The 144,179-nt window shown below is 33.2% G+C and overlaps 14 protein-coding genes and 2 long non-coding RNA genes across 27 annotated transcripts; 8 read left to right on the plus strand and 8 right to left on the minus strand.

Annotated features, from left to right (window-relative positions):
- Positions 1-40,020: 40,020 nt before the first annotated feature.
- Positions 40,021-44,147, minus strand: LOC117161584 (farnesol dehydrogenase-like). Its single transcript, XM_033343234.2, has 5 exons — positions 43,820-44,147; positions 42,501-42,627; positions 41,474-41,606; positions 40,825-40,965; positions 40,021-40,295 (listed from the first exon to the last, which is right to left on the minus strand). Exons 1-5 carry the CDS (start codon positions 44,112-44,114, stop codon positions 40,239-40,241), a joined length of 753 nt encoding a protein of 250 aa, XP_033199125.1. The 5' UTR covers positions 44,115-44,147; the 3' UTR covers positions 40,021-40,238.
- A 3,333-nt stretch (positions 44,148-47,480) lies between these two features.
- On the minus strand, positions 47,481-51,464 carry LOC117161583 (farnesol dehydrogenase-like). Its single transcript, XM_033343233.2, has 5 exons — positions 51,148-51,464; positions 49,824-49,950; positions 48,803-48,935; positions 48,154-48,294; positions 47,481-47,768 (listed from the first exon to the last, which is right to left on the minus strand). The coding sequence occupies exons 1-5, from the start codon at positions 51,437-51,439 to the stop codon at positions 47,694-47,696; spliced, it is 768 nt and encodes a 255-aa protein (XP_033199124.1). The 5' UTR covers positions 51,440-51,464; the 3' UTR covers positions 47,481-47,693.
- Positions 51,465-54,609: 3,145 nt separating this feature from the next.
- Positions 54,610-58,738, minus strand: LOC117161600 (farnesol dehydrogenase-like). The gene is made up of 5 exons (XM_033343258.2): positions 58,410-58,738; positions 57,178-57,304; positions 55,995-56,127; positions 55,578-55,712; positions 54,610-55,037 (listed from the first exon to the last, which is right to left on the minus strand). Exons 1-5 carry the CDS (start codon positions 58,705-58,707, stop codon positions 54,978-54,980), a joined length of 753 nt encoding a protein of 250 aa, XP_033199149.2. The 5' UTR covers positions 58,708-58,738; the 3' UTR covers positions 54,610-54,977.
- A 3,883-nt stretch (positions 58,739-62,621) lies between these two features.
- LOC143305139 (uncharacterized) lies at positions 62,622-63,975 on the plus strand. The gene is made up of 3 exons (XR_013061840.1): positions 62,622-62,988; positions 63,241-63,446; positions 63,507-63,975. It is a non-coding gene; the product is annotated as an uncharacterized LOC143305139 (long non-coding RNA).
- Positions 63,976-64,053: 78 nt separating this feature from the next.
- On the minus strand, positions 64,054-68,230 carry LOC117161598 (farnesol dehydrogenase-like). The gene is made up of 5 exons (XM_033343256.2): positions 67,861-68,230; positions 66,621-66,747; positions 65,438-65,570; positions 65,021-65,155; positions 64,054-64,481 (listed from the first exon to the last, which is right to left on the minus strand). Exons 1-5 carry the CDS (start codon positions 68,156-68,158, stop codon positions 64,422-64,424), a joined length of 753 nt encoding a protein of 250 aa, XP_033199147.2. The 5' UTR covers positions 68,159-68,230; the 3' UTR covers positions 64,054-64,421.
- A 1,145-nt stretch (positions 68,231-69,375) lies between these two features.
- On the minus strand, positions 69,376-80,497 carry LOC117161597 (farnesol dehydrogenase-like). Of its 2 annotated transcripts, none has more exons than XM_076627758.1 (4): positions 80,283-80,497; positions 78,246-78,372; positions 69,911-72,321; positions 69,376-69,539 (listed from the first exon to the last, which is right to left on the minus strand). In XM_076627758.1, the coding sequence occupies exons 1-3, from the start codon at positions 80,290-80,292 to the stop codon at positions 72,243-72,245; spliced, it is 216 nt and encodes a 71-aa protein (XP_076483873.1). In that variant the 5' UTR covers positions 80,293-80,497; the 3' UTR covers positions 69,376-69,539; positions 69,911-72,242. The 2 variants fall into 2 exon arrangements, with proteins under 2 accessions (XP_076483873.1, XP_033199145.2); XM_033343254.2 differs by lacking the exon at positions 80,283-80,497 and adding an exon at positions 79,480-80,204.
- Positions 80,498-80,890: 393 nt separating this feature from the next.
- On the plus strand, positions 80,891-83,148 carry Snap29 (Synaptosomal-associated protein 29kDa). The gene is made up of 2 exons (XM_033343253.2): positions 80,891-81,286; positions 81,663-83,148. Exons 1-2 carry the CDS (start codon positions 81,017-81,019, stop codon positions 82,176-82,178), a joined length of 786 nt encoding a protein of 261 aa, XP_033199144.1. The 5' UTR covers positions 80,891-81,016; the 3' UTR covers positions 82,179-83,148.
- A 725-nt stretch (positions 83,149-83,873) lies between these two features.
- LOC143304494 (uncharacterized) lies at positions 83,874-91,123 on the minus strand. The gene is made up of 4 exons (XR_013061161.1): positions 91,116-91,123; positions 90,602-90,713; positions 84,356-84,446; positions 83,874-84,115 (listed from the first exon to the last, which is right to left on the minus strand). It is a non-coding gene; the product is annotated as an uncharacterized LOC143304494 (long non-coding RNA).
- Positions 86,373-89,187, plus strand: Fkbp59 (FK506-binding protein 59kD). Of its 2 annotated transcripts, none has more exons than XM_033343247.2 (6): positions 86,373-86,535; positions 86,839-87,172; positions 87,244-87,364; positions 87,442-87,689; positions 87,769-88,278; positions 88,535-89,187. In XM_033343247.2, the coding sequence occupies exons 2-6, from the start codon at positions 86,840-86,842 to the stop codon at positions 88,700-88,702; spliced, it is 1,380 nt and encodes a 459-aa protein (XP_033199138.1). In that variant the 5' UTR covers positions 86,373-86,535; position 86,839; the 3' UTR covers positions 88,703-89,187. The 2 variants fall into 2 exon arrangements, with proteins under 2 accessions (XP_033199138.1, XP_033199140.1); XM_033343249.2 differs by having other exon boundaries at positions 88,524-88,662.
- Positions 91,124-91,150: 27 nt separating the features above from the next.
- Positions 91,151-93,787, plus strand: LOC117161593 (GMP reductase 1). Of its 2 annotated transcripts, none has more exons than XM_033343250.2 (6): positions 91,151-91,356; positions 91,794-91,913; positions 92,073-92,330; positions 92,439-92,627; positions 92,718-92,917; positions 92,989-93,787. In XM_033343250.2, the coding sequence occupies exons 1-6, from the start codon at positions 91,270-91,272 to the stop codon at positions 93,182-93,184; spliced, it is 1,050 nt and encodes a 349-aa protein (XP_033199141.1). In that variant the 5' UTR covers positions 91,151-91,269; the 3' UTR covers positions 93,185-93,787. The 2 variants fall into 2 exon arrangements, with proteins under 2 accessions (XP_033199141.1, XP_033199142.1); XM_033343251.2 differs by having other exon boundaries at positions 91,157-91,356; positions 91,810-91,913.
- On the minus strand, positions 93,406-102,995 carry Psi (P-element somatic inhibitor). 5 transcript variants are annotated; one of them, XM_076627756.1, is made up of 14 exons: positions 102,696-102,995; positions 102,138-102,216; positions 101,732-101,932; positions 100,996-101,125; positions 99,599-99,847; positions 99,305-99,476; positions 98,986-99,192; positions 98,716-98,899; positions 98,477-98,634; positions 98,277-98,391; positions 98,034-98,195; positions 97,743-97,954; positions 97,376-97,658; positions 93,406-94,014 (listed from the first exon to the last, which is right to left on the minus strand). In XM_076627756.1, exons 1-13 carry the CDS (start codon positions 102,777-102,779, stop codon positions 97,401-97,403), a joined length of 2,211 nt encoding a protein of 736 aa, XP_076483871.1. In that variant the 5' UTR covers positions 102,780-102,995; the 3' UTR covers positions 93,406-94,014; positions 97,376-97,400. The 5 variants fall into 5 exon arrangements, with proteins under 5 accessions (XP_076483871.1, XP_033199133.1, XP_076483870.1 ...); XM_033343242.2 differs by lacking the exon at positions 93,406-94,014 and adding an exon at positions 94,291-94,439; XM_076627755.1 differs by lacking the exon at positions 93,406-94,014 and adding an exon at positions 95,579-95,934.
- A 615-nt stretch (positions 102,996-103,610) lies between these two features.
- On the plus strand, positions 103,611-106,866 carry LOC117161591 (glutathione synthetase). 5 transcript variants are annotated; one of them, XR_013061837.1, is made up of 13 exons: positions 103,779-104,001; positions 104,125-104,308; positions 104,386-104,461; positions 104,539-104,663; positions 104,730-104,772; positions 104,843-104,916; positions 104,973-105,137; positions 105,240-105,393; positions 105,452-105,559; positions 105,661-105,950; positions 106,024-106,197; positions 106,467-106,601; positions 106,659-106,866. XR_013061837.1 is itself a non-coding variant. In XM_033343245.2 (12 exons), exons 1-11 carry the CDS (start codon positions 103,896-103,898, stop codon positions 106,148-106,150), a joined length of 1,452 nt encoding a protein of 483 aa, XP_033199136.2. In that variant the 5' UTR covers positions 103,779-103,895; the 3' UTR covers positions 106,151-106,197; positions 106,659-106,866. The 5 variants fall into 5 exon arrangements, 3 of the variants coding, with proteins under 3 accessions (XP_033199137.2, XP_033199136.2, XP_076483872.1); XR_013061838.1 differs by having other exon boundaries at positions 106,470-106,601; XM_033343245.2 differs by lacking the exon at positions 106,467-106,601.
- yl (Putative vitellogenin receptor yl) lies at positions 106,285-119,947 on the minus strand. Its single transcript, XM_033343238.2, has 32 exons — positions 119,930-119,947; positions 119,171-119,237; positions 118,951-119,078; positions 118,465-118,608; positions 117,839-117,944; positions 117,596-117,745; positions 117,360-117,476; positions 117,069-117,194; positions 116,639-116,854; positions 116,243-116,414; positions 115,780-115,981; positions 115,486-115,677; positions 115,300-115,420; positions 115,060-115,200; positions 114,521-114,773; positions 114,181-114,383; positions 113,947-114,099; positions 113,529-113,656; positions 113,325-113,449; positions 112,654-112,856; positions 111,779-111,954; positions 109,978-110,222; positions 109,439-109,746; positions 109,035-109,274; positions 108,760-108,912; positions 108,378-108,523; positions 108,210-108,301; positions 107,433-107,670; positions 107,177-107,354; positions 106,795-107,092; positions 106,615-106,735; positions 106,285-106,557 (listed from the first exon to the last, which is right to left on the minus strand). The coding sequence occupies exons 1-32, from the start codon at positions 119,945-119,947 to the stop codon at positions 106,438-106,440; spliced, it is 5,280 nt and encodes a 1,759-aa protein (XP_033199129.2). The 3' UTR covers positions 106,285-106,437.
- A 1,111-nt stretch (positions 119,948-121,058) lies between these two features.
- LOC117161594 (uncharacterized) lies at positions 121,059-123,060 on the plus strand. The gene is made up of 3 exons (XM_033343252.2): positions 121,059-121,146; positions 121,873-122,542; positions 122,853-123,060. Exons 1-3 carry the CDS (start codon positions 121,086-121,088, stop codon positions 123,016-123,018), a joined length of 897 nt encoding a protein of 298 aa, XP_033199143.1. The 5' UTR covers positions 121,059-121,085; the 3' UTR covers positions 123,019-123,060.
- Positions 123,061-124,194: 1,134 nt separating this feature from the next.
- me31B (ATP-dependent RNA helicase me31b) lies at positions 124,195-132,619 on the plus strand. Its single transcript, XM_033343269.2, has 8 exons — positions 124,195-124,482; positions 125,506-125,672; positions 125,807-126,013; positions 126,112-126,283; positions 126,364-126,514; positions 126,605-126,800; positions 126,920-127,090; positions 127,239-132,619. Exons 2-8 carry the CDS (start codon positions 125,532-125,534, stop codon positions 127,533-127,535), a joined length of 1,335 nt encoding a protein of 444 aa, XP_033199160.1. The 5' UTR covers positions 124,195-124,482; positions 125,506-125,531; the 3' UTR covers positions 127,536-132,619.
- A 4,049-nt stretch (positions 132,620-136,668) lies between these two features.
- Positions 136,669-141,514, plus strand: LOC117161606 (leucine-rich repeat, immunoglobulin-like domain and transmembrane domain-containing protein 2). Its single transcript, XM_033343268.2, has one exon. The coding sequence runs from the start codon at positions 137,134-137,136 to the stop codon at positions 139,114-139,116; it is 1,983 nt and encodes a 660-aa protein (XP_033199159.1). The 5' UTR covers positions 136,669-137,133; the 3' UTR covers positions 139,117-141,514.
- The last annotated feature ends 2,665 nt before the right edge of the window (positions 141,515-144,179 follow it).

Below are 144,179 nucleotides of genomic sequence, written 5' to 3' on the forward strand. Positions count from 1 at the left end.
ACCGAGTGAGAATATGGTTGTGAAAGTTTCATCTGACTAAGGACGCGATATTGCGAAATAGTAAAATAGTTGTTGGAATATGAGCCGATAAATGGTTTGATGGTGATAACGAAATATTGATATTAAGTACATACTAGAGAACATTCAGATCATGGTGAAGAATTTTTGAGTTGTTCGTAACCCTTAACTGATACGGTTACGAACAGAATAGTTTGGATTAAGTTACTTAATTTATGATTTTTAATATTACATTAATTTTAGATTATAGATCGTTGAAAATTGAACTATGACTCTCTTATACTCTCCATTAAAGGATGCATAAAAACACAGAATTTTCAAAAGTCTTTGTCTAAGCATCCTGTTCATACAACATTCATCTTCTGACTGACCTCCATTATCTGTATGTCGAATGTATGGTCATGCGAGAAAGCCTTGCTGGTTCCATTACCAGGTCTCAGATGAAACGCATCTTCCTTCCTTTTCCCATCGTTCTTCCATTCTCTCCCTCTTTTACTTTGTCCCATTTTAAAGCCACTGACGTAATAAGCTTTTATTTTCAAAACGTAGAAATTTTTATTGCACCGCAAGGCGATTATGTGCGAAAAAAGACTGAAGTATACATATATATTATATACATTCAAATTATCAGTCTCTGAAATATGTAATAATTTCTTCATTTAAGGGATTATTAATCATTTCTTTTGTCCCATATTTTTACGTGCCGTTTTATTTATGTCAACGATAAATTATATCATAAGTATTATATCATATCATATATCATATATAATTATATCATATGTATTTTCAAGGACTAAAATTCAGCCAGTTTACGGAGAATAATGACATGCTACAAAATTAACATAAATTAACGTAAAGTTGGACAGTTCTAATTTTTAACATTTATTTATATTCGATTAAAATTAACCTCAAGGGAGAGACACCTACGAACTCGTGCAGGATAAAAAGTATCATATTCGCAGCCTGTGGGCTGAAATAAAAGGAAGATTCATTCCTTCGTTTTTCAAGCGTAAACAAGTCTTGTACGTCATAAGAAAAAACGAACGAGCAACGCAGTGAAGACGAAAGAACGAAGAAATGAGCCGAGTCCAGAGGGAGTTAACTGAAGTAGCAAGCCCATACTGTTGAGATATAAAGCTAATTAGGTCAGTATGCTGTTACAAAATTTCCGAATAGATGAACCAAAGCCAAAGGATAAAAAGCTTTGTTTATTTATTATTACGCATTTGCTAATACGAACATTATGCCTAACATTACGCATGGAGCAAATTTAATTCGATCATCCGAACAGCGTGTGTCATGGTTAGATCGGTGAATCAAGTTATTCAATATTTATATTCGATAATATAAAACTTTCATTCCTGATAATTTTATTGGAAGGGATACAGTGTAACGCGGCATAAACCATTAACGAAATAAGAGACATAAATCTACAAATATTTTCCGATCAAACATGGGAGCAATATCGTAATATTTCACTACAAATCAGTTTGCCTAAATATACATCAACATATCAGAAGATGAAATATGATTATATATTCTCTGTTATATAATACGATAATGTGACATTATAAATTGTTTAACAGCAATACATTTTATTTGTATGAAATCAATCCGTATCTAGAACAGTTAACTTTTTATTACCTCGTTTCATTTATCCTTGAACAATTTCAGTCATTATAAATACGGTAATTTCTCTTTCAATGCATACTATGTTACTCTACAAAACGGAACTACCAAAAAGACCGCTCGTTTAAAAGTTAATCGTTCTACAATGAATTTAAAAATAGTACGATAATTAATTGGCTTGAATAGAAGCTCATAAAACTCATGAAGTCAACACGATTTGATCAATAGATCAACAGCATTGGTTTATTTTATAAAATGCGTGTTCAAAAGCTGGCACATCGCTCACGGTTGTTAGAAAACAATTAAACGTCAAAACTCAACCGAAATACGGAAAATAATTTCGCTTTGTGCAGACATTGTTCGTTCTATTGTATCTTATACAGGAAATATTTATAAATTCAGTTTGTTACAATGAAATAAAATAAGATATATCGTAAAATGTACAGAAGAAATACCCCATAGAAACGCTCTGGACACATATACTAAAATATAAATTGTGGGAAAAAAATTAAATTACAAATTGTGATACACTGAAGAATCAGAAGAAGTGTACAAACATTTTATTTCTTTTTTTATTGGTTTGAATGGGATTTGATTGATTTTGTAACTTTTAAAACAACATCTTCAGTTTTTGAAATTGATTAATCAATTTTATCGTTTTTAACACTTTTCAATCTTAAATATTTTGTGTAAATTTAAATTTGTTTCCTGTTTGAAAATAACAGAAAAATATCTGTATTGCTGCGTTTATTATGTGATTTGTTAATTTTTCGATCTATAGAAATGTTAATCCAGGAACTTCAAAGGAGTTTCACTTTTTGATTGTAAATAAACTTCAAAGAATTTAGTAATATCTTAAGAATTTCTTTTATCTCTCTCTCTCTCTCTCTCTCTCTCTCATTCTCATATTCTATCGAATTCTTCATATTGCACCGAATAAATATTGAAACAAGTTTTCGTGTATTTTTATTCTTTTGTACATCACAATTTTTACGCACGAGCTACCAGCCTTTCTATTTTATGCGGAATAACCTTCGATAGTGCTTCCTCTTCGGTAGAAAATAACACCTTCGACAACGAGAATCTTACGTAATCCCTTTCGTTATCATTTTTCTGTCCTACCTCGTACGTTGACATGAGTTCATAATCAATGTTGTGGTATCTTGCTTATGTTCATGTTTTCTACACACCGGCGTGACAATCTCGGTTCGATCGAAGATGAGATTTCTCGAGATTGACGCTTAATAATATTTTCTGAAGTTCCAATGTTCCTTGAAATTCTTAACAGTTCAAAATGTTCACTCTCAGTAATAAAGTGTAGAAGCGTTTCATCAGATAGCGAAAGTTAAATTACAGATTATAATTTTATAGTACACATTCTATGTATAATACTACAGAATTGTTAATTCCGCTGACTGTTTATTTTTCAAGTTTTTCTTGTCGACATAAAAATGGCTAATATCACTTATTTAATAGAACATATCTAACAGAGAACGTATGTCTAACATATACAATTTAATCAAACCTAATCAAAAACAGATTCTTCAAACAGCGAGGTTAATTCGATTTTCGATATTCGAAGAGTCTTTTTGATAAGACTTTTGTCTCACAGAGAGAAGAATAAGTAAATTTTGGATAGAGACGGCTAGCTTCGTGGCTTTCAACGAGCTTGAACAAATAGCAAGCGTCTCGAGGCGGAAGGGCTGTCTACGCTCGTTCCGGCTGAAACGAACACGGCGAACGTCGCGTCGACGACAGGCGAAGATTCATGGAAAGGAGGAACTGAGCGCGTTCGCGTTTCTCTCCTGCGAATCTGTCGGAAATCCTTCCCTCTCATCCGGTCCACGATTTCTCGAGACTTTCTTATCGTCCAGATAAATGATGTGGAAGTAACTCGCGCTATTATATCGCACATGTGTTTACGTATCTCGAGGAGCGAGAAAATCCTGCGTTTGGAACAGAGAAATCTGTGACAATCTATTTTTTTTACGAGATTTTCTGCGAGATAGAGAATATTTTTGATAGTTTAAATCGTACGATTTATGTGTTCCGGTGCTGTTCGTTATTGAATTGGGTTTTTGGGCATTTGAGGGAGGAAATTAGTCGTGGCTCTTCTGTTTTGTTGAGTTTAAACGTTTCAGAACGGAAGAGTGAAGTATTGTAGTCGTTCATAGTTGGATATGTGATACGAGAATTTTTTCCAATTTAGAAAGACCGACAAATGTAAATCTTGTTCATATTCTTGAAATGTCATATTAAAATTCGAGTCCTACCAGCATTGTGGTTATTACTAAACCTCTTGGAACGTTTCAACTGTAAGTTCTATTAAGGAGAGATTAAGTTAACTCTTTATGATCTGCCCTTAAGATCTGCCCTGTAAAACGTAACCATAAGCGGAAACTTACGAGATCTAATAAATTTAAATTTAAGATTTCCCTGCGACTTCTGCTAAGCTGAATATGCTCTGAATTAACGAATGTGTATAGTAATGTAGAAAATCATAATAGAAAGAATTATACAAATTTCAGAAATAAGACTTATACATACGTGTAAAGTTACTTAAGTTAGTTAAAAGTACTTAAATTTTTATTGAATAGGACGAAATAAAATTGGAATTAACTCGGTATTTTCAAAGATAACAAGATAATTTTAGTTATATCATAAACTGAATACAATTCAACTCTTTCGACAGTAGTGGTGGAATGATGCTATGGAAACGACGATATTGAAATATTTCACATTCGCGTATAGATTTAATTTTCGCATTGTGTGTACTGTACAGGTGCATGAAATGCAAAAGACATGAAATCAGTAGGAACACTTAAAAAAATGACTCGAAGGATTACCTTCAAGAGTTCCAAGGATTACCTTCAGGAGTTCCAAGGATTACTCAGAAAATTGGATTCCTTGGAGTTGTAATTTTTGAGCGCGACTCTTTTAAATGAAGCAACGGCGAAATTTGTTACATTTATTAGGAAAATGGAGAAGAAAATGGTAGAAAGAGATTTATGTCCCTTGCTTGCATTTTCCTAATAACTACCACGTAGTGAAAGCATTTTTCTTTTTCAAAAATTCACCTATTCGATTTCCATAAATAAAAGCATTCGTTTCTTTTTCTACAGTTATTTATATAATAATACAAATCCTAGATATATATTATTTAATTGCTTGAATGTGCCCTTAATGAAATTCCTAATGTTTTTTGTTTTATGAATGTGAATATCATATTATTCGCACACAAATTATTCGAGATGATCAATAGTATTCGATTTAGAATAATATAACTTTTATCAGTTGTATCCGTTAAGGAATCAAAGGGACATGACATTATTTTGGATTTTAAAAAACTTGTGTTTCTTTTAATATATGTCGTATAAAATAAGCGCGAATTAAAAATATAAATCTGTTTCAATTTTATATTGATACAATAATTCAACGCATATTCTTAATCAAATAATTCATAATATGCATTTTTCATAGGAGCAATAATGAGTTTCCTTGGAAGGAAAAATTTGATAATTATATATTTTATTTGAATAAAGACACGAAAATGAACATTGTTTTGTTCGTTTCATCGATACAGTTGTTACAAACATTCGAAGCGCAGATAGTTAATGTGCGTTGCAGCAGAAGTAATCATCACTGACAGATAGTTAGTGAGAGCCAACGTCAAATTATTTCACCAACTCTCTGTAAATTTCGATAAATAGGTTGGCAGATTTGTTGTTGACACGTGATTTCGTCGGTATTTTTGTCTCGAAGTTAAGACAGAAGTTTTAATTGAACGTCATCCGTGACGTCTTCACATGGGTGTTTCAATAATACTTATATACGTCCATTACAATCTTGAACAGCTAACACGATATTTGAGAGTAAATAAAAAAAATCACGAAAAATTCCCTGTTTAGTATATCTATAATAATAATATTTCGATGGTACAGAAAGCAGAAAAATATTGTTTCAAAACTTAGATGAAAACATGAAATTCAGGGATCAACGAATTAACTCTTCGTATTCAACTAGCGCCTTATAATGACGCTGATAATGTGAAAATTTGTCGCTCATTATTATCACTGATAAAACATGAAAATAAATTTATAAACAAAACTATTTTCGAAATAAAGCTCTTGATCTTTCTTAAAATTTCGCTGTAATCATGTGTTGGAATTGTGAATCGATCGTGTCATGAAAATTTTTAGAATTCAAGAGATTAAAGAGAATTTTGAATATTATTTAACTTGTATAATACAAATACCATAGACAAATTTGACCCAAAAGCTCGGAATCAATAAAGGAAATGCTTTTGAATTTCGCAAACTAACAAAGAAAAAAAAGATTTTAAACGTCGACCGATGTTTCATTAAATTGTTGACCTAACAAAGAAAAGCGGGAAGCTTGGTCGATACGTCGACAGCAAGTGGCCGTAGGATGAAACAAAAACACGAAGAACAATTGAATTTAAAGCAGTAACGTTAATTAAATGGAGAAGAAAAAGAAGAGTTTTAAAAAATAGTCAAATTCACTCATTAAGTGAAGCATGTATTTCACCCAACAACTATAGTAACTCACCAAAGTATTTGAACATTTGTAGAAATCATATACGAATATATTGTATGTGTTATATAAAACTTCTTAAAATTTATTTAGCACTGTAATAAGATACGACTATCATAATTATACATATTGCTAAAGTTTGAAACAAAATTGAAAATATACTTAGAATAGACACATCGTTTTCACAGATGTTACAGAAATATTTGGACAATCAATTGTTCATCATATTAATAAGCCACAATTCTTAATGGCATCTTCTAGGTTCAAACTCACTATTCATGTTATATACTAATTTTTTACCAAGTAAAAGTGAGTTAAAGTGAATGACTTGTAACCTTCATATACAACATTAAATTAATTTAAAATTTTACCAATAATATCATTATCACAATAGCCATGTCATTACAGTGCCAATAAAATTTCACATACTTTCACGCAACATGTATAATGTATTCATGAAAGTTTTCTATAATAGATATTCAAGAAATATGTAAATAACTGATGTAATTAAGACAGAGTAATAATTAATTTAAATTCAAAAACTATACTGCATGGAAGTAATAAATAATAATAATAATTATAATAATAAATATTTAAATATTGTCGATAATCACTGTATTATATCAGCACTCGTTAAACGAATTATTCGCATAACAAACATTCCTACTTAACCCTGATTTATTTTATCTACGATCAGGACGAACCTCTTTCGAAATTCCCGATATCCTCGTAATCGCATTGAAGAAATTACAGCAGGTCAATCGTTCGGAAATAGCGAGGCTGCACGTTTCGCGGCACCGGTCGCGAAAAGTCGAGCTCGGGAAAACTACCAATAGGAGAAACGGAAGTAGAAAAAGAAAAAGAGGAGGAGGAACAAGAAGGAGAAGAGAAAGAGAAGAAGAGAAGGAGAAATTGATAAGGAGAAGACGCTCATATCGTGCCACTGAGGAGAGACAGTGTGCCGTAGTCAAGAGAGAAATACGATTGGTAGGGATATTGATCTTCCGTGGGAGGTGCCATGTGCAGCGTCGCCGTTCAAGCGACTTCGCGATTCTTCTTCCCTAGATCACTCTCTACTCCCGTTGTTTTCCTTCTTTACTAATCCTTGCTTTCCTTCGGTCCTCTGCTACCCTTTCTACTGTCGGTCGTAAGTACATGGACACTTTGCTCGATTTATACTAACGACACAGAATATTAGGAAAGTGGATGAATTAATGGTCAAAAGTAATATTTATTATATTCTTGTGGAATCAACAAATATACATATATCATGTGAAATATCAGCTAATTATTTGTTTTAAGCCTTATCGTGATATTATCGTAACCTTATTATGGTATATTATATACATGTATAATATATAATCCTTCCTTCAGATCTGATGGTTAATTTCTTCGAAGACCTCTGGTGTTTTGGGATTCCAATAATGAGATCAGTAATGTATTTCTGTGATTTACTAGTCTTTTGTGACGCTTTATACTTTTTCCTTTGATAGTCGCCAATTCTTTTTATTGCACGTTAACTTCTAGAACCAAATTTTATCATAATATATGTCAATTCTAATAAAGTATAAATCGTGCTGAGTCTTTCCGTCTGTGTTTATGTAACTAGATTGCATTACGTTAAAAAAGGCCAAGTGTCTACATATTTGTGAGAGTGTAGCGTACACTGTGATGTGTGTTGGCAAATTCTGCTATGGGCGCCTGCTGCTTCAATTCGACCGGCCATTCCTTTTTAACACACCAACAGCACCCGTTTAAACGGATTTGTCCGCAGCGCAAAGAAAGGATCTCCTTACCAAGACACCAATAATCCAGCCAGTCAATATTCCCTTTACGTGAGGATGCCACGTAAGGGATGTATAATTTCCTTCGTTTGAGTCGTGGTTATGCTTGTTTGATCGAAGAATGGTTTAATCGCCGCCGAGGGTGGAGGAAGACGTTTCTGGCAAAGATGATATTCTTGTGATACGGAAAAATGCTGATCTTGTAATGCCAGTTAAATATATTGTTTGGAAACTTTTTAATATATCCTTTATAACGCTGTTCATTCGTAGTTTCTTCTAGTTTATAAATTAATTAAATGTTACATAATCGAAAGCGCTACAGCAAATAGAATACGAATTCAAGTATTACAGACATTTACGACAAATAAGGAGAAGAAAACCAAAAATGGCAGACAGTATCTAATATATTAAAGGGCTAGAAAATAAAAAATAAGTGTATTGACAAATTTTTCAGTGACATTCAATAATTCTGATCGAATAAAATAAATTTTTGTATAGAAACAATATTAGAACGAGATGCAATCTACCACCTTCAACTGTGTTAACACTATTGTCACACTAGTTTCACGTTGTCGAATGTAGCTAGCTAATCCTTAAATCTATGCGATTCTCGGAAGTGCATAACCTGAGATGCTTCTGCACACTTTGCCACACACCTCTGAGACCTATTTTCTCGTAATGCAATAACGGAAGCTCTGGGTTAAGCCCTTACCACCTTAGGCTCAGAACGAATAGAGTTTCCGTACCTACGTAAAATAAAGAAACATCACGGTTTGATGACCGGCAGTTTCGCGAGATCCATGTTTTTAACTAAATTCTATTACGATTTACTACTTTCTGTCTGACTGTCTGTGATTTAAAAGAATTATTTCTCATATATAATACAAGTTAAAATTGTTATATATAATATAACATAATACGAATACCGATAAAAACACAAGACAAATGTACGTTTTGAATACGTTTTTCTGAATTCTTTCGATTGCTTCAAATCGGGTAATTCTTTTATCGAATGTACAAAGAGTAAGTACATTACCGATGAAAAGTTTCTGTACATTAAATATCCTAAAAGACATGGACACGAAAAAAGAATTAACCACTTTGAGTTAGTTTATACAAAAATAAAAATGTATATATTTTTATATATATTTGTAGGAATATGTATATATTTCTGTATACATTTTCAGATTGGCTTCAAATTATACCAATATTTTACTATGATAGTTGTGTATTATTGGAGGACTAATGATATTTCAAAATGTCTTATACAACACATACAGTATAGACATAAAAGTTCTTTATGTTAAGTATTCAAATACTTTTATGAACCAATGTAGTAGTGAGAAACTTAATTTCTACTGTAATGTTCTTTCAATTTTAAGATTTTATCGCCTCTTCTTTAAGCCTCTGAATTGCTGTTAATAACCAGTAGGCAGCAGCGGGTTTCTTTTAATGAAGTTTAACTTCAAACACAAAAGTTACCGTGGCGATTGATAACATCGAAAGCGTTTTAAGTCTTAAAAGGATCCAGACTGCGAGAGAATTTAAATCCTTGACGGAGGAAAAGTGTTTCAAAGGTCGTGAACGGCTTGAAAAATTGTGAATTATTGCTACACCTCACGAAGTAATACTTTGATACTTTCTTATGCTTTAATGCGAGATCCGAGCAATATCAGTTTACCTCTGATCAGTTGTTTTCAGATGTCTACACACCTTGCAACTTGTCAATATGTCCTTCTTTTGTTATATAAAATGTTCAACTTTCAGAGTCTACCCTTTATGAAAATATAAAAGTAACTTCAACCCTTGAGCTTAGCTTTCGTTTAACATGTTTACACATTAGCCACACCAAACTAATTATACCATGCATAATTTAAATATAAAAAAATGTACAGAGAATGCACAATACACATAATACAAAAATATCCAAAGTACACGTTACAATGTTTGAAATATGAAACAAATTCCTATTCATTCAGTAATGATACAAACGTGAATTTGTATCAGAATCTGCAGCCTAGTAATCATTAAAGACGCATTGAGTAAACAAATCTTAAAATAAAGCTATAAATTGAAAATAAACTAGATTGGGAATTCTATAGCCATCGCGGTCGAAATGTCCATTGAATTTGTGCAATTTTTATGCTCTTATATTTTGGAAACTTCAAACTTATAGAAAACGAGCTGGTCGTTCGTGTGCCAATCACCGGAACAATATCAATGTGGACAAAAGTTTCCATCGAGGCGATAGACGTCTGGCGTCCTTTTCTTGTTAACAGGCACAGAACACGAACGTTCTGAGTTTATACGCATACCAATGCACCGTTCAAGACGCGTATAAAAAGCATATAAAACGACACATGCATTCGCAAAGGGAACGAACTTTTCCAGAACTACGTAAGAACTACATATTGATACATGAGCATGACCATTGACATAAAATTTTCCAAGATTGATAGCCGAGTACAGAGAAGCAGAAAACGTCCAAGTCAAGGGATTAGTCATATAATAGCGACGGAGGCATTAAACAGCAATAAATAATATTTATATTAATATTATTATTGTCTATTCATTTATTTTTACTTTAGATACAAAGCCTATTACAAGGAGACTATTGAGTTGTCGTTTCTAATTTTTTATACTGTATATGACACTTACATTGCATTCCTTATTTCTATATTACATTGGTTATTTTATTATATGATATTATATTATATGATATTATATTATATTACGTTATACTATATCGCGTTATATTGTATTACGTTGTCTCAAAGTACGCTATAGGGTAATATGTTATATAATGTTACGTTTTATTAGATTACGTTATATAATATTACAATATATACAATATATCACGTTATATTATATTGCGTTTCAATATATTACGTGAAACTATATCCCGTCATATTATATCACGTTATATTATATTACGTTGTTCAGTAGCATGTTATATAGTATTGCGTTATATAGCATTACGTTATATAGTATTATGTTATATAGTATTGCGTTATATAGCAATGCGATTTAAGGTGTTACGTCATACAGTATTACGTCACTGTGTATCAGGAATATATATATATTTTTTCTCGATTATTATGATGATTTATTTACAATTTACAATTGTGTTCAAGGACTTAGCAAGAATAAATAATTGACAAAGAGTAAGGGTTACAGTTAGGGTTTCACATGCGAAAATAACTACAAAATGTAGAATACAATCTTTTCGTAAGATACTTTGTTTTCGAGAAAAGTAAATTTGAAAATGTAGTATATTCGTGCATTAGACCAGTCCTTAACTGTGTAACATGTTCAAACTTTATCTCCTTGAAAATGAGGTCTTAAAAGGAAAAATTTTACTGCACATTTTTTACTTATTTTTACACGTAGAATTCCTCCTGCTGTTTGTTTACTCACACCTAGTATGTCATTAGCTAAGTTCAACTATACTGCTTAATAAATTTTAAAACTCTATCTTCTGAAAAACGAAGCATCATTTGAAAGAATTTTATTCTATAGTTGTAACTTTTTTCTTCACGCAGGATCATCTCTTGTCGGCTTGCACTATCAATACGGTAATACCCTACCACCATTTTTGCTACGTTTAACATCCACATCGGAACACCATGTCTTTGTGTAACTACGGTATTTCATTATTTGGCAGATGTTCATATGAATATTCCCTTTCCAATCTCACCAAACATATTTCGCAAATACCCAGCAGAATATATCGCTTGTCAAAAATGCTACAAGTTTTCCAAATAACCCAATGTTGTCACTTGAAATGGGGTAAGAGATACAAATTTTTAGTACGAATGGCAAGATCATTCGCTCATTAACTCGTTTAACGTCTATTTGTTATTTAATGCTTGTGTAGTGTCGTAAATATGGAATTTACAGCGTGAGATTGCATCAGTCTTATGTTAAGCTCAGTGCAATTCTGGTGATTTAAGTTTAAGGAAAATGAGCAAGTGTAAATGTATATGTGCGAAAGATACATGGCTGCATTAGCTTACTGAAATCCAAATGAGAAATAAAGAGCGTAAAATGTAAATGCGAGAAATGGAAGAAGTACGTGACGACAGAAAATTTTTCAAAAGTTTAATCTGTGAAATGTTTAACTAGACGAACTAAGAAAGGATTCTGGCTTAATTTTAATGCTTATGTCTTATTATAATTATATATAATTAGTATATATATATTATTATATTATATACATATATAGATTATGTTATATACGTAGAGGAATATAACATATGCGAAATACGAGTACATGAACGTTCCCACGCTGAAACACTAGCCAAGTCGTGTGATATATTACATATAATGTAGCGTCGCTATACGAGAACCAAAGTCAGTATAATTTCTTGAATTTGGAAGATACGAAACTTTATATGTTACATTATGTCGCAATAAAGCATGGTCTGCAGCGAAATATGTGAAACGATTTATGTATATCTTCGAATAACGACAAATTTTTTTAGGTAAAAATTTTAATCACATTCAAATTTTAATTTTACACCTTACGAATTACTACAATTATACTTAAAATTACATTTTATGAGAAAATTATAACTGTTTATCTTTGAACAATTTAAACTAGTCTCGCATATCAGTATTGGAGTCCATTATTAATAGACTCCTGTCTTCCAAACAAGATCAGGCTGATAATTCTGGAGTTACAAGCTTATTATGCACATATTTATAACCTGTGCATTCAATCATGATGAATGACAGTCACGAAATCAGATTATTCGATCATATCGACAGGGTCCGTGACATGTTACAGGATGCGACATAATAATTCGTGCTTGGAGCTGTAATTGCATATTATCAATTGAAGGTATACACTGGAAAAGAGAAGCCCTCAATACGCTACGATTAATATCGTCGACACAAATAAACATGTTATAGTTGTTTAACAGCGTATAAAAAGAAAATTTTGATACGTGCTTACAAATGTTATTTTCAAAACAAGTAGTATTTCAAAGAAAATAATGCGAATAAATATATGTTAACATTCCATTCAATTGTTAGTTTACAAAATTTCTTTCTTTTTACATAATGATAGAAACATATCGAAAAGAGAAAAACCATTCTATGGCTAATAATAGTAATAACGAAATACTTTTAGAAATTACAAAAGTGAAACGATGAGCTAAATATCATTTCCTTGAATTCCGTACATCTTGATATTAGCAAAAGGTCAAACAGTATGTTAAATTGGGGACATTCCAGAAATTTTTGGCAGATACCTAAATATTTACTAACTTCACGTTTGATATACTGTCAGATCCTAAAAAATAAGCAAGACTATCAAGTTTTTACAATCAAACGAACCTAGGAAAGAACATTTCCTGCTGCAGAAATTCTGACGTCGAAACTAAAAAGTATCTAGGAAATCGTAAAATATCTGAAGAAATATGTAACATATTCCTCTCGTTCGTCTTAATTTATCAAACTTAATACTTATAAGATCCAGAAAGTCACCCTCCTATAATAAAACTTACTTTTTATGCTTTTCCCTATCCCTTCAAATTTATTCCTCTAGCGTAAAAGGACAGAAAAATAATGCAAATTATATGTATATTACAGAACACTCAAAAAGGTAAAAACCACAATTAATGAATAAATGTTAAAATGTCTATTTCCAAAGAGGAGGTCATTTTCTATAAAATTCCTTGTACTTAACGTTATCACGAAATTTTACCAAGATGAGGCTGTTCGGGTAGCGTAAAACATGCAAAAAATTACTACACGAACAGAATTTATGACAGAAACGTGACTTCATTGCTGTTTTTAAGATTCAGTATTTGCATCTCCTTTTATCCTGACTTTCTTGAATTCATTTATTTATGTTCAAGAAACTTACCGCGGTAATTAGGACTCGGAAAACTTACAATTTCTTTTGGCGTCCCCACGACGATTAATGAGCTGTAAAGTTGCGAAAAGTCGGACTGGGAACAGAAATTACGCGATCGCTAGATAATTTTCACAAATCAAAACGTGGGAACCATGTCTACCCACACAGTTGATTTGTTCGAGGCTCGTGGAAAAGGTCAGCAAATCGTTCGAAAAATTTTCATTGGCAATTTCGCGTCCATGCAATTTACTCGTAATCCTTTCAACGTATCAAAAAAAAAAAGAAAAAAAATTGAGTTTATATTGATAATAAAGGAATTTTAATATTAATTTGCGTTGATAGTAAATTATTTTGTACAACACTTTTTCGTTATTATCGAAAATTGTTTTAAAGAAACAATCACCTTTCAATTATGACGAGAAAATGTTTAATTAGTAGTGTATTAAAAATTTCTAAACAATAGTGATTATTTCAAAACTGTGTTCGTAAATTACAAATCCTAAATATGTATTATTCTGAAATGTGGTACTTTCACTGTTACGTTACGCATAAAGGCAAAATCTCTTTACTTCTACTTTCCGTAGATAGACAACACAAATTTTCTGTTTAGATGTGTTGCAGCAAACATCAACTTTTACGCAATTCAAATTCAGAGCACATGAAATTCATACAGCGAATTTATGTAGCAAGTTAAAACCATTAAGCTGGCCAAGTCCATATGGAACAAATCACAGAAGTGATAAATATCTCTGCCACAACATACAATCGACTAAATCCACATTTCATTGTTGCCATAAGCACCGTGCATAGAATCATTTATATCGTACATATGATCATAATATTCTACTACACCAAATATGTTACAAAACCATTTCAAACATGTCATAGAATACATTCTTATCGTAATACACAGAATATAACTGAATGTTGTAACTGCAAAGTGAACTTGAAACTTCTTGATCATATATATTATGAGGAAAACTAAGTTATACTAGGTTTTGAAGATTTCATTACAGATCTATTTTATGATAGCTTATGTTCCAAACTAACAAGTGTTCCGTAACTTATGAGGTTAAACAATTATAAGGTTATGAGGTATTATGAAGTTAACAATTTCGTCAAATCTTAATTTCTATAAATTCCACTGAATGATGCAATTTGTCTTCCCTACAAATAAAATAACCAAACTATGAAGATACCAGGAACAAAATGCGACGTTACGCAACGACTACAATGTCCTACGAAATCTAATCGGGAAGTATAGGCCTTTGAGCTCGCGACCACATTACATAAGGCAGTCACTTTCGGCTACTAGCAGTCTGGCTGTGTAAAAGTTGCGGAACTGTAGCCGAAGACAAAATAAATCGTTCGTACGAAGGGTGAATCTGACGGAAAGTGGCATAATACGGGTAGGTATTTAGATTAGATTGCTATGTCAGACATACGGTTAGAAATTACTCGGAAAATACGCATTCCGATATTTCGTTAATCGAATCAGTACAACTGCCTTTCGCTATATTTAATCGTACGTTACACAAATTTATACCTTAAAATTTGTACTTTAAGAACTAAGAATCAGTATAAACTCACTCAGATAGTCGGGTATTTTGTAACTGTATACCATAACTTTCATAGTAGTAGTTATACCATAACTTTCATATACCATAACTGTATACCATAACATAGTACTATATCGACGAACGCAAAATTTTCGAGAAATAAGTAGACGCCATCATATCTTCATTTTTATTCCAATCGTAACCAAACAGAAAATATGTCTGTCCTATTTAAATTCACGACTAGGTGAAGTGGCATTCGATCTTACTTTAATAAGCGCAAGATCGCGGTCTTATGGTTTCCAAGATTACCATGAGTTGCTCATAACTCGACGAAATCGAAAGGAAAATCATTCATGGTCTAAAGGGAAGAAAAAGAAGAAAGAGAACCACAATATCAACATTTTGAGAAGAAATGTTTGTGGAGGGGGCTTGTATAGAGGATGTACGATCGTGAGATTTATTAAATGTTATTGCTTGTTGTTGAAACCGCCGATTATATTTAAAATGATAAATTGGTATACAGATAATGCTCGCAAAGGCGTTCGTACTAACCGATTCGCTAAGACAGTGTATAAGTCGTAAAATAGGATCGCTAATGACTCGTTAATTAGATCGCTGATAATTCGTTGATAACTGGTTGAAAACCGATCGACAACTGACTGTAACTCCTTTCCTTGCGATCGCATCCATTTATTTATAGTGGTCGGGGGAGAACAAAACAACAACATAATTTGAATTGTTCTCTAAATCATGTGCCGCTACATGTTGAATAAGCATTACGAAATGAGGATGAAGAAAGGCGAACAGGATCGCGCTTTCATGGAACCTCCATCAAATTAAGCAATGAAAGGAATGTATTACAATAGTAACAACAAGCGATGCAAAGATCTTCGGTAAATAAATCCTATCATATTTCCATCTTCGTTTCGTCGATAACAAATAGGATATATGTCTTCTCTATTTAAATTCACGACTACATCAAGTACATCGCTTGATCATACTTTAAGAATCGCAAGATCAAAATCTTATAATTCGAGAGGAAAATTCATACGTGCTCTGAAAGATCACGGGCGAAAAAAAAAAAGGAAAGGAAGAAAAAAAACATCGATGATAACATGTAAAGAAGAGAGGTTGGATAACCATTACGGAATAAGAAAGGAGAACAAGATCATGATTCCGTGATTTCCTTCCATGAAACCTCTATCGAATTACTGCTTACTTCACCTAGACCGCGTCACGTCGTCCCGCTTATTTCTCAGTCGCATGCAATGCAAATGTAATCGAATAATAATATAGCGTAGCCAACGCTCCCAGTGGACCGCGAAGACATTCTCGTAAATAAAACGGTTGCGTTTATTCTAAGGAAATGTAGGAGTAAAATGGTCGCTGCTACTCTATGAAGAATCTAGAACAGGAGCGCGTTCGCTTGGGATCTAATCCCGAGAGAGCAACTGCGCCTCCTTTAAAAACAACGCGTCGATACAATTCCCAAAACGCACGACCCGATAATACTCATCCATCCTATGTTGCCAAAACCGTGATGCGCATATCATGGAACTTTCATTGTGAAGCTCGAATAAAACATTTGAATCGGCTCGGGCGAAAGTATCTCTTTTCTTCCAACAAGTGGAAAGTACTATTATATGATGTTTTTCTAAACTTTGAGCTTAAACTTTTTCTTACGAGGTTTATTTAAGAATTAGTGGAGAGTACCAATAGTGAAAGGACGTGGATTTTGCCAATGAAGGCCCGATTCCCTCTTTTAAATGACGAATGTACAAATGATCTTGCACGTATCATAGGAGAAATTCTGCTTTAGTGAGATACCTTTACCATTTATTTTTGTAGCCATTTTTGCAGTTTTAACTACGTTTCTCGAAACTCTGTACATCCTTTTAGAGAAACATCCCTTGAAGTACGCACAATTGTCATTCACGCAACATGAGCCCTATCGCTTATTCAAAATTTAATTAAGCTATTATATCCATGAGCAGTATATAACCATATCATAAGTCTACATAAACATCTTTCACCTATATTCTAGATATGTCACATTACTATGAATATTATTATAAATATGTCAGAAGTCACATAGATAGAAAAACTTTACTTACTTTACAAATAAATAGAATTACTTAATCAAACAGTCTCGTATTTCTTTTAAATCCGAAGTCGAATTTTCCACGTGGAAATTTTTCTTTTCCAAATTGATAATCCGATCCATTCGATCGAACTAGGATATTAGAAAGCTGAACGTGAAAGATTATACATCTGGCAACAGTTGATAAGTGGAACAATACGCAGAAAGACTAAGAAGGAGATTTAGGTCTATGAGTTATCGGAGTGAAAATTTATCGACAAATTTTAGACAACGTTGAAAATCGCAAATATTTGTGGGTCGCTCCTCGTTTCGAGTGGGAATACCTGGATCGTGAAAACGGATAAAACGAATCGTCGATACGAATTCGTTGCAGCGTGTCGGATACCTGTAGGAATATATACGTGAAATGTAAAGTGAATATATTCGGACAGAAAATAAGTTAGTGAAATATCATGGCTGAAGAGAGCAACGAGAACTGCCATTTCAATCTTTTAGTAGGGTTTAATACGCGATAAATAATGACGGCTGCTTGTGACACCGGCATATTACAAGCTGGATCAAACAGACTTCGGCGGAAGCTCTACAATTTCTGTCGTTAATCAGGTACGAGTGATTAAAAGTAGATTAACTGAAAAACGCAGACAGAATAAGAAAGGATTCGTGTACGATCTGTTTACATCTGCAACTATCTTTAACTCATTTTCAGTTGAGACTTATCCCTGTTAATCATCATGACAATGTATGTTTTAATACGAATGGTTAGTTAAATGTGACAGTATGGAGATACTTCATAAAGGATATTAATTTGAAAAAGAATTTATAACAGATATTCCCATATTTTCGTCCGCGCTTTAGGATATTTATATTTTAATCCCTTTAAAGAGTGGCTTTACTGGTTTTTAGTAGGAGAATAATACGATGCATTATCGATGGATGTTGTACAACAATCGTTGTAAATTTTACGCTGTATTAGCTACAAATAAATTCCTAATTCATAATTGATGATTACATAACGTTTATCATAATCTATATGTATGCAAATTACCTATATTAGTTTAACCAAAAGTTTCTCGACTTTGAAAGACCAGACACAGAGAAGACAAGACTTGCATAACTTAATCCACGAACTTTTCGACTAGATTGATATATATTTCTTCATAAAAATCATATGAAACATCACAAAATTTTGTGCAAAGATTTTATAGATTAAATCCGGTAACAACGATTTCGATTCCTGTACGATAAATTATACCTGCTACTGGTATAAAAATACCGGGGCGAATCTTCCTCAATAACGTATGCAAAGATATAATAATAATACACCCAACTTTGAAAAAGATAAGTTGTCAGCATAATCTTAAAAGATAGTAGGTAAGTATAGATATTAAAAAACCATACATATGTATAATAAACATATGTATAGATAGTTCCATTTATAGCGGGATCCAATATATTTCAGTGGCATCAAAAGCCACTCAGTATCGTTTTTGTAAAATTTACCTCGGGACGTGTTATCTCATTGGTCTCACAGACATCGGGTTGAAACCTACTTACTCATTCCAACAAATGTTTCTCCAAACATTTACCCTTCAACTTCAAAACAGCAAATCTCAAGAAGTCATTGATAGCAAATCCGAAATTCTGAAAAGCTCGACGTCGAGGTACGATATCGCGAGAAACAGCGATCCTCATATACGTGGGATCAGTGCTTTTAGCAAGATTAAGCGTCATTTAGCGCGTATACATTAATTCGAAAATTAATTAACGAAGTAATCGGCATCGGTGTATATGAACGTCATTTACCGAACGTTGTTGCACTAAACCGAGCGTATGTTTCGAGCTTAGTCACGCATGTCAAAGAGAAACACATGATCACCGCGTTTCGAACGGAGACGTCGTAACTTGACCGAACAGAGTATGTACATGCACACTCGCGATTCACAATACAAACTTTATTAAGCGCATCGATGTGGAAACGACCCACCCGACTGTGGATCGAGTAATTAACTGTTGCATGCGCGGAAATTGATTACAGCTGGAACCTTTGAACAGATGCTTTTCGTTAACACTGTTTTCGTTTTGTACCCCGGGATGAAGTGCCGTTACTTGTTTCTGCCGTGCTTTCTATATATTTGTATAAATATATTGAATCATACTTTAATTGCTAATTTAATTTAATGTAATGGTCATTTAAGCTATATACATATAACATGACATACATATATATGAATAATATATATCTAAATTTTTTCGAAGAAATATTTAGCACTAGCAAATGATTATAGCAAATGATGTACTTAACAAATTAAACTTCGCACGAGAACAAATGCAGCCAACCGTTGCTCCTACTCGAGCAACCAACCACCCATTATGAATTATAATTTTCGTGTATATAATTACGAAAATATCATGTCACGAGTACTTTATACACAGGAACATTTGTTTAAAATTCATCCGTTGGCGTATGTAAATTATTTACATTTACGCATGCCCGGACAGGATGATTACACGATTTGTAGTACACTGAGACATTATTTACAAACGTCGATACCGTTCGAGAACATCAATCGCGAGCAGTTTGATAGAAATAATATTTGACGGATCCATAATCTTATTTGTGTTGTGGCATTGTTATTTCCGCTCAGCAAAATGTAATTACAGCGAATAGTATCGATTACGAACACCGAAACAATAGGGAATGTTAGTCTCTTTTAATTGTCTGAATTAACTCACATAGGAACTCGATTTCATTCATAAAGATAAACGCTTTCTGTTTCTCAATTTTATCTTCATACGCATAGTATTAATGAACCATTAATTGCTAACGTACGAAGCATTATGCGTAGTAAGGCGTCCTTTTAATTTTTTCATATCAAATTGTTCTTACATTAAAAATCTTGCAATTAAAGTTTCAGAATTGAAGTACAATATTATGACCAAAAACCACTGATCAAGATTAATACAAGATATATGTACTACTCTAATACAATGACTGAAGACAAAGCTGAATGACACTAAGTTCCTAAAATACGATTATGTCACAGAAATACATCAAACTTAGAACAATAGCAAAACCCTCGTAAAAGCAAAATAACTAATATAGATTCAAGTAAGTTAGTATCCCAATTCTAATGGAAACCATTCTGAGAACAAATCTGGATTCTCGAAAGTTAATCTATGAAACAATCTTAGAATTCGTGTAATATCGTATATTAGAGTTATAAACTATAAAATACCGACCCTTAATGCTTGTATCACCGGATTCTTGGAAGCCTCACTTCAGGAATTCATACTTCTAGACCATAATAACACTATTATCGAATCAATTCAATTGAATTCCTAATTCTTACATTCATAGCGAATAGCACTTGCACGCATACTTCAACGAAAAAGTACAGAACATCACTCAAATAAACGTAGAAATAATTTCACGCTGTCTCAGATTTGAAAAACTCGAGCTCAATTTATCAATTAGCCACTGATCACAAAATAATAATCTTGGTTAAAAACAAGTAAACTGATTAAAAAATAATAATTTTGGTTAAAAACAAATTATATACATTTTAATATTGAAATGTATACATTTAATATTGCAATATTTAGTATGAAGAAATCATTATACCAATGCGTTAATATAAGCACAAGAAAAAGCGAAGCTATTCAATCCTATACTGATTCAGTTTTCCTTCAGCATTAACGAACACAACTGATAAGAACGATCGAAAGTACAAGATCGTTCTATGCGAGTTAGGCTGCTCGATGCACCGATCAAAATTTAATGCATCGTTTTCTCTGGACGCGTTGAAATATCGACGTTCGCCATTGCGCACGATCAACAAGGAAGATCGAACTGAAAATATGAACATGGACCGATCGAGGTAGCCGTCAGCAGACGGCACGCAGGCATGTATCGTACAGGCCTACTAATTGAAGTAGCATGGTGCTCGTCACGCGAATGAAAGCAGACCGATCGTTTCGCTTCCAGCTGGAACTTTTCCCCGAGGGAACGCTTGATACGAGAAACGTTCAAACGGTAACGAAGAGGGCAATTACAAGTAATTGGGAATAGGTAAGTGGACCACGTGACGTCCTTATTTTCAAAAGAGCACGACTTATTTCCCGCGCGCGACACCGCCGTCCGCAGAAGGCCAAGCATGCAACGCGATAGCAAGGGAGAATTAGTTTAGCTCTGGCGATGTTAACGAGCCAGTCTCTCTACACGTATTTTTTCGTGAAAATATAATGCGTTCGCTGATCTCGTTTCTTTGTTGTGTTCCTTATGCACATACAAAATATTTTTAAAGAGAAAGAGGACATAAAAGAGAAACGTAGTAGATATATTTAGGTATAGGCTACTTAGGTCATAAGCATCGGGACAGTTTGGTCGATTTGTAGTAACCGTATTTGAAATCAGACAAAATATATGAATTAATGATGATCAAATATTTACATATTATGTATATATAAGGGAATTATATATAAGAAATATATAAGAATATATAATTTTTATAGGAACAGCTTTTACTCTCTTTTTATGAAATTAGCAAAATATAAATTACCTAGTCAGGAAGCGTAGAATAGAAATAATATTTTTACTATGTACTGTATATATATACCGCTATATACAATATTGACTATCACTACTTCCATTAATATCAGAAGTCTTTCGATTATTTTAGAAATACCTTTTGAATTTCATTCGGGATTTACAAATTAAAGAATTCGGAAATAAACAGCTTGTCAAGTATAATAGAATAGTCCTGCAACGCGGCTTCGCGATAATGCAACTTAAGGCTGCCTATAATTTTATCGCTGTAATTACTGTAACATTTACTCGATCAAATTTGATATCCCGCGACTACTTGTTGGAATCTCATTTTCCAAGGGTGAATATTTCATACTCGAAGGCCATTAATGGGCCTGTCTTCATTACCTTGAGTTTCAAAAACCTCGAAACAATTTTGCAACAGAGAATTTCACCCGTCAATGATTTCAACGTCACTCTGAACGTCTTTCAGAACACTCTTTTGAATAATGAACCACGAAGAAATCGAGCATTGTTGCAATACGACTCTTCCTTTCACTGATGGAATTCAAGATCGGCCTCTGGTTCAATTCAACTTGAAAATCGTATTTACGAAATGGAATTCGCGAAGTTTTCGGTGATATCGCCGACACGTGTCCAGAACTACCGGAATTCTTGGAATAGTTGAAGGTTTGTATACATCTTGAAAGAGACGAATCGATGCGACGCTTTGCCGCCACACAGCCGATCTACCACTTATCCGAACTATCCAACGCAACTCGGCCGTTACGAGAAACAATCGGTACACGTCCAACTTCCGATCGCGATGGCAGATACAATTTCACTTTAATCTCAAAAGCAAAGCGTAGTGACGACCCAATGGTAATGTCGTTTAACGTTACGAAAGGAGATGGATGTAGAGAAACGCAAGAGAGAATGGAGCTAGTTGTCACCAGAAATTCGTTGCCATAGGTCACATTATTCGTTGTTAAATTTTAGTTTACGAAGATCGGAGGTTGTCGTCGAGACACGTAAATGTGTCTATCGTTTCAATATTTCAAAGATGACTCTAACAGGATGAGACAAGTTTTATAGGAAGAAAAATTCGTTGCTAAACTGCGGATATCTACGTTCGTTTATAGAAAATGTTAATGTAAAAAATATATAAAGATCACAGGAGAAAGATATGATGTCATATTTTTCATATGAGGGAAATTTAAGAATTTAATACATTGTTCGATCAATTACACATTACCAAAACTATCTTTTTATTAAATTTGATTATGGGATTCTTTTCAAAGATATTTACCTCGGAAATATTGATTTCTCTTAAAAATATTGCTTGTCATATTTTAGATATGTATTGGATATGTACGAGCATCAGTTTCTTTCACAAAACTTTATGGATTTATTATCTATTGCTGAGAGGCTTTTATCTTCCAATAAATTGTTTCCTTTTTTAAACATGCAATATGCTATTATATTAAAGTGCGCCTTTTTAATTATTAAGTAACATTAAAAATCAACGAACTTGTGCTTATCATATTTTTCTCCAATAAGCTTATCGTTTACATGTTTCAAAGATGGTTCTGACAGGATGAGATAAGCAGAAGGAAAATTGTTGAGTTGAAGTTTCGTCAGTGATGCATCCAGTAGAATCTTCGATTTTAATCACTCTTCAGAAAGCACGAAACGCATCGAGACATAACCGTAAAAGATGACATTTTCGAGTTCTATGGCTAATATTGATCTTATATTTGATCTCATGCCAGGACAACATTAAACGGCTCGATTAAAATTGGTCGCTGCAACGAATATTCGCAATGAATATCCGCGATGACGGATAAAATTACGATACGTTTAAAGCTAGTGTATTTTTGTAGAAAAATAAGTATGTACAGATCTAAATAATTTCAATAAAAGGATCGTTCGATTTTAAACAACCTGCTAATGTCTCAAATATTATAGCGTAACCGCAAAAGGAATTGACAAGATTGAGAAAAGATGGAACAAGCTCAGCATCGACAACTTATAATAGAATATTTTCTGTTCTATCTATTGGATATTACGAGTATCGGATCAATACGAGTGTTGATAGCTCGGGATATATTTTGGAGAGAAAAGGAATATTTACAGAAAGATCTCTAAACGTTCAAATCTTTTCAAACATACATACAATATCACTAATAATACAAATTAAGGAATTCATAACGAAATTATTACATGGCAAAACCAACATTATAAAAGGTGTCACAATAGAAAATTTCACTAAAAATCTTTATTAGGAAAATTATTATATATCAAAGATATTAATATATTTAACAACTGCTTTACTTTTTCATTTCACTATATTATTCTTTTAAATAAAAATATGCTTTTTCAGGACACCCAATATAATACTTTGTTTCATTCTTACTTTCCAAAAAAATATAATATACATACCCAGCTATTATTTCGCAAGACAAAGACTTTCCGACTAATTTTTAAATCTATCGCTTAAAATTATCTCTAATCGTTCAAATACATAACATTCACTACGAATGATAGAAGAGGAGACAGAAACAGAATACACCTAAATGGTAAATATAACGAAAGAAATATAATTCGAAACTAAATTCTCGGATAAAAAAAGCTCGTACCAGTGTTTCTAATGCTAGACATCACGTGTAAGGAATAAAATCACAACTCATACGATCTCTTTCACACGGCGATATATCGCGATACGTACATGTATAATGTCATACACGTATCACATACGTGTATCGCCATGTGAAAAAAGGCTAAGGATTTCTATCTTTCCTATGTACGCCCTGTCTGGTCGCTAAAGACTGGAAGAGGGGAAAACTACCGAACAATCGATTACTCGCTACGCTTGGATACTGGGCGGAAACAACTGAACGTTATTCGCATGTTTTTCCTTTCGGCGTTTCGCATAATAATTTCCGTGTGTATAGTGTATACTCAATCAGAGTAGATAGCAGTAACACTTACGGGAACCGATATACGAACCACTGGCAGTTTATTCGACATTTTCTATGACTGTTGCTCCTAGCTGGCACACTCAGAGCTGCATCCATATAAAAGAAAAAAAATCAATTACCGTTGTTTTCGCTGGTGAAATTTAATCTCTTGGCTAGTTAGTTTTTACAACTGTTCGACTACGGCGCAGTCGTTAGTAACATCGAAACGTTAAAACGACGAGCAACTTGTTTGTTTCGAGGTTGAGAATATATATCTGTACTTGAGAGCTTCAAATTAGAATCAGTTCATCTCCTTCGGAATTAAGTTACATACGTCACCTATCTTACCGCTCGTCCTTTGTTTCATTCCTTATTCCGTTCTTTATTTTGTTCTTTGTTTCGTTCTTTATTTCGTTTTTTATTTCGTTTTTTATTTCGTTCTGTATTTCGTTCTTCCTCACAAATTTGTTTATTAAAAATAGAGAAGATTTAGTGGTGTTAATTTTTTTAAATGCGATATTACCTTGTCAAACATCGTCTGGTTACATATCCAAATAGATAGATTTGGAAAATTTCATTTTAAAAGCTGATTTAGCGAAGAGAGCTTTTAATTCTAAATCTAGGAGATTGCGGTCCTAAAAATTCCATTGCAAGTCTGGGTATATCTGAGAAATATAATAACTTTAATCCATGTTGCGGTACTAATTTTTGCATAAAAATTGTCCGCATGCAAGAAAAGTATTTAATTTTGCTAAATTAAACAAATTATTCGTTCTTCCTTTGCTCTTTATTTTCTTCCATATTTTCTTTCGTTGTCAGATATATTTCAGGTACAGATATATTTCTCTAATTTTCTACCGATCACATCAAATTTACGTAAAATAGACGTAAAATTCTTCAAATGATGTTTTATTAACTCACGTTAAGAATTACAAGATTACTCTTGTGTAAATAGAAATCTATATTAGATTACATGTATAAATGATTCTCTATAAAATGATTTTCTCTAATAGATATACAGAAAATAAGATCTATTCAATTCAAAATGAATAATTCTTATATTAAAAGTAGGATACTTTTTGTTAATAAATTAATTACTAGTTATCAATGATAACTAGTTGTTGTTGATGTTATAAATGAAATATTAACTCGTCTTTACGAGTTCATAATATAAAGAAAAACAATCTTTCTCAGGTATACTCTGTACAATGAATGGAGACCTACCATGTGATTGCGAACTTTCATTATAATGACTGATTATCTCTACTGCTGTAGAAATCACCTACATTAACGCTACTATCTATATTAAGAGAACTATCATTCGTAATGTCATAATAACTCTGCAACTATACCCAAAAAGTAAAAAAAGATGATATTCAATGTATGTTTCACGAAGATAGACTTAAAATCCAATAAAATGTCGCAATCATCGCCTGAAATTTTTTAACGATGAATTATAATACACTCATAGCGGATTATACACTCAAATATGAAGAAAGTAAAAAGTAGTTTAATACGTAATTAGATGATACTTGGGCCAATCGTGACAGAAAAATTATACAAGCTAGCAATATTTGTAAAAATCATCATGAGACGTATTATCCTATCAATCTCTGAAGAGTTAACAAATTTTTTGCATATATTATATGTCTATGATCTTCTAACACACAATAATAAAAATGTAAAATGTATGTACAAAGTTTTAAATTGTGAATTGTAAATTTTGTATGAAAATTATTTTCCAACATATACATAGCACATATAGGCAAGGAAAATCCGATTAGTGATGAATATGTACATTCAACATGAAATTTAGAAAAGATACTTTCACGATAATTAACGTAAAACGTGTACATAAAATTTGCCAATAAGAAGATAAATATTTTATTTGTTAGTTAATAGACATGTAGCATAGATAATAAAGAACGGCTCAATGACCGTGATAATTCTAAAAAGCGATAAATTTTATTCGGCACAGAAATGAAATTATACTCTCCCTCTTGAACACCGGCCATTAAGCGTTCGTTTGCCGTGGTGAATGAAATCTCGTTTTAAAACGCGTGCTAACGATTGATATTTCTAATTTCCGGCCGATATTCCCCCATCCAGGTATAGCGCTAATGGAGAGTGAGCTTTTAAGTCCCTTATTTCACGTCGATAAATCTATCATCTGGCAAATTTCGTCGACGAAAAAAACAACCGTCGACACGCAGTCGACGCTACAACGATGATAAAGCTGCATAGTTATCGCGATTACAGCCAACAATCCTCCTGCCGTTTCTATGGGTTTGTCCCGTTGGAACATGTGCGAGAGCACGTAGTCGTCGCCGTTATATCGACGACATGAGAGTGTCGAAATCGTTTGGTTGCTCGATACAACGAGCACGGAAATTCGTTTGAAATTTAAATCACGCGGCTAACATGCAAATCGAGGATGCCATTAAGAAGCGATACGTCGCGCGTCGCGGTGACGATTTGTAATGGCGTGGCAAGTCGAAATCTCGTTCCATCAAAGTCAAAGACTGGTAGATTACTTTACAATTTCTCGAGTTCTTAAATAGGGGATTTTTAACGACGATAAAAAACAGATTTATTTAGCTTGGTGCATAAAAATATAAAATCGAACGGAATATAAAATTTTGGATAAATTCTAATTTTTATTATGATGATCTAATATTAATTATGAAAAACGGCGTAATCGTGATTAGTTTATAGCTTGGAGTTATAGTTTGGAGTTATAAAAAACCATTTTTTTTTTTCTATAATATCTTTAGAAGTTAAAAGTTTTGAAGATGTATTAATTGGTTGATAACACGTAACGGAAATTCCCAAGTAATAAGTAATCAGAGAATAAAATTTTGCGAAGTTTTACAAAAGACTTCTCAATGGATGCCCTAATTTTACACTATTCTTCGAAAAGTATTTTGACAACTAAAAGGGAAAACGGTGGATACTCGAAAAGAGTACACGTTTTAAGCGTACTAAAAGTTTTTAGAATTAAACCTTTTTATTTCTCAAGTAGTACGTCTGCTATGAAAATGAGGACAATGCTAGAAAAGGAACCACAGTTTTGTAGAAAAACTGAAGTCACAATTAAGACCCGAATAAAAACCAAGCACGTACATCTTACCATGTTTTTCGCCCTTCCGTACGTTCTCCTTGATTAGCTTTTTTAATTTTACTCGTTCCGATCTTGAAACGCTTCTACATTTGTCCCAAAAACTGTCGAGCTTATCCTTTCTTAATACCATTTTAATCATTCCTGATTTGTTCGATTTTACAATAAAATACGTACCCTATCACGAGTTTATTTAATCGAATTGTTTTTGAAATGATTTTGTAATAACCAGAGAATCTATGTGTATGCGTTTAATAAAAAATCACGTATTCCAAGTAAAGTCTGAGGTTTACCTTTTACCGTTTCTCTATCCTAAAATCTAGTTTTATAAAAAAAACTAAGCAAACATTGTCTCAAATACACCTAAATAAACAGAAAATTGCTGTAATTGCGTGAAAATAATCAAACTCTCCAGAGTTTGTCTCCTAAATTATCTTCTAATTTTCGTACTGTCAAAAATACGAGCTTGTTCGGAATATAGAAAACTACTATCAACTTGAAAAAAAATTAGCAATTAGTAATCACGAAAACAATTTAAAAGCTATTGACCTAATACTGCCTAAGCAAATATTTGAAGCTTAACGACCATTCTCCATTTTCCTATCAGGAATGAAAGACATGGTAATAATTCTGACCCTGACCGATATCACGTTATAAACGAATCCCATTTACTCATAAATCTAGTTATTCCCAGAACAAATACTCACCATTGACACATGATAAAACACACCGAACTCCGTGAAACATATCATTCAATCAAGTTTTTGCCGATTCTGAGATGGATACCATGCATTTACGAAGAAACCTTTCCCTACATAATTATACATCCGAGAACTTGCTATTATTTTATTATTTAAAAAATTAATATGATTAAATATATATTTAACACTATTGATAAAAGTAGGTAAATGAACTCTAACCTTGAAGCCAGTAAGGAACGTCGCGGGATCAGAGGGGGTCCGGGCCGAGGACGCCTGATTGGTGGCCCCGTAACTCAACTGATGCTGATAGTTGGAAAGGATCTTTTTGTGAGCACTGGCCTGAGCTCTATAAGCTGACACTGATAACTTCATTTCTTCGTGTTCCCGGTAAAGGGTCCGATTCTCCCGATGCTCCAACCAGGGTACATTCTCGTTCCTTCGTGGTAAACGTGGTTAAGTCTTTTTAAGAGATCGGCACGCGCGGCCGGACAGCTACGATGAAAATCCCTCGGAAAAGGAATGAAAGCGGGTCAGCTACCGCGTTCGACTAGTTATCCGCTTTTCCTGCCTTCGATTTCAGCCGATTTTCCCGGTCTATCGTAGTTGTTTACTTTTATTTTCACGAGTTCCCTTCGTTCGATATCCTTATCTCAAACTCCGCCCACGATTTCGTTTCAATTCTTGGTAGTTTTCCCCAGGCCTCTTTCCCTTTTGTATCTGACTTCGACTGACTTCTACTAAACAGACAATCGTCGTTAAGCGGTACTCCAATCTTGTTCCTTCGCTTTGGAATTCATTGTTTCGTTAAACATCAAGATCTAAAAAGAAAGTAGCTAACGCTCGCTTTAAAAAGCTTGTAATACGGGCGTACGATACAAAGAGGCTTTACGGGGATAATTCGTCGAGAAATTTTCTTCCCTTTCGATGATCGTGGGGTTTATATCTTCTTAACGGATCGGTTGTTACGAATTTTCTCGATATCACGGGAAAAGGGGTACGGAACGGCGAGATGTTTCTCTCTATTCGTTTGTGGACGATGATTTCCCGCGAGAGAGGCGAATACGAGGATACGTGACTCTTCGGCTTGCCTTGTCCCTTTCGCGCGCTCTCTTCTCGCGTTTCGACGGCTATTCTCAATATATCTGTCCGATCGAATGGAATAGTTTTGCAACCAAAGGCTTTCGAAGGTGAGCAGATTCAACACACCTAGCTAGCACGATCGAGGAGTAAATCCTTTTAGAAACCGTATGAAGGATTAAACATCTTACAATGGAAGAAAGGGTATCGATCGTAGGAATAATCCTTCTTTCGTTTACCAGTCCACGTTCGTTTTCTTACCCAGTTACGAGCAGTTTAACGTTCCTCCCAAGCTGTCGTAAATTCACCGTTTCGCCAAGAACAAACTCGCTCCCCGCTGGACTTTTTCTAATTGAAGCTTCCCTCCATCAGGACTCCCTGTAGCGTAAACAGACCGACTATCCACGGTCTAATTTCAAATCTTTTAAACTCTTTCAACGATCAACGTCTCATATTCTATATAATGTTCTACCGATAATACGAGCAACATACATCGAAGGCAGATCGCGTATTAATTTCTCGTCATCTATTCACATGGAACATCCCCATCTTCGACGAAGGAACTAAACACCCTTGGATTTATCGTCTCTCTATTAAAAATTAGAATTTCATTAATTCACTAACAACGATTATAAGTCATAGGAATAACGAACATTTGTAATGTCGCTCGATTATTCGCCCCTTGAACGCCTTCTTTCTACTTCTTTTTATTCGTCGTCGACTCAAGCTATAAGGCCACGTGCCGTTGTTCATTAAAAGTCGAACGCGCAGGACGCCACGAGTAAAGCGTGTTCCCACAATCAAGAAACCGTGACAAGGATATCTACGTCCCTTTATCGTCCCCTTGTCGTGTATCTCTTCGTTCGGATGACTTCCACGTACTTCGCAGTTCTGCTCCCTTCTAGCGTCCTGTGTGATCGATTCTATTTCAGCTACCGTGGCACCGAAATGCGAAAGAGATCGAGCATGATGTCCGACCAGTCCTCGAAAAACCATTGGATACTTCGAGCGGATCCTTGGGTCCAGGCAATAGAACTAGCTTTCCTCAATGATCCTTTGGTTCGCGTTTTTCTATGTTTCGATCTTGATCCTTCGATCGAACTCGACTCGCGACAACAAAGTCATTTCCTTGTGATATCGAAAGATTTGCAGGATTTACTCGTTCGAACGGTTATTTCTTATTCCTCGAGGTAACGTCTCAAACACTCTACGATGAAACGAATTATTTCTTCAAAAGTATCCGGATCTTGATCGCAACACTTTGGGTCGTTGATCACAGCACGAACAACAAAGATTCACTAATACGACAACGCTGTCTATACTCATTATAGGACAGAAGCCGTAAGAAGTAAAGGAACTTTCGATTATAGCACCGAGCCAAATATTTTTCCAGTTGATTTCAGGATACGAAACGATCGTAGATGATCACCTGGAAATAAGTGGAATTGTCACCATATTGCGAAAAATCTGCTCGAACCGACGAAACACGTATCACCATTGGTAAAGAGCCTCTCGAACTCGAAAGCTTCGCGAACCGATGAGATTCGCAGCAACGGAACATTAAGACGCGTCTGTAGCCGTAACCTATCGATTCTGATAGCCTGATAAGGCAAAGCTTTAAACCGACGAACCATTACCAAACGGACTTACTTCCGAATCCATGCTCTGATCTTCGACATTGTCACGACTCCGTATAACGGGTGTAAGGGATTAATGAAAGGATTAACAAACTCGGGATCATCGAAGGGTACGAGTCACGTACGAAACGAGACAGAGGGAGAGACACGTTGGCCACGTCAATTTGCTTTGCCAACAATAGACATTGGCACTCGATGGAAGATCAAAGCGTCGCGTGGTCAGTTGGAACGCGGCAAACGTCAGTGACTAACCCCGTAATCCGCTTAACCGAGGAAATTAGTCGTTCGCGGGCCGGAACATGGAAAATCGTTGTCGCAAACTTTTCCAATTGGTCCAGATTTGTTCTTCCTTACGCGGTTGTCTCGTCTATTTTTGATCGTCCGATCTTCTGTTTGTACGATCGGTTGAAACATAAACGATAGACGAGTAAATCAGTGAACAGAATTCGGTCGGGCCGTTAGTAGACCGCAACGCGTTGCGTCCGTAGCTCGAGCATAACTGGATTACCGCTACCAACGACACCGTGCATCGAGACATCGACTAACCACCACGAGGTTCGGCCTGTTCGTTCTATATTCACCCTTCGCTATAAGTGGATTAAATATTATCATAAACTGCGCGCGACCGGGCGAACGTGCCACCTACGCGGATTCTGCCTCGCGTGATTTTAGTCCGCGCTTTCATCGCTCGTGTTACCGCTCGGTCTCCGATTCGTTCGCAAACGAATTTCACTTGTTCGTATGATTTGGGGATGAATAAATGTAACGTCAAAGGAGATTTGAAGACGGTCATCGCTTTACTCGAATTCGGTGGTTATTGGGTTATAGTTAATTGAATTTGAAGATTGGTGTAGAAATAATAGAATAATTATATTATAAATATATCTATATATTTGTAAAAACATAGAAGAAAGACTAAAAATATAGGATTTTTCAAATTAGGCCTTTTCTGACAAATTGTGAGAACATGATTTACAAATGGCAATAAGAAAAATATATGTGTTATGTGAAAATTAACTCCATGTAGATGTTTCGTTATGAAATGAGTAATGAATATTGAATCTAACGTAACATGTATAATTAAATGTGCTTTGTCACAACATCACGGACAAATATTTTATTGTGCAATACATGTAAGAGATCGCGGTTTATTATAAAATGTTTTTATTTCCCATTAATATTAAGCGTTTAACTATAAAAATATAATAAAAAATTTGCAGCCAAAATTTGTACCGTATTTACTTTCTATTTTCACTTGAGAATTATGTCCGCAATTTATCAGAAAAACCGAGGACACCCCATGATATGGAATGCATGATATGGAAACTACAAAAATGATTCACATACATACATACTGATAGAAAACAGTAACGCGAAAACCAAAAGATAAAACAAAGTTTTAAATGCGAAATTGAAACATATAAACAAAACATTTTTAATTTAAGCAGACAATACGAAATTATCTCGCTTCTTTGAAATAAGTACTACGTATTTAGATCCACAAATACCACTATAAATGAAAGAAACAACCACCGATCGCACTATTATCCTTTGGTTAATCCTTGTCCGAAGACAAGAATCGAAGAAATTCTCCTTGCCTATTGTGCACTTTCAACGAATCCGGATCACCATTTTTATGCGACGATAAAATGGAACCTCACAAAATCAACCTAAAAAAATATCGTTCCAACCTCCGGTGGAATAATTATTCTTTACGCTAAGATCCGTTGGAGGAACACAAAAGCATTGTTTGTTCAATTCCACGGCCCAAACCATGACTCCCGATTCGTTTAACGATCACAATTATTTCCTAAGCAAGTACCTGCTTCTCATTTGGTAGCTTGGCTGGCATTATAATGCATAAGCACACGGCGTACATGTAAATTGAAGTGCGACAGGACGAGAGAAAGAGGAAGAGAAAGAGTGAAAGTGAGAGGGAGGAGCAACCAGTAAGAAGCAGCATAACCTGCTCGTCAAATACGTCGCCCATTATACGTTGACTGCATTGCTGTCTCTCTCATCACTTTCCAGCCCTTTCCCGTCTTTCCAGCAACGCTCTTACACAAATACGAGCCTGACTGTCATTCGGCTTATCGATCATTCCAATTGGTCATTACGGAAGATCGAGAGGGACAGTAAGCACGGACCATCGGGCGGAACCACCCTTTTATTTTCCTATCGCCCTATCGTTTCACCAGCAAGGAATATTTCGCGTAAACGTTGGATATTGTTTTGTCAAATAGCGTTTTTAAAAAATATGGAAGCCGTACTTCGCAAGGACTATTTGTAACTTCCAATTTTAAGATTTCCAAGATTTGAAACATCGAAACTGTCGCTAAGTAATTTTTATTGTAGAAAAAAGAATAGTGATAATACTGCGAGTGCTGGTTGAGAAATTAATTTTAAAAGATGTTGAGGATTAAGTCATGTGTAAACTATTAATAGAGAAAAATAAAAAAAATAACGTCACCTGCATTCCTAAGTTGAGGCGTATAATGAGAGATCTAGAATACGACAAGAGGAATAAATGCGTTACAAACAAAGTTGCAACATAATTCGTAAAAGTACGTCATATAGAAAAATCTCGTAATATAATTTTATGGAACGGGTAGAATTGTAAATCGAATTGAAAAACGAGGATATTAGTGTGCAAAATATGCATATGATCAACCGCTAAAAAATGAACCTACAAACCTATAAAGAAATGTGCGTAATACGTTTACTATAAACAACACGCACATATATATAGGTTCGATCTTTAACGTTAAAGAGTCAAAAAGACACGTTGTCGGAAGGCCAACAGCTCGGAGAATCTTTTGTCAGCACTTCTCTTTTCGTTAACCCTTTTCCTTTGACTTTTATCTTATCTTTCTTTTCGCCCGTACGCGTTAGTAGAGTCACGCAAACAACAAAGAAACCACTTTGAGGATAACGAGAACTTCTCGAATTCGATATAGAGACGCGAAGCAATCGAACATCATGTTTAAGGTGATAAAAGCACCGTCGAACTAATCCAAATATAGCATTGTTCCGCTTCCTCGGTCTATTTCTCTCTGTAAGGACGAGTCGAGCTGCGGACGCCTGTATTTCTGGACGGTTCTCATAAATGAATTACGCGATTTCAAATCGGGTCGACTAGAATTGTGCAAGAAGGTCACAGCTTTTCTCGTTAACCGAACAATCGTCATCACGCGACGAGGCTTTATTAGAACGGCATTCCTTCTTCGAGTGCTTCCTTCCGCGAAGTAAAACGAACGTCACTCGAGCGAACGGCTAATTACGTTCATTAAAAAACACGTTGTTTTCTCCGATATTCTCGAAACGAAAAGAAATACACTATGAGGTAAATCCAACCTTCGCCTACACCATCGGAACTTCTACTTACTTTAATCGCACAACAAACTTAGCGTTTCTTTCGTCAACGAAAACGAAATCAAACACTATTGTACGCGATATCGATCTACAATTGGCGTCCGGCCGAATGGATCGCTACCGACTTCGACTAGTAAATCACCGACGACAATAAGTCGATAATTCCTTCACCTTCCAACGTGTAGAATATCTTGCGACAAACGATATGCTTCTGGTCGTTCACAGACACACAACACCCTATCCATAGTTCCTCTGGAAGAAAGGATCAGCCGATCAGCCCTTCAACGACGATCTTCAAACCGACACGACCGACCAACATATGCCAGTCATCGAAATGCAATTCGTCGTGACGACCGAACTAAAACAAACTAAACCAAATCGATATCGAACTGTGTACGATCGCGAGTTCGAGTTCTTCTTAGCAGTCAGCTGATGAGCGCAGCTTCTCGATGATCGACGGCACCAGAGTCACCCACCAATAGAACTGTCACCCGCGACGAGGCACGTAAAAATACCGTTACGATATCGCGTTGATACGATCGATTTAACAATCGGCCGATCTGAAGGTATCATCGAAGGATACCGGTCGCGTTTCCGCACGCACGTGTTACTCGGCCCCACGAAAGTCACTAGGAGGCAAGTAGCAACCCCCGCCAACCGTGGAGGACGGAGGGTGTGAGACAGGATGCCGGAACGTCTGACGATGGGAGGGATGATGGTTTGGTAGGGAGGGAGGTTGTAGTGGGAGCGTGAGAAAGAGGGGCGAAAAACGGCGAGGGGTAAAGAGTGGAATGGTACAGAAGGACGACCCGCAGGTTTCGCGTTATCATTACCACCATAGCGCTCGGGATTCCTCCCTACTTTGTTCCAGCCTGCAGAACCCCACCACGTATCCACATCTACGGATTAAAAACCGAAATCCTTCCCCTATCACTCCCGCTCTGTGCCCCGTTTACGTGGCGTTCGTGTGGTGTTCGTCGGTCGTGGGGATGCTGCGCAGTCTCTGGACCGTGTATATACCGTGCAACACCGAACGGACTTTCTGCGATATAGCCTGCTGCCGCTTCCTGGCCTGGCGAGGCGCTATGCGAACCCGAAATGCAATTTGACCAAGGGGGAGCAGAGTGGAGCAAGAGAACCACGGTCGAGGATGGATCGTATACGTTTTTGACGGAAGTTCCTTATCGAGATACGATGAGGATGATCCATCGGATGGTATTGACGAATCGTATTGGTACTGACGAACAGATAGCTTTTTCGACCAGATAACGTGCGATTTCCTTTTTTTCTCTTTTTTTCTTTTTGGAAGGTAATAACGTGAAATTGTTGTTGAAAGAAATAGAGATTCTTGTCATTATTAGTGGGGAACAATGAGACTGATCTGATCGAAGTAATTATTGATGAACTATCTCTGTGTCGCTGACTTGTGTGGTAGATTTCTACAGAAGTTATTATTCGGACAGCTGTTTTGTACTTTGACAAAACTATGTATAAGTCTAATTACAATAAGTAATAAGTTATTCATTTATATTTATTAGCGATGCATGATTCTGTTGATCCTTCTGTTTGATTTCTAATGATTGAATGAACAATGTAGAATCTTGAGGAAAGAATATGATGCTGAAAACGGTTGATCGCATGATTCTTCGTATCTTTGTTGTACATTTCATTCATTTCTATTTTAAATATGGATCTTGAAAAAGAGATCGGTAATAACGATAAAATAGTATTTAGTAAAATAAAAAAGAGAGATGTACAAATATATGAGTGTATGTCCTTGTTTTTTGAACCCACAAGTTTACTGAATTTTAAATATACCATGCTCGATATCAAGTTTTTTATCTAAAGGATAATTTAAAAGTGAATTAATTTCTAAATAAAAACCATTTCATTTCCAAATTCAATGAGGAATTAACCATTTGCTGGAAAATCGCTGTAATGGAGTGTACAGATTTTTCAAATGTTCCGAACTTCATTTTGTTACCCGTAATAGTATAAATCTTACATACATTTTAGTTACAATTTAAACATTGACCAGCATTATTACCTTGTTTACAATGAAAACGGAGAACGGCTTTTTATGTTTCTCAATGTCATAACATATTCATGAAAATTCGATAAATATTGTAACACCAAAGTAAGCAATTTAATATGGATATATTTCGATGAATAGTAATAAATCAAAAACATATCAAAGTACAATTACAAAGAGTATCGAACATCATATATCACATAAAGTATATTTATCACATAAGATAATCAATATAACTGGAGTAAGATATTTAACTTTCAATTGACACTAATCTGCCACTTCATACGATATGCCTCACACAAATTATGAACACATAAATAAACAAATCACTTGTATAAAAAGCTAAATCACTGAACTTGAACAACTTGCTTTATGATGCAAATGAATGTGTAACAAACGTTTCTTGCAATTGGTTTCCATCTACTTCAATTTATTATTTCACATATTAAAAAATAATACAAAATAATCGAAACATCTTATTAAATATAGCAATATTAAAATATATTAAAAATACACATAGGGATATTCTTTTTACATTATATGCCTTAAGTTCCTATTCTGGCATATTCTTATGTCATGCCTTTATAAAATTTCAATTATATATCCCTCCATTGACTTATATGTTTAAAAAGTAATAAATAAAATATTCATTGTTATTTATTGTATTTCACCTGTATTGTTGTAGAAGACGATTTATAATTGATGCAGTAATATACAACAACAAGCCCAAGTTGTAATTTTCAGTTCAAAATGGAAAATGTGATGTTGGTATGGACTACCGGTTTTGGCGGAAGCAACATACAGCGTCCTCTATATTTTCTGGCTACAAATATGTTATACAAAAAAACTATCCTTTGTAATTTATAAAAATGTTCTACATGAAAATACTCTCCCAACCAATGGTATCATAATACGGCTGAAAAAGTACATATTGTAAAAATGTAAAATTCTACATTTTTCAATTAAAAGATGTTCTATTTTATGCCTGATTTGTAATTTCAGAGGAAAATTCAGTTTCAATTCGAATCACTACTATACTGAATCGATAACGTCGCATGCGACATGAAAATGATACGGGGGGTCAGATAACCTCTATGGATAATCTCTAAAACGTAGAACACGAAACAGCATCGAGTGTCACGTCTATTGTGTACCTCGTCGATAATTTCACGTTCTGAAATATCGACCTGGAAAAAGGTCAGTGTGTTTCTTACATCCTCTATGACTTGCGACGGCAAATATTGGAATTACATATTGTATCAACTCAGTCGTCGGAAGAAACAAAGCCAAACACGTATAAACGTAAGGGAAGTACCTAATGAATTCTTTAATGATTCACAGAAGGATTAATTCGTATTAAAATTAGTAAATAATTAATGTTTATATGTATTTGAGATATTATTGAAAATTCATATATATAAGTAATACTTCTCCTAAATGTTAATAAATTTGTACTTATTTATTGGATTGATAATCTTTAAAAAAAAAAAACAGCTGAGAGGAAGACATATTAGACACAAGAAAATATCAAATTATTAAATGAAAGATGTGATGGAACTATATTGGGGACTATTGATAATTACTACCCTCTTTACCTATATTAAGTGATCCAAGAACATATTTCCCTCAAATTTTTGTAGAAGAATTTGAACATTTTATAAACATAACGTTATTTAAAAAGACACAATGATTTATCAGCACAGATCTAACTATACAGAAATAAGTAACTGAAACAAACGCGATAAAAAATATAGCAGCACTGTGTTTTGAAATGAATTCAATAAAAATCATTACATCTGAGCAAAGAAAATTTTATTTTAAATATTTACGAATCACAACTTTACAAACTTAATTAAAAGTTAATGTCTTTCTAATTCGACTTCAAATACGTTAAAGAATGAAAAATTCTAATATTTAAGACTCTTTATTTATAATCAAAAACACTAGGAAAAATCGCTGTATCGTATTAGAATTCGCAAAGCTACAGAAAACAATCATTATATCACAATTAAAGTACAGGCCAAAATATTCTCTCACAGCTTTAATTCAAATCTAGTCAAAAAAGTCTAGATTACTTTCCGATCCTAACTCAACAGATATTCAATTTTTCGAAATATTAATCAAAATCCACGATTTTCCTAATGAATATCACGATGGAATGGTATATATATCAGACAAGAAAAACAAATACTAAGCTTATTAAAAATAAAGTAAATATACGCGAATAAAATAAATAAAATAAAGTATAACAAAGCATAGTGACAAAGTAGTAACAAGAGTGACTTCCTATGCTCTTAATAATCCACAGGATCGTGTACCAATCCGGCTGGCTCTACCTAGTTATAATTAATAGACATACTAGAAAGTATGCCACCTATGAGATAGGTAAGAGTACCTACCTATAACTACATATGAGTAAGAATATATAGGTAATGCAGATATCCTACCTATCCTATGTGGCCCAGCATTTAAAACATGACATGACAAGCACAGCAACATTGACTTCATAATTCACACACACGACACCTGGACGCTAGAGTTTGGCGCATCATTTTCACACTCTAATATACGTACCATTTTGGCGAAACCGACTGACCAAAGCCAGTAGCCGTTGCGTAAAACACGCATTGTGATAAACGTTGTATATTTGCGCAATTACAATTATGTTGCAATGCAAACGCAATTTGTTGCGATCAACGAACTATATATTGAAATAATAAATGAATTGAAGTAATATTTTAGCATAACCTTATATTAAAAACTATAGCAGCCCTACGAGAAGATATAAGATTTACATATTTAAGAAGTAACTGTTGAACAACGGTGTACACTGGCAATTAAGTTGAGAAAATTTACCAAAAAATTCTTACAAAATATTGAACTAAACATTAGCTTCCATATATTATTTAATATATATTATTTAATATATCGTTTAATAAAAAATAAAAAGCACTTTCTCTAGCACCTTTCGTTTATTAAATAAAATAATTAATTTAACGAAACATCCAAAGTTTTATTTTTTAAAGGATACATCCCGATTTTCCATGTTGCATTGAACCGAAAGGATCTACCTGATGAAGTCAAACAACGTTCTTACGTTTCTTTATGATTTATTATATATGCAGAACATTAAAACGATATCGAAACTAAAGAGATATTCCTTGATTTACCCCGATACTTGCAAGATAGAAGTAACTCTCGGATTTTATTTCCATCGTACAATGATTTAATGGTGTGATCAGCTGCAAGATTCGTTAAAATTAGCGGCTGGCGACATCTAAGCAGTGACATCCTGTGATTCAGACACTTTATAGTAAAATAGCATCAGATCCCAAGCAATGTGGCAACACTGTGATTTCCGAAATCTGCAAACATTATTTTTATGAATACTAAAGTTAAACATTACCAGCATAATTAATAATGTGCACACAATATACAGATACGTCCAATGTCCAAATATGAAGAACGGAATAAATGAAATATAAAGTAGGTAAAATAGTGGAACATAAATAAATAAAAAGCAATAAAATAGGAAAGGAGCCAAAATAAACAAATGTATAAAAGACGTTATCTAACTCTACAGTTGTTATACGTATGATGTGAATTTATATAACGACAGAATTGATAATATTTCTCTATACAGGTATTGTTCGAGTACCGAGACTCAAAAGGATCACAAAATCTACAGAAACGTGGAAACGAGAATGATATAAAGGATATTAAAACCAAGGGTTAACATTTGAGACGATGATGTTGCTGAGAGATGTTACAGTGTGTATGGTTTTATGGATAGGCATTTTATCTTTTTTTTTTATTATTTATTTATTTACATTTTACAATTTGTCCAGTAGGACATTTGGTAAAATATTATAGCGGCATTTTATCTGTACATACCTCTACCGATTTCGGTGTTCCCAGCGCGTAGATCACTGCATCAGCGATGTCTCTATCATTTAATAAAACTTCTGGGGAGACCTTCATGAAACTATTAATCTGTTTTGACATATCCGTCCGAACAAATCCAGGGTTAATGGTCTATTTAAATATACAAATAAAACAATGTGAGAATTGTATATCCTTATAATACATGCATGACTACATTTTATCATTGAGAATTATATTAATAAAAGAAAAATCATAAACAATTCCATTGAGCCAATTTTAATTATAAAAGTAGGAACGTTATATATCAAGCAGCTTGATCGCATTCCAAATTCGTTGTAAAGAGGATAATTTAAAAAAGGAATATCACTGACAACCCATTTGATTTCATTTTGAACAATTTTCCTAAATATTGAAAAGGTAATTGTTTCGAGGTAATCAAATTAACATTATTAGAAAAATGTAATAAGTTGCACTATTAATGAATGAACTTTCATTTTCATTGATTGTAATAATTTTAAATGGAACGATGCGTAATCATGAAAATTAGTTCACTTTAAATGGTCTTACACCTTTACAGGACTTAAATCCCAGTCTTTACGAACCGAACAAAGATAGCACTATATAATATTGTATACATATGTAAATAATGACCTCTTACCGTTACTTTGATTTTCAGTTTATACTGGGATATTTCGTGACGGAGTTCTATCCCTAGACCTTTTAGACCGAATTTACTAGGACCATATATGCCCATCGGTACGCTCACAGCTTCACAATATAATCCGGTTATGCTACAAATATACGTCATAATTAAAAATATCAAAATTCAACTGAGTGTGCAAAATTAGGCTAATGTCTTCATCCTGGATTTTAGTAACACTTTCTTACGTTCTTCCTTCTATCAGGCAAACAACGAAAAAGTAATAACAAATGCGCAGTAGAATTCTAATGACTTCGCAGAAGAATAAAATAACCATAATTATTAAAAGAAAGATGTTTACTTAAAGTTACATCGCGTTAAAGGAGCAAACATATCGTTTATTTTTATAGTTTTTGGTGTTGAGCTTACATCGACGGAAATTATATCGGTTGAGTGATTTATGGAATATAAAAATATAAAGATGCAGTGCAACACTTGCATATTGTCGAATTTATTCGATAAATGAGATCTTAGTTTGGTAAATCGGTCTATATCTGTATGAAATGCAAACATTATTTATTTATTCCGGCTTTACATTGTATTAAAAATAAACTTCTCCTCGTTTTCTTTGTATCTGATAGGTCTATTATAGCTTTTTAAAATTCTAAGAATTATATGGGCAAAGTATTTCTCGAATTTAATTAAAGTTCATTCTAAGATAAAACAAATATTTTCTGACAACCACACTTGACATTATTTAATGATTTAAGTAGTTGTAATTAAGCAAATATATACAATATAAATATAAAAGTATATTAAACAAAAACGTTATTGCCACGAATAGAGTTTCTTTTGTAGTGTTCGATATAAGAGTTATGTGTCTTGTAATGAATCATTTTATTATGAAAACTGAAACTATATGTTTAGATTAAAAAAAAAAATAAGATTGCAAAGAATGAAGAGGAAGACAGGGTAATAAATATTTTCATACGAAACAATGATTTTGTAAATTACTAAGGGAATAAATATAAGATGTAATAATTACCCTGTGATATTTATTATATGACCCGCAGCGTAGCGTCTTCTCATAGACTGAATTGCTTCTCGTGCGAGAATTGCTGGAGCTATCAAGTTGGTATTAATGACGTTATGAATTTCGTCGGTGTCTGAGTCTGTAACAGAACGTTTATAATTAGATCTTACAAATACAAATATACATATCATTATATATCCAAATTGCAGTAAAACTTATTGGAACTACTTGTGTGTAGAGTGGTAGGATTTTTCATATATTACTCGTATTATATACGTGTATCTTAATCATCTTTATTTTCCCAGGCACTCTGAGCTGTTAAATTTCATACCCATTTTAGAGGTAGTAGTTTCTCGGGAGTTCTTCCTTGATATGATTTGAATTATAATTTATACCATCTGATGACTATCTCTAATACTGTGAATACTTTAAAATGCGTGAAAATGTCATTTGTGGAGATATCGTCTTCTTCAAAATATCGCACTTTCGTCCTTTAATGTCACAAATTATTGATTTATCAATCCCGCGAGACGCTACTATTATCATTGTATTTATAATGTTATTTCTGTTTAATTAATACTTCACGTTTCTCCCGAACTCATAAGACGAAAACCTGAGATAAGAAACCTCAACACTTAACAAAGATAAAGCTGAGTATAAAATTATAATGCATCTTTAACATAGCATAAGTCGCAGTCAGTAAAATATCAATGCCAATTTATAGGTAAGAATTTATTCAAATTTATCACTTAGAAATTGTAACGACTGAGATTAACGTATCGTGTAAAATCAAAAATTCTTATTTGTTTTGCTTGTACGTTTGAGCTTCCGATCCAACAAAACAAATATGCCTCTTCCTCGTACCGTGGTACGCTTTCAACAGTAAACCGGTGACTCTAACTTAATGACGTTAACTTAATAAGTCAAGATCATTCAGAAAAATGTTTGTATTCACTCGAGCTGTTATGTTAATGGCAAAGCTAAATTGATTTTTTAGAAATTACTCACACATCTGACTTCTCAGATAATTCTAACGAATTCTGAGACATTAATTGCACATAAACGCTATTTATCCAATGAAAGCTTTCCTATTACGGATAGTGGGTTGCTACAAAAAAATCCTGGATACAAATATTATTCAGCCACCTGGCCACAAATGACTGGCATTAAACGAATCCAGAATATTGTAATCATTTTACACTTTCAGCACAATAGGTGTATAACCAATGATTACTGGCAATACTTGAGAAGAAAAAAGATTACAGAAAAAGAAAATGCAAATACAAGCATGTTCGTAAAGCATCATAGGCTGATATCAATAAATATTTTACCGATGACATATGAGAAACTGAAGAGGCCAGCATTATTCACTAGAATGTCAACGCCACCAAACTTTTCCTCGATCCATTTGATCGCACTAAGTATTTGTTCTTCTTCCGTTATATCGCACTGGATCGGAAAAAATTTATGCTCTGCAATTAGTGCGGCAGCTTCCAGGAGCTTATCCATTCTTCTTGCTAAACCAATCACGTTAATGCCATATTTAGCCAATTCTTTCGATATCGCGAGACCAATTCCTGCGCTCGCGCCGGTCACAATTGCGACTTTTCCTGACCAATAATTCATCACTCCTATTACCGTGGTGCAAAGTAACTGCGCGCGGAATACTTTTCCGTTATAAGAAGGATTTCAGACTCTTGCCCCTACCAATCAGCGGCCACTTGAGACGTCCCGTGGCAAGTAACGCGTATTTACATACGCGTGGAAACGAATATGTAATAACTTGCTATTTACAGAGTGCCCAGATGCAACGAGTTAAATATCTCAAAACACAAAATGAAAAATACGGAAGGATGTTTCGGATGAAAGTTATAAAAAAGCTGATGATGTAATCATGAAAATTCTGAGAAAAATCGCGATTATATTTCTTTCATATATTCATTATTGCGTGATTTGTATTTATAATCGCAGCCAATACAAAATAAAGAACAATATAAAAAGTGGCTGTCTATTCCATATGATCTCGAAAACCTATTCTACACAAGTGGTCGTTATATGTGTTTGTTTATACCAGCTAACTTCCGTTTACCGAGTTCAAAACCTACGAGATAATGACGACTCATTACGAATTGGTTATTATGATCATTTTGGTAGTTTTTGTGTTACAAACGCGTTCCTTATTTATTTTAACCGAAGAGGAGGACGGGTACATATTGTTACTTTGTAACGAAAGCTTTATTTGAAATCTTGGATAATGGATCGTATATGTAACTCCATCATAATATTTAATTAAGAGTAACTAAAATATTTTGTCGGCCGGTCAAATCGACCGCTCGCGGTAGGCAAGGCAGAATACAATTTTTTCTTAGAAAAAAAAAGCAAACTAAAAGTAACTATCGAAGAATATATCGTATTAATGTTTTAGGAAAAGTCAGAAGTTATGAAGGGATATTATAACGTTTAAATATGGTGTTACGTCCGGTGACTCTTTACGTTCGAGGCGGCTACTAACTGTGCGCATAGAATTAAGCGGATGGCAATAATCCTAAGGAACTGTCATAAAACGAGGCTTTTTGATTTACCGTTAAAGCCGTCAAGTGGCATAAAACATCTTCGAGTCAAAAAATTCCTTATGGTTATTGCTCCATCAGGTAAAAATAGGGGAAACGTGGGTTTTGCCATGTTTCCCGGGATTCCACCCGCAAGCGACCAGTGATAGGGCGATCACCACCGAACAAGAGTTTTCCTTTGCAACAGCATTGTCACCGGACTTCGCTTGTTCATCATCTTTAGAACAGTCAACATCTCTTTACCGGATTCTCACCCTTCAATCAGTCACCTACTTAACTTATATCTACGCACCAGCGTACTGGTGGATACAAACTATCTTTTCTACAAAGTTGTTGGAAATGTGTAATATCTTTGAACTGTTAATCAAGTGTTATATTAATAAAACCATCTCTATTATCCTAACCGAAATAGGAAATAGATCTGTTCGTGGCGTCGATTGTCTCGTAACGTAACGAGAATTTACGACTCCCGTTGACGCGCTTCCTCGCGATCGCGTCTCTTCGCGACTCGTCGAAAAAACATATGATTACATTTGTGTAGAAGTTCGAAGACGGTCAATTTGACCAGCGCTGACAGGCTTAGTGTTAAAATAGCTATATTTTCCAACGTGACAGTTCTTCAATTAATGACATAACATTCAAGCCGAATTATTAGCGAAAGGTAAATAAGATGAGGGGATTAAATAGAACATCCACTTTATTATTTTATTAGTGATAAATGGACCGCAGATTTGTATGCATTTGTGGAATGTTTAGAGATGCAAAAACACACAAAGTGCACATAGTATGTAAAAATATATTAAATATCTAAAGAATTGTACTCTTTATAATATTTAATATATAAAACAATTTTTTAACCAAGTCCTAGTTTTCTAATTAAATCAAAAAGATATAAGATTTTACAGAGGTCCGTAAATATTGCAAACTAATGATGAATCATTAATCTTTATTCCAGTATGGAAAACATTATAGAGCACTTATCTTGTCACATATATATCATCTTAATTACTTATTACTTTTTTTTGGAAATACTAATCGAAATCCAAGATTTGTCCAATGCCCAATGTCACGATGGAATGACATATATATCAGCCAAGAAAAACAAATACTAAGCTTATTACAAATAAAATAAATACCACGAATAAAGTAAATAAAATATAACAAAATATAACAAAATATAAATAAAATATAACAGAATAAAATAAATAAAATATAACAAGAGTAACTTCCCATGCTCTAGATTTTTTTTTTATTATTATTTATTTATTTACATTTTACAATTTGTCCAGTAGGACATTTGATAAAATATTATACCTTGGTGATATAGCAATATAGCATGTGGATGGCTACCCTCAGTGGGATACCATCCTGCTATAGATGATCCAAAGGATCGTGTGCCTACCTATGAGATAGGTAAGAGTACCCACCTATCCTATGTAGACCTATATTTAAAACGTGACATGACAAGCAGACCAACATTGACTTCACAATTATCACGCACGATATCTGGGCACTAGAGTTTGACACATCATTTGATGCGATCAGCGAACTATATATTGATGATACAAAATGAATACCAGATGTTGATGCACCTACACAGCACAAGTTCAGCTAGCCTGGGGACCCGCTATAAAACTTAGGTTTTTGTTAATTAAGGTTCTTCAAACGGACAGGCAGTCTTTGTCCCAAATTGACCAATTAACAGCAACGTCAATTTCCCTTACTTTGTGAACGAGGGCTATCCTTGACGAATCCGATGATCTCGTGTCCTTAGACACACCCCATCATAATTTTCCTCTGTGGCATCATCGGGACGGAAAGTCATTCTTTCTTGCAATCTCATCGACGAAAAGAGTAACGCCTTACGATCAGTGAGTATTACGCGTTTTAGTCCGACTTAGATTTTGTGAGCAAGTACATCTATCATCCCGTTGACCGCGGATTCGCTATCGAACCTAAGACCAACATCACTAGTGTCGCGAGTGCCCAATCGCCGCGGTTGATTGTCAAGTCTGTAGTATCCATACTCGTGTTAACAAATCGTACCTTCGTTATACCATAATGATGGCCAATTCCAATGAAGATTTATCAAACGGCAACAACCCTATTCCTGACGCTACTCCGACATATATTTAAGAAGTTACTGTTGAACAACGGTGTACACTGGCAATTAAGTTGAGAAAATTTACCAAAAAATTCTTACAAAATATTGGACTAAACATTAGCTTCCATATAATATTAATATATATTATTTAATATATCGTTTAATAAAAAATAAAAAGCTCTTTCTCTAGTACTTCTCGTTTATTAAATAAAATAATTAATTTAACGAAACATCCAAAGTTTTATTTTTTAAAGGATACATCCCGATTTTCCATGTTGCATTGAATCGAAAGGATCTACCTGATGAAGTCAAACAACGTTCTTACGTTTCTTTATGATTTATTATATATGCAGAACATTAAAACGATATCGAAACTAAAGAGATATTCCTTGATTTACCCCGATACTTGCAAGATAGAAGTAACTCTCGGATTTTATTTCCATCGTACAATGATTTAATGGTGTGATCAGCTGCAAGATTCGTTAAAATTAGCGGCTGGCGACATCTAAGCAATGACAACCTGTGATTCAGTCAGTCAGGGAGCAAGAATGGTGGTATAACAGCATTAGATCCCATGCCTTGTGATAACACCGTGATTTCTGAAATCTGCAAACATTCTTTTTATGAATACTAAAGTTAAACATTACCAGCATAATTAATAATGTGCACACAATACACAGATACGTCCAATGTCCAAATATGAAGAACGGAATAAATGAAAATATAAAGTAGGTAAAATAGTGGAACATAAATAAATAAAAAGCAATAAAATAGGAGAGGAGCTAAAATAAACGAATGTATAAAAAGCGATATGTAACTCTACAGTTGTTATACGAATTATATGAATTTATATAACGACAGAATAAATAATATTTTTTTATACTCTCTCTATACTATATTATTCTCTCTCTCTCTATACTATTCTCTCAAGGATTAAAATTTGAGATACAGTGTGTATGGTTTTATGGACAGGTATTTTATCTGTACATACCTCTACCGTGTTCGATGTTCCTAGCACGCAAATCACTGTTTCGGCGATGTCTGTACATGTTAATAAATCATCCAGGGGGATTCCCACGAAATTATAAGACTCTGTTAACATATCCAACTGAACAAATCCAGGGATAATGGTCTATTTAAATATACAAATAAAACAATGTCAGAATATTATGTCCTTATAATACATGCATGACTACATTTTATTATTGAGAATTATATTAATAAAAGAAAAATCATAAACAATTCCATTGAGCCAATTTTAATTATAAAAGTAGGAACGTTATATATCAAGCAGCTTGATCGCATTCCAAATACGTTGTAAAGAGGATAATTTAAAAAAGGAATATCATTGACAACCCATTTGATTTCATTTTGAACAATTTTCCTAACTATTGAAAAGGTAATTGTTTCGAGCAATCAAATTAACATTATTAGAAAAATGTAATAAGTTGCACTATTAATGAATGAACTTTCACTTTCATTGATTGCAATAATTTTAAATGGAACGATGCGTAATCATGAAATATTAGTTCACTTTAAATGGTTTTACATCTTTACAGGACTTAAATCCCAGTCTTTACGAACCGAACGAAGATAGCACTATATAATATTGTATACATATGTAAATAATGGCCTCTTACCGTTACTTTGATATTCAGTTTGGACTGCGCTATCTCGCGACGTAGTTCTACCCCTAGAGCTCTTAAACCACATTTACTAGGACCATACATGCCCATCGGTACGCTCTCAGCTTCAAGATATAATCCGGGTGTGCTACAAATATAGCGTCATAATTAAAAATGTCAAAATTCAGTTGAGTGTGCAAAATTAGCATAATATCTTCATCCTGGATTTTAGTAACACTTTCTTACGTTCTTCCTTCTATCAGGCAAACAACGGAAAAGTAATAACAAATGAGCAGTAGAATTCCAATGACTTCGCAGAAGAATAAAATAACCATAATTATTAAAAGAAAGATGTTTGCTTAAAGTTACATCGCGTTAAAGGAGCAAACATATCGTTTATTTTTATAGTTTTTGTTGTTGAGCTTACATCGACGGAAATTATATCGGTTGAGTGATTTATGGAATATAACAATATAAAGATGTGCAACACTTGCATATTGTCGAATTTATTCGATAAATGAGATCTTAGTTTAGTAAATCGGTCTATATCTGTATGAAATGCAAACATTATTTAATTATTCCGGCTTTACATTGTATTAAAAATAAACTTCTCCTCGTTTGCTTTGTGTCTGATAGGTCTATTATAGCTTTTTAAAATTCTAAGAATTATATGGGCAAAGTATTTCTCGAATTTAATTAAAGTTCATTCTAAGATAAAACAAATATTTTCTGACAACCCATACTTGACATTATTTAATGATTTAAGTAGTTGTAATTAAGCAAATATATACAATATAAATATAAAAGTATATTAAACAAAAACGTTATTGCCACGAATAGAGTTTCTTTTGTAGTGTTCGATATAAGAGTTATGTGTCTTGCAATGAATCATTTTATTATGAAAACTGAAACTATATATTTAGATTAAAAAAAAAAATTGCAAAGAATGAAGAGGAAGACAGGATAATAAATATTTTCAAGCGACACAATGATTTTGTAAATTACTAACGGAATAAATATAAGATGTAATAATTACCCTGAGATATTAATTATATGACCCCTAGCGTCGCGTTTTCTTATAGAATTCATTGCTTCTCGTGCCAGAATTGTTGGAGCTAACAAGTTGGTATTAATGGCGTTATGAATTTCGTCGGTGTCTGAGTCTGTAACAGAACGTTTATAATTAGATCTTACAAATACAAATATACATATCATTATATATCCAAATTGCAGTAAAACTTATTGGAACTACTTGTGTGTAGAGTGGTAGGATTTTTTATATATTACGCGTATTATATACGTGTATCTTAATCATTTTTATTTTCCCAGGCTCTCTGAGCTGTTAAATTTCATACCCTTTTTGGAGGTAGTAGTTTCTCGGGAGTTCTTCCTTGATATGATGTGAATTATAATTTATACCATCTGATGACTATCTCTAATGCTGTGAATACTTTAAAATGCGTGAAAATGTCATTTGTGGAGATATCGTCTTCTTCAAAATATCGCACTTTCGTCCTTTAATGTCACAAATTATTGATTTATCAATCCCGCGAGACGCTACTATTATCATTGTATTTATAATGTTATTTCTGTTTAATTAATACTTCACGTTTCTCCCGAACTCATAAGACGAAAACCTGAGATAAAAAACCTCAACACTTAACAAAGATAAAGCTGAGTATAAAATTATAATGCATCTTTAACATAGCATAAGTCGCAGTCAGTAAAATATCAATGCCAATTTATAGGTAAGAATTTATTCAAATTTATCACTTAGAAATTGTAACGACTGAGATTAACGTATCGTGTAAAATCAAAAATTCTTATTTGTTTTGTTTGTACGTTTGAGCTTCCGATCCAACAAAACAAATATGCCTCTTCCTCGTACCGTGGTACGCTTTCAACAGTAAACCGGTGACTCTAACTTAATGTCGTTAACTTAATAAGTCAAGATAATTCAGAAAAATGTTTGTATTCACTCGAGCTGTTATGTTAATGGCAAAGCTAAATTGATTTTTTAGAAATTACTGACTTCACATATCTGACTTCTCAGATAATTCTAACGAATTCTGAGACACTAATTGCACATAAACGCTATTTATCCAATGAAAGCTTTCCTACTACGGATAGTGGGTTGCTACAGAAAAATCCTGGATACAAATATTATTCAGCCACCTGGCCACAAATGACTGGCATTAAACGAATCCAGAATATTGTAATCATTTTACACCTTCAGCACAATAAGTGTATAACCAATGATTACTGGCAATACTTGAGAAGAAAATGGATTACAGAAAAAGAAAATGCAATTGCAAGCATGTTCGTAAAGCATCATAGATTGATATTAATAAATATTTTACCCATGACATGTATGTAATTGATGATGCCAGCATTATTCACTAGAATGTCAACGCCTCCAAACTTTTCTTCGATAACTGTGAACGCAACAAGTATTTCATCTTCGTCCGTTACATCGCACTGGAACGGAAAAAAATACTCTCCAATCATTATGGAAGCTTCCACGAGCTCATCCATACTTCTTGCTAAACCAATCACGTTAATGCCATATTTAGCCAATTCTTTCGATATCGCGAGACCAATTCCTGCGCTCGCGCCGGTCACAATTGCGACTTTTCCTGACCAATAATTCATCACTCCTATTACCGTGGTGCAAAGTAACTGCGCGCGGAATACTTTTCCGTTATAAGAAGGATTTCAGACTCTTGCCCCTACCAATCAGCGGCCACTTGAGACGTCCCGTGGCAAGTAACGCGTATTTACATACGCGTGGAAACGAATATGTAATAACTTGCTATTTACAGAGTGCCCAGATGCAACGAGTTAAATATCTCAAAACACAAAATGAAAAATACGGAAGGATGTTTCGGATGAAAGTTATAAAAAAGCTGATGATATAATCATGAAAATTCTGAGAAAAATCGCGATTATATTTCTTTCATATATTCATTATTGCGTGATTTGTATTTATAATCACAGCCAATACAAAATAAAGAACAATGTAAAAAGTGGCTGTCTATTCCATATGATCTCGAAAACCTATTCTACACAAGTGGTCGTTATATGTGTTTGTTGATACCAGCTAACTTCCGTTTACCGAGTTCAAAACCTACGAGATAATGACGACTCATTACGAAGTGGTTATTATGATCACTTTGGTAGTTTTTGTGTTACAAACGCGTTCCTTATTTATTTTAACCGAAGAGAAGGACGGTACATATTGTTACTTTGTAACGAAAGCTTTATTTGAAATTTTGGATAATGGATCGTACATGTAATTCCATCATAATATTTAATTAAGAGTAACTAAAATATTTTGTCGGCCAGTCAAATTGACCGCTCGCGGTAGGCAAGGCAGAATACAATTTTTTCTTAGAAAAGAAAAAAGGAAACTAAAAGTAACTATCAAAAAATATATCCTATTCATGTTTTAGGAGAAGTCAGAAATTATGAAGGGATATTATAACGTTTAAATATGGTGTTACGTCCGGTGACAGTTCGCTGTTAAGTGCCGAAGCCAGTTCGCTGTTGAGTGCCGAAGCCACTTCGCTTTTGAGTGCCGAAGCATGGAGACGTCTGTCTAGTGCTCTGTGAAGTTCGTAAAACAACACGTGTCGCCCATCCGTCGAAAATGAACATAGCCAAGTGTTTCCTATCCTTTAGAGAAAAAAATGCTACGCTCCTAACCTCTACCCGAATACTAGCCTCATAGCCTCACGACTAGTTATTCAATTTGAATTAACTAGCTCGATGATGGCCCAGGAATTACGACCAGCCTCTCCTGAGCAAATTCATAATTGCTCCGCGCTACCTCTTCCGTGGCAAAAGTGCAACAGATCCCCCCGTACCAATGACGCCAAAAATTCTAGGAAGCGAAGAATAGAAGCACCAAAACAAACACAAATGCCACCTAGAACGAACAGTCAACAATCAAAGTAAACACTTACAACAGATTCGCCGTATTGGAATCCACAAACGACTCCATGGAAATCGCAGACCCACCATCAAACCAATACACCTAAAGAAATTCCCCTCCCCCACCAATATTTGTTGATGATGTCATTGACATACAAACGATGATCAAGTCCATAGAGAGTGATATCTCCAAAGAGGACTACAACCTAAAAACCAACAATAACAAAGTAAAAATCCTGCCGACAAACCCTGATGGATACAGAAGACTCACCAAACTACTTAGGACCTTGAACGCCAACTTTCATACATACCAGTTCAAACACGAAAGACCTTTTCGAGTGGTTCTACGCAACATCCACCACTCAGCAGACATAAATGAACTCAAATTCGAACTCTTAAAACTCGGCCACGAAGTTATCAACGTTAGTAACATAAGGCATAGAGTCTCGAAAGACCCGTTATCCTTATTTTTTATCGACATAAAACAAAAGCCTAACAATAAGGAAATTTACAACATCAGTCGTCTAATGAACTCAATAGTAAAATTCGAACCACCGCTTGTTAAAAAAGAGATAGTGCAGTGTAAAAGGTGTCAAAGGTATGATCACACGCAGAAATACTGCAACCATACCTTCCGCTACGTTAAATGTGCAGGTACACACCCCACTGACCAGTGCACTAAATCACCGGAAACCTCAGCGAAGTGCATCCACTGTCAAGGTGACCATCCTGCTAACTACAAAGGCTGCTCAGCTTACAAAACCCTGTATACAAATAAGTACCCTAAACTCAGAGCAAAAGAGATAACCAATCAAATACCCAGTCCTCCTAAATTCACTACTACTTCAACCTATTATGCCCAAGCAGTACAAGGAATCCAAAATAATCTGAATAGATACAGGGACCATACTCAAAATAGTGTCCCCAATTCACCAAACACAGACAACGTCTCTAGACTTGAAAAGCTAATAGAAAAACAATCAGAGCAAATAAATAATTTGCTATCTCTACTAACACTCAACATGGATAAATTAATACGCCCCGACGCAAAATAAAACCAAGACGCATAGCTCTTTGGAATGCCAACGGTCTAGCTCAACACAAACTTGAACTAGAACTCTTCCTAAAACACCAGCAAATCGACGTAATGCTCGTATCGGAAATCCACTTCACCGACAAAAACTATCTGAAAATAAATGGTTATAAATTCTACCATACCTAAGATCCCAGCGGAAAGGCCCACGGCTACACCGGAATCATAATCAAATCAAGCATTAAGCACTACGAACTTCCATCATTCCAAAAAGACTACCTCCAAGCAACAAACGTCGCAATAGAAGACCGTCATGGTACAATCACCACTTCAGCAGTATACCGCCCTCCCAGACACGCCATCGCCAAAGAAGACTTTGATAACTTCTATATAAGAATGTCGCGAATTTCATAAATAGCCATTAGTTATTTCATTACTTCATGACGGACTATAAGATATAAGTACCTAAGATTACTGGGTACAGCTAACACTCAACAGATACATGTAAAAAAGGGAAGGAGAACAAAACGTTCATCAGACGCACATTGTCAACAGTAACAGCATTTATGTACAATTCAAATGACAAATAAAAAATATAGTGGAAGTGGATTGGATTAGGGCTCTGGCAAGGTCTCGTATGTAGCCACTTCACGCGGTAAAAACTGCCAGCTGATATTTGTTTTCAGAAATTAATCTGTAGAAGACGATGCCAAGCTAAAAACAGCGTAAGACGTCGTAAAATGTATACGTACCAGTTTTAATTAAGTAATAAACATATCTACGCTAAGTCTATTGTACGCACTTTATGCACAAAGACGTCCTTTTTTATATTTAAAGGGAAAAATATAAAACTCCGTTTTCTAATCCATTTCTTTATTAAATAGTATGATCCATTTAATAGAGTGTCCAAAGTTCTATTCCATAAAACATTCCTACATACATCTTGATTTTACCATATTGCATTAAGATTCACAATCGTTCTAATGAGGTCATCGGTTCTTACATTCCTTTGTATAAATGGTAATAAGCTAATAGTAATAATAATGTAGATACAAAACGTTAATCGCATATCTAACAACATATGTCTTCAACTACTCTGATACTTGCAAGGTAGGAGTAACACACTGATTTTTTCGCCATTGTACATTGATATAATGATGTGATCAGGCGTGAAGTTCATTAAAATCGGCATGTTACAGCATCTAAGTAATGACTAACTGTGAGTCAATCCCGCTGTGTGAAAATAAATCCCGTGCCGTGTGCTATTACCGTGATTTCCGGAATCTGCAAACAGTATTTCTATGAATATTGAAGTTAATCATTACCAGTAAAAATAATAACGTTCACATAATATTGACATATGATCTTAATTGAGAAAGGAGAAATTCTATCATTCTATAATAATCTATCATCCTATAACAACAAAATGCTTACTTACACATATTATAGAAAAAAATATAAAAATTGTATGCATAGAAAGAAATAAAAGAAAATATCAAATAGGTAAAATAAAGGAACATAAGTAAATAGAAAAACAATAAAATAGGAAAGAACATAATTCAATAATCAACTGTATAAAAAGGGTTATCTATCTCTATAGTTGTTATACGAATTATATGAATTAATATAACGACGGCGTAAATAATATTTTTTTATACAGATCTTATATTAGGAACGAAATAAAATGAGTACAAATGCGGGAACGTCAGAACGAAATTGGCATAAAGGAAATTAAAGATGTGGGTTAAAATGTGTGTCGATAATCTTACTAAGAGACGTTACAGTATGTATGTTCTTGTGAACAGATATTTTATGTATACATACCTCGACCGTTTCCGGTGTTCCTAACGCGTAGATCACTGCTTCGGCAATGTCTTCAGCTTTTAATATAAAATTATTGCTCACGACATCTTGGACACTTTTTATCATATCCGTCATTACAGCTCCGGGGCTGATGTTCTATTAAAATATACAGATACAACCATGTGAGTATTATTTATGCTTATAGTATGTGCATGCTTATATCTGATTGTTCAGAATTACGTTAATAAAAAATCATAGACAATTTTGTTGAGCCAATTTTAATTATACAAATAGCAACGATATCTATCAACGCCATCTGTTAGATTTAGGTTTTAAATGTTCCCACACCTTCGAAAATTTTCATTTTCTTGTCTGTACGTATGGACTAACGATGACATTAAATAATATACTATACATATGTAAATAACGAGCTGTTACCGTGATTTTGACGTTCAGCTTGGCTGCGATTATTTCGTGACGGAGTTCTATCCCTAGAGCTCTTACACCGTATTTACTAGGACCGTACATGCCGATCGGTACGGCTATAGCTTCAAGATGTAATCCGGCAATGCTATAAATATGCTTCATATTAAAAAATGTAATAATTTAATCAAACTGTCTGTGAAAAATTAGTATAATGGAAGACAGTATAGTTTAATTTCTACGAAATCACGGAATTTAATGAATCTTTTTGAAGTTCTTCGTAATAACGTACAAACTACGAAAAAATAAGCACAGACATTTTGCTTGTTTTCATATTTTTTATGTATTTCGGATGTCTTGCATATATCGATAGAAATTCGATCGATTGGAGAGATTGTGGAATATAAAAATCTAGAGATACACAGTGACATTGACGTATTGCTGAATTTATTCTATATATAAAATCTTAGTTTGGTAAATCAATCTATTAGGCTGTCCCAAAAGTTTGTTTCGTTTTATAAAGAAGTAATAAATGTACAACATTTCTTGTTTTATATTATTTTATCGAATTATGTATCATGCATTCTGTTCCATTGGAACATATGAACAACACATGAAAATAATATTAATTCTTTATAAAACGAAAGAAACTTTTGGTACAACCTAATATATCTGGAAGAAATGCAAATATTCTTTATTTTTCCCGGCCTTATATTGTATTGAAGACAAACTTGTTTCCGTTTACTTCGTGCCTGATATGTCTATTATAACTTTTTTAATAATTCTAATAATATGCTAGGGGAAGTGTTTCATGAATTCAACTCAAGTTTGCTCTAGAATGAAATAAATATCATTTGAAAAACGATAGTCTTTATAATGTTTAATTATTTCAGAAATAACATGTAATTCAATAAATACGTAAAATGTGCATATAAAAATATATTGGGCAAAAAATTAAATTCAAACGAATCGAGTTTATTTGGTAGTGTTCAATATAAAAGTTATATGTTTCATTTCTGTTTTCTCCGTTTGTAAATAAAAGATGAAAACTACTTGCTTAGATTAACAAAAAACAATTAAGATTTGAGAGGACAAACGGAACGATAGATTCTTTGGCATTTTCCACAGATATATTTATTCGACGCTGCCATCAGTAAATTACGGAGGAAATATATTCTTATGTAATACATGCAGTTACCTGGAGATATTAATTATATGGCCGCAAGCGTTGCATTTTTTCATAGCTTTTACTGCTTCTCGTGCAAAAATTGCTGGTGCTATCAAGTTGGTATCAATGACTCTACGGTATTCTTCGGTTTTTGAGTCTGTAACGGAATATTTACGATTAATTATTACAAACAGAAATGTATCTATGAATATTATTATATATCCAAGCTATTGTTAGTAAGAGTAATTAAATATAACAGTTGGGACATGTAAGAATCAACGTTTAGATAAAAAAAACTTCAATTTCGCGAGTAAAACTGTATTATTTATGTAATATTTGACATTTGTAACATTTATATTTAAAAATAATGACTAGGAAAGCATTATTCTTTTGAAATAGTAGATATTGTAGGAAAGCAAACATCTGGAAACAAAATTTGAATTTTACTTGAAAAGATCAGTCGAATATAGCGAACACAACCTTTTTGTATCAGATTTGATTTTTCTAAAAAATTTTCGAATATTCCTTAAACACGTGTAACAACTTTTTTATCTGATGAATTTAGAAAATTTGGAGCAAGAAAATCTCGATCAGAACATAACTAATGCACAGCGAAGTTTTGATATTGCAAAGCATTTTTAACACAGCATAAGTGCTAATCGTCAGCAATATATCAGTGGTAATTAATAGATAGCGATTTTTCAGAATAAATATCACGCAGAGATTGTAACAAATGAAAATCACATAGCTTGCAAAATAAAAGGATCCTATTTATTTTGTTCGTATGGTTGAATTTCTGGTCTAACACAACAAAAGTTGTAATGCTTATGTTTTAATGCAAATGTATATAAATACTCTTTCCGCGTACTATGGTACGCCTTCAACAGTAAACCGATGACATGAAGATTAATCTACTCAAGCACGATAATTCAAAGGAATTATTGTATTCACTCGAGCGGTTGTACTGATAACGAAATTGTAATTTTCTTGAAATTTTCTACACAAGTGACTTCTCCGCTAATACTGAAGAAATCTGGGACACTAACTCCACATCAACACTATTTGTCCAGCAAAAGCTTTCCTACTATAGATAGTAGATAAACGAATCTAGATTAGTGTAACCATTTTACACCTGTAGCATAATAATATAACCTATGATTACTGGCAATACTTAAAAAGAAAGAAGAATAGAGAAATAAGGAAAATTAAAATCGAAGCATATTCGTAAAATACCATATATCGATATGAATAAATATTTTTACCGATGATAGGTGTGGAACTAAGAACTCCAGCATTATTCACTAAAATATCAAGGCGACCAAACTTTTCGTCGATCCATTTGAACACCTTAAGAATATCTTCTTCGTTCGTTATATCGCACTCGATCGGAAAAAATTTATCCTTTCCAATTTCTGCTGTAGCATCCTGAAGTTTGTCTATTCTTCTTCCCAAACCAACTATTTTAATGCCATGGGTAGCCAGAGCTTTCGATATCGCGAGACCGATTCCTCCGCTCGAACCGCTCACAAGTGCTACTTTTCCAATCCAGCGATTCATCATTCGTATTGCCGTGCTACAAAGTCACTACGCGTGGAAGTATTCCGTTGTAGTTTAAAAAGAGATTTCAGACTCTTGCCCCTACCAGTCGCAACCACTTGAGACGTCTCATAGCAATTACCTAGAATGCAATCTACAGAGTGCTGAGTTTCAATGCAACGAGCTAAATATCTCAAAACACAAAGTAAAAAATACATAAAGGTGTAATACGAAAAATATAGAAAGTTATAGAGAAGCTGATGTTGCGATTCTGGTAATGATCGCGATTATATTTTCTTTATGAAGTATATTCGATACAGGAATTATAACTATAACTATAGCTATACGTCCGCTCCCCTCACCCCTCCTCCATAGTTGCATTAGTCAGTGCAAACATTCGAATTACATTGCGTAAAGATACGCAATAATAAATATCTATAGCGATTAGAATTAATGACTGTAATTCCTAATTAGTTACTAATGTTTAGGAACAAACATTGTCGCAAAAATGTAACAATATCAAAAATAGCTCTCTATTTTATACCATCTCGAAAAGCTATTCTAGCCAAGTGATCGTTACATGTATTTGCTTTAAATAGCTGACTCATGTTTAACGTAACTATTACATGTACTACACCCATAAAATAGTGATGACATACTCATGATGAGTTGGCAATTACGATTTCTTTCAAAAATTTTTCTGCTCCGAGCACGTTTCTTATATGTTTTAACTGAGAACAATGACGGGTACATGTTGTTGTTACTTTATAATAAAACATTTATTTGAAATCTTGGATAGTGGATCCCATCATAGTATTCAATTAAGATCGCAATATTTTCCAATGTAGCAATTCTTCAATTAATGACATAACATTCAAGCGGAACTACCAGCGAAGGGTAAGGTAAGGAGATTAAATATTGTAGAATTACCACTTTGTTACTTTGTTAATGATGAATAGACCGCAGATTTGTATGTATTTATGAAAAATTTCGAGATTTAAAAACACACTTTATCTAATATTACAAACCGCTTATCTTGTTACATACAAATTCTGCCGATTACTTAGATACACGCAATTTTAGCAATACTACTTGATTAGCTTTATCAATTTTGCTGATAGACATATCACCGTTGCAGCGCCACAATGACGCAAATACGAAACGCTATTTCAGGATCCGAAAGAAAATTTCATTTAGTACAGCTTGTAATTAGGTAACAATGTATATGTTATATGATATTAAGATAAACAATATTTTTTGCCTTCTCTAGTTACTCTTCAGTATGTCTGTGTAATTAACATTCTTATCGTTACTCTTACGAAGTACGATAGCCAACAACGAAATTTTTATTTTTTGTTTAAAAACTGAACGAGATTGATCCATAAGCTGCGATACGAAAGGTACACAGAACTCACTGGGCATTATTTTAAACATGTGATCGTGTCGCTTGTCACACATTTTTTTTAAGTCTATGTTATAATCGTTTTACCTTGCACTAGTGTTATTTTACATTACTTTATATTTTGTACTTTACTACAATAGCCATACTGTATGTTTCATACATAATTCGGTCTTATAATTCTAGCTTAAGGTCGTGAGTATACAAAAGAACCGTAAGAGATAAGTCGTTCGATAGGCAATAAGCGGTAAAGCGGCAAATCGAGCACGGCTGAGCAGCAGAAAATAATTCAAACCTATATCATTGACTAAGTAACGTCTGCGGATTTATTGTATGTAAGGAATAAGTCAAATGGCAGTTAAGCGACGAGTGTCTATTCTCTTAGCGATGCCACGATCTATAACTTTAATTTATTTTATGACGCCCAAACATCTTTTGCTGCTTGTCGTTTTTTACTCATCACGACCACAAAACGCTATTCAGTTTTAGGTCCCCAACAACGAATATTTCCATAAAAGCATAATTGAAATTATGAAACTGTTATACTGAAAATATTAGGTATGTCTGGGACAGAGAACTTGTTTATCTCAGAATTGGCAAATTTGCGGTTAGATCGTTATTGCCTTGGAACGAAGATATCTACATATATTGTAGATGGGACATCACTCCCGACAAGAATGATTAATTAAATCTTATTTTTCGTCTACGATTTATCCCAGTTTCATTTGGAACAGAGTTACATCTCAACTAGTTACGAGAATTACACTGCATAGTTGGATTGATCTGAAATTTCATGAAACTGCAAGTCATGCTGAATGGCTACTCTCCGTTAATTTATTTCATTGATCTATGCACTTAGTATAAATAGAATACATAACAAGAAACAGAGTATAATTATCAATATAAAAAAGATACATATATTAAACGCGTTGCAACGCATGTCACTGCATGCGTTACGATTGAAAATTATATTTTATATATTTCTCACATTAACTTCTATAGCCACATTTAGCTTGACGTTGATAATAATTATGCCTATGTAAGCTGTTAGATACTATTCGTTTTGGACATTATATAAAATGTGATACATATACGATCAATATGTACTTGTGGTGCTCTATTCTGATGATGATTTTTATCTATATATATTATGTATTTTCAGCCTATATAATATATATATATACCTAATCTGATAACAATGACAGTCCTCCTAAAGCAATACTCTTAAAAAAATATCACCAATGGTGATTTATACAAAAATATGTCAAGGCCCTTAAAGATAATTACAATGTCTTCATCTTTCTCCTTGATCCCTATAACATGTAAGACTAGTAGTACCCTAGAAAGTTTCATATAGTTAGAGGAAAAGTTTCCCGCTAGATCTTTTGCAAATACATAACAGGATTTCACTCGCTTCGTAGGGATCACTAAATAATGGTCATATTTGCAATAATGGTCATAAAAGCACTGGATTTGATTCTGTAATGAAAACAGAATACATGCATGCATATATTGAACTGTTTGCATATTAACCTCTATCATATTTCATACATAGAGGCTTATCTCGTAACATTTACTTTTCATATTTGAAAAGTTCCAAAGACAGAAATTTGATAGAGATATTACATATACAAGGTGTTCGGTAACTGATAATACAATCCAGCAATTCTAATCGTAAATTTCGTTTTGAATTGATCCAACTTCCACTTGTGCTCTTGTATCCATAAATATGAGTGTTACAAGTTAAGACTGTGAGCACCGAGATACGGTATTTTATGAAATACGGTTGCAATTGTATCAGCAGATATGCTACCGAAAGTGATGCAAAGTCAGGGATCCTATGAGAAGGTTAGGATTATTGTCTGTGTAAATTCGACCAATTGCGGGGAGACGTAATCGCGGAGAGAGACGTCAACGGGGGTCGTAAATCTCCGTTACGATTATAACAATCGACACCACGAATTGATCGATCCCCTGATTTCCGTTGAGATAATAGGGGTGATTGAGTTTGTATAACACTGTGACTCACAGAATTATAAATTATATATTTCCAACACTTAGATTACACTGACGTAGAGAAATAAATAGTTAACAACTTGTCGCACGAAGATGCGATAGATATGTACGCTAGAGCAGGGCTCTTATAATGGAAAGTAATGTATTAATGGACTCAGCACTATAATATATTTAGGATAGAAGATGTATGTTCGACAACACCGAGAACCGACAAAGATTTGCGTGAAGTATGCGAATCTCGCGCTATGTGTAGACTGCCGCGTTAGACGTTAGTTTTTAGACTGTCTGTCGCTCTTTTTTTAATACGGAAGAAAAGTTCGGTGTGGGTGTGGCCCTGTGCCTAAAGAACGCGGATTCGTTGTTCCCACTTTCGTTAGGAAAAGTGAGGGTAACGAACCGAGGTGTCGATTGGTCATGACCTGCACTACTGCTCGAAGGGATGAGTAGGGAGTCTCCTGCCATCGTGGTGGATAGATGACTGTGTGCGTGAGAAAACCTAGCTTGTTTTTATTACAGAGCTATTCGGATTTTCCTAATGAGTGCATACCCGCTTTCTCCGTGTTTTAAGTGCGACTAATAAACCCAAAGACCTCTCTAAAAACCGACTGTGTCTCGAGAATATTTTTAAGCTTTAGAAATTCTTCAAGACAAACGGATTGAAGGCACATGGCGAAACAATACAGGGAAGTGAAAGTTATGGTGGGTCCTTAGGTTTATTGAGGGTCGAAGTGACGTTACGCAGGTCGATTGTTGTCCGGTCGCGCGGGCTGGCGTGCAGATGTTTTAGGCGGCGTAACAGTCTGCGAGGATGAATCTGATGCGAAGTCACGGCAGCTCTAGGAAAAGTCACGTGCGAGCGCCTCTGGCGCAACAAAAAGAAGCCCAAGGAGGTGAGTCCTAAGTTAACGAACAAACTCGATCCGAAATCCGGATGTAAGTATAATTATGTATTTTCTAAGTACGCATGCCATGTGGAATTATCATAAACAGTTATAAATGATAATCGGTAACCATGATATTTAATCAATGAATTTGTTGTCAAAACTGTTTTGCTCGATCAAAACATTTATTTCGCCGCTTCAAAATTTACACTACGGAGAACCGCAAAGAAAGATGCATGACATTATTAAAATTCCTTACAGAACGCCACAAAACTCCGAAGATTATAAGAATATCAAGATAGAATGCGTGCACCAACTGGAAAGAATATGCATTGAACAGGAAATGGATAGAGAGTACTAGATTTTACAGACACTAAAATTTGCAAACGGTCAATAACTACATATTTATGACAGTTTAAAATCTCGACGAAAAAATAAGTATTATTTCCGAACTAAATATAACACAAGTAAGTACTTGCACGATAGTATTTTGACACGTGTATTTTATCGTCGTCGTTCGCAAACAGTTTCAGGAGTCAAAGTCGTCGCAGATCGGCGATCTGCGGACGATCCCGCGAACAGCTGCACGTCAATACGAAAAAGTCTATATAAGAATGTCGCGAATTTCATAAATAGCCATTAGTTATTTCATTACTTCATGACGGACTATAAGATATAAGTACCTAAGATTACTGGGTACAGCTAACACTCAACAGATACATGTAAAAAAGGGAAGGAGAACAAAACGTTCATCAGACGCACATTGTCAACAGTAACAGCATTTATGTACAATTCAAATGACAAATAAAAAATATAGTGGAAGTGGATTGGATTAGGGCTCTGGCAAGGTCTCGTATGTAGCCACTTCACGCGGTAAAAACTGCCAGCTGATATTTGTTTTCAGAAATTAATCTGTAGAAGACGATGCCAAGCTAAAAACAGCGTAAGACGTCGTAAAATGTATACGTACCAGTTTTAATTAAGTAATAAACATATCTACGCTAAGTCTATTGTACGCACTTTATGCACAAAGACGTCCTTTTTTATATTTAAAGGGAAAAATATAAAACTCCGTTTTCTAATCCATTTCTTTATTAAATAGTATGATCCATTTAATAGAGTGTCCAAAGTTCTATTCCATAAAACATTCCTACATACATCTTGATTTTACCATATTGCATTAAGATTCACAATCGTTCTAATGAGGTCATCGGTTCTTACATTCCTTTGTATAAATGGTAATAAGCTAATAGTAATAATAATGTAGATACAAAACGTTAATCGCATATCTAACAACATAAGTCTTCAACTACTCTGATACTTGCAAGGTAGGAGTAACACACTGATTTTTTCGCCATTGTACATTGATATAATGATGTGATCAGGCGTGAAGTTCATTAAAATCGGTATGTTACAGCATCTAAGTAATGACTAACTGTGAGTCAATCCCGCTGTGTGAAAATAAATCCCGTGCCGTGTGGTATTACCGTGATTTCCGGAATCTGCAAACAGTATTTCTATGAATATTGAAGTTAATCATTAACAGTAAAAATAATAACGTTCACATAATATTGACATATGATCTTAATTGAGAAAGGAGAAATTCTATCATCCTATAATCATCTATCATTCTATAATAACAAAATGGTTACTTCCACATATTATAGAAAGAAATATAAAAATTGTATGCATAGAAAGAAATAAAAGAAAATATCAAATAGGTAAAATAAAGGAACATAAATAAATAGAAAAACAATAAAATAAGAAAGAAAATAATTCAATAATCAACTGTATAAAAAGGGTTATCTAGCTCTATAGGTGTTATACGAATTATATGAATTGATATAACGACGGAGTAAATAATATTTTTTATACAGATCTTATATTAGGAACGAAATAAAATGAGTACATATGTGGGAACGTCCGAACGAAATTGGCATAAAGGAAATTAAAGATGTGGGTTAAAATGTGTGTCGATAATCTTACTAAGAGACGTTACAGTGTGTATGTTCTTGTGAACAGATATTTTATGTATACATACCTCGACCGTTTCCGGTGTTCCTAACGCGTAGATCACTGCTTCGGCAATGTCTTCAGCTTTTAATATAAAATTATTGCTCTCGACATCTCGGACACTTTTTATCATATCCGTCATCACAGCTCCGGGGCTGATGTTCTATTAAAATATACAGATAAAACCATGTGAGTATTATTTATTCTTATAGTATGTGCACGCTTATATCTGATTGTTCAGAATTACGTTAATAAAAAATCATAGACAATTTTGTTGAGCCAATTTTAATTATACAAATAGCAACGATATCTATCAACGCCATCTGTTAGATTTAGGTTTTAAATGTTCCCACACCTTCGAAAATTTTCATTTTTTTGTCTGTACGTATGGACTAACGATGACATTAAATAATATACTATACATATGTAAATAACAAGCTGTTACCGTGATTTTGACGTTCAGCTTGGCTGCGATTATTTCGTGACGGAGTGCTATCCCTAGAGCTCTTAGACCATATTTACTAGGACCGTACATGCCGATCGGTATGGCTATACCTTCCAGATGTAATCCGGCAATGCTATAAATATGCTTCATATTAAAAAATGTAATAATTTAATCAAACTGTCTGTGAAAAATTAGTATAATGGAAGACAGTATAGTTTAATTTCTACGAAATCACGGAATTTAATGAATCTTTTTGAAGTTCCTTGCAATAACGTACAAATTACGAAAAAATAAGCACAGACATTTTGCTTGTTTTCATATTTTTTATGTATTTCGGATGTCTTGCATATATCGATAGAAATTCGATCGATTGGAGAGATTGTGGAATATAAAAATCTAGAGATACACAGTGACATTGACGTATTGCTGAATTTATTCTATATATAAAATCATAGTTTGGTAAATCAATCTATTAGGCTGTCCCAAAAGTTTGTTTCGTTTTATAAAGAAGTAATAAATGTACAACATTTCTTGTTTTATATTATTTTATCGAATTATGTATCATGCATTCTGTTCCATTGGAACATATGAACAACACATGAAAATAATATTAATTCTTTATAAAACGAAAGAAACTTTTGGTACAACCTAATATATCTGGAAGAAATGCAAATATTCTTTATTTTTCCCGGCCTTATATTGTATTGAAGACACACTTGTTTCTGTTTACTTCGTGCCTGATATGTCTATTATAACTTTTTTAATAATTCAAATAATATGCTAGGGGAAGTGTTTCATGAATTCAACTCAAGTTTGCTCTAGAATGAAATAAATATCATTTGAAAAACGATAGTCTTTATATTATTTAATTATTTCAGAAATAACATGTAATTCAATAAATACGTAAAATATGCATATAAAAATATATTGGGCAAAAAATTAAATTCAAACGAATCGAGTTTATTTGGTAGTGTTCAATATAAAAGTTATATGTTTCATTTTTGTTTTCTCCGTTTGTAAATAAAAGATGAAAACTACTTGCTTAGATTAACAAAAAACAATTAAGGTTTGAGAGGACAAACGGAACGATAGATTCTTTGGCATTTTCCACAGATATATTTATTCGACGCTGCCATCAGTAAATTACGGAGGAAATATATTCTTATGTAATACATGGAGTTACCTGGAGATATTAATTATATGGCCGCAAGCGTTGCATTTTTTCATAGCTTTTACTGCTTCTCGTGCAAAAATTGCTGGTGCTATCAAGTTGGTATCAATGACTCTACGGTATTCTTCGGTTTTTGAGTCTGTAACGGAATATTTACGATTAATTATTACAAACAGAAATGTATCTATGAATATTATTATATATCCAAGCTATTATTAGTAAGAGTAATTAAATATAACAGTTGGGACATGTAAGAATCAACGTTTAGATAAAAAAGACTTCAATTTCGCGAGTAAAACTGTATTATTTATGTAATATTTGACATTTGTAACATTTATATTTAAAAATAATGACTAGGAAAGCATTATTCTTTTGAAATAGTAGATATTGTAGGGAAGCAAACATCTGAAAACAAAATTTGAATTTTACTTGAAAAGATCAGTCGAATATAGCGAACACAATTTTTTTGTATCAGATTTGATTTTCCTAAAAATTTTTCGAATATTTCTTAAACACGTGTAACAACTTTTTTATCTGATGAATTTAGAAAATTTGGAGCAAGAAAATCTCGATCAGAACATAACTAATGCACAGCGAAGTTTTGATATTGCAAAGCATTTTTAACACAGCACAAGTGCTAATCGTCAGCAATATATCAGTGATAATTAATAGATAGCGATTTTTCAGAATAAATACCACGCAGAGATGGCAACAAATGAAAATCAGCTTGCAAAATAAAAGGATCTTATTTGTTTTGTTCGTATGGTTGAATTTCTGGTCTAACAAAACAAAAGTTGTAATGCTTATGTTTTAATGCAAATGTATATAAATACTCTTTCCGCGTACTATGGTACGCCTTCAACAGTAAACCGATGACATGAAGATAAATTTAATCAAACACGATAATTCAAAGGAATTATTGTAATCACTCGAGCGGTTGTACTGATAACGAAATTGTAATTTTCTTGAAATTTTCCACACAAGTGACTTCTCCGCTAATACTGAAGAAATCTGGGACACTAACTCCACATCAACACTATTTGTCCAACGAAAGCTTTCCTACTATAGATAGTAGATAAACGAATCTAGATTAGTGTAACCATTTTACACCTGTAGCATAATAATATAACCTATGATTACTGGCAATACTTAAAAAAAAAGAAGATTACAGAAAAAAGGAAAATGCAAATGCAAATGCAAACATATTAGTAAAACATATGTATTTTAACATAACTTAACATCAATATTTTACCGATGATAGGTCTGGCACAAACAACTCCAGCATTATTCACTAAAATGTCAAGGCGAGCAAACTTTTCGTCGATCCATTTGAACACCTTAAGAATATCTTCTTCGTTCGTTACATCGCACTCGATGGGGAAAAATTTATCCTTTCCAATTTCTGCTGCAGCATCCCGAAGCTTGTCTATTCTTCTTCCCAAACCAACTACTTTAATGCCATGACTAACCAGAGCTGTCGATATCGCAAGACCGATTCCACTGCTGGAACCGGTCACAACTGCTATTTTACCGGACCAACGATTCATCATTCTTGTTAGCTCACCGCAACGTAACTGCGAATGAAGGCATTGCGTTACTTTATATGAAGAAGTGGATGCACTGACCTTGATTTCTACCAATCAGTGTTCACTCATGATATGTCGTTCCAAGTAAGTACTTACGTAATACAGTACATTTCATACAAACGTGTATGTAATGATCTTCAATTAGCAGGGCTCGTACATGAAATACAACTAGTTAAATATCTCGAAACAGAACGTGCAAAATACAAAAGGATGTTTCAGTTGCAAATTATAGAGAGACAGATAATGCGATCATGTAAACTATAAATCATAGGTATAACTATAGCTCCATACAATCAGTCCCCCTCCTCCTTCAACGAGTTGAGTAGTCATGATTAATCGATGTAAATAATCAAAGCAATCCACTACAAAGACAAGTACTAGGTATCTACAGCGGCTGCTGTTGCTAAGTACAAACTCTAATCAATTATCGATGTTCAGGAACGAACATTTGTCGAAATGAAAGGCTAGTTTTATAACTCCATTTATGGTATTCTTTATATTCATTGTTACCTTATTTATATTTATATTGATAACAAATAAAAATAAAATGCAATACAAAAATAGCACTCTATTCCATAAGATCCCGAAAACTTATTCTGCATAAGTGGTTGTTACATGTTTTTGCTTATAACAACTGAGTCATGTTACAAAAAGAGACTTACAATACTTATCGAGCACCACAGCTATAAAATAGCGATGAATCAGTATGAGCTGGACATTTCGATTACTTTGGCAGTTTTAGTGTTATAAGCGTTCTTCTTATTTATTTTAATCGAATAGAATGACGAGTACAAGTTGTTGTTACTTTATAATTGCAGATTTACTTAAAATCTTGAGTAATGTGTCGTACATGCGACTCCGATATAGTTTTTAATTAAGATTGCAACATAAAGTGTATTTTATTCGAGTGCCTCGTGCGTAACTTGTTGTATTCACTCTTAATATTTGAAAGTCATCGGTAAACGTGACAATTGCGAAACGCAAAAATAAGTGAATATAAATTTGATAAGATAAAATTGATTGGTTAGAGATGCTAGTTGCACAAGGTGTTCGGTAACTGTCGATGCAATCCAGCTATTCCAATCGTAAATTTCGCATTAAATTGATTAAGGGGGTATTCTGGTCTAGAGGCATGAATTTCGGGCGATTTTTGATGCTCTGTACAAGCGAAACAAAAAATATTTTTGCTATCCTTCTTTTTAGCATTTGTTTATTGATATTTCGAGATTACGTAAAAAATTCACTGAAAAAAAACTCAATATTTAAAAAGTTATGAGCTGGCAAAGTGGGTGCTGCAAAAAAAATGGGGTGTCGTGGCGTGCATGATATCAACCCTTCTGGTCATCTGAAACAAAAAATGCGAACGGATTCTTAATTAGTATGGATGTCGCTATCGCCTGAACCTTGGAAAAGTCAATACAACATTTTTTCACAAAATGACGGCCGTTTGAAAAAAAATTTCTTATTTTGCGCGTTTTTTTTTTACAATTCCGAACGTTTAAAAAATAGTAATATTAAAGATTTTGAGCTGAGCGTGGTCCGGACGATAGAGGAGTATATAAGGAATATTCAGACCAAATTTAAAATAAATCGGTTCATTAGAACTTGAGATATCGTGCACACCAACTCGAAAAAAGTAGTTTCGAGAAAAACGCGTTTAAAGTTTTGAGACAAGTTTCCGGCAATTTTACTCATAGAATGGTACAGCATACTTACATATTTTTAATCGGCGATATCTGCTCCATACAAGAAACCTTCCTCTACTTCAAAATACTTATTCTCCGAAGTTCTTTCATGAAGACGAGCAAAACAGAGAAAAATTCTAAAATACAATAGCCGTAATTGTTATTAATTAAAACTTCTTCATCTTGCGAACTTCTCAATTTTGCTGCAGATGCACTAATGAAACTGGTATCTTCTTGATATCGGAAAATCTTCTCTTCTTCACTCTGCATGCTCGTTTAGAGCAGAATTTTGAATGTTTTCTATCCATTTTACTTTAAAATCTCAATATATAAAACAATTTTTACTTTAAATATTTATAAAACGTTGTCAGAGTTAGCACGTACACGTTACTTGAAGGCTGGCAAGAAACTAACTTGAAATAAGTACTAAGACGAAAAAATTCCGACAAAATACGTTTTTTGGCCTTGGATTAAAAATACCTTAAAAAAGGTATAAAATGCAGTAATGATTTTATGAGGGTTTTCATACGTAGGTACTCGGGCTGCGTCTACCGTTTATTGTACATTGGTCCCGGTCGGACCGGAGCAGATGCTGCGTCACAAAAATGGCTGTAACTCATAAAATAATTGAAATTTTGAAAAATCCTTTTAAGGGCATATTCTTGAATGTCTAAACTTAGGAAATATGAAAAACAAATTTTCGATTTTTTCAAATTTCTAGACCAGAATATCCCCTTCAGCTTTCACTTCTGCTGGCATTTGTATTCATAAATATGAGTGTTACAGGCCAAGACTGCGAGCACCGTGACATGGTATTTTATGAAATACGGTTGCAATTGTATCAGCAGTTATGTTGCCAAGGTCAGAGAGCGCATAACAAGTTCTGGATTGTTTGCGAGGATGAACTTGAGGCGCGGTCAGGGCGCTTCTAACATGAAGTCGTGTGCAGACGCTCTTGGCGCAAACATCAAGAAGCCGAAGGAGATTCAATGTTGGTGAACAAACTCGATCCGAAATCAGCGTGTCACTAGGAGAAACGGAACAATCGATCTTGATGCAAGAACATGGAGCTGTTAGCGGATTTGACAATGACCCTAACAGGAAATCGGGAAATTTTCATAAGGCTTGTGTAAATACAGGCAAACTTGACGCGAAATCAGAGAACTGTGATCTTCAGCAAACCTCATACGAAATCAGGAATTAGCAGAGGCTATTGTCTTCCTCACTAAGCCGATGCGAAATCGAGGGGCCATTTGGTTAGAAAGATTTTCTTTGGATACTGAGACAAATACGCAAATACGTATATGATAGACAACAGATTATTATACATGAGTATATGTCGTGAATAAATAAGTATAATTATGTATTATCTAAGTGCGCATGACAAGTGGAGTTATCACAAACAGTTATAAATGACAATTGGTAACTATGATATTTAATCAATGAATTTGTTGTCAAATTGTTTTGCTCGTTCAAAACATTCATTTCACCGCGCCAAAATTCACACTACGGGGAACTGCAAAGAAAAATACATGGCATCATTAAAATTAATTACAGAACGCCCCAAAACTTCGAAGATCATAAGAATATCAAAATAGAATGCATGCGCCAACTGGAAAGAATATGCATTGAACAGGAAATGGATAGAGAGTACTAGATTTTACAGACACTAAAATTTGCAGGCAATCAATTACTACATATTTATGATAGTTTAAAATATCGACAAAAAAATAAGTATTATTTCCGAACTAAATATAACACAAGTACTTGCACGATAGTATTTTGACAAGTGTATTTTATCATCGTCGTTTGTAAACAGTTTCAGGAATCAAGGTCGTCGCTGATCGGCGATCTTTGAACCAATACGAAAAAGTGTGTGTAATAATGTCATAAGTTTCAAAGATTTAATATTAATTCATTGTCATAAATTTTATTATTTTATGACAAACAGCATGTGTCGCGAAGTCCAAAACTACTAGGCACAGCCAACACACAACTGATATACTCAATGAAAAAAAAAGAAAAGAAGGGAGAAGTTAGCAAAAACAACAGTATTCAATTAAAATCCAAACGGTAAATAAAAACATAATGGAAGGTGTGTGGGTTTGGGAGTTCGAGCAGGTGTAGTATGTAGCCACTTCCACTGGGTGAGACCTGGCAATTAATATTCTTTTTCAAAGTTTCAGTCTTAATGTATATCCCTGCTGCGAGCAAGTCATGCTCGCAAAGGAGCGCGCCGAGAGTGGTCCCTCCTAACGCCCCAATCAACCAAGGATGACTCCCGATTACATCATCAGGGAGAAGACGAAGGAGTGCCCCAGCAGCAATATGAAACGATGGTCCCGGGGCTCTCCTACCAATCCTCAGGACGACCACCGTAGAGGTTTTAGCCGGTACGAATCCGACACTACCCGGCGCTCTCTCCTCGGAGGGCGCGGGCGCCTATGAAAAAAAAAATCTTAATGTATATGTAGGCTAAGCCGACTGTGCGCGCTTTTTGCATAACGAGATAATATTTAATTTAGAATGAAAAATAAAACGTTCTTTTCCGAATCTTTCTCATTTATTAAATAGAACAATTGGTTTAATAAAGCGTAGAATGTTTTATTTCTCCAAACATCCTACTTTTATCATTTTGCATTGAAGATTCAAAATCGCACTCATGATTCTTCCGTTTCTTTGCATAAAACATAATAACGTAATAGTGGAAATAACCTAAATATAGAATGCTAATCGAATATTTACCAAGATATCCCTCAACTTATTCTGACACTTACAGTGGCGGACAGAAGTTTAAGACGATGATTTGTAAACCGGATTACAAACACCTTATACGCATATTGTTCTTCTATTGGGTTTGTCTCTTTGGAATAACATAGCTGTATGCTTAACCTTCGTAACCTCAGACCGTCAGTTGTCAAATACAAACAATATAGGAGTTATAGCAGTTAGTTACCGCTTAGCACTTGTAAACAATGGGCATTAGTTTAAGTCGATCTGTGTAAAATCTGAATATGAGTACAGTTTTTGAACATTTTGATTCTGGAATGTGAAAATCATTGTTTAGTGTACCTTTTATTCCTTAAAATTCATTTAGGTAGAAACAGACTATGGGTAAATGAAAGAATTTATTTGAAAATGAAAGGGAACAAATCGTAAGGCTGTGAAAGCAAAGTAAAAACTTCACCGAAATAGGAAATATAGTGAACAGGTCAGAAACGGCTTGTAAGCAAGCTTGGTATAAATTTTTAAAGGCAGGCATGTATTACGATCAACCGAAAAATGGAAGACTACAGAAAACAACGCCAAAAATGGATCACCGAATTCATCGATTGAGCGAAAAGGATCGTTTTCGTAGTGCAAATAATATTGCTGCGGAGATAAACTATAAAACCGATACACAAATTAGTGCTAGAACTGTTAAGAGAAGATTAGAAGACTTTAACTTAAGAGGACGAAAACCCCCAAAAAAACCACTACTGAGTTCTAGGAATCGAAAAAGACGACTTGCATTTGCTAAAGCTCATAAGCATTGGACAAGTGAAGATTGGCAAATGTTATTGTTTTCAGACGAATCGAAATTCAATCGCGTCTCTTCTGACGGGATACGGCATGTTAGACGTCGAATTGGCGAAAGTTTGAAAACACAGTGCGTTTTAAAAACTCTTAAACATGGTGTTGGGAACGTTATGGTGTGCGCGTGTTTTTCTCGAGGTAGTCCTGGTCCGATATGTCGTATCAATGGAATTACGGATCGTTTTCAATACATGGACATACTGAATGGATGATTTTATTTTTCAAAATGATAATGATCCGAAGCACACGGCTCGGGTTGTGAAACAGTGTTTTGAAGAAGAAAATATTACCGTGTTGCCGTGGCCGTCGTAATCACCAGACATTAATCCAATCGAGAATTTATGGAGCATCATAGAAAAGACAGTACAAGGTTATAAAGCGAAAAATTTAAATGAACTTTACAATTGAAACAGCTTGGAGTAATATTACGGTAGATCAATGTAAAAAATTAATAGATTCTATGCCAAGAAGATGTACCGAAGTGATAAGAAATAACGAATATTGGACAAAATATTGAATTTAAACAAAAAGTGTGTATATTTTCTTACCAAAAATTAATATTTTACAAATACAAATTACGCGACGTACCTCAGAGCAACAAGGATCGATAAGGATCTAACCGCGAGGGTCGTGAAATCCGATCTTCTACTCGAAGAAAGAAGCATCGATGCGGCTGCGGACTCGGCCGAGAAAAACAGCGCAATGGCGGCCTGGAAACAATGGAGGCCCAAGCCTCAACAGAACAAAGATGGCGCGAAGCCAAAGCACAGAGACCCAAATGACCAGAAGTGCTACAAATGTGGAAAACGGGGCCACATTTCGTACCAGTACCAAGAAGGGAAGGGAGATAAGGAGGAGAAGAACCAAAGGGAGAAAAGGAGACAAGAAGACAGCAAGAAGGAGAGAGAATCAGAAGACAAATCGAGATCCAAAAGACTTCTCTCTACGTTAGCTTCATCGTCCATCAGCCACATGGAAAGAGATAGGATCAGTTACCTCGACTCGGGGTCCTCGAATCACATGACTCCACGCCTGCAACCGGACAGATCAGAATTGACAAGGAATACCTGGAGGTTAAAAGAAAAGGAACGATCGTTGTGAAGATAACTAAATCCTGTGGCGGTTGGACCCTATCCTTGTCGAACGCTCTATGGGTGCCTGAATTAGATGTGAATCTAATTTCAATCAGGCAATTGGCAATGAAGGGTGTCACCACAGTGTGTACGAGGGATGAGGCCGTTGGAACACATGATGATGGAGACGTTGTATTCAACTCAAGAGTAGGAGACAGTGTGTACTACCTAGAGACAATACCATCTGAAAGGCACGTAGCAAACGTCACCGTGGAAAACGATCAGGAGGAGCCTGGGAAGGATGACGAAGGCATTAAGGTCATTAAGGCAAAGGCATACAAGAGTATTGTATCGTGGCACGAGAGATTAGGTTACCTGCATGGAAATGCAATGAGAAAAATCCCTGTAAGTAGCGTGAAGGAGGACTCGAGGAAACATGAGGAACTATGTAGAGTCTGCGTGAAAGGAAAAATGACAAAAATGCCATTTCCGAGGGCAGCTCACCACATGTGTCAACGCCCTTTAGAGATTGTTCACAGCGATGTTAGTGGCAAAGCTCAGTGCATGTCATTAGACGGAGGTAATTACTTTGTGACTTTCATTGATGATTCCTCTCATTTCATGTACGTTAGGATCATTAGCAGGAAGAGCGAAGTACTTAAGTGCATCAAGGAATACCAGATGGAAGTGGAGGCTCTATACTAGTCCAAAATAAGTGTCCTCCAAACTGACAATGGAGGTGAGTATACGGGGGAAAATTTTGAAAGTTACCTGAAGGAGAAAGGCATCTTACACAGGAAGACCGTTCCTAGGAACCCTAAGCAAAATGGAGTTTCCGAACGAGCAAATAGGATCCTGGTTGAGATGTCTAGGTGTTTACTCATCCAATAAGGGCTCCCTGACTATCTGTGGGGAGAGACAGTAAACACTGCGTGTCACATAAGGAACCTATTCCCATTCGCTGCTATCGGAGACAAGATCCCATTGGAACTATGGAAAGGTAAGGGATGCGACATCCAAGGGGAGATCAACAGACTGAGAGTATTTGGGTGCACAGTCTGGTACCTGAGAAGCCCAAGCGGACAAAAATTTAATGGCAGGGCAGATGAAGGGATATTTGTAGGTTACCTGCCAAAAACCAAGAAAGTAATAATATCTTGTCATGTCAGGTTTGAGGAGAATGTGTTTCCCTACAAGAGTGTTAAGATGGATACGAGTAATATAAAAAGGAGATTCTCAGAATGGATATAGGACGTAGAAGATTTTGAATTTGGAAAGGGAGTTGACCAGACTGACATTGAAATACAAAGTGATGACAAAAACGATGAAGGGGAGACTGACTATTTCATGGACAATTTAATGAGTGAGAATAATAGGGGGGAGGTTGTGAGTGTACCGACTGTGACCAGGAGGTCGGCAAGATTACATAAGCCAAAGACGTGTGATAGTTGCGCTCATGTTGCAACCGTTTGCAAAACTCAAAGCATGTATGTATCCGTGAATGTGTACGAAGCCCTGAGGAGACCAGATGCTCAAAAGTGGACTGATGCAATAATGAAGGAGTTAGACAATCTGAAAAATAAAGATGTGTGGGACATTGTGCAAAAACCTTTGAACAGAAATGTTATAGACTGTAAGTGGATGCTTGTCATAAAGGGAGACCCTGATAGATATAAGGCTAGGCTTGTAGCTCGGAGATTCTGGCAGAGACCTGATGGAGTAGATTACTCAGAAACCTTCAGTTCAATAGTAAAACGCAGAACTCTAAGAATTCTGCTTGCTTTGTGTGCAGAGAATGAGTGGGCTTACGAGCATATCGATGTGGATGTGCATATCTTAACATTCCTCTGGATGAGGATATATACATGGAGCAACCAGAATTTTTTAAAGTTCCAGGAAAAGACAGGACTTAATATGTGTGCAAACTCAAAAGGAGCCTGTATGGACTAAAGCAAACCGGGAGAATGTCGTTTAGGTACATCAATAGTATTTTGAAAGGTATGAGTCTGAACCCATGTATGAGTGTGTGTATGTAAATGCGTCCAAAGATCTGATTGTAGCTGTGTATGTGGATGACATTCTTGTGTTTGGAACGAAGGATAAGATTGAAGTGTTCAAAACTAGAATTAAGGAGAAATTAGATGTTAGGATGCTGGGTACAAATACTCAATTTCTATCCATCCACCTGAGTAAGCCAAACAGTACCACTGTCGTATTTGATCAATCCGTACAGATAGGTCAAATGCTGGATCTGTTTGATATTGCTCATGAGGTTGAAGTGTCAACACCGCTAGCTAAGGAGTGTGAAGCCAGTTTTGACATTGAGTATAATGAGCCCTTCGATAATAAGTTGTATGAACGAACTGTGGGGCATATAATGTATGTCGCAACTGTGAGTAGATGAAGCTAGTGTACCAAAGGACAGGACAACCTTTGAAGGTGTTTTGTGATTCAGACCTTGCGGGCTGTACGGTAGATAGGAAATCTAGGAGCGGGTATGTCTTCATACTTGCTGGTGGTGCAATATCTTGGTTGTCCAAGAAACAACCAATTATAGCTCAATCGACATGCGAAGCGGAGTTTGTGGCGATGCAAGAAGCAGCAAGGGAAACTGTGTGGATTTCCTTACTGTTAAGGGAGTTGGGTTAATTGTCATATTGCCTTCGCCCTTGCAAGATTTTTTGTGATGACATCAGGGCTATTTCATGGTCCAAAGATGAAGTAGTTGCTGAAAGTTCTAAGCATGTTCAAGTACGTTATTTTTATGTTAAGAACTGCGTATCGAAGGGAATATTAGATTATACATATATACCTAGTCCTGAGAATGTTGCTGACATTCTCACCAAAGGCTTAAATAGAGTTAGGACTCAGCATTTTACCAAAGCTATGGGGCTTATAGAAAGTACGATCAAAGGGGAGTGTTGAGCGAAGTTAACTTGACATGATCGCTAGTTACTACAAGCTAAGTTGGTACGACTTTTAACGACGCTCTTTTGTCTTAGAAGTCGACCACGTGTTAATTGACTAAGTGTATCCTGTGTGTTAAACCGTGTTGTACGAGGCGGAGAAATATAGAGAGAAAAATCGAATCTGTGTGAATCGATTAATTATCAACCCCAAACCTACATCAATTAACACTTTTATCATATCCGTTATAAGAACTCCAGGGCTAATGTTCTATTGAAATATAAAAATAAAACGATATGAGAATTGCTTGTGTTTTAAGTACATGCACGACCCCATTTTATTATTGAGAATTACGTTAATACATAGGTAATCATAGACAATTTTGTTGAGCCAATTTTAATTATCGAAATAACAACGCTATCAACGCCATCTGTTAGATTTAAGTTTTAAATGTTCCCATACCTTCGAAAATTTTCATTTTCTTGTCTGTACATATGGACTAACGATGGCATTAAATAATATACTATACATATGTAAATAACAAACTGTTACCGTGATTTTGACGTTCAACTTGGCCACGTTTATTTCGTGTTCGTGTAGTGTTCGATATAAAAGTTATGTTTTGCTTTTGTTTTCTCCGTTTGTAAATAAAAGATGAAAACTACTTGCTTAGATTAACAAAAAACAATTAAGATTTGAGAGGACAAACGGAACGATAGATTCTTTGGCATTTTCCACAGATATATTTATTCGACGCTGCCATCAATAAATTACGGAGGAAAAATATTCTTATGTAATACATGGAGTTACCTAGAGATATTAATTATATGGCCGTAAGCGTTGCATTTTTTCATAGCTTTTACTGCTTCTCGTGCAAAAATTGCTGGTGCTATCAAGTTGGTATCAATGACTCTACGGTATTCTTCGGTTTTTGAGTCTGTAACGGGATATTTACGATTAATTATTACAAACAGAAATGTATCTTTGAATATTATTATATATCCAAGCTATTGTTAGTAAGAGTAATTAAATATAACAGTTGGGACATGTAAGAATCAACGTTTAGATAAAAAAAACTTCAATTTCGCGAGTAAAACTGTATTATTTATGTAATATTTGACATTTGTAACATTTACATTTAAAAATAATGACTAGGAAAGCATTATTCTTTTGAAATAGTAGATATTGTAGGGAAGCAAACATCTGAAAACAAAATTTGAATTTTACTTGAAAAGATCAGTCGATTTGATTTTCCTAAAAATTTTTCGAATATTTCTTAAACACGTGTAACAACTTTTTTATCTGATGAATTTAGAAAATTTGGAGCAAGAAAATCTCGATCAGAACATAACTAATGCACAGCAAAGTTTTGATATTGCAAAGCATTTTTAACACAGCATAAGTGCTAATCGTCAGCAATATATCAGTGATAATTAATAGATAGCGATTTTTCAGAATAAATACCACGCAGAGATGGCAACAAATGAAAATCACATAGCTTGCAAAATAAAAGGATCCTATTTGTTTTGTTCGTATGGTTAAATTTCTGGTCTAACACAACAAAAGTTGTAATGCTTATGTTTTAATGCAAATGTATATAAATACTCCTTCCGCGTACTATGGTACGCCTTCAACAGTAAACCGATGATTCAAGATTAATTTAATCAAGCAAAATAATTCTGTATAATAATAAAAATAATCTTTTTGCTGTTATATTAATGACAAAGCTAAGCTAATTTCTTGAAATTTTCCACATAACTGTCTTCTCAGCCAACGGTCAACACTATTTGTTTAACGAAAGCTACAACAGATAGTAGTTCGGTACAGGAAAATTCTGGAAAAGAATGTTATCCAACCATCCGACACCAAATAACAGGCATTAAACAAATCTAGATTATTGTAACCATTTTACACATTTTGCACAATAATTGTATAACTCATGATTACAGACAATACTTGAGATGAGAAATGATTACAAGAAAAGAAAATACAAATGCAAGCATATTCGTAAAGCATCATAGATTGATATCAATAAATATTTTACCGATGATAGGTGCGACAAAAGCAACTCCAGCATTATTTACTAGAATGTCAAGGCCACCAAACTTTTTATCGGTCCATTTGAATGCACTTAACAATATCTTCTTCATTCGTTACATCACACTCGATCGGAAAAAGGGATACTGAGGCAAGTACACAAATACGTATATGACAAACGGAAGGTTATTATAAATGTGTATATGTCGTGAATAAGTACAATTGTATATTATCTAAGTGTAGATTGTACTGGCAATGTAGGAAAAATGACAATGACAATAAACGTGTAAAGTAACGAGTTATTCTAAATAGTTATTAGTGGTAATGAGAAATTATGACACTTAATGAATTTATTATCAATATTACTCCGTTCATTGCCTCTGCTACACTGCTATATAATTCATACCGCATACATTTATTTCACCGCATCAGAATTCACACTGTACTTATATATAACGTTCCTAAAATTAATGCTATGGGACGTCACAAAACTGCAACGATTTTTAAAGATATAAAGATGGAGTGCATGAAAGCGATAACTGAAGCGCTCTCAGTACGAGAGCTGAAAAGCAATATAGGAATAGAGAAAGAACTCTGCATAGGGAGAGATCTCTTGTTTCCTTGCCTAATAACACTTGCACATTTGTGCAGTAAATATGTAAATGTTACAGCGATCACGAACGGGACAGCGTGCACACATGAAACCTTCTGTTTTTATTCTTATGTCGCATCCACTTACATATGGCTTGCCTACTTTGTTTTCATACTTTATAGTGACGATACATAACATTTCTACTCTCATTTCCTTACCACGAGGCATAACACAAAGTTTAATAAAATGACTACACCACGGTTATAGTATAAATATGTCTCGATACTCGTTAGGGACAACCGTCCAAAAATTGCGTCGTGAAAAATTAACATGGAAAACAATAAAGTTATCGTGTTTGCGAAACAGCGATAAGTAGAGTGTCTGCCTTTGTTTGAGACATTCATAGCAAGTCACGCATGCGCAGAACGAGAACTTTCTTATTTTCTGTGTTGGTTTTTCATGACTCAGTTTTCAGACGGTTCCTTCTATGCTTTCAGCATAAGAGTGTCCAAACCTATTTATATGATTGTGGTCTATATTAGATTTAGTTTATGATTCATGATGATTTCATTTCTCAATTTTAAATGGAACTATATGCAATATATTTTTTATTATATCTAATTTAAGATAAGTTAAGTTAAGATTTAAAAATAATTCAAAATATACCTTTTAAGAAAAAAGGATAGTTATTTTTCAGAAAGATAGCAGGATTATAATTCGAATTCTTAGAAAAAATGCATAAACTTTGATTTACTATTAAAACATTTGAAAATTAGTGATGGCCTGCGATACATATACGTTTACATGTAGACTGCCATCTATAACGTAGTTTCAGACTTAGCCCACAGTATAAGATTTTACGTATCTACGAATGTCACTGTATCGGACGATTTAGTCAGAGTTTGAAGCAGATTTAAAGACAATATTATTAAGTGCGCGATACGCTGCAAATATGGCAAGCCAAAATTATTTAAGTGATCCAAAAAATCCGTTCTTCTCTCTCGAGGATGATATAGACGACGAAACTTTTCTAAAAAGTGCACCACCAAGATCTGGTCTTACGACTTACAATCAGTATAATAATTTTGACAATGGTCTCGAACAAAAACGTCAACAATTATTGCAACGAAAAAAGGAAATAGAAGAACGTACAATACAATCAACAAAAAGGTCTATTTCGCTTTTAAGAGATTCCGAACAGATTGGAGCTGCTACTGCAGAGGTGATTCTAAAAATTTGTCACTATTAAATATGTTGTTTTTTATGTCTTACTATAATAATTATTTAGATTTATTTCTTGAAATATTTATATAATGTTTATTTGGTAAATCCTGTTTGCCCATTTTTTATTTACTATATTAAGTTGTTTTTAATATAAAAGAGATAATTTGTTATTATAAGGAAACTACTGCATTTAAATTTAATATTTAATTTATCTAAATATACAAATTAATTTATGAATTATATAAAATATATTAAAATGTCAAATTTGTTATACGATATGAACAAAATATTTATTTATTGCATGTTCTCTTTAATATATTTCACTACATATATATATATATATATATAGTTGTATATTAATTGTTTTATTTCAGGAACTCATTAGACAGAGAGAACAATTAGAAAGAACAGAGAAAAGATTGGATGATATTAATAGCACATTAAGGTTTAGTCAAAAACATATCCAAGGAATAAAAAGTGTGTTTGGAAGCCTTAAAAATTACCTCAGTGGTAAATCAATGGATGCACCAATACCGTCAACTATATTATCAGAATCTTCTAGCTCTGAATCTATGACATCTCCTGCTCTATCTAATTCATTAGAACAAGTACAGACTAATATAGCTAATACAAGTCCAGCATTAAAATTACATGGCTTAGATAATGATATAGAAACAAATTCTTTAAGCAATAATGTGAGCAAAGTATTAGAACAAAATTTAGATGAGATGAGTGGTTCATTAGCTAGATTGAAAGGTTTAGCAATAGGACTGTCGGAAGAAATAGATCTACAAAATGACTTGATCGACAACATAACAGATAAAGCAGAAAAGACAGATATTATGCTTCAGAAACAAAATAAAGACCTAACTCATTTATTAAAAAAATAAGTCATATATGTGCAATAGATAAGATTTTTAAAAAGTGCTTAGTATATTAAATTCATTTATATTTTAAATGAATGTATAATAAATATTGCCTTCTTTAGTCTGAAAAATTTTCATATATGTTATTTATTTTGTAAGATTACTTTATGATATTTTGTAAAATACATGTTAGAGTAATGTAAAACCTTATGAAGAAAAGTATAAAAAAATGCACTTCTATACTTATAATTATTATTTCAACTATTAGTTTTATTTTTATTCACTTTGTATATTATAAGAAATTTCAATTTAGAATTAAATATATATTATATTTCTTTCTTGCTGTTCTCAGCAAGTCATATTATCTTTAATTTTCCTGCTAAACTTATTAGACTTAAATTTTTTAAAATATTATATTAAGATTTAAATCATTTTTATATTGTCTTAACCTTATACATCAATCAATGAACTAAAAATTATACAAAATACTGTGATAGAAAAGAATCAGCTGTAATGGATAAGTGATAATTGGTATCTTTTGACAATTCAAATATTACATTTCATTAAAATTTATGGCAATGAACATTGTTGTTAGGAACATTAGATAAACAATAATTTTTGTTTAAACTAGATAAGTTTGATGCAATCTAATGTTCAATAATAATTGTGCATAAACCATATCAAAAAATGTAAATAAATTACATATAATATTAATAAATGTTACTATAGATTGAAGAAAATTGATTTAAAGATATAATTCTAAAAGCAATGTTCTGTATACTACAAACTGCTTTAAATGTAACAGTTTATGTTGCTTGTAACAGAGTAATTTTCTTTGGATAAATTTGCATATAGATATTTTGTAAAAATAAGTATAGGAATACATTATAAACCAAATTATCTAAAGAAGAGGAACTTCCCTTTAAAATTAATAATAATGGAAAATGTACAAATATTTATACAAATTACAATTGCTATTTACACAAACCTACAATTATTCGTTTTTATTATATTATATATATATATATATATATATATATATATATATATATTACACATCTATACACACATATATATATTATACATATATATTAAATATTTGGTAATGCCCATATAATCATAAAATGATTAAATACATTTATAGATTTTAAAGCATAAATGAACATGTATGCTAGTACTGGAAAAATATCTTAATTACGTGGTATGTCAGTTGAACAAGGAAAATATTCATAGTTTATAAGTACAACTTCTATCTCACTGCCAATGATATTAAATCAAATTAAAAAGGAAATGTGTTATAGTTGTTTGACCTCATTTAAATTATATTGTCATCTTTGTATGTGTATATGTATGTTTGATATAATATTAATAATGTTGTATTATTACACACGTATTGTAGCTACATAAATGTATTATATTTGCATGTACTTATCCATAATCATTTTTTTTCTCTTTTGAAGATAAAACATTGATTTCCTTAATACATTTTCTACACATATAACTATATATGTATAATTTGATATACTTGTATTAAAGAGGAAATTTCTTCTCTACTTATATATAGTACCTTTATACATTTTTAATATATAAGATAAAAAAATAAGTAATGTTTTATACATATAGAATATTTGATATATTAATAAATAATCATGTTAATAATATAAGAAAAATATAATTAAAAAACTGTCATTGAGGTATACAAATAATAAAACCATAACATTTATCGTAAGTTCAATTTATCTACAAGAAAATATTCTATTTCTTTTTATTTTTGTTTCATTACGTGTTAAAAACAACAATATATATATAATTATATATATATTACTTTCAACAAAAAAATATGATTCTTTTACAATATTTTATTGATTTAATCTTGTTATTTATTTTTTCTTCTATTCCATCTATCTCAGTTTTTCTGCATTAAGGTTGTTGAGTGGTACTGGTGGTGGTGCTTTGGCTACCTGCAAATAAGCACAATAAATTAAATATTATGTAATGGAAAACTTTTACCATAAATTACTTGATATTTTCAAAGAGGAGTATTTAGATTTAAAATGTTTATTGATATAGCTGTTTGTATTTAATGATTTTATATTCAAATCAACTAACTGTTAAAAATAACACTTAGCAATTTGTGAATATTGAATTTTGAAAGTTATTAATTTAAAGATAATATTTGCTACTATACAAATATAACTTACCACCATTTCCAAAATTTAACCGTCGACAACCAACTTTACCATCATGATGGGAAGCAAAGTGAGATCGAACATTCATAGAAATTCCGGATTCCTATCAATAAAAAAGGTTTATGCTACACAACGCACTACTAAAATTACAATACACAATTACAATTACAATTTTTGACATAAATAATACAATATTTGCTTAGAAAATATTATGGGTTGCATCGATTAATGTATTAAAATATACGCATATAATCTTACTTAAAAAAGCGTTAATATCTATTTATATTACATAATCACATGATTTTAAGGTATACAAAATTATTAACGGAATGAATAACAAGAGGGTTATTTGCGATAGAAATTATAAAATTTAGATTTTTATTATGAAGTATTATAAAGTTATTAGTTAATATACTTGGTAATCATTTGATGAATGTATCAGTAAAATATTACACCAATGATAATGAAACGCCCTCAAGATTACAGATAAACTGTTTCAGGAACGAAGTAAAACCGTAAAACGATATAAATTTATTACCTTAATTACCTTCATAGAGGAACCTAAAAACTAACCACAGTATATTTTGCAATAAAAAACGATAGTAATGCAAATTTCAGTTCATCAAAGAACATGATTTTATGCAAAAATAATACAAAATAATATCCACTGTATAGTATAAAACACTATGTAATAATAGAAATCGTTCCGGTGAAATTTTTGATAGAGTGATGATATATAAAAGGGACGTAAACAACAGTAGAATAAAATACTTAAACAACTACATTTCGATATATTATTATCATATTTGTAATTTCTCGGGAATTAATATAATAATTATCAAAACTACAACAGCATACTCATATAAATTGCAGCGCCAATTTTAGTTTTTAATTTTATAAATTTATATGCATACACGATGCAATAAAAATAAGTTTCTTTTGCTCTTATATAAATTGTTCTAGTTATCTAAGAGTATTTCAATTCTTCTCTCAGTACTATAGTCATTTATGATATTGAATGGCAATACAGTATGGAAATATTATTAAAGTCTTACCGCAATGAAAAGTAATATACAAAGAAACAAGTGCATTTTGAACAACTTCATCCTGAGATTTAAATTGGAAAAAAACTCTTGTAACCTGGATGTTTACGTATTTATACTCGTACAATACAATTAAAGTATTTATCTACCATCAGAGAAGTATATTTGTATGATTATATTTCCTGTAATCTTCTACAGTAATTGCGTGTTTTTATCTTTGTTTTGTGTTAATATTACTCTTGTACAGTGATTAAAAAATACGTGTTATTTAGTTAGCATAGAATTTAATTGCAGTAAAATTGCATAATTTTAATCAGTTCAAAATCTTCAGAAAAGCACGATAAAAAATATCAAACGAATGAAAAAATAATTACTAAAAATTCCATTCGTGTCAAATAATCTTCTTCTTACTACTCGATTTAATTTACGATTTGTTATATTTATTCATTACATTATTATGTGCAACTAAAAGAAGCAATCTATCATTTCTTTTCTTAATTTAATATAAAATGATTATAAATTGTACATATACATACACACTTTGTCATAAGTGACTTATATTTTTCAATATTTTATTTTTATGAATATACATAATTTACATAAAGATTCTGTATTCGTTTAATAAAAAATATGTAAATTATATAAGAAAATAAATAATGTAAATAAAACATAATATATTACTTTTATTACATAACATTTTATTTTATATTTCATGTAATTTGTAGTAATAAAAGTAATATGAAATACGTAAGACTAGTTATTCTATTAGGTAAAACCACAAATAATTTATTCATAAAATAAAGTTAAATATATAAACAAAATATATTTTGTTTATACGATTTTTATAATCTAATTATTATAAATAAAGACATAAATTCACGGGAAATGTATTATTCGCAGTTACTTGTATTTATTCGTATGAAATATATCGATATTACAATCGAGATACCGCAACTAAAAGTCGGTAATCGATACGGAAACGAAGCTTTAGAATTTCTGGTAGGTTCTATGGAATTGATTACTTTAAACGAACTGCGAGACCAGACCAGTCAGTTTCTAGTTTCTAGAATCGTCTGCCTTATTTTACCGTGTTTTTAGTATTGCGTAAAGGACTATTTTATTACAAAGATATTATTTAAAGATATACAAGTAAGTATTCTTGTACATTTTATGTACATATGTACGTACTTTCGTTTATACTTTGGAATAAATACGTATATTTCTGTACATTTTCTTCTATTCCTATAATAGTTAATTGCATTAAATTTGTCATTTTTACTAAGAACTATAGCAATATTAATTTTCAACTTATTAGTATCACTTTTCTCTTATATTAAATTTTAAAAAGATTTTGTTTTATATTATGCTTACTCATTGTTTGTATAAAATAGTAAATAGAAATAAAACATTAAATAAGAAACATGGTATTTATTATGCTTTCTTTAAATTTAGAATGGCTATAGACATATCTCCGAACAAGGATGGAGGTGTACAGAAAGAAATAATTAAGGAAGGTATAGGAGATGAAACTCCATCACCTGGAAGCAACGTAATAGTACATTATACTGGTACCTTAATGGATGGAACAAAGTTTGATTCAAGCAAGGATCGTAATGAACCATTTCAATTTGAACTTAAGAAAGGAAGTGTAATTAAAGCATGGGATATAGGGGTAGCTACTATGAAAAAGGGCGAAGTTGCACTATTGACATGTGCTCCTGAATATGCATATGGGAAAAATGGCAGTCCACCTAAAATTCCTTCAAATGCGACACTTAAATTTGAAGTTAGTTATTAGATTAAAACTTTAATTAATAAAAAATTTAATATTGTGAAATATATTACTTTTTTTTTTAGATTGAAATGATTGATTGGAAAGGAGAAGATTTAAGTCCTGAAAAAAACGGTAGTATTGAAAGGTATCAGATTGTACAAGGAAAAGATTATATTACTCCACAAGAAGGAGCTTTGGTAAATGGTAAATATAATTGTGTATGATATCTTCACTTTTTCTTACTTTGAATATAATCTATCTCAAACTTGTTCCTTTTTCAGTACATTTAACTGGAATATATAATGGGAAAGTATTTGAAGATAGAGATGTACAATTCTCCCTCGGAGAAGGAGAAGATTGTGGTGTTATAGAGGGTGTAGAGAAGGCTTTGGAGAGCTTTAAAAGTGGAGAAAAATCAAAACTAAAAATTAAAAGCAAATATGCATATAAAAACGTCGGGAAGCCTGAATTTGACATTCCACCAAATGCAACTGTAGAATATACAGTAGAATTAAAAAGCTTTGAAAAAGTAATTATTTCACTAAGATATGTAAAATAATAAATTAATTGTATTATTTTTTAATTCACATATTCCATGCACGTTCCAGGCTGTAGAACCTTGGTCCTTAAATAGTCATCAACAAATAGAACAAGCTAAAGTGTACAAAGAAAAGGGAACAAATTATTTCAAAATGAATAAATATAACTTAGCAATTAAGATGTATAAGAAAGTTACTTCATTTTTGAAATACGAAGATGGCTTTGAAGCAGATCTTAAAACGGAAAGGAATAATCTTATTTTATCGGCGCATTTAAATTTGGCTTTATCTTACTTAAAAATAGAGCAAAATGTTGAAGCAAAAGATGCATGTAATGAAGCTTTGAAATTAAGTCCACAAAATGAGAAAGCTTTATTCAGGAGAGGACAAGCATACCTCGCATTAGCATCGCCTGAAATTGCGATTAAAGACTTCCAAGAAGTTTTGAAGATAGAACCAAAAAATACAGCAGCTATAAAACAAATTGGAGTTTGCAATAGTCTTATCAAAAGGCAATTAGCAAAAGAGAAAAAACTGTATGCAAACATGTTTGACAAATTTGCCCAAGAAGATAAACAGGTTTGTGAAAAACAATAATCTTATATAATATAGTCTGGAAGTATTTAATTTTTTGTTTTACTCTTATATGTATAAACTTAACAATTGATAGCATGTGTTTCATTCATATTATAATACATAATAAAAAAATATGTAGAATACAATAAAGTTGATTAAATTTATGTCTAGTCAAATACATATTCATAATAAGTTTCTACACCATAAATTTCTACGTCGTCGTGATACGTTTGACCATAAATTGTTAGTAATGTCACAGAAGGAAGAGGAGGAGCTGCGAGATCAACCAGATGTGATGTGTGGGGCCTTGGGTGAATGGGGGCAGGAAGAACGACCTGGAGGTAGAGATGCAACTGCCTTTGAAAAGGAGAATCCTAATATACTTATGCTCAATGCTAATGGTACTGACGAATTTCAAAATATGTAAAATATTAATTATTTATCTGCCCCATTCCTTACACTGCCCTGGCTTTAACTACCACCAGTATGAAATTCTGTTAACTATTGGTTTTTAATGTGTTCCAAGTAGTACTATTTCAACAGTACCACATAAAAATGCATGTCATTTAGTTTACTATCTAGTTTATTAGTATTCTGTGACATATGATGCAGCTTAGTCAGGAAATCTCATATTTTGCGTAATTGAATCAAAATTTTTAAAGAATAAAATTTTCTTACTACTCATCTTGTTCAGTTTTTTATATATATTCAAGATGTAAGACAAGAATTATCAAAATTTAATTCAACATAAATTCATTTTGTAATTTTACCAAATGTAATTGGTCTTTATTTACAAGTTTATACTCAAAATTACAATGTTTACATTATTATTATTATATGTTTTGCATTTCATATAATTATAAATGCAGTGTAATAAAACTAAATGATAATATATAATTCTTGAACAAGTTATACCCTTGAATTTTATTTACCTTCATATAAATAATTTTATAAGTTATTATTATTACATGCAATACTAAAAGAAGGTAAGTGATTTTTAACAACTCAAAAAATCTCAGAATGTTGTATTTGAACAGACCATCATCTTCCGTGCAGTTCTATCTTTCGAGGGTATAGAAATATTCACTATCATTCTGATCGCAATTCCGAAACAATGCTATAACAATGAAATAAAAAATATAAAAACTTTTATTTTTCTTATTTTGTTGATTTAGCAATAATTGCGTCATCACCAGAACAAATTACTGGGAACAACGAGAATTGCTTTAAGCCACCAATTTCATGGAATAGCAGTGGTAATATTTACGATTTACAACTTACGACGCATATAATTTCGTAATATAAATAGTTCCTGGTATTATCTATAACCTGCACCGACAATGGCACAATTATTAATGAATCGCCGAAACAAGAAAATAAAGTTTCTTATTCTTCATTTTATTGTTGTAATATCGTTTTAATAGAATTGTTGAAATTCTTATAATCAAAATGATACCGAATATGGTACTCTCGAAAGGTGGACGATGCGGTCAACTACACAGGCGGTTGTGTTCGAGTCCGTTCGAACACAACATTCTAATATTACATTGAATACTAAAACTGATGTTACATGCATTGTTTAGAGTTTAGTTTAGACACGTTCGACTTCTCATCACTATAACATAAACAACTTTCGTCGCTTGCCAACTAATGGAACTCGGTCGCAACGTATTCGAGGCCAGACGGATTCAGCCATCGCCATATGAGGGTTAAACTAATTTCTACTTTTTTAAACTGGTCTGTTTAGATACGAATTCCGTGAATTGTTTTGCTGTGCCACATTTTCTTCCTTATTCCTCATTTTTACGTTTAATGTATTCACAACAGTGTGATCATATTCATAATCAGATAATAGCACTCAATTTATAGAAAGCCATCAGTTAATAAATTTTAAGTTACAACAGAAGAATATATTTAATACGTTAAAAAGAAAAAATGTCGAACGAAATAGGCAAAGGATCATGATGTTTATAAAAATATGAATAATTACATTGGAATTACATTTCAAGTAAACATATCGAGCTAAATGAGAGAATACACAGAAGCGGCTAATTGCTTGCTTTGATTTTGAAGCTATGCCACTATTCGTAAGCGCGTGGGTAAATAGAATCATCGGACGAAAACGCGAGACTCGCTTCTCCTTATCGTATAGAGAACAGCGATCATCTTCTCCTAATTATAACGTCAGATATTTCGAGATATTAATCCTTCGGCGATAACGCACACATCCAAACCGCTCTGTGTTCTCGCCTATCATATAATTATGTTTCTAGCAACAGCTCACAGATGGCGCGCGACATATAATTGCAATAGTAAGCGTACTTACATGTTGCACTGTTGCCATTCTGAATGTTCTCGCGAGCGCGGGTTCCTCCGAGTTAAACGAATAACTCTGTATCCTGTATCTAACTGCTTCCTGAAGAATTTTTATTAATTTGCTTAGCAACAGAAATGTTGATGCAGTAATAAATTAGCTTATGACAAAAAACTGATAGTTTCAGTTAAAACGTAAATATTAGGACTGTAGTAAAATTATTCTTTTTACTTACTCTTACAATTGAAGTAAATAAAAGATAAATAAATAAATATATTAAATAAAATTGTATAAAAATTGAAAACTTATAATATTAATAAAGAACTATGCAATAAAATTACCTAAATACCTAAAAGTAAATAAATATCATAAAGTATGTTGAATTATATACGTAAATTTTGTTTTTGCTATTGGTTATCTCATAAAGTTTAATCTGATTTAATTAATATTGCAATACATATATCTTGCAATCTTATTGGTAAGCCTTACTATTTGTACGTGTTAAACGAATGATATGTTCAATTACTAACACATAGTCAACGACTATTAAACACATTTAAGGAGATCAGCGATCAGCGCGAAACTACAGTCACATTCACATACATATAATCATTAGCTCTCGACAGGACTGGATTGAAGTCGTGTGCTAAAAGTGACTGAGGAACTAATTGTTTTAAAAAATGCCTAATATTATAAACGATATCAAATTAGATTTTAAAGATGTTTTATTACGCCCAAAGAGGAGTACGTTAAAAAGCAGATCCGAAGTAAGTAATACTTATATAAATTTTATTAAGATTGGCAGACAAGGCTACATTTTTTCATCCTTTTTTTTTAAAGTTTTAATCAAGTTTCATATATAGCTAATAGAATGTAAAATTATAACAATACAAACTTTTCGTAATTAATATGTAAAAAGGCACTTTTTTTAAAATATGTGTAATAAAAGTGTTTTTCATGAACATAAGAATATTATTGAAATTTCTACTTATTAAATTTTCATATTATTTCTGTTTATTAAAACTTACTATTAACAGATAACAAATTTGATATCATAATTATAAAAAATCTATATATTTGTAACTTAATACACAGTCAAGAACATGTGTATTTATATATCTCATTCTTTATTTATTTATTAATATTATTTCAAATTATTAATTTCTTATACAATATTAATGAATGAAATACGTTACAATTCTAGGTTGATTTATTTACAGAAATTACATTTCGTAATTCGAAACAAACTTACAAGGGAATACCTATAATCGCTTCAAATATGGATACAGTAGGAACATTTGAAATGGCTAAAGCTTTATCAAAGGTACGTTCCAAATGTTTATTCTTTATTGTGCTCCAATAAAACTGACTCTTGTAGTAAAAATTATTATTATTATGATTAATAAATGTGTAATGTTATATTGTAGAATCACAGAATATGAACAAATTTGATGTCTTCATATTCCTTTTATTACATTTTTAGTACGGTCTATTTACTACCATTCATAAATATTATTCGGTGGAAGAATGGAAGGATTTTGCTTCTGAAAATGCAGAAAATCTTAAATATGTAGCTGCCAGCTCCGGCACAGGGAAAGAAGACTTTGAACGCTTGTCAAATATATTGACAGCTGTACCAGAATTATCTTTTATCTGTTTAGATGTAGCTAATGGTTATTCTCAACATTTTGTTGAATATGTTAGAAAAGTGAGGGCTGAGTTTCCTAATCACACAATAATTGTAAGTAACTATATTATAATTTTTAAAGGAAAAACAATGGGAATTAAATTTTTTACCACTAATTTAGATCTTGTATTTGAAAGTAAAGATTTATTGCTGTTATTGTAGGCAGGAAATGTAGTTACCGGTGAGATGGTAGAAGAATTAATATTATCTGGAGCTGATATAGTAAAAGTTGGAATTGGCCCTGGATCTGTGTGTACTACACGAATGAAAACTGGTGTAGGATATCCACAGCTAAGTGCTGTAATTGAATGTGCAGATGCGGCTCATGGTTTAAAAGGACATATTATTTCTGTAAATAACAGTATACTGTGTTTATATATGTAATAATCTTTGTATGAATATAATTTTATGTGAATTATTAACAAATGTATTTTGTTTTAGGATGGTGGTTGTACTTGTCCAGGTGATTTAGCAAAAGCTTTTGGTGCTGGAGCAGATTTTGTAATGGCAGGTGGTATGTTTGCGGGACATGATGAATGTGGAGGTGATTGTATAGAAAAAAATGGTAAAAAATATAAACTTTTTTATGGTATGGCTTCAAGCACAGCAATGAAGAAGCATGCTGGTGTTGCTGAATATAGGTTGGTATATGGATAGAATTATAATTTTAAAGTAAATTATATTTTTAATTTTATTTTTTAAATCTTTTTAGATCATCAGAAGGTAAAACTGTGGAAGTGCCTTATAAAGGACCAGTGGAAAATACTATATTAGATATATTAGGTGGTTTGCGTTCTGCATGCACATATACGGGAGCTGAACGGTTACGTGAACTCCCACGTCGTGCTACATTTATACGCTGTACGCAACAATTAAATCCAATGTATGGTCCACCACCAGAAATCTGAAGCTATTCTAATTATTTAATCTATTGTAGTATACATTTAGAGAAATTATTATTACAATGGATCAATTAACAAATGCTGTTATTTGCTGGCAAATAATGTTTATGTAAAAATTTAAAAGCTTCAACTAATGTAAGTGTACATACGTTTTGATGACAATTTTAAATTACACTGGATTCAGTGAATTCAAAAGAAATAACGCTTAAGAGCACAAATATGTAAACTTTATTTTTATATTTATATTCTTTTTATGAGTATTTCAAGCTTAATTGTATATAGACATATACATATATATCGTTATGCATATTTAATAGTAATACACATACAAGTAGAATCTGCCAATATTAGAATGAAATATATCTAAATTTATTTTGTAAAATAACTCTATAAAGCTAGAAGGATTGTATGTTTGATGAATATGTGCATATAACTTTCACATTTACATTTACATTACATTTTACATTACTTGATTACATATATGTACATATGCAGAAAGTAAATTTACATATACATGCATGTGTGGAATACGAATTTTAAATATATGTATAGTAATATTATGCCAAATAATATGTTAGTAAAAATATTAAAAGCTGGAATTCTGAAATATTTCATTGGTGATTATTTTATGAATAATAAATAATTATATCTTGAGAATCATGTTTTATTAAGATATTTTTTGTACCATTTTACAAATTAGTAGTTCTACAAACCTTACAAACCTTTCCTTTAAAAGCTATGATTGAAGCTAACATTTTATATTAAATATCATACGCTTCAAATATCCATTACTTGAATTTCTTGATTAGAATGTATGAAATGTATCATCTTTGTTCCTGAAACATTTTCATTATTTGTATCTACCGCTATAATTACAAAAATATAATAAATATAATCTTTAAAAAAATTGTGTATAATATTTCACGTTAACAATTATATTCAAATATTAAATAATTAAATAATAATAAAAGAATTAAGTACTGTTTGGTTTTGCTTTAAATAAATTGTAACTGATATATAAAATATATTACTAAAACAAATATAAATATACATTTTTTAAACTTTTTGCTGTTACATAAAATAAAAACAATTCTCTTTAATTTAAATGTCTAATATAATGTTTGTACATTTTTTGCGTGTATTAATTGTACTTAAACATATATTAGAGAACAAGACACACATCAAAATTTTAAGTTGTAACAGAAAAAGGGAATATATGGTATTAAAAATCATACCAAATCACTGCCGGTTTAATTCATAACTGTAACAAAAAGGATAAATCAAAATTTGAATTTTCATATTATACAACTCTATAAAAAATATAAGGCGAAATTCATTTTGTACTTCGATCATTATTATATTTACACTACCTAGATGTAGAGATTGTGATTTAATAAGACTACATTTATACAAAGTTTTCTTTCAATCATGCTATTTTCGGCTATGTTTAAATATGTTTGTACATATAGATGTTCAACCATACAAATAAACTATATTTAAGTATAATATAATATTAGCAACAAATACAGGTATACAAAACAAATAAAGTTCTGATCCTGAAAAATTAAATATGTTTGATACGTACAAGAAAGTAATGTATTTATAAAATACATAAAAATATGTTATGAGTAAAAAAAATAATTTTATTATGTATATGTGTATCAATACATATATAATAATAATTGTCATTTACTTTTTAATAAAATTGAATACTTTCTTTTATCATTGCGAGCGTAAATTGCAACATTAAAAAAATGTAAATAACAAGTTCTGTTTGAAATTGTATCTAGTACACATCCAATACCACATGTCAGAATTTTTATGCAATTCATAAGTAAAAAATGAAACAATAAGTATACAAACAACATTCTTACATTACTTATTTGAAATTCAGTTATACAATTAGTTTGTTTTAATAAGTAAAATATCATATGTGAAGAAACAATAAATATATAACAAAAAAAAAAAAAATGCCAGTCATGTTTACAAGTATGCTTAACATGATATAAATATGTAGAAAAAATATCTGAATATTGTAGATGACAAAATTTATAAATTCAATTCTGATAAAATTTAGATGATTTGAAACTTAGTTTTACATATGACTAGTAGAATTGTCTACTATAATTAATATATTTGTGAAAATTAGTAAATAATATATAAGACATATTCTATAAGTTATATATAACAAATAATGTGTATGATTTGATATGCCATCCATTATTCTCTGGTTTAGCAGGTCCTGATTCCTTTGAATATAAACACACAGAATGCTGAATGAAAGTCTTAAAATAGTAGATCCCCTGATGAAATTTATCGTAGAACAGGTAAACATCCCTACAATTGGCTGCTCCAAAAATCTAAAATAGTAGTGGTATATGACAAGAAAAAGCAAAGAAACCAAGGTAAAATTGTATTTAGTATTGTTATAATAGCATATATGTGTACGTAGACCATCATATGTGTATCATATGCATACATAATAGATAAAACAGTTCATAAACAATAGAAACGAATTTTAGCTGTCTTTATAGCCAGCTTTATACTTATAAAGTTTTCCTAATTCGCTAAGGATAAATGTTTCATGAATGAACCAGTGAAACATAAATAATGATATATCGAAATAAGTATCTAAACGTATTTCTTATCAATACATTGGTAAGGATAATTTTTAGTATCTTTAATGATAAATGGGAAGCATAATATGGATATTTTGTTGCAGATTCCTCGTTCCTGTTTCTCACCTGCTGCTTCACCTGCCAGTTTCAATTTATGTTACAATCAGGTGTTATGGAACAAAAATACATACAACATTATAAGTAAAACACAAGTAGACATCATGTTAATATCATATAATGTTAAATTCTGGCATTTCTCTCGTTACTTAAAATTAAAACCATGAGTATCCTACAATATGTATATATCTATGTATATAAAAGAACACAAAATATTATGATATAAACAAAACATAGTTGGTTCTAGTGGCATTTTTTAAAGTTTATGGATTTTGCGAAGCGATCAACTATCGTAATTTATTGTAAACAGTATATGAAGTTACAGCAGGCATTAACCGCATCCTGATGGGAAACTATCTGAAAACTATCTGAAATAAACAAACAATAATAAAACACATGAAGCATATATAAATGTAAATGTACTTTCAAAGGTGTAAAATATATCATATTAATATTTAAATAAAACATTAAAATATCATAGAGATTTGTCATTTTTATAAACATTTATCTCCCTGAAAGTATCAACAGTTATCAGTGTGGGTATGATATTTCCTTCTTCTTACACCATTGATTTTCATAATAAACAATAAATATATCAAGCCAATATAAATGTAAGTGATTGAACATAACATATGATTAATATATGCACAAACAATCATGTTGTATCAAATTATTTTGTGTGTATTATATCAGAAAACAATTTTTCCTAAATAGAGAAGGGGATATTTTGTTTAATAGCAATTTGTTTTGTACTGAAACATGTAAACATATATATAAATATACATAATATATACAATATTCATGAAATATGAATTATTGTACTTATTTTCTTTAGAGTCTATACTATAGAAATCATGTATAAATTTGTAAACAACTTTTTCGATGAATGCTTTCCATTTGTCAGAATTAATTAAAAGATAAATCAATTCCTTTCTTTCCCTCTCTCTTTATGTCAATTACTAATTTCGTAATTCACCAAATTAGAGTTTTCACTATAATAATTTTATATCTCTGAATTTCATGAATATTTTTCTGGGTTCATGAGTAATTTAGGAATAAATTATAGTATAGCTATAGTATACTTTATATACTTTACATACTTTAGTATACTTTATATAATTATATTACTTCAAATATTTCACAATATTTAAAAATTGCATGATTTTATTGCACTCGATTTTACATTGACTTAATATAAATGAATATTTAGAAAAATTGTATGATACAAAGAAAGGAAAAAGATATGAAAAAAGAAAGAGAAGAATTAAAACAATAAGAATTAGTTTCTCAAAATTCTTGCATCTTCCATTGTAAAGTATTTAAAAGATAAAATAAAATTAAAGGTAGGAAAATTGTACCAAGAAATCTCCTTGACATATTATTAGGCTAAAACTTTTATCTCATACAATTTTCTAATAATTCATGCATGTTTATTTATGGTACATAAATAATAAATACTTACAGCTAATATTTTTCCTGATGGAAGTTTAACTTTCTGTATTTGCTTGTGAGTAAGGATAGTTTTGATAGCCCGTTGGAAAAGACGGATTCTGTTGACCGGTTTGTGGCTGTGTGGTAGCTCCAGCTCCTGCTGCATAATAACCCGTTGGAGTTGAACTAGCGTTTATTGTTGGATAACTACCGTAAGCTTGTGGAAATGCATTAGGAGTCCCACTTGCTGGACCAGATTGACCTTGCATACTTTGTTGCATATTTTGAGCCATTTGATTGTTTTGCATTCCCAACTAATAAAAATATAAAATTTACTATTTTTTATATATTACAGTCCATTGTGCTATAGTCTTTCATACTTGTGATAATTAACATACCTTCCCTGCTTTCATTTGAGCTTCTATAGCTTCTGCTTCTTTTATTTTACCAATACTTCTATAATATTCTGCCCATTGTGCACTATAATCAGCCTGACCTCCATTCTGTGTAGCTCCAGTTTGTTGTTGTTGCTGTTGCGTTTGTGGTTGTTGTTGTTGTGCTGGACCAGCAGCATTAGCTGTTGATGTATTAGTTTGGTTTTGTGTATTTCCTAAATGTAAAAATAAACTGTTTTTATGTTCACATTTTGTACCAACCTGCCTGACTTTTGCATTTTTATAATATTTTACCTGACTGTTGATTATGATCTTGTTTTCCTTGTTTTGCTTGTTGTTCAATCATATCTGCTTCTCTATGCATACCTAATGATCGATAATATTCTGCCCATTGTGCACTATAATCTGGTTGTCCTGTTTGTGGATTTACTTGAACAGGAGCTTGACTTGCTGTACCTTAATCAATGTATAATGTATAATAGAATATATGCGTTGAGTACTTACGTCCTTTTACAATGTAAATGTAAACATACTTACTTGTATCAGTAGTTTGAGGCTGGTTTGGCCAGGCTTGGTAAGCTGTTCCAGCATTCCAAGTTGGATTATATCCAATTGCTCCTTGTGTACCAGTAAATGATGTATTAGCTGGAGCCTTTGATTTAATTTATATCAGTGAGTTATTAAGTTAATAATATTTTTCTCACACATACTTGGAGATTGTATTATCAAATATTTACCATGCCTAACTTTTCGCTAAATATTCTTTTTGCATGCTCCACTTGTTCAGGGTTTCCACGAATTATGAAAATTTTTTCATTTTCATTACTTTGATTTCTTCTATCTAGTTCACAATGTGCTCCAGTCTGCTGATTTATTTGTTTAATGGTTTCACCACCTAAAGTAATTAAATGCTCACAATATTTCTAACATTGAGGATACTTAACTTATATACTTGTAAAAATCAATATAATTTTACCTTTTCCTATAATAATACCACATTTTGAAGATGGGACAGTAAACATTGTTTCTATTTTATCTTGCATAGGTCCTCCTTGACGCCTATCCCATCCGCCATATTCATTTGAATTACGATTATTGCCAAAGCCATTGCCTCGTGGGCCACTTCTTGCTCCTATGTTACTTCTACCATCATCTCTTCTCTAAAAGATTGAGATGAAGGTAATATTATTCTTATGAAATGCAAAGAAGATGTGATAACACAATATAAAAAAGATATAACAATTACCATTACACTATCAATAAGTTCCTGAATGCGTTGACGTACTTGTTCTACAGCTTGATGTTTGCCAGACACTATGCATTTTCTGTCCCCAGGGCCGTCCTCCCGTCCCTGTTGAAATTGAACTCTTGCACCAGTCTCTGCCTGTATTTTTTTAATCATATCTCCTCCTTTACCAATAACAACACCTACTGCTGCTCTTGGAACAAGTACCTAATAATTAAATACAATATTTGTTTATACAAATACGATCATAACTACAAAATAGTTTCTAAATACTATAGATAGAAATTACTGATATTTATAAAAAAATATGATATCGTACTTCCACTCCATCAGTGGTTCCAGAACCATGGTTAAAACTACTATCATTTGAATAATTTCCACTCCTATCATTTCCTCTTGCACCTCTATGAAACATTTGCATTTCTTTTTCAGCTATTAATTCATATACTAGTTGTTTAGCATATTCTACCTTTTGTGGATCACCAGTTATCCTATATAAAAAAAAGAGTCTATAGCTGTACTATCTCTTAAAGCAGCTTACATTTCAAAAATGATCCTCCTTTACAAAAAAAAAGGAACAAAAAATAAAGAATTAAATTCTAATTATTATTACCTTAAAGGTTTTTCTTGTTCTTGAGAAGGACCTTCTTGAATAACAACCATCTTAGCTCCAGATTTTTCTTGAAGTTGTTTTATCGTTTCTCCGCCTTTTCCAATAATTAAACCAACTTTTGGTCCAGGAATCATTATTTCAACAAATCCTGAATGACTCATTATTCCTCCACTGCTTCCACCCATATCACCAATTCCTTCAGTTCTACTTCTTTGATTTACAATTGATAATACCAATTCTTTCGCTCGACTGAAACACACACAATTTAAATGTGCAATGTAATTGTGAATAATGCTAAGTTAGAATTATAATATAAACTATTAATGTACAGTAATGTAATTTGTTTGCAACACATGATGTGATGTCTACTGTGTGCCAAGGTATTATAAGTCATGAATGTAACATTAACATTTTGTTGGACAAAGAGTTATTTCTTAAGTGTATAATAAAATTAAATTTCATGTTAAAATGTCGTAGGCTTAATTATAAGCAGATTTAAATAAATAAAAATTCAATTTCTCTTCTTGTTGCGAATAACACGTCCCCATGCATATCCTATCCTCCTTCCTTCCTTCTTTCTCTCCATATCCTATTGAAAGCAAAAAACTATTAGTAAGTACAAAATTATTAAATTAAAAGCCACAACTTATTGATAAATTCTCAATGAGAAAATATTCTGAAGCATATGTAAAGTCAAGTATGAGCCCGCTATTCACATCCAGGAGCTAAGTAAAGACTCTGTAAAACATTTGACAATTTCAATATGCGAAAGCATGTAACCTACATTTAAGAAATGCATGTTAACATGAAGTGATAGCATATGGAGTATACTAAACACACGCAAACTATATTTCACCAGTACTATCTGTGCTTGCAGCACATTTTCTAATGAGTACAGTCAGTGTATATAAAGCATTATAATTATATATTACAACATCACAATGTAGATTTTTAAACCATTTTGTCAAATAGTTGATACTTTCAGGTGTTTCTAGGAGATTTTACAGTAGAACTAGGTGGATAATTTGTTATTTAAATTAATAATAATCTAATAATTTCGTATATATCAAATATAAGGAGGATAGCAGGTTTGTTTTCCTGTATATGTGTTTATAAAATGTACACACATATATGTAAATACATATTTATATATATGTACATATAATTCTCTCTTCCTTTCTTTCTATGTATATATATATATATAACTGTATGTATATATACATAAGTATATGTACAGATGTAAAATATATATTTTGCATTATGAGTGTGATCAATAAGTGCCACTTGACATAACACCACGAAGTAATCCTTTGTTCTAGGCAAAACTTTATAAAGTGGAAATTGCATTGCATACAAAATAGTTGAAATTAACGAAATAAGAAGGGAAAACAAGTTACTTGACAGCTTCTCGTGAGCCAGTTAATGTGCAAAGACGTTCAGGTAGCCCACCACTTTCTGGTGCCATTTGTATTTTACATCCTGTTTCACTCTGCAATCTTGTTATTTGTTCTCCACCTCTGCCAATTACTGTAAAGATATTATTATTAATTATAATAATCCATTCAAACTTATGCTAATTTAATTGCTAGTTTAAATTTATATAAACTACATTAAATCTGTTGTCATTAATGTTGGTAAATTCTTTTATGGTAGTTACAAGATTTATAAAAGAGTATTGAAATATAACATAATGCTAATTGCAAATCAGAAAATAGTACTTTTTGATTTAAATTTAATGTGTAGATATCGAGAATATCTAAAACATATAAACATATTTTTATGTGTATCAATTGATTTTTCAAGAAAGAAGAAATATATAGGATAGTATATTGAAGTAAGTAGTCAAATTTTATAACCATATTCTGTTCTTTCTTATTTTGAAAAAGGATTACATAAAGATAGGTCTAGGAGCTTTTCTGAGTTACAAACACCCTTCATTTATGCTTGCAATGCCTATAATTTTATAAAATGCTAATAATTAAAATAATGCTAAAAAGTGTTTAATATCTCAGAAACAAAAGTTGCTGGACTTATGTTTATATGACCTATCTTCATTCTTAAGAAAAGTAAAATACAATATCAAAATTTGATCATCTATTTTGTCATCCTGTATACAAATAAATGTTTACTTACTCAGTCCAACCATGTTATCTGGAACTCTGATATCTTCATTACAAATACCTCCTACATTTCCAATTGGTCCTCCTGAAGATCCTGCTTGTCCTGTTCGTCCTGTTGGATTAATTGATTCCCCTAATGCATTACTTCCTGCTGGGCCTCGAAGTCCCATTAATGGGTCTGATACCAGTGATGCCATTTTTTTTGCTTCAGGTTCTAAAGTCATGAATCCATGTTAAAAATATAGTTTATTTTCATTCTTTATTGATATCTTATAGTAAAATTCTTGTTATACTTAAAGAAATTCTAAATATGTATTGTATTAGTATTATTTTTATATATATACATTTTATTTTTAAATTCAATTCTTAGTATGCTTAATTTTATAATAAATTTTTATTGTATATACGTATAATATTACCTGATCCATCTTCAAGAGGACGTTTCAACTTCGTATCTTGATTATTTTGAGCACCAGCTGGATTAATCTTTGCAGCTATCTAAAACATAATCACAAAAAGTTTAAATTAGTCATAGCTTATTGAAACTAAATATATTTAACTAATACAAATAAATCAAAAGACAATGCTAATAATTATAGGATAACTTAACAATCAAAACGTTTTTTATTATATTTATTAAAAATATATAATTCATACATATATGAGTTATGTACATATAAAGAACACAGATTAAATAAAACAAAAAGCACTGTAAATTAAAATTTATTAACACTATGAATATCGTGTAAACATTCCGAACTCTCTTTTTTATAATTTTCAAATAAGTCAATAAACGTTCAAATAGAACACCATTAACCGAAAGAAATGCGATTACTCATACAGATATGAGATTTTTGTTTGTTGATGATAAAAGTCGACGTATGGTTCTAACAAAGGTCTGAAGTGTTATATGGCCTACTTACGAAAATATGATTTAACCAGAACCTAAACCGTATTAACTTAATGTATTTACTTACTTGTTTTGCACGTTGCAAAGCTGCTGCAAATGCTGAGCTTTGACTAAAATTCTGAGGCGGAGCAACCGCTGAATAGTCACTCATGATGGAACATGAAGCAGCGATACAAATAAAACTATTCTAATATTTCTTTCAGGAAATTGCTATTAATGATTAATTCTGTTTGATTAACTCTAATATCTTAGGTTTAAAACGTATTTCACACAAAATAGAAATATTTTAACAAATTCCTTTGAAAATACACAATATTACAAAGCAAAAGTTTATGACTGAAAGAACTGTGCTTTCACAGAAAGAGCAGTACAGCGCAAGCGTCGGTCATAGAATACAATATTTTGAAGACTGGTAATTATTTTAGAAAGACATATCAGTGAAGACAGTGCTTGAAATAGAAGCGTATACAGCATGTCTGGATAACTGGAAGAAAAAAGTTGGCAAATAAAGTTCTCTTCCATAACATTTAAATTTTATTCATTAACATATATTTAAAATACATAAATAAATAATATATATATTTTGTAGAATTATATACATATATATATATATATATATATGCATATATTTATTTCGCAAAGATGAATTAGTACTATTTAAATATTATCAATGCAAAAATATTTATTTAAATTAAGAAAGTTGGCAAAATAAAGTTTGGATAAATGTTTCACTTTTTAAATATTTACATACTATGTATACATAACATGTATATACCTCTTCATCAGGTGCATACATATGTTTATGTTATATATATATATTATATATATTATATATAATGTATATATTATAAATATTAAATAATACAGTTTTATCGAATATTGTATCATCTATTTATAAAATAATAATATATATAGGTACTGTTAAAATTATTATAAAATGTACAATGTATTTATTATTGTTAAATAAAATTACTTTTCTAAGATGATCGAAATATTTTTCGGAAATAATGACATGTTATGGTTGTTGCAATTATGATATTTACATGAATAATTATTTTTATTTGAAACTGGAAATATATGATAAGGATTTGGATTATCATGTACGTATATGTTTACACACACGCGTAGTTTCGTCTTTGTGTAAAGTTATGTTTAATCATAAGATAAAGATATGACTAGTCGCTTACCCAACAATTATTTTGAATGATAGTTGATGCAGACTTTAAGTGTTTTTTGTTTGAAATTTCATATATTTTATTAAATTTATATGACAATGGAAGTTTCACGTTTAGAACCTTGTATTCAATTACAATTATCAAGGAAAGAATTAGAAAATGTTGTAGATAAGGCTAAGGATTGGGCTCTTATGCATGGTATTAATTTATAGATGTATCAAACTAATGAAAAAAACTGGCTCATTGTTTCTTATTCTTCAAAATATATAATAATGATTTTATTGAAATCAAACAATTCAAATTTAACTTATTTTTATTCAGGTATTAGTATGCGATCAAAAGTATCCTTTAATAAAAATCAGGTACAAGTTTTACCATTTACTTTATTACCATCAAGTTTTCCTAGGAAAAATTTTGAGAAAGCTAAAGGTATACAAGTATTATTGAATGAACTGATACATAAGGTTGCACATGATAATAATTTTCTAATAAAAAGTTTAAAAAGGTATATAAAAATAATAAGTTGTTTGTATTTGTATTTGTATTTGTATGTGTTATAGATAACTGTTTTATATCTTTTAGTACAATTGATGCAGATCCATTTACAGCAAAATTATTTAACATATATGAAACTATATATAAGGAAGGATTTAGTCAAGTAAAATACTAACATAATATAAATTTATTTTAAATAATGTATGATGAATAAGTCTCTAAGCAATTTTTCTCTTCTAGACTTTAAGTCTTGGTCTACTTCGATCAGATTACATGTTACATGAGAATCAGATTAAACAAGTTGAATTAAATACTATTGCAAGTAGTTTTGGAGGAATAGTTACAGTTACTACTCAGTATCATAAGTAAGTTATTGTTACAAAGTATGCAATATATTTTTTATGTTTAATCCTAATATAATGCATTTTTAGGTATATCTTATCAGAAGTTGGACATGCGGATAAAATAAAAAATGTAGGTATCTTTCATTATTCCATATTTATTAAGTTTTTCTGATCCTTATTAAACTTTCGACCGTGTTTAGATCCCAGAAAATAATCCAATTAATGGACTCTGTAAAGGGCTAATATATGCATGGAAATTATATGATAATGAAAAGTAAGTAGTACAAATATGATAGCTAACTGTTAAATAATTAACATATTTTATTATAGGGCTGTAATATTATTTGTTGTTGAAAGTATTACTTATAATGTATGTGATCAGAGATTTCATGAATTTGAAATTTCTAAAATTAATCCTGATATTAAAATAATCAGAAGAAGTTTAAGAGATTTGGTGTCTGAAGCAAAGTTGGGACCAAATAAACAATTAATAGTGTATGTAATTATATAAAATATTTGAAAAGTTGTTTAGATATTATTAAATTTACTATCTATATCTAAATAAGAAATTATTAAATAATATTTTTTTATTTTTAGCGGAGATTTAGAAGTTTCTGTAGTTTATTTTCGTTCTGGTTATGAAGTTGAAGCTTACCCCACTGAACGAGAATGGGAAATTAGATTATTAATCGAACGTTCAAAAGCAATAAAATGTCCATCAATACAATATCATCTAGCTGGTACTAAAAAGGTATAAAAAATACTCATTTTTGTTTTGAACAGTGTAAAGAATAAATAACTTTTATTAGGTACAACAATCTTTAGCTTATCCTAATGTACTTAACGTACTTTTAAAAGATGATAATACAATAAAACAAATACAAGAGGTATTTGCTGGACTTTACTCTTTAGAATTTGTAAGTATTAGAAAACATTAATTGCAATTGTAATTTATACATATGATCATTTTAATATTACATTTTGAAGCTATTTTTATACTGATCTGCATTGTAAACAGAATAACGAAGCAGAAGTAATCATTGATAATGCTATGTCAGATCCTAAAAAGTATGTTTTAAAACCACAAAGGGAAGGAGGTGGAAACAATGTTTATAATGAAGATATAAAGACTCATTTAGAATCCATGAGAAATTCAGAAGAAAGAACAGCTTGGATATTAATGGATCGTTTTTATCCACCTGTGCAAAAGAATTATATTGTACGTGGTCATAATGAACCATTTGAAGATAATCATTTGGATTTCACTGATGTTGTATCAGAACTTGGTGTTTATGGTGTTATTATAGGGTGTGTAATAAAATATATTTCTTTCATAATTATTCTAGCAATTATATCGAGTGACTGAGTTCTCATTTTACAGAAATAATAATGATATTATATATAATGAAGAGGTAGGACATATTCTGAGAACAAAACCATCAAATGAAAATGAAGGAGGAATAGCAGCTGGAATTGGAGCTATTGATAGTCCTTATTTAATTAGTTAATACAAAAGATATTCGTATAGTTGCGAATTACCGGATATAGTTCAAAAGTATGAGAAATTTATATTATAGAATTATATCTTTATATATAATAATGTTAATAAAGAATGTTAAATGATAATTATTATAATCAAATATTATTGATTATTCTGTTTTTATTAATTGTATGTAAAAGGATATATACATGAAGGTTTTACATATTATTAAATATTTATAAAGTAGGTAAATAATTATGTACATAGTTAAATTTGAGTTTCATTTTAATTTAGCAAAAGTTAATATATATTATACTATATTAAGCGAATATCCTGTCCATTAGTAGATTCTTTAGATTCGTCATCTGATTGATCGAAATTGAGAAGCTTCACCATTTGTTTTTCGCCCTTCTCTGGTATATTTTCATTGTGATTCTAAATATGAAAAAACATATATGTTTTCTACAACTGAATATGATGTAAGTAATTTACCTTTTGTATATCTATAATCGGATTAACGTATTCATGTTCTCCAGGTGGTAAACCAGAAATATAATTGAACGAGGGTGTGATCTCATTTCGTTGCTGGTATGATGGATTTTGGAAATGGATACTGCAAGTAGGATAAGAAGCTAATATTTCTGACTAAAAATGAATTATCGATTAATTTACCTGAGATTATTTTTCTTTGAAAAGCGTGGTTTAATTTTCTGGTAATAAAAGTAGGCTGACGCAACTACGATACATGTTACTACTGAAATTATTACACCAATTAGGGTCCCGTGTTGATAACGAATACTTTCGTTTCTACGGCCAGCTTTTCTCGTATCAAATTTAATTTTTATATTTGTGTTTTCCATGCAAGTACTTCTGGAATCTTTCGGATATCCATTCTGACAGATACATGCGGGTCCGTTGTTTCCCGAAACACACATGTAGCTGCATTTATGTCTCTCGCAAGTGTTTTTTCCTAATACAGAAATGTGAATTTTGAACGTATTTCTTATTAGAAAATAACATAAAATTTTGTTAATCAATTAATTATTTAACTCACCAATAGGTTGCCTCATTGGGTGCGAAATAATAAAGTACTTGTCGATATTTGAAATACCAATGGTAATCGTTACACACGATTTGTCACCGTATAATTTGCATTTTTTTACTTTACCAGTTGTACTCATCAACCAATATAAAGAATCCTCGTATATGCTAATGCTCAAAGCCTGATGAACCTATGATATTAAAAATAAGAGTAATATAAACATATAACAATATCTTCCTTGCATAAATTATAATCTAGTAGAACTTACATCTGTGTTTAAAACTATAATACGATTAGAACCATCTAAATTCGAGGACTCAATATTTTTATGAAACGTATCTGACCAATACAATCTGAATCGTGTATAATCAATAGTTAACGCAAAGACAATACCAAGATCTCGATGTACAATCGCTGTTATATTAGTACCCATTGTATTGGATCGATATATTTCCGTCATAGGTCTATCGTAAGATGTCCAAGAAGTTTGGCTCCAAAACAACCACCTAAATTGAATAATAATATATATAAAACTGCTACAAGATAGTATACTTTACTATACTATCAGCACTAAAATTTTATAAATCATATGACTAAATGTTTCAAAAAATTTAGTACCGTGATTCGTGTCTCAAATTGCCCTAAAACTTTTAGGATGAATGATTTACGATCGTATTCTTTAAATCCTTCAATTCTGCATATATATATATATATTACCTGCAGTATTATATATATATATATATATAATATTATATATATATATATATAATACTTATATATATATTATATTATATTATATTATATTATATTATATATATATATAATTATATATGTTATCGTTTAATTAATTATATATATATAATTTTCCAAATTTTATGTTATATATAATATATTGTAATATGTTATATAATTTGTAATTTATAATCAAATTATATTATATAATAATAAAATTTGGAAAATGAAATAAATATTTATTTAGAATCGAATGAAATCATTTTTAAATGTTAGGCGCCAAAGAGGTATAAGTTTCTTAATTAAAACATACCCTTCTTTTGGTTCGACGGCAATAGAGACTGCTCGGTTGTTTAGTGGGATTGATACTACTTTAGCACACTTCTGCTGTTCTAGATTGCATACCTGTAAATTAAAATTTAAAAGATTTTCATGGCTAAATACAGATACCGAATGAACGCGAATAATGAATATTCGATACCTGAACACTGCTAAAATAGTCATTATCATTGAAGTATACGTTGTCGGTAATCCAATCAACAGCTAGAGCTCCCGGTCTGCCAAGGCCGGTAACAGTCTTTCGTTCCTTGGTCTTCATGTTTATTTTACTTACCGTGCCCAAGATATCTATGGGAGATATTGTATTAAGAGTTTAACAAAATGAAGAAATAAAATTATATTAGGAATTTAGTAAAATGTTTGAATCAAAGCAATAATATGTATGTTGTATATAAAATGCATATGCATGATTTAATTCCTAAGTGAGCTACAGAAAATTCTTTTTGCTAAATCGTTAAGGATAGAATGTGTTTTGGAAAAAAATATTTTATGCATTAAGACAAGTAAATTTTGTTTGATATTACCATTGCTCCAATAGATAGTGTTTTCCCTCGTGTTCGCGTCAATACCGCTTATTTCAGGATTTAGTTCTTCATAAATAACTTGAATTGAATTTAAATTTGGTGATAACTTTCTGATATCAGCACTAGAAACAGTAATTATTTCCATTTGTGATCCTACAATAAAATAATTCGTTACAGTATAAAATATTCACCTATTATACATTCTCTATAATTATTTAATTATTCCAAACGCAAAATAAACAAAATAAAACGTAAGAAGCTAAGTGTTTCTTTACCAGCCACTTTGCATGAAACTTTATCGCTTCGAATGACGTATCCCTCGTGGCATGAACAAGTAAAAGATCCATTAGTATTATAACATACTTGTGAACAAACATTGTCTTTACATTCGTCAATATCTTCGCAGGATTTAAAATCGTTACTCAATTGATATCCATTTCTACAACCACAGACAGGACCAATGGGTGTTTTGTGGCACATATTTGTGCAGGGATTGTACTTGGTACACGCAGTTGCTGTAAAAATATATGCTTTAAATGTGAATTATTGTGTTCACATATTACAGTAATATTGATTCAATTTGTCAATTACTAGAATTGAGCTTTTGAATGATACTTTTATTATTAAGTTACAATTAAAAAAGATATATTTTCATTTCTTTTATCTGCACTGTACGTACCACATTGTCCGAATTCATCGCTTCGATCGGAGCAATCTACTTTTCCATCGCACACATTGGCAAAGGGGAGGCAGGCACCGTTGGAACATTTGAATTCTTTGCAAATAGAATTCGTGCTGATGCCACTTATTTTCGAATTACCACCGTCACAATCTTTTTCATCCGATCCATCCCCACAATCGTTTATCCGGTCGCACACCCAGCTTTTATCGATGCATTTCTGATTGTCGCAAACGTATTCTTCCTTTTGGCATCGAGGGCAATTACGTTCATCGTCGTTCTTTGGACAATCTGTAACGCCGTTACATCTACGAAAACGATAGGTTAATAAAATGGACCAATTGTTTGCTTTCTTCATTTCATTATGATGAAAATACACCTATTAAAAAAGGGATATATAAAATTAAATGAAACTCATGGTAATTTAAATTTACTGTACTATACATATACTGAGCAATGTGGTAGTCTTAGAAATTGATTAAGAAAATGAATGTAAAATAATTAAAAAATTAATAAATAATAATGATTAATTGACTAACCTGACTTGCTTCGGAAGACACAGTTCTGTGTTGAAACATTTATACTGATCTACAGTACAATTGACATAATTTCTGTTACCCGTGTCCTTGCAATATTGTTCATCGCTGTCATCCTCGCATTCACTGACTCCATTGCATTTCAGCATTAAATCGATGCAACGACCGTTGGAACAGGTAAACATCTCGGTTGGACACGCGTTTCTTTGGCATGTTTCGCTCTCGTCGGAACCATCTGGACAGTCAGCCTTTATCCACATGCGGAATTAAATAATTATGCAACTAAACATTTTAATGAAACAGCCTGGGTTTACTTTTTAATTAGATGTACACGATGTATAAAAAATAAGTGTAAAAACTACCGTAACGTGATTCTACACCCCTGAATTGGTGGAGATTTGTAAAAAAATATTCAAAGGAAGAGAACATTTCAAAGGGATTATGGGTCGCAAATGTCCCTCCTGTCAGAAAAAAATGTTGAAGTTTTAATAATTCTTAAACTGACTTTATTTGCAGTGCGTTTATATTCTGCAGTCGGATCTCATGTAATTTGCTTAGGAGACGTGAACATAAAAATCGCAAATACTTCGCACTTGTTACGTATGCAAATGTAGGCAACGATGTAGGCAGAAAGATAGAGGCGATAATATGATCTCCAATAATCGTCTTTGATTGAAACTTTTAACATCACTGCTTGTGGATTTTTGTAGGCCCAAATCCTGGCACTTTGTCGATTGAGGATGCTACAACTCGAAGAACCGCTCTCATCCATAAATAATACACGCTCTAAAAAGTGGGCAACTTATATAGCATGGCAAAAGCTTTGTCGAGTAACATAGTCATTTGCCTGTAGTGCTTGAACGCGGCGAATTTTTTAAAGCCGTAAATCTTTTTCTCTGATTATTCGTCGCACTGTCACGTGACTGATTCTTACTCGATGAACTACTTCATGTAGGTCTAATAGTGGATAAGGATGAACAAAAGTGATAATCAACCTATTCTTCTTTACGCTAATTGATACGGGCTCGATCTGTATTCAAATGCCGCAATATTAATTTTTGATCATCAAATTGTTAACATAGCCGCTGAAAATTGCATTATCATGGAATGTCTCCTGCACACAGAGATTTACCATTATTCCTGTATTCTGATATATTTCTCGAGGTGACTTCTAATTTTTTGTTACTTCGTAAATAGTACGCTACTTTCTCATTAAATGAGAATAATTAAATGTAAACACATTATGAATTAAGCCAGTTTAAGGATTATTAAAACTTTAATATTTTCTTCTGATAGGAAGGGCATTTGCGGCCCATGATCCCTTTGAGATTTTCGTTGCTCGTGATGAGTAGAACAAGTTGCAATAAAAAAAATTTGACCTTGAAGATCATGCTAAAGGTTAATTTTTGCACAAACATTTTTTTACAGATTTCCACTGATTCAGGAGTGTAGAATCATGCTACGGTAGTTTTTACACCTACTTTTTATACAGCTTGTACATTAAACGAGTTAGAATACGTGACCAAGTTGTCGTTCTACCGTTTTTCTTTGTTGAGGAAAGTATTAACTACGATATAATCAACAAAGAGAATAGAAAGTGTAATAAGATTGATTCATCTTTCTCGTTTTCCGTTCAAGTAGAATTTAATTGCATTAGAAAAGTACACTTGCATTGTTTTTAACTTACAACGCATTATACGTTGTTACATTACAAAAATAAACAATAGTGTATAATTTACACGTAAAAAATGAATGTTTCGTAAGGTACTGATGTAAAAAAGCCTAATGGAAGGTTTGGACTCACCTCTCCATCACATTTCCACGTTTTGGGTATACAAGTCCCGATTTCGCATGCGAAGGCATCGCCATCGCACTTGTGCTTGTCGCAATTAAGTTCGTCCGAAAAATCGGTGCAATCACTTTGTCCGTTGCACACGAGATATTTCGATATGCAAGCCCCTTCGTGACATTGAAACTCATCTGGAAGATATTAGAGTCATTGTGAATAATTGTTGGCCACTTGAGTACAACGAAGGCTTTTATTCAGCCTTCATTTTGCATACATATCGAACATAGTTTTTCGATGTTGATGTCTTATGACAATAGCATTATTCGACTCGTTTTACACGAGTTCCAGATATTTTATCGCGTCGAATAAATTGATCGAAAAAGAATCGAAACATGATCTTGATAAGGTATATAACAGAGAATCAATCGGATATTTATTTTTTTCCATGCGAGAGTCAGAGTTCAAGGAGAAGTATGTGTATAGAAATATAAAAACAGGAAGCAGAAATGTTAACTTTTCCTTATATAAATCGATAAATTCAGTCGTCTTTCTATTGCTTCAAGCTTGAAATCAGTTATGAATAGATATTATAAATTCATTTAATCACTAATAACGTGACTTCAGCTATGATTGCTTTATTCGCGTGTTACGATTGTTCAAGCAAACAACACGATAGTTTTAAACAATATTAATTTATTGATTCAAATAAATATTCGATCTATTTAATAGTTTCATTCACTGATCTCTCAATTTGATCTACATTGTCGTTCGCTTTATATACACAGTATATAATTTATCGCTTATAACGTGTGCTCTAAATGTTTAGACAGTCTTGTTATTGTAGACAATAAGCACGTTATAAATAAGATTTAGTAAGGGTTTTGATTTACTGGAGTCGCATTCCTTTTTATCACAGCCTTCCTCATCCGATCGATCGACACAGTCGTAGTGGGAATTACAACGTTTCGTCTTGCTTATGCAGTCGCCGTTTTTACATTGAAACTGATCCTCGTGCTTGCACCTTGACCAATGGTGTTCATCGCAAATACTTGATTCATCTTCACCGTTAGGACAATCCTGTATTCCGTCGCATCTGAAGTTGCGAAACATTTACAGTTTAATAACGCATGCAGATATTAAATATAAAATATAAATGATAGTTGTATTTTCAAATTTATAGGTATATTCTGCATATCAAAATAAAAGAAGATGAATTCGTGTATTTTTATCGAATAAGGGTATGAAATAATTTTCATTGTCATGTTACAGTCGTGAATTAGCAAGTGTTGAACGCCAACGCAGACTGATGGTTTCCATCGTTTAAGTGATCTTAAAATTATAAATCGATTGAACATCGTACAATTCGTTTGATACGATTGATTTATCAAGTCTTATACTAAAAATACAAAATAGTAATTATCCATGAAGTAAGAATTTCAATGATTATGTTTCAGAGATTAAACTTTTATCTATTCATGATTAATAGACATGGAAAGTTACAGAATACACTTATAAATTGATAAATTCCATGGCTGAACCATTCAAGATAATAATATCTTACCTTTGATGGGATTTTATGCATATATCGTGTTCTCCACATTTTATTTCGCCAGCATTACACGCAGTTTGAAGAGTACACGTTCGATTATCTACGTCCAGCATCATGTCGGGTGGACACGCACAGATCTGAAAATTTAAATGAAATATAAGTACAAGGATAATCGTGTCTCAAAGAAATCGTATTATACAAACACTCTAAGCTTACATATGAATCAGCATTAGATAACAGGCACACGTGAGAACAGTTTCCGTTGTTGTTGCGACACTGGTGCTCTTCTATGTACGTTTGATGTAAACTTATTAACTGCATTCTATTCAAGTCTTTAGGTACTTCTGAAAGATACAATTGTTTCTGTATAATTGGTATAATTCTTTCTTTTTTATATTCGATTATCTATACGATAAATTGGATTGTGTGATTAATCGCTATTTGTATTCTTTATTCTCTTTATATCTCATTATTATTTTATTTAATTGCATAAAATGCTAAGAATGGAGAAAACTTAGTTAAGATTAAATCTTAAGATTAAAAAGACAATATATTTGATTATGGTTGACGATTCATGTCTGTTGATTAATAATTGATTATCAAAGAGTTTTATAACTTATTTCATATTACTCACCTAATGTAGTATGCTTCTGATATTGCTGTGTGCTGCTTTTGTTGGTCCAATACAATTTATTCGATTTATATTGAGTCCAAAACACATAGTCACTAAGAACAGTGAGACTCACGGGTTCCAGTAATCCAGTGCGGAAGATATATGTTTCGAAACCTAAAAAATTTAATTATATTTATATTTATATCTATATTATAGTCATTAACATTAGTCATTTATTACGATAGAAATACAAACCCGGAATGGTCGTACTACCAATACGACCAGTGCCTTGATCACTCCAAAACAATAGTTTCAGAACTCTGTCGTAGCACAAAGATATTTTCGGCCCAATTAAATGTGTCTTATTCCCTTCGATCGTGACTCTTGGACCAAGCCCGTTCATGTTCATCAGGTCTATGCGATACAATTCATTCGTTCTGAATACGACCATCATGATACTAAAACATCATCACATAATGATCTTTCCATAAAGATTTTACTATAATGCTTAGCAAATTAAAATAAAAAAAACATGTATATAGAACTATATCGAAATTCATTCGTCTTTTTGTGATTCATGTACAAAAATGATTACTTTTCTTCAGGTACAAGTGCAATATCGTAAGGCTCGTCTTGGAAATAGAAGATCGTTTTTTCATTGTTGTTCAAGCTGTGGACCTCGATAGTTTTGTGTTTCACATCCGACAAATATAGATTATTTCCGACGTAGTCGAAATCCATTCCACCTAGTATTTCGTTTTCAATAGACATCATGCTTTTCTCTTCACCAGTCTGCATGTTAAAATGGAAAATGTTGTCCCTTAGCTGGTCGCTGGCTAGTAAACCACCTGTATAACCAGTGTAAACCAGTAATATTGAAAATATTTAAAAGCGGCAATGTTATATAACTATAACGATATAAATGTTATATATTCTCGATGATCTTTATAGACATTAAAGCGTTGTGATGTCATTATGAGCTTAAATAAAATCACGTTAAATAACATTATTCGACTTTGAAAGGTTTCGACCGCGTGTTTAGAGCAACGGATATATATTTGTTATATGAAATATCATGGTTTGTCTATTGGAATAAGTAGGATGTTTGTCAATAATCGATTATTAAAGTCTTACCAGTGAGAGGATTATAAACAACCTCAGTGACGTGATTTAATGTGTCGCTGGTAGTAATTTTCGGTTTTCCCAATAGTTCATGATAATAGTCTATGAATGTACTTCCTGCTGCGATAATTAAATGCGTCTTCTTCTTAACCGCTGAAATTTATTTAATTCGTGTGTATATTTATTTAATTATTAAATATCAAGTTACGTCTTGTATTTAATTCACTAGTTTACAGCAATAATACAACTTACCACGGCACGTATGGTTATCAGAATTTAATTCTTTGTCCAATGTGCAAGCGCAAGTATAGCTATTCGCTGAGTTTAATAGACATAATTGAGAACACGGGCTTGAATTGCAGGGATTCGGCATCTATTATCGAATATTGTATCATTTATTTACGAATAAATTGACGAGAAAGAAAAAAATGAACGTACCTTGGGTTTTAAAACAGAGTGATATATGTGTATGCCATAAATAGTACTGTTTGTAGACACTAAAACTTCCCAATTTTTACCAGTGAATTTATCACATGACTGTATGGTATTAGATATCCAATCGCTCCAGTATAACTTATTTTCAAATACAGCCAATGAAAATGGCCTCTTTGCTATATCTTTTAATATGGCCTAAAACGGTACAAATAAAAAGCGAATAAATAATTTTTACTGTAATTATCGATCTTCAGACGAACATTGTTCTAATGTTCGGTGTAGAAATGTGAAATATACCTTTCGATCTGTACCATCCAGTCGTACCGATTCGATTACTTTTGCTTTAGCATCTATCCAGTATAATCTTTCATTCGCGTAATCGATAGATAAACTGTTTGGCAATTCTAAATCTTTGCTGACTAACACAGTGTTATTTTTTCCATCCATTCCTGCCCTCAATATGCATGAATCCATGCCCCATTTGGACCAATACATTATACTGGAAACACATAATTTTATTATTTATTTTGCACTTGCAAAAATTCTTTAACTTGTGTTACTTCTTAAACATTTAATTACAGAAAGTATAATAAAAAGCTGATAAAAACAAGATATGGCAATTTTATAAAAGTAGTAACATAAAATTTCATAATTTTTTTTAAAACAGATATTTAGGAGATTGAAATACTTTATTTATCCAGATGCTGAAAATACTTTTGAATCTCAATTGTTCAGTTTTTTACGCTTGAAATGCACTTACCCACTGGACGGTAATAAAACAAGACCTCGCGGTTTATCGTTTTGTTCTTTTATTATAACAGTGCAATAAGAACCATCATTGTTACAAACTCCGATATGCATATAACCACCATCCGTGAAATATATGTTGCCTGTTACCCAATCTACTGCCATGTCATCGGGGCTGCTCAAACCTTGAAGATATATATATTTTCTTATAATTTATATATATCATACATACATATATATATATATATATATATATATATAAGAAAATGAGCAACAAAGGAAATAAGTAACGTACATGCAAACTTCAGATGTGAGTATCAATCTGATCTAATAAAATTAAAATTTTGTAATAAAGTACAGTAGGAAAGATTAGAGTAATTTGAGAATACGATTTATATGCATAATTTACCTGCTGTAACAATGACCTCTCGCTGCGAACCATCCTCTAAACTTTTGATTATCGCTTCGTTTCCGTCCTCGATATCGGACCAGTATACATTATTCGCGTCTAAAGAAATAGCCACGGCGTGTTGCAAATTTTGAGTCACCGGATAATACAACCGAGAATTGAGATAAATACCACGGATTTCAGATTTAATTGAAAACATCATCAAACCTTCGCCACCTGTGGATAAACAGTAGAAAATAGATACTAATTAGAAATACGTAGATACTTAGGAAAATGAGGCTCTTTATCTTTCAAGAAGGTATTTATCTTTCAAAACTTTTCCTTTTTACAGATTCTATTTGTTCTATCAGTCATAGAATATAGAACCTATCACAGATAAGAATTAAATTTTTAAAAAATTTTGTTCGTACAAAGCTGAGAAAAGATTTACCTTCGGTTTGACAAGTTTTTTTGTCATCGTTCAGACTGTAACCAGGTTGACACGAGCATGTGTAAGATCCAACGCTATTGATACATTCTTGATCGCAAATTCCGTAATTATCGCACTCATTCACATCTATAAAATAATAGATATGTATATAAAATAACTTTGTAGTTTCTTCTTGATCATGACTTTAATAATTAACTCGAATCTAAATCAGATCTGAATATCTGAATATGTCTGTAATCAACCTTTAGTTCAGTAAAAAGAAAAAATAGATTGTTAATCTTTTATCTTTACCCTCGCACGAAGTCTGGTTGTTCACCAACTTGTAACCTGGTCGACACGAACATTGAGCACCTTCAGGTGTTTTCCTGCAATTATGTTGACACTTTGCTTCCTTGCACGATGCATCAGCTATGATTTGAAACAATTAAACCTATTACTGTTAAATTGCCAAGGCTTGGCTCAAAAATTGCCATCACTCCGACTTTATATTACTGAATCGAAACAATATCTCCTTCACTACTACTTACCCTTGATACATGCATCTATATCTTCATCTGAATTATCCCCGCAGTTATCCTTCTCATTACAGGTTGCGTTCAGAGAAATGCATCTTTTATTTTTGCACAGATATCGATCGTATTCGTTGTTACATTCATCGACTGGTATCATGTAATTCTCTATGGATTATAAAATAATAATATAAGTTTGAAATTTGTAGATCTTATTTAACATCAAAATATAGTTTAAGGAAAGAAAAGAAGAAAGATTACCGCATTTTTCTTCATCGCTCTTATCTGGACAATCTGGGATACCGTCGCAAACCCATTCGTTTCTTATGCAATGGCCATCTTTGCATTTGAATGCGTCGCAATTTACCTGCAGTAATTGAGAATATATCGATTAGAAGAATATTTGTAATTCGTATAGTCTTCAAATTAGTAAGTCAATCTGCTGTACCAAAGAACCACCTTGTAATATACGTAAAGTCTGATGTACAATAAAGTATTATTATTATTGTTGTTGTTATTGTTATTATTATATAATCTTCAAATTCATTTAGGATATAGTATGTCAAGAAGATTAAATATTTCACTTTTGCGTTCAAGTTACTATAAATTGAGGCAAAAAGAATATATCTTATTAACATCTTTATTGCTTAAAATAAAAATAATAAGTAGCTGATCAATTATGGAATGCTTGATACTTGCATCATATATAGATGAAAGTTATGAATAATTGTAATAAATTTCTCCAATCTGTAATATCGATTGATATTTAATCTAATTTATATTATAATTAACATAAACAAACTTATATATTTTTTTCATTCTCGGAGTACCGATCTAGGAATTATGTCGTTATTTGATAAGAAGTCAAAATTTAAATGCAATCTCACATCTTTTACACAACCATCGTATTCATCACTGCCATCGGAACAATCTTCTTTTGTGTCGCAGAATTTTTCTATCGGTATACAAGTATGAATATCGGAACATTGGAACTCGTCTATAGCGCAACGAATCATTTCAAGGTTTTGAAGCTGAAATAAAAAAATTGATTTTGTTATATATTAGAAGTATAATATAAGAATAATATATATATATAATATAAGAAACCATTTCGTTGTAAAAATATACAGTTCCGAATAAAATAATAATTTACAAGATAAAAATAAATATATATGTAATATAATTATATAATGTATAATACTTTATCGACTTATGGAACATATTGAGAAATTTCAGACGTGGAATATTTTGCAATCTCTTGCAAATAATTTTAAATTATTTAACTATACAATTCTTTAATAATAAAAAATATAAGAATAAGCAATATATTATTATAAATATCGTTTTGATGATAATTATGAATTAATATATACTTGGTAGCCTTCACAACCCGTTTCGTCGGAACCGTCACCGCATTCATCTTCCCCATCGCAACGGAAGATGGATGAAATGCATTTTTTGTTCGAGCACAAGAAGAGATCCGGTGGTTCGCAGCCTATAGCTTCAAATTAAAAAGTAAGAAAAGTATAAATTAGAATGTGCTAGAAATAAATTGTTACTAAATCTAATTGTAATATGTACGATTAAAGTTACCTGCGGCATCGGCGCGCGGGTTGAAAATGCTTACAACCAGAAGTACGAACAATCTGCGATACATAATCTGAAATAATTTTTGTCGAATTAATTTACATTTTTATTAAGCAATCGAAAATATTTTCCTATTATTCTAAAGTCTTCACCGGCATAATTTGTTTAATCGTTAGAATGCCACGGTTATCGTAGAAAACTAATTAAAAAATATTTGGTTTTTACATCATTGATACAACAGGTATGAGAGCAAAAGTTGAAGCGTTACAACACAATGAAGTAAACATAAGTTGAAGAACGCAAGTATAATAGAATTTGAGGGTCAAATCATCATCGTATCATTTTTCGATGGTTAAAGTCTTTTCAACGGCACAAATGTTCCTTATGTATTACTAATTGTATCTTCTCATTTATGTTTTTTATACAAGTTCAAATATTATAAATGCTTGAGAATTTCGTAAATGACACAATATGAATAATAAATAAAATATTAATCAGTATATCCGGTACACTGACAAATGTAGATTTTAAGTATATTATACAAACTTAGCTCTGCAAAAATGATATCACAAGCGGAAATTATTTTCATTAAATTAAGTAAACTTTGCTTTAACTAGACCAACCCCTAATAAAAATTACGGAATCGATCTGAATTGGGTACTCTTTATAATAAAACTGGCGAAATTAACATTTTATAACATAATTGCAAAATGGAATAGGTATGAAAGGTTTTTAAAATAAAATATTTCTTTTCGATATACTTACGAGAGGTGTTCTTACCATTACGACTGTTAAACGAAAACTAAGGGCCGTTACAGAGACCGTACCAAAGTTGTGTAGTTGAGGTCGTTTTTCTAATAATACACATATTGTTATGAATGCCTCTGTGTAAGTTATTATACATTAATATAGATTTCATTCTATTCAGACTTTTGAACGGGATTAAATCATAAATAAGAAATGATTTACACATATATAAATTATTTCTTTTTATGTATATTCATTAAATTTAATACTAAATTTATTATGCAATATATTATAAACAAACTAATACAAAAGGTAATAATTATAACAGTAATGTTAGAGTAATGTGTATAAATAAATATTTTTCAAAAATATTTCGTATAATATGTAAGTACACGTGAATTACGCTTAGATATGATAATTTGTTCTTTTAAAAGTTATAACTTATTGTAAATTTCGCGTGATAGAAGAAATTGTGTATGAAGGTACAAGTTTCATAAGAAATGTATACAAACAGTTGGTTCGATTATGTACACACATTATTCTTAAGTTTAAATTTGCTCGACCTTTACGAAACTAGAAACGACTAACGTTTATATGAAAATTATTCCAACAATTAAGCCATTTCTCATTGCAATTATCATATCATTTTATTAATGTTCTTTTTACGATAAGTAATTTTTATGATCTTTATACAAATATGAAATATATATATGTATTTCCAAATATTCTGCTGTAATATTTCCATACGCAAAATAAATAGAAAGATTAATTTCTATAAACAAACTATACGCGTCGTTCACATATCCTATAAAAAAAGAACAATCCCTTAACATATCGTTCCACCTACACTTAACAAAAATGATAACTCTACTCTGCGCTTAATTTGGATAATTTGAAGAAAATATACATTTTATTATATTATTTAATAATTTGCTTCTCCTTTTTGCCTATCCTGAGTGAGAAAAAGAATCGATCTATGATGCCTGGAAATGCATCTTTTTCTCACATTGGCTGTGGGTGAATCTTTCGATATTACAGTACTGAAGGCATAAAGAAGGTAACAAATGCCTATCAACTGTGTGACAGTGGTTTGCTCCATCGCTGTTGCAACGCCCAACACTTTATTGTATTTCGTTCCTTTCGTCAAGTTGTGTCCGTTCGTATTCGCGAAAACATGCCGCGTTGTTTGATCAAGTCGATGACAAGATACAGAAAGACCGATAGCTCTTCTGAAGGTAAGAAACATTTCTTCGCTGTACAGTAAGCTACAGTATGTCCAGAAACGACGAATGATATTTTAGCGTGGTTATGAAAAAGGAAGTACGTATGTATATCCTGTAACTCGTAAAGTTGTTGAAAAAGATGAATTGCGTTTCTTGCCCTGAATCTCAAGGTCCACTTTTAGCTAGACATTCGTTAATGATAATTAAACAATTCGCATATAGAGCGCGTAATCTATCGTACAAGAAGAGAAAAAATTTGTTTCATAAGACTTTACCAGTGCGTCCCCCTCTCTCCCCCAAACTTCTAGCACATATTATACGTTATTCTACTCGTTTTCACGTGTTGAATACGAATATTGTATTCGTTTTAGTCGGAGATGATATATTGCCTAAAAGTACGTTAGATACAGTTTCAACATCGAACGTGTTTTCCTTGAAAGCTAACCCAAATATACCTTAAAACTAACTCAAAATCAAACGTAAATCTAATGTAAAAATTTGATGGTACGAAACGAAAGGTACGTATGCCGAAGGAAAGAGGACAACCATAAAGTGTATTAGCTTGGCTTTCCACGTTTGTAATTTCTTTGTATTTTTGGCACGTTTTTGCCCGTTCCGCCAAGAACGAATGCGATATTGGTATTCAGCGTGCTAAAACGAATAGAATGATGTGCATTATGTGCAAAAAGCTTGGGGACACTGGTAAAGTTCGATCAACTGTTTTTCATGTATTAATAGAGGCAGAATTACCATGGACGCCGCCGTCATCGGTTGATGCGAAGAGAAAACATCAGACCAAAGATAATTCTACGAAATGTAGTAATATATGGACGTCTTCAAAATTACCAATCGTAACACGGTATACGTTTAACAAAGAAAACACTATGTTGTGGAATAAAGAATCTAATGTAGACGAAGTAGAGTTAGGGATGATAAATTTTTCCGACATCGAAAATACGATATCGTCGACTACTACGAATGTTTCCATGAATACCAATCAGGTAGTGATTGACCCTAATAATAAACAAAACGTGGAGAAAGTGCAAATACCATTGACATCAAATTCCGAAAAAGTAGAGTATCCGGTAAACGTAAGTAATAATGAAATCAAGGTGGCAGTAAATTTGAATAGGACGTTCAATGAAACCGAGAATCAAACGACCTCGCAAGCATTATATCTTACTCCAAATAAGAAACAGATTGATTCCCAAAATCAGTATCTGGGTGGCAATATGAAAACATCGGGGGTGGAAAACCCACAAAATTGGAAACGAAATAAAACTATGCATTATTGTCCCTATTGCCGCAAAAGCTTCGATCGTCCGTGGGTGTTGAAGGGTCATCTTCGCCTCCATACTGGTGAACGACCTTTCGAGTGTCCAGTCTGCCATAAATCTTTTGCTGATCGGTATACAATCCTTCCTTGTTTTCGTTGAATATTTATCGGTACACCACAAACATTAGCACGCGTTACGGAGAATACAAAGATTTTGTAATTTTGTTGATATGTAATGATTATGATAGAAAGTTTTTAATGAAAAATGTATAAGAATGAAAACGACAATCAGATATCTTGATTGCGTAATCCGTGCGTAATGTGTTAATTCGTGCATCTCTTGAAATGATTTATTTTTTAATAAATTAAGAGGTTAATTTTATTGATTTAATTGTATTGTTTTATAAAATTAAGGCTACGGTGTGACGTATATATTTTGTAGATCAAATTTACGTGCGCATCAAAGGACACGGAATCACCATCAATGGCAATGGCGATGCGGGGAATGTTTCAAAGCATTCTCACAAAGACGATATTTGGAACGACATTGCCCGGAAGCTTGTAGAAAATATCGAATATCTCAAAGGAAGGAACAAAATTGTAGCTAGAAGACAAATTTTATTTCTTTAATATAAACATATTTATATAGAGAAATGTATAATATTATACATTAAATATATTTCGTTAATTAATTACGTAAAATTTGGATTCGAAATATTGTATTGTTATTCTAGTATAAATATGTACATATACTATACAATAGTATGATACAACCATAGAACAACTTTTAACTTTTTCGCCCATATTATTTCCCTTGGGTCAAGTTTATAAATTTCAATAAGTAAAAATATTAATTATATAATGTTAAGACAAATTCACATGTCTCTTTTCTACGAATAATAATTGTTTTATTTATTACCAACGATAGAAGCATTTGAATCGACAAAGGATATGACATCGAAATAAAAATTCGAATAGCTTGATCTTTATTTGTTAACTATACATATTCTTTGAGAAACAGTCTCATTCAAAAATATTATGTAATTCTGTATTTACTTTTATTTGAGATTTTATGTAAGTAGTAACAGTATTAATTGAATTTGATTTATTTACCGTCGCAGCTTTGTGGCTCCCCGTAGCGTTAATTTTACGAATGTTACACATATATATATATATATATATATATACACACATGTATATAATAGACCATTATAGTCTTATAGCTCCCTGTAATGTGAATATTGGCACGATAGATATGAATTGTACAGTAACGTAGTCGAGACAATGAATAAAGAAATTTTAGTCATAAATTGATTGATTAATTATCATAATTACATATTATCATTGATAGATATATATACCCACTTGTTAATCTGCATATTTACTTTTATTATTAAGTTCAAGTCTGTTATCCAAATTATTATTCGATTAAAGTGTTGAGTAGTTCAAATCTTAATTAGTCGGGTATATTTCTCAATTATTTAGAGCTCCATGGGTAACAACCCAAATCCGAATTCCCCAGACGAACACATAATAAATATACCGATAAATGTTGGGGCACGAAAACCCAAGTGACACGAAGTGAAGTTTTCTAAAAATTATCAAACAAAAGGAAAATAATAAACTAGCTAACTATCTAACTATAACGATAAATGGATCGGCATTCGATCGAGTAAGTTCGAGATACAACACGAGGTACGATTTAAGAGTGCGCCTTAAAGCCTCGCATGAAATTAGGCGTCGTCATCGATAGAGTGCGCGCAATAATGTAACGGTTTCTAACCTAAGTGATTTTACTCTTTCATGGCGCATGTCGTGTACGTTCAACGAGGAATAATTATCACCCGCATTTGACGCAGTGCGTTAGTCTCATATTACTAACGGAAAAGAACGTAATATAGTGCCGCGTATTACGCGATACGCTTTCCGAGCAAGTAATCCGTGTTAGTGCTCCGTAAGAAAGAACGCGGCGGTTAAGCACTGCAAAGAAAACTTGACATTGGAACGGCCATTTTGGCGTGTTGTTTCCTAATCGAGTGCTCGGCTCAGCATCGATATCCATCCATTTCAAGGCAAGTAGCTCTGTACTATATAAAAATTTTGTTAAACGAATGATTTTGCATTTAAGGGAATTTCGTTTTTCGTTCGGTCGTGTACATATATTCAGAAAGATTTTGGACTTGTTCTATAGAAAAGAAAATTGACTTTGCACAGATGGTCTGTACTCTGTTTTTCATCCTGCTCACAAGTATGTCTGACGGTAGTAACGTGATGTATTAACATCGACCACCAAATCAATCTTATTAGTATATTGAAAGTATGCCGTATAAATAACATGCGATTATAATATTATAATTACGATTATAATTACGATTTTCTGTTGAATATGCATATGTATAATATATAAAAATGTTACCAATATCTTAAACTTTCCGAATAAATTATCTTCGTTTTTCTCATGGATGTGATATATTTGGTAAACTTCGTTTAATTTACTTCGTAAACAATTTTGTGTGTTGTAATTGCTGTTTTTGTTAAAAGTTATATAAAGATTATGAAATACATTGAAATGATTGCAGTATTAATGTTATATTAATTTAGGCAATGTATTATAATTTTCCAAAATTCCGTTTTATGATATTATGTTTTAATTTATAAATTTAATTTCATGTTAATTCATAATAATTTTATAACGTTTTAAATGTTAATGGTGTTGTGAAATCGATATGTCTAAATGTAGTATGTATATGTTCTTCAAAATTCAAAGTTTTTCTAAACAATATCAGTAGCCAATATTGAACTGTTAAACTTCCTTATAAGGTTGAAATACATAAAAACTAGTATTCTTCCAATCAGTATACCTATGATGTTTACATTCTATTGTGATCTTTTCAACAGGTCACATATATTGATATTGCTTTTTGTTCTATGAACGTGTTAATGTTCCATTTATGTCTTATACTCGCAATTTCAAATAACTTCATGGTAGTGTTTATTGTTTATTCTATTATAGTTAAACAGTTAATTGTGTAAGACATATTTATTATATATTTTAAGTAAATATTCCATTTATAAAAGAAAATTTATATTTTTAGGAAATAGATAATATTTCATTTCCAAAATGATGACAGAAACACATATAAATTCCAATCATGTCCTAAATTCTGGTTTGAATACCAAATCAGAAATAGACAAAATGGACGATGTGGGTTGGAAAGCCAAATTAAAAATTCCACCAAAGGACAAACGAATTAAAACTAGTGTAAGTTATATATTATAATCATTCTAATTTTACTTTAGTTATACTTTATTCACTAATAAAATTCTATGAATTTAGTTATTTTATCTATTTCTGGCTTAAATTACTAATAAAAATGTTTACACAAAAATTTTTAGGATGTTACTGATACTCGTGGCAATGAATTTGAGGAGTTTTGCCTAAAACGAGAATTATTAATGGGCATCTTTGAAAAAGGTTGGGAAAAGCCTTCCCCAATTCAAGAAGCCAGTATTCCTATTGCATTATCTGGTAAAGATATCTTGGCCCGTGCAAAAAATGGGACTGGTAAAACTGGGGCCTATTCAATTCCAGTGCTAGAACAGGTTTGCATATAATTAATTGCTCTAATATAATTAATTATGTTACTAAAACGTTTCATTGTGTTAACTTTAATATTGTTATTATTAATATATCACCTTAGGTTGATCCACGAAAAGATGTGATTCAGGCACTAGTACTTGTACCCACTAGAGAGTTAGCTCTTCAGACATCGCAAATTTGCATTGAACTGGCAAAACATATGGACATAAAAGTAATGGTAACTACTGGAGGAACAGACTTACGGGATGACATTATGAGGATTTACCAGACAGGTTTGTATCTAATGTATCTTTTTATAAGAACTAATTATAAAAATTAAAAATATTTTACTTATGATGTAATTCGTTTTTAGTACAAGTAATAATAGCAACGCCAGGAAGAATTCTTGACCTTATGGACAAGAATGTTGCAAATATGGATCATTGTAAAACTCTAGTTTTGGATGAAGCAGATAAACTACTGTCGCAAGATTTTAAAGGAATGTTGGATCATGTCATTTCCAGGTATATATTCTAGTATATAATTATTGATGATATCTTTTTATATTATATATATTATTGTACTATAATTTTTATTGTCATGAATATATTTAGATTACCACATGAACGTCAAATACTGCTGTATTCAGCTACATTTCCCCTGACAGTGAAGCAATTCATGGAAAAACACTTAAGAGATCCATATGAGATTAATTTAATGGAAGAACTCACATTGAAAGGTGTAACACAATATTACGCCTTTGTACAAGAACGACAAAAAGTTCATTGTCTTAACACATTGTTCTCCAAGGTAAGGTCACTGTAAGGTCTGTTTGTTTTACATAATATATTTAATATAAAAATTTACTGAAATAAATTCTATTTTTTTTTATCAAGTACTTCTGCCTAATTTATTTTTTGTTTTTCAAGTTGCAAATAACACAAAGCATAATATTCTGCAATTCAACACAACGTGTTGAATTACTTGCAAAAAAGATAACAGATCTTGGATATTGCTGTTATTATATACACGCGAAAATGGCGCAGGCACACCGAAATCGCGTGTTCCATGATTTTCGAGCAGGACTATGCAGAAACTTGGTAAGTGTGTAAAATTATTATATTATTAACTAAGTAAATTGTATGTGCTTATTGACTCTTTTTTTTAATGAAAAAGTTATCGAAGTTTAATTACAATGTTTAATTTTATGGGAGAATTTAAAGTTATATATTAATGTATTATCTACAGGTGAGCAGTGATCTGTTTACTCGTGGTATTGATGTACAAGCTGTGAACGTCGTTATCAATTTTGACTTTCCAAAAATGGCAGAGACATACCTTCATCGTATCGGCCGATCAGGACGATTCGGTCACTTAGGTATAGCAATTAATCTAATCACGTACGAAGACCGTTTTAACTTACATCGTATCGAACAAGAGCTTGGAACAGAGATTAAACCTATTCCAAAGGTAATAGATCCAAGTTTGTATGTAGCAAGACCAGAAGACAATAATAGCATGGAAGAGGGTAATGTGTCTAAGTAGTTTCGATACATCATCATGATGTTTATATGCGCTCAAAGAGTTTGAAGTGTTAAATGGTGATTGTGTGACTCGTACATGTAAGGCATACATTGCTATGCTTTGAACTCACAGAGTGAAACATTATTTCAGTCTGAAAAGTATTGTCTGGGGTGTTTAACAGTGTATAAAGACAAAACAGTGCTATGAACATTTAGATTTAAAAAAAAGTGGTCTATATAGAAAAAAATTGAAAATTTCAATTAACATCATACTAAAACGGCGAAAACATGAATTACTTGTAAATAAGGCATACTGAGCATGAAACAGTGAACTCAGTGAATGAAGTGATGCGAATGCCGGTGCGAGTCATTCTTTGTACATAAATACATATAAATGTACATAATCTAAAGTGCGCGCCAGAGTCAAGCCATTATCAAGAGCACAACATGTAAACAAATAACATGAGTAACATAATAATCATTACATTTTACCACAAACTGTAAATATTACATGTGAGTATTCATCATTTTAATAGTAAATTTTTATACAATGGCTTCATACTTCCAAGATTTTTTTGTTCCTTAAGAAAAATGTGATGGGATGTGTGATTTAAGAAAAAACACAGCATAATGAGAGTAAACTACAGTTTAATGCTGTTTGTATCTGAATACCATAAATGAATCCATATACCCATTACTTTTGCATTACCATACTTTACATATAAATTCTTCTTAAATATATGATCACAAATTCTAAATATTATATCGATCTTAATATTTGATCATGGCTTGATTTTGCTACCTGTCAATGCTGTCATACAACTCTGAAATTCAAATCACTTTTCAAAAAAGGCGAGATAATCTTTTTTCTTTCTGTAAAGTGGTAATAGACTGTTTTAAACTTAATCTGATTTTTTTTTATGAAATTGTGATTGAGAGTCAGAAGTTGTAAAATTGACTAGTTTTATATAATTATTTTTTATAAATAACTGGCTGGTGGCATTTGTCGAAGTTAGGGATTCTATGTAAGATGTCTATTAAATATTTGTGTCTACTGTAATTCAAAATTGTTCCATCAATTGATATATGAGTAATGACATTATCTAGCAAGGATTCTTTGTTACATTTAAGACACATTTTAGGTAAAACTACGAATATAAGCAAAAATGTACATATTGTAGCATAATAACAATATCATTTTCTGCAACAGATAAAGACAACTGCCAAAATATAATGGAACGTCAGCATGGAATCCCCTTTTATTCTTGGTTTTTTTCTTTGATATCTGTGTACATGTTAACCATATAAAAAGGTAAAAAAATGTAGACGCATGTAAGAAGTAATTTTCCATAAAGTAAATTTCTATTGTTAATATTCTCCCATGAACGAAAAAAAGTGCACCACCAGCCAAGACGACCTAGGTTTATGGAACGAAATGTGTATACATTAATAGGCAATAGTAGCATATTTCATATTTGAAGCGAAAAATTTCAATGAGAGATATTAATGAGAAAAAGGTGATGGAAAACGGTTTGGAATGCCTTTAGACTTATAATATCAGTTTTGACGGATATTTTGCTTCTGCGGTGGAGGAAACAGGAGAGATGTCCTATGACGACTAAGATCTTGACTGCTGGAATGGAGAGTTAGTATAGTATAGTATGATATTAAAAGTATTTGAAATTTTGCTTTAATACAAATATGGAACTAAACTTAATTTTGAATATCCATCTAATAACGCGATGGATTTTTATATGTGCAAAATTTTTAAATCTGCATGAGATAAAACATTAAGCTTTCTAATCAATATAGTTCCATGTAATGTCAATATAAAATTAATATGTAATTATGCTTATTACTTAAAAACTTTGACTTTTAATTTAATATTTTGTATAGATGACACATATAAATACAATCATAATGAGTACGAATATTTGATACAAGAGTTCTATGCACTGACTCGTACGCATATCAGAGATGAAACGAAAAATCCTTTTCGTTTTCTGTTTTCATTGCCCATAATAAAATGTAAGCATGTTTTTAGTGTATGGGGTAATGCGGTTTTTGCACAAAACATTTTATATAATTCTGTTCTATGTAAGAAAGAGAAAATGATATGCTGTGAAATTATTAATTATCTGACGTATTATAAATTCTCTCTTGTATCCGCTATCTGAGCATTAATGCTGTGATTTAGTATTATAGTATTAAAAGCATTAAAAACCGTTTTTCTGTGCTGACACAAATTATAATTTCATACGTACGACGTTTCAATATTGAAAATGTGTCTGTAAACGCACGTATCAGGGTGCAACAGCATTATCTATCGATTTACACTTTTTTGCCAGTTTGAGAAAGAATGTGATTTAAGAAATTCGTTTATTATAGAAAATCTCGAAACAATTGAGTATAAGCGCGCATCGTATTGTTGCAAGAATCAGGCATTATGATGCTTGGAACGATAGAAAAAAGAGCCAGTTAATGGTAGAGAATCAATGTGTAAAACGTTCTTTGCCATGTTGGAATATAGATTCCAAAGTGGAAAGAAAAAAATTAGTTACAAAAATTGGCGGTGATTTATTGAAATAATTACGTAAGCGTTGTATTTATAACAGTTTGGAGAGAAACATATAGTGTTTTTTTCATTGTGGCTCTATCTTTTTACCGATTATTACGTTTTTTTTTCATATACGAAGTTACTTACGCTGAGAAAGAAAAAAGAAAAAGTGCATTTTCACCAATTGGATATATTGCATACAGTAAAATCGTATATGAATTCCGTTCTAATATTATATTGTAATCCTTTTTTGTTTCTCTCGGTCTCATTCTTTCATATTTTATTATTTTCTTCATACGGAAACATGTAATTCAGTAAGTCGGACAGTATTTTGGATAATGTCAGTTCTAAAACAAAAAGAATACTCCTACATATTCACCACAAAAATTTTACTTTTGTGTTATATATATTTGTGAAAGTTCTATCATGGTTCTTTTCGCGAAGTTGTACAGACTAGGAAGACGTTCGTGTGTTCTTGGTCTTATTGACTTATAATTTAAAGCACCATTAGATCCGATACCGGAATATTTTGTGAGATATATTTTAAATCAATCTTTAAGAGAGTCAAGAATGTGCCAATGAGGAAAGAAAGAAAGAAAAAAATGTTCTTAAACACGCTGCATGGAACTGTGCCTAATAATTTTATGTGCATCTTGATTATTTCGTAAAATATTGTATACGTGTGTATTTGTTTATTTAGCAATTTTGCAACTGTGTCGAGCTATAACGGAAACGATAACTGTTGCAACATAAGCGAATCATAAAACATGTGACTAATTGGGAATGGTCATTATAGTGTTTATCTTGACTCTTTTGAAAGACTGATATTCGTGTGAAATAAAAGTATAAATCTCTAATAGAAGCAGGGTGATAAAAAGAAAAAAAAAATTGCTGAATGCAATGCTATGCGTATAGACTGAAGGAATAAATATATATTTGTTTTGTTCTATTATTGAAACTACGTCAAGTAATCTTAACTTTAAAGTTACGTCATGCTCCATGTTATACATGGAATTTGAATCTGCAGAACCATAGAATGCATGTAATACATATATACATACATGTATTTCTTTTTGAAGCCTTTATGGGATTGCTTGTACAAGAGTCATATAGTAACTTTGTTCTTCACCATCTTGCGAGTGTTCCCTCATGTCTGTCGCATAGATAATATTTCCAAGTGAAGTTCCTATACCTCATCTTGGAGAAGGAAATACCCTTGATGTGGAAACAATTGTGTGAGGGCACCTTTGTAGCGATGTGTTAATATCTGGATTATGGGATACATAAGGGAAAACCCTTGTCATCATCCTAAGGGTTAATAATAATCTTTAAGTATATACGATTCACTTCGTATGTGTAGTGAAGGAAATAACATCTTTACGAGACTGTGGAATGTTATATTCGTGAAACAATCTCGTACCTTCGTTGCAATTTTCATTGGTTTTAACAACCAATGCCAACGAGCTGCAACACTATAAAATAAAACATACTTTCACAATAGGCGAAAAACATATTTGGTCTCGAACGCGTGTCCGAAAAGTATTTTGTAGTCCACGCAGCTCGTTCATAATGTTGGGACAACATCTCCAACAATCCGTGCAGAGACTATTAAAAAGAAGAAGAAGGTGAAAAAAAAGAAAAGAATTCGTAAAAAAAAGTACCGTCAACATTCTATTTATAACAACTATGGTAATTCATTTTCCAAAATCTCATTTTAATAGTATCTGAACGTCGAATATTCCTGAGCGACGGTACCTCGAAAGAAACACATATATTTTGCAAATTGTACCCTTTTCCGTATTGTTCACAAACAATGCAACAAATTCTTCATGACACGTTCAAACGGAATTGGTTTATCCTTTGACAAAGAAAGAGAAAGAAAAAAAAGAAACTCTTGAAATACGAATTCTCTTGTAAATGCAAGTCGTACAATATCGTATATTTGTTTCTAATGTTTTATACATGAATATGTGCACTTTAATACCTTTTCATTCGCAAAGCAATAAGTGTCATATATTTTGAGACAATCGCACGATATTGTTCGGATTGCATGAAATTAAAAGATAAAAAGAAAATAAAAAAAAAAAAAAAAAAAAAGAAGAAGAAAAGAAAAATGAAAAATCATAAGAAATCGTATGATCCTTATCTGATCGTATGTGTTGATCGAATGTTTTTTGTATCTGAAATTTTTAAGCATTTCTGTAACTTGAGAACACCACCCCCTCTGTGTTGTTATGTACGTTCGATAACGTGAAATTGATCGCGTGCGAAAACAGAATCGAAGAAAAAAACAAAAAGATGAGATTATCTGTTATATATCAGGAACATAAATTGTTTATTTCTCAATTGTAAAGGTAGGTTTGTGCCTGAATTACGAAAAGAACCTTTTTTATTTGTTTTTCATTTCTGCAAAGCACAGACCCGATCTGATGGAAAAGATTAAAAAAAGGAAACAATAAAATTAAAAGGCATGTCAATGAATTTTGTTTTCGAAAGGAACAAAATAGCAAAGAAAATTTGATCCTTAATAAAATTTCCGGTTCAGTATACCACGTATATTTTCTTTCCAATCTGCCCTATTTAAATTAATCATAAAATAATATTGACATGTTAAATGTGTAAAAAATATTATACATACAAGCATGTGTTTTATACGAACACAAAGCGGATAATTAGAAAATAATCTCTACGTGTAATTACGTATAGCTGAAGTGGATAATCTATCCAACGAATTCAAAAATATCGTGGCTAAAGCTAGCTGTATCAGAACTAATCGTACAAGCATTACATTTATCTTTTATGAATTTTATCAGCTGCTATTGTTTGTTTCGCTTGCAACAAGGACGAAGAAAATCAGCTTCTTCAAAGATTCCGACGATCGACATTACGTGTCGTGGTCAATGGAAGTGTTCTAAATTGAAAAATTGGAAATATGTGAATTTATTACTTATTTTATATTATCTCACATAATAATATTTTTTAAAGGGAGTTGAAGATTAAATCGCTTAATGTCGTTGAAAATAATATTTTCTTTAATATACTAATCTCAAGATTTTTCAAACTTTGTTAGTTGGATGTTTTACGGGTAAAAATAAAAAAGAAACATTACGCAAGCATAAGGTTTGATCGTTTGAATATTTATTAAAAAATGATGGCACAAGTATATAATATAAAAAATATAATAACCAATTGATTTTATTACTGTGAGTTTCTTATTTTATATGATAATAAATTCATTGTATTTCATTATCATAATTTAATAGAATTTCTTTGTTTTTTCATGGAACGATTTAGTACCGAGATAGTACCTATGCAAACACAAATAATCTACGAATAACTCGAAACGAAAGCCGTATAATATAACTTAATTTTACAGTTACAAAAATGTTTGAACTCGTGTCTCACAAGATTAGTGATCATCGATCGAAATTAGACTAGAAGTTTAATTCACAAACGATAAATCCTCCGAACTGTTTCGCGCGATTAATCAGAAAATATTTAATGGCGCTTGCTAGGATCACTCGTGTCCTCTGATCGGTCATGGTCGAACGGGAATATGTGTTGGAAATATAATTCCTGGTTAGAAGCGACAAATATTGATACGATCGTGCAAATACAATTCCATCCTTGTAATTACATTCATCTATCCATATAGTATAATCGCGAATCTCTGTTACGGATGATCGACACGACAGCATACGAGTGTACACAAACGTGCGATCTACCGATTGCTCTCCAGAGTATATATAAATTATATCACTCTGAAGCATTCTTTTCTTCCTGGAACACCGGTGAAAGACATGAAATAATACTATCAGCGATCCAACATGACACCGGTGTTGTAGCAACCAATTAACGGCCGTCTGTGATAAGTATTCACTCCCTGATCGTACTTATCGTACGATTCACGCGTCGTAAATCTACGAAACAGTCGCATTAACACTCATAGTACACGCGTGCCAAGGCGTCGTAACCGGTTGCAGGAAAGAGGGGTTGCTTGAAAAATGTGGCGAGCCAGCCAAATCTCCGATAGAGCCAGCAGCGATTCGACAAACTCCCACGACACAAATCCAACCGTTTGGTCGTCTCCGGCTCGATGTTCTTTTTTTTTTCTTGCGAGGCTTCCAGCTTCGATCCGGTAGAGGGTTGCTTTTGCGGAGAGCTGATGGAAGACGAGGAACGGCAGCATAGTTTCGGATAAGAATTATATTATCGGCTCGTTGGTGCGCTTCGAACGAGCGCTATTGATTTTAAGTAATCGCTTAAATAGCGTCAGTGGCCTGTGCAACGGGTTGCCATCGAGTGCAAACGACAGAGACAAGCGAAACCCGTGCCAGAACTTGCAATAGACGCCGTGTTCTTGCCTCCGTGGTTTCATTTTCCATTTAATTCGCCTAGTTCGACTTTCTTTACAATTTCTTTACAATACTTCTGTCTTAATCGAAGAAGCTATCTGTATATCTGTGAGATTTGCCGGCACTGGACAAATTGATAGAGGTTCCAAATAGAATCTTGCATGGGAACAGGAAACAGGAAGGGACTCGCGGAGATGCACAGGAGGACGAAGGGTGTATGGTTGAATTCTCGGAACATATTGGACAGACATCGAACGTCTTTACCGGAGGGTTCTTTGAAGGCTCGCGTCCATTAAGGGTGCATTACGCGAGGGCGTACGAGCGAGAAGGCACGTGCACTTGTCGCTTCGGACGATCAATTAACCCTAAAAGGTCCTTTAGGGAAAATTCGCCGGCTATGTACGTATACGTATGTACATATGTATATATGTGTAGTACATAATGGCTGGCGCCGTTCACCGTCATCCTCCGTCGCAATGTCACCTTTACTCTCGTTGTAGGCAGATTTAGCGTCCTCCCTCTGTCTCCAACCCTCGACTTCTTCGAACGAACCTAACTTTCCTCCGCGGAAGGAATACCTCCATTTTCCGTATAATTTCCACGAGAGATGACAGAAAAGGAAGGAGATTCTCTGGACCGGCGAAGAGGCAGTGAGCCGGCCAGGCGGGCCGATGGGGAAACACGCGCAAACTTCTCGAGAATGTAAACGCGAGCAACGAAGAAGCGCGTTGATGGAAGAGAGAACACGCGAGCGAAAGAATGAAAGTAGAAGGAGAAAAAAAAATGGGGGAAGAATGACTTTTCCAGGGCTCTGTGATCGTAGCCGGAAAACGACGCGAGGAGAGAGAGACCGTCTGTGGTGGTTGACGGTAGCCGATAGACGATATCGTAACCACCGTTGCTGTTGCCGGCCTTTTCTCTTTCTCTTTTCCAGCCGCTTCCACTGCATCCACCCCTCTAGCAAGCCAGCCGTAATCTGGCAGTGCATTTAACCACTTTGTGAAATAGCCGTATATCTCGCCACTGTGACGTAGCATTCGATACGTCGAAAAGGGTGGTTGGAGGACTGTGGGTGGCACAACCATGACAGGGAGGGAGGGAGAGGAAGAGAGAGAGAGAGAGAGAGAGAATATGTGCGAGGAAGAAACGTACGGGGGTAAAGCGGAGGGTGGGAGTGAGGTCAGGAGACTCGGTAGGAAAACGTGGAATAGGTTGGGGAAAGAGGAGCCACGGCGCGGCAGCGAGAGTATCTAGTGGCTAGTAGGTTGTGCGCGCGCCCGTACACCCGTGTACCCCATTTAGAGGGGTGGAAAGCGCCGGTACGAAGGTAGGGTGGCTCGTGCCCAAGAGTAGGGAGTAGAAACGATCTCTACTACCCCTCTCTAGCCGGTTGGGAAAGCGCACGAGCTGTGTCTGGTTATATGGGAGTGGCGGGGGTTGTGGGAGGATTTCATAAGGGTAGAGGGGTTGGATAGGGGTTCGAACAGAGCTGGCTTAGGCAAGGGGGTGAAGGATGCTGGTGGATGAGACTGGAGGAGAGGAAAGGCGCCGTAAGGGGTGCTCGGAATCACGGTAGTGGTGTGTACACCCTGTGTATATAGTCTGGCCGGAGTGGAAGAAGGGTGCGCCCTACTTCGCGTCGGCGTTTTCCCTCCTGGCAGTGTGCAACGACGTATCGAAAGAAGGACAGAGAAAGCGAGCACAGGCTGTCTCTCCGGTTCGGTGCCGGGCTTTTCATAGTCTCATTTCACGACGAGCGTCCGTGCCATCGGTTCGAGTGTTTTGCGCGTTCGACGAATATCGGGAGTGAGAGAAAAAAGAACAAAGAGGGGAAAGAAGGAAAGAGGTAGCGAGAATCGGTTGGGAAAACAGAACGGGGAACGTGAACCAGCGAAGATCGCCTGACACGGACAACGCCTCGGGCACGGAGCAACGCGAGAACGAGATAGGACTTCGGTTTGTATCGCGAATATATTTGGTGATTCGCGTTAGTACGCGTCGTCCAAGGTGGTGGTGCAGAGTACCGTCCGTCGACGGGGGTGTTGTTGCTGTTATTGGTTCTCATCGATGGTGAATCGTGGAGTTGGTTTTCGTCAGTTTCACAGTAAGTGCACGTTGATCGACGCGTTTACGTAAGAACGACGGACGCTCGTGGTGTATGCTTACTCGTACGTGCTCGTATGTATCTCAATGTGCGCGCGCGCGTGTGACAAGTACCGACAAATACGGGAAGACGAGTCAGGGAAAGAGACGGCGGAGGTTTTCGTCGATTCGTGAGTTTGCCGAAAATACCAATTCGGTCAGCTTCGATCATCGTGTATCCTTCGAAGATCAAAGGAGAAGTATTCGTCATCGTACGTCGAGCGGTCGCCGAGTCGACGAATCAGAAGAATTCACGAATGGACGAGCCGAGACCGTTTAATCCCGACCCTCTCGTTTGCATAATTAGCCGTGCTGCACTGCAACAGCTACACGGAGAGAAGGGTTCGCGTAAACTTTGTTATAAAGGCTGAGGTGGCGGTCGTATTATTCGACGATACGAGGAGGAGGAACTGAACGTGTCGTTAGAAGGAGACGAGAGAAGGTGAGAACAACGATCGAAGGTGTCTCGCCACCGAAGCCTACTCGAAGAAGGAAATGGAAAAAATGGGCGTAAGCTTGTTGACAGAGTATTTTCTCGGGAGAGCGAAAACATTCCTCGCTTATTGATGCGCCTAGCGAGGCTAGCGTCCTCGAGCAAAATAGTCGGGGCGGATAGCGTTTATCGTAACCAGGACCAGCATTCGACAATAATAAACGTGTTCGCCATGGAAATCTCGGTGTTCTTGTTTTACGTGACGACGTTGCTGGGCATTGTGACCAGCGACAAGTGCGCTGTCGAGTGTTCTTGTAAGTGGAAGAGCGGGAAGCGCACGGTCGAGTGTGTAAATCGTGCCCTGACTAGCATACCGGAGTGGATCGATCCGGAAACGCAAGTGTTGGATACAAGCGGTAACGACATTCGGACCCTGCCGAGTAACATCTTCAAACGTGTACGTTTGACGAATCTACAGCGTCTCTACCTACGCGAGTGCCGTATCGACCGAATCGATAGCGAGGCACTGGCTGGCCTTACGAATCTGGTAGAGCTCGATCTAAGCCACAACCTCTTAACGGTGGTCCCTACTGCAAGTTTCTTGGATACACCGTTCCTCAGGGATCTCGTACTGTCCAACAATCTTCTCAAGAGGATTCACTCGCACGCGTTCAAGAGTACACCGAACCTGGTCAAGTTGGATCTGTCTCACACGCAACTGGTTGAGATCGAGGCGAAAGGATTCCGAGGCTTGGAACTGTTGGAAAGTTTAAAGTTAAACAATAATCAGTTATCGACCCTTCATCCCGGCACGTTCGAACCGTTGAACAAACTCACGAGCATAGAACTTCACGATAACCCCTGGATCTGTGATTGCCATTTACGCGAGATGAAAATGTGGCTCGTAAAGCACAATTTGCCGACCCTTCAAGCACCCCTTTGTCACGGTCCGAAACAATTATTGAATCGTACCTTTACCGATTTGAGTATCGACGATTTTGCCTGTCGACCGATTCTCCTGATAGCTAGTCGCTACGCCGAGGCAACGATAGGCGAAAATGCCAGTATTGTGTGTCGAGTTAGCGCGATACCACCGGCCAAGGTGAAATGGTATTGGAACGGACGTTTGCTGACCAACCATTCGGCATTCAGTGGGTATCAAAAGATTTTGATCTTTGAGGAGGGTCAGTTTCGGAAAAGAAGTACGCTAGTGCTGACGAACGCTCAGGAAGCGGACTCTAGCGAGTTCTACTGCGTGGCAGAAAATCGTGCTGGTAGCGTCGAGGCGAATTTCACTCTTCACGTATCCCTGAGAACCGCTGGCATGTCTACTCTCGGTTCCGGCCAAATCGCCGGTATATCCGCCGCTCTAGTCGTGCTCATTCTCTTTATACTCCTTATAATTCTCGTGTTGTTCATTCGTTTACGAAGAATGCCGTTGAAAGACGTGAAGTCGTCGGTTCCTGCGGAAGGGGTGTCCGCCGATAGTACAGGTGGTAACAACGAGAATCCATCATCGGCAACGTCGACTACTCGCAGAAAACACGAAGAAATCGAAACGACGTCGTTCGGTGTGGAATCGAAGCCACCGGTGTCCTTAAACCTGAGCTACGTTCAAAGACCTCAAGCAGCGGCCTTGCAAACAGAGAACGAGTACGGTTCGATCGGTCGTTTCGATGATCAGAGCCAACAGCCCTCGGTGATGGTTGCACCGGGTGCTTGTTTCTCTTCCACTACGTCGCTGATGCCGATTGACAATCCTGATCTTATCAGGGATACGCGACGTGGTTCGGCGGAAGACATCACTCCTTACGGCGGAGCGGACTATAGTCGTATGGAAGTGGTGGACGACGCGAAGATCCTTTACACAAGTTGTATGTGGGAGGCGAGGGATACGTGCAGAACAACGGTTCCGATGAGCACGTACCCTTCGAAGGAAGCCCTAGCCGTAGTGGCACCTATGGTCGAGCAATTTCCGCCAGGGGCGAAGCAAATAAGAGTATGGCAAAAGGGAGTTCCGGTTTTGCCACCGGTGTCTGCGTTGAAGCGTGTCCTTGGCTCGACGCGTAGCTCCCCCGACGAGGGTTATCAAGAAGGGACTGGAACCGATGTCTAGGTACCGCTGCTTCATTACTGTGACGCCCGGCACCGTTACCTGGAGCTTCGTAGACGCCACCAGGACGACACCGACTGCTGAGAGACGTCCTGTCCAGTGCCGGACGAGCGGTAGTGAAAAAGAAAAAAAATTCTCGATTTAATTTAAATATCGAACTCCGTCGCGGATATTAACGTGATGGACTAGGACGTCGACCTGTCACGTGGATTGCGTATACATAAAACGTATAATATATACATACCACATGTTACACACTCGTACATACGTATATATAGACAGAGAGAGTGATCGATGAAATGGTCGAGATGTATTCCGTATGTGGATATACATACGTATAGAAGGGTGGCAGACACCGAGAATGGGAAGTCGTTCGGCCGACTCGGTGGAAACGAACGTCCACTTGTCGCGAGATTTACGTACAGTGGTCGATGAAATAGTTGAAAGTGCCGTCGTGACTAATGCACGGAACACATAAAACGAAGAATCTGTCGAGGACTCGATCGATAAATTCCGCCATCTGCCAGTTCTCAAAGAATAACGCCGGCTTTCTAACCTCCAAGAACTTTTCATTTCGAAGGTTTTCGCGTCCGTTGTGTGTATCCAACGTGTAGCACGATAGGAAGAATATCCTACTCGACGTTCTAAATGAATGGAACGGTCAACGCGATCTGGTAAGAACGACGACGTCGTTTCGGTGGTCTTGCAGTACAATGTTGACGGCTAATACTTTCTATATGAACGATTAAGGGATATTCGAAGAAAGAACAAAAACACACACAAAAAAAAGAAAAGAAAAAAGAAGCGAAAGAGAGATCACGAAAAATGGAATATAGTAACATGACGTTTAAAGATACGGTTTAAATATACCGTTTCTTAAGATAATGTTTACGAGAAGACTGCAGTGCATGTTCCGAAGGATGTGTAGATAGAGACAGATACGCGAGAGAATAATTTCTATTTACCGTGTGTGTTGGCTACCGTGTATACTACACACGTGAATTTTCTAGTCAATTTCGAAGGTGTAATTAGACGATGTTAGATGATTTGGATATGGTGTGAGCACGACGACAATACGAGATCGAGAATACGGCCGACGTGCGATTACGCATCGCGGTAACGATGCTCGAAAATTTCATCCCATTTTCCGTCGCGCGTCTAACGATTCGTCGATCAGATAGTTTTTTCATTTATTATTATCATCATCAACGGTACGTACGAATTATGAATACGTTATAATTTCGATAGTCGGAGTAAGATCGAGTATCGAATCGATTCGGAATAACTAACGGAAACGCGACATACGAGGGAAGCGATATTGTCACATCGGATAGTTATTGACGTTCGTGTTCGAGGACGAAAATTCACGGAAACGGTAGAGCGTGAAATATGACGTCGGGTACACCTCTGGATCCGTCGTTGCAATTCTCCTGACGATAAATTGATTTACTTTGCCGTGCGTTAGGAACCATTCAAAATGTATTCGTGTAACGACACACTGTCTCTTTCGATATCGATTCATCGAGAAATTTCACAGACCTTAAAAGCGTTAGTATACCTACGTCAATGGTAATATCATGTGCGTATATATCAATATCGATACGTCGGTATCGATACATCGAATAATTGCTGACATCGCGAATGATAACAATTGCGAACGTCGCGATACCTCTATCGAACGAGATATCTAATCAACGATTGAATTCGGTGAACAAAGAAAAAGCAAAGTGAGAAAAAAAAGTTCGCAATTCCCAGAATGTATCCGTCGTCGTTCGATCTCTGTCTGTTTTTTTGTATTACCCGGAGCCAATAGAATCAATTACATAAGACTGTATAGTAAGCACAAGAAGCCCGTAAGCCAATTGCAAGCGAATATAAACTATTGCTCAAACACTGAAACGAGGGGCTTGCGATTGGTTGACCGGCTCATGCCTCGCGTTAGTGTCTTACGTAAGTGAGTCTGTGTGTGTTGATCTAGACACTTTGGCGGTAAGCGGTAAGCCGAAACGCCAATTGCGAATATCGGTCAGTTATCAACCTGTGTCTGTGTTTGTGTCCTGTGTGTTCCATGTGTGTGTGTGTGCGTATTTGCCCGACTATGGTTCGTACGTGTCTTGAGAGCAGTGTGCCTGAATATACGTATTTGAACGTATGTGATAATATGATCCAGACTATGTCTACATGCGGACGTGTGAATGTATGAGTGCACTAGTGTATACGTGTGCTCGCGCGCGGCATCGAGAGATCGAGGGTGAGATAGTGCATGCGGTGCAGTGCTTGCAATTTCTACCGATTGGTTTATCGCCTATCGTTCAGGCCGGCTGCTTTTCTCTGCTCAATGATTCTGGAACCGATCGACGTATCCGTGATGAGGTAACAAAAAAAAAAAAAGAAAATAAAATACGGAAACGACGGAAAAAATGGAAATAAAAATGCCATGCCAAATACACTGACTGGTTCTATTGAATCGTATATTTTACGCGGATCGATAATACGTGGTACAGGCTGGAGAACACGACAGGACACGTTTCTAGTGGTCATTTTATTCGTCGACGAACGAGTCCACGGGTTTATTGGTTGTTTCCCGGCCGGTATCTTGGCCAAATCACGGTAATCGCAGTGAAAACACGTGACAATCGGGGCACGAGAACGCGTTCAATGGATTTTACTGGAACGATCTTTATTTCTCTCTCTCGATCGAATCAAACTTTATTCGTTGCAATTCGTAACGAACGTTTACGCGTAACGCGCGTGGATCGTGTTCGAATGGAATTTAAAATTAGGCAAACTAGGAAACTATGGAGTTTATGTTATGTATCTGTCCATAACACGAAATTTACTGCCATGAGAAATAGACACAAATGATTTGCCGCCTTTTTCCTCGAAAATACATGGTTAGCATCACGTCCAGAATAATTTACGCATATCATTGTTTAAAGTGAGCTATAAATGATGTGCATATGTTTAACGTGAACTGCCCTTTGTCCTTTCATGTATTATTTGCACTTGTATGAATATTTGCCCTTTCTCGAATATTCATCTTGTTACGATAACATTGTTTCTTAACGATCATTTTGTTCCTATTTTTGTTTAACGTTTATCTATTTTTGTTTTATTATTCGTTAATAAAAAGTTAATTCACGACATTTTATAATACCTTCTAGGAATGATATATAGAAATGTTAATTATTTTACCGTTCAGAGGTTCTTGCAACCGAGTCACGCCAATGCGACATTTAAAGACTACTCGTCCATGCATTGAAAGTAATGATATTTACCGCAGATTGTTTTCGTTTACCCGATCTTTTTATGCGTCACTGACACGAAACGCCATTTTTCTTTGTCGTTTCCTGCAACGAAATCGATCAAAATCAAACAAATTCTTCTCATGTTATATTTTGATCAAAATATTATTGATGAAACAAACGAATATATATATCACTCGAATATCATGACATATCAATCCACCGTGTGCCATATTAGTGAAACATATCATGCATTCCTCGATACGATTTACATTTTATCTATCTCAGTGTTTTCCTTCTTCTAATGACCTGTTGTTTGCGCAATCGGGTATCGGAGTTAATTATTTGCAAAGTAACGAAATACGCATAAGCTGACGACAATGAACGTAATGAACGGTCAAATCGGATTTAACGCAAAATAGGCTGGTTCATAAAGGAGCTGAGCCGCAATGTATATTTCGAAACGCAAACGTCACGTGAAATGGAAGCAACATGGTTTATTAATTTCTCAGTAACTATAATTTCACAAATTTGGAAAGTCGACAGAATGAAATGCATCCGCGTTTTCGCTACAGTTATGTCCGACATGCAGTGGTTACACGAAGTATTGGCACAAAGCTTTTTTTTTAGCAGGTTCTACATTTCATTTTCAGAGCTTTTTCAGTCATATGACAGTACCTACTATTAAATGAAATGTAATGTAATATATTTGTATCTAATTAACTGGTATGTAAATATTACAATAAATACATTGCTGTGTCAATACACTTTGTAGCCACTGTGCATATATCTTCGAACCGTTTGACGAAAAACAGCGTTTCATTCTTTCATTTTCGTGTATCGTATCGACTATACACTTAAAAGTATTCTTTCCTTCTAGAATGGAATTAGAATTATACTCGTACTTTGCCTGTAATCTGCACCAATTGCGAGTAAAAGGATGAATGAATAACACGAACAAAAAAAGAAAGAAAAAATAAAAGAAGGGTTAAAAACAAAAGGTTTGCATATGAACAAATTAACTCAGGAAAATACATTTAGAATTTTGTTCCTAGTCTGTGTAGTGTTTTTCTTTTCCGTTTTTCATTCTTTTTTTTTGTGACGGGTACAAATCTCTGAAACACAATAGCGTGCGGTCACAGTGGTGGCTAATGAACATTCACAATACAGCTCTCCTGATGTTACTGCGTACAATATTGCGATCCATATCATTTGAGCGTCATAAAAGCTGACAAGCTGGCGTGTCTGACAATGAGTCGTAGCGGAAAGGTATCGCGAACAATTACTCGAAGCTTTATATTCCCCGAGCGGATTAAGGGAGATATTGCTTCTTCATACGATGGCTTCAAGCACGTTGTTTCAATTTTTTTGTCATCCTCTGCCTGTGTTGTTCGCGTATATGAAAAATTAATATATTGGATGGATTATCTCGTTAACATGTTACTAAATATTACATCTCTTGTATTATATAGGAGAAAAGCACTGCCATATATATATATTTTTTTTATTTGTTCCTTTTCACAGAAATAGGATTTGACTTAGATATTTCTAATTCTTACTTATTTCCATACTGCATTTAGAGTATCCATTATATTCAAAGTCCTACACCCAGTCTACGTTCCTATCTCAAGCACACACATCTCATCTTATATCTAATATTAGAAATTTAAATATATATCTCTTTATTCCTTCTAGCTATACTATATGCACTATCTTATACTTAATTATACACTATTCATCACAACCTTCGGCTTAGTTCGGTACCTACATATGTTCTTAAGCTCTTTCTAAAACTCTTACCCAGCTTATCACCGTTCCATT

This window comes from Bombus vancouverensis, chromosome 2 (genome assembly GCF_051014615.1).
Source record: "Bombus vancouverensis nearcticus chromosome 2, iyBomVanc1_principal, whole genome shotgun sequence".
Classification (NCBI taxonomy): domain Eukaryota; kingdom Metazoa; phylum Arthropoda; class Insecta; order Hymenoptera; family Apidae; genus Bombus; species Bombus vancouverensis.

Coding starts and splice junctions, on each gene's coding strand:
- LOC117161584 (XM_033343234.2), bottom strand. CDS start 44,114: ATGAATTATTGGTCAGGAAAAGTCGCAATTGTGACCGGCGCGAGCGCA. Junction 40,966..41,473: donor AACTGAAAATCAAAGTAACG/GTAAGAGGTCAT, acceptor ATATTTAAATAG/ACCATTAACCCTGGATTTGT. Junction 40,296..40,824: donor GAACACCGAAATCGGTAGAG/GTATGTACAGAT, acceptor TAATGTTTGCAG/ATTTCGGAAATCACAGTGTT.
- LOC117161583 (XM_033343233.2), bottom strand. CDS start 51,439: ATGAATTATTGGTCAGGAAAAGTCGCAATTGTGACCGGCGCGAGCGCA. Junction 48,936..49,823: donor CATATAATTAATATCTCAGG/GTAATTATTACA, acceptor CTATATTTGTAG/CACACCCGGATTATATCTTG. Junction 48,295..48,802: donor AACTGAATATCAAAGTAACG/GTAAGAGGCCAT, acceptor ATATTTAAATAG/ACCATTATCCCTGGATTTGT.
- LOC117161600 (XM_033343258.2), bottom strand. CDS start 58,707: ATGATGAATCGCTGGATTGGAAAAGTAGCACTTGTGAGCGGTTCGAGC. Junction 56,128..57,177: donor CATATAATTAATATCTCCAG/GTAACTGCATGT, acceptor GCATATTTATAG/CATTGCCGGATTACATCTTG. Junction 55,713..55,994: donor AGCTGAACGTCAAAATCACG/GTAACAGCTCGT, acceptor ATATTTTAATAG/AACATCAGCCCCGGAGCTGT.
- LOC117161598 (XM_033343256.2), bottom strand. CDS start 68,158: ATGATGAATCGTTGGTCCGGTAAAATAGCAGTTGTGACCGGTTCCAGC. Junction 65,571..66,620: donor CATATAATTAATATCTCCAG/GTAACTCCATGT, acceptor GCATATTTATAG/CATTGCCGGATTACATCTGG. Junction 64,482..65,020: donor GAACACCGGAAACGGTCGAG/GTATGTATACAT, acceptor TACTGTTTGCAG/ATTCCGGAAATCACGGTAAT.
- LOC117161597 (XM_033343254.2), bottom strand. CDS start 79,585: ATGAAGAAGATATTGTTAAGTGCATTCAAATGGACCGATAAAAAGTTT. Junction 78,373..79,479: donor TTTTGTCGCACCTATCATCG/GTAAAATATTTA, acceptor ATCCCGTTACAG/ACTCAAAAACCGAAGAATAC. Junction 72,322..78,245: donor CATATAATTAATATCTCTAG/GTAACTCCATGT, acceptor TTTTTTTCATAG/GCGCCCGCGCCCTCCGAGGA.
- Snap29 (XM_033343253.2), top strand. CDS start 81,017: ATGGCAAGCCAAAATTATTTAAGTGATCCAAAAAATCCGTTCTTCTCT. Junction 81,287..81,662: donor TTGGAGCTGCTACTGCAGAG/GTGATTCTAAAA, acceptor GTTTTATTTCAG/GAACTCATTAGACAGAGAGA.
- Fkbp59 (XM_033343247.2), top strand. CDS start 86,840: ATGGCTATAGACATATCTCCGAACAAGGATGGAGGTGTACAGAAAGAA. Junction 87,690..87,768: donor AATTAAAAAGCTTTGAAAAA/GTAATTATTTCA, acceptor TGCACGTTCCAG/GCTGTAGAACCTTGGTCCTT. Junction 88,279..88,534: donor TTGCCCAAGAAGATAAACAG/GTTTGTGAAAAA, acceptor GTAATGTCACAG/AAGGAAGAGGAGGAGCTGCG.
- LOC117161593 (XM_033343250.2), top strand. CDS start 91,270: ATGCCTAATATTATAAACGATATCAAATTAGATTTTAAAGATGTTTTA. Junction 91,357..91,793: donor CGTTAAAAAGCAGATCCGAA/GTAAGTAATACT, acceptor TTACAATTCTAG/GTTGATTTATTTACAGAAAT. Junction 92,918..92,988: donor GCTGGTGTTGCTGAATATAG/GTTGGTATATGG, acceptor AAATCTTTTTAG/ATCATCAGAAGGTAAAACTG.
- Psi (XM_076627756.1), bottom strand. CDS start 102,779: ATGAGTGACTATTCAGCGGTTGCTCCGCCTCAGAATTTTAGTCAAAGC. Junction 99,477..99,598: donor GAACAAGAAAAACCTTTAAG/GTAATAATAATT, acceptor TTTTTTATATAG/GATAACTGGTGATCCACAAA. Junction 98,635..98,715: donor TGGTATTATTATAGGAAAAG/GTAAAATTATAT, acceptor TAATTACTTTAG/GTGGTGAAACCATTAAACAA.
- LOC117161591 (XM_033343245.2), top strand. CDS start 103,896: ATGACAATGGAAGTTTCACGTTTAGAACCTTGTATTCAATTACAATTA. Junction 104,462..104,538: donor ATAAGGAAGGATTTAGTCAA/GTAAAATACTAA, acceptor TTTCTCTTCTAG/ACTTTAAGTCTTGGTCTACT. Junction 104,773..104,842: donor ATGCGGATAAAATAAAAAAT/GTAGGTATCTTT, acceptor GACCGTGTTTAG/ATCCCAGAAAATAATCCAAT.
- yl (XM_033343238.2), bottom strand. Junction 118,609..118,950: donor CGGGTTGTGAAGGCTACCAA/GTATATATTAAT, acceptor TTTTTATTTCAG/CTTCAAAACCTTGAAATGAT. Junction 108,524..108,759: donor CACTATCTATTGGAGCAATG/GTAATATCAAAC, acceptor TATCTCCCATAG/ATATCTTGGGCACGGTAAGT.
- LOC117161594 (XM_033343252.2), top strand. CDS start 121,086: ATGCCGCGTTGTTTGATCAAGTCGATGACAAGATACAGAAAGACCGAT. Junction 121,147..121,872: donor GACCGATAGCTCTTCTGAAG/GTAAGAAACATT, acceptor ATGTATTAATAG/AGGCAGAATTACCATGGACG. Junction 122,543..122,852: donor CATAAATCTTTTGCTGATCG/GTATACAATCCT, acceptor TATATTTTGTAG/ATCAAATTTACGTGCGCATC.
- me31B (XM_033343269.2), top strand. CDS start 125,532: ATGATGACAGAAACACATATAAATTCCAATCATGTCCTAAATTCTGGT. Junction 126,515..126,604: donor TTGGATCATGTCATTTCCAG/GTATATATTCTA, acceptor GAATATATTTAG/ATTACCACATGAACGTCAAA. Junction 126,801..126,919: donor TTAACACATTGTTCTCCAAG/GTAAGGTCACTG, acceptor TTGTTTTTCAAG/TTGCAAATAACACAAAGCAT.
- LOC117161606 (XM_033343268.2), top strand. CDS start 137,134: ATGCGCCTAGCGAGGCTAGCGTCCTCGAGCAAAATAGTCGGGGCGGAT.